The sequence below is a fragment of the Melanotaenia boesemani genome, chromosome 9 (genome assembly GCF_017639745.1).
Source record: "Melanotaenia boesemani isolate fMelBoe1 chromosome 9, fMelBoe1.pri, whole genome shotgun sequence".
NCBI classification, from domain to species: Eukaryota; Metazoa; Chordata; class Actinopteri; order Atheriniformes; family Melanotaeniidae; genus Melanotaenia; species Melanotaenia boesemani.
Genome location: NC_055690.1, coordinates 32,706,397 through 32,848,371, shown reverse-complemented (window position 1 = coordinate 32,848,371; position 141,975 = coordinate 32,706,397). Strand labels below are relative to the sequence as shown.

General features: G+C 40.0%; 9 protein-coding genes across 14 annotated transcripts in view; 7 read left to right on the top strand and 2 right to left on the bottom strand.

Annotated features, from left to right (window-relative positions):
• Positions 1–26,324, bottom strand: part of LOC121645713 (tyrosine-protein kinase receptor UFO) — a 32,111-nt gene extending 5,787 nt beyond the window's left edge. The window contains exons 1-17 of one of the 2 annotated variants that reach the window (XM_041994342.1): positions 25,790–26,324; positions 22,353–22,563; positions 21,917–22,017; positions 21,659–21,841; positions 17,503–17,583; positions 17,300–17,415; positions 14,644–14,839; positions 10,448–10,587; positions 9,668–9,812; positions 9,415–9,432; positions 7,729–7,858; positions 7,398–7,489; positions 4,089–4,184; positions 3,902–3,979; positions 3,400–3,492; positions 1,645–1,766; positions 945–1,054 (exon numbers count right to left, since the gene is read on the bottom strand). In XM_041994342.1, the coding sequence (XP_041850276.1) occupies positions 945–1,054; positions 1,645–1,766; positions 3,400–3,492; positions 3,902–3,979; positions 4,089–4,184; positions 7,398–7,489; positions 7,729–7,858; positions 9,415–9,432; positions 9,668–9,812; positions 10,448–10,587; positions 14,644–14,839; positions 17,300–17,415; positions 17,503–17,583; positions 21,659–21,841; positions 21,917–22,017; positions 22,353–22,563; positions 25,790–25,943 (2,066 nt within the window). In that variant the 5' untranslated portion in view covers positions 25,944–26,324. The remainder of the gene's footprint in view (positions 1–944; positions 1,055–1,644; positions 1,767–3,399; positions 3,493–3,901; positions 3,980–4,088; positions 4,185–7,397; positions 7,490–7,728; positions 7,859–9,414; positions 9,433–9,667; positions 9,813–10,447; positions 10,588–14,643; positions 14,840–17,299; positions 17,416–17,502; positions 17,584–21,658; positions 21,842–21,916; positions 22,018–22,352; positions 22,564–25,789) is intronic. The other variant, XM_041994343.1, reaches the window with a different exon arrangement.
• A 9,720-nt stretch (positions 26,325–36,044) lies between these two features.
• Positions 36,045–42,936, top strand: LOC121645887. The gene is made up of 5 exons (XM_041994649.1): positions 36,045–36,089; positions 38,792–39,050; positions 39,276–39,309; positions 39,515–39,701; positions 41,695–42,936. Exons 1-5 carry the CDS (start codon positions 36,047–36,049, stop codon positions 42,051–42,053), a joined length of 882 nt encoding a protein of 293 aa, XP_041850583.1. The 5' UTR covers positions 36,045–36,046; the 3' UTR covers positions 42,054–42,936.
• A 1,651-nt stretch (positions 42,937–44,587) lies between these two features.
• On the top strand, positions 44,588–59,542 carry LOC121645541. The gene is made up of 18 exons (XM_041994032.1): positions 44,588–44,904; positions 45,094–45,256; positions 45,814–45,963; positions 46,160–46,320; positions 47,047–47,223; positions 48,188–48,329; positions 48,453–48,640; positions 48,760–48,901; positions 48,984–49,162; positions 52,121–52,396; positions 53,925–54,087; positions 55,292–55,441; positions 56,020–56,180; positions 57,611–57,787; positions 57,913–58,054; positions 58,654–58,841; positions 58,961–59,102; positions 59,190–59,542. The coding sequence occupies exons 1-18, from the start codon at positions 44,734–44,736 to the stop codon at positions 59,369–59,371; spliced, it is 3,054 nt and encodes a 1,017-aa protein (XP_041849966.1). The 5' UTR covers positions 44,588–44,733; the 3' UTR covers positions 59,372–59,542.
• Positions 52,184–87,550, top strand: LOC121645883 (cytochrome P450 2G1-like). 3 transcript variants are annotated; one of them, XM_041994642.1, is made up of 10 exons: positions 52,184–52,222; positions 77,502–77,675; positions 77,920–78,082; positions 78,316–78,465; positions 81,943–82,103; positions 82,533–82,709; positions 85,928–86,069; positions 86,248–86,435; positions 86,596–86,737; positions 86,825–87,550. In XM_041994642.1, the coding sequence occupies exons 2-10, from the start codon at positions 77,505–77,507 to the stop codon at positions 87,004–87,006; spliced, it is 1,476 nt and encodes a 491-aa protein (XP_041850576.1). In that variant the 5' UTR covers positions 52,184–52,222; positions 77,502–77,504; the 3' UTR covers positions 87,007–87,550. The 3 variants fall into 3 exon arrangements, with proteins under 3 accessions (XP_041850576.1, XP_041850578.1, XP_041850577.1); XM_041994644.1 differs by lacking the exon at positions 52,184–52,222 and adding an exon at positions 74,765–74,888 and having other exon boundaries at positions 77,626–77,675; XM_041994643.1 differs by lacking the exon at positions 52,184–52,222 and having other exon boundaries at positions 77,335–77,675.
• On the top strand, positions 59,632–81,330 carry LOC121645886. Its single transcript, XM_041994648.1, has 3 exons — positions 59,632–59,636; positions 64,828–64,832; positions 78,681–81,330. Exon 3 carries the CDS (start codon positions 78,780–78,782, stop codon positions 79,725–79,727), a length of 948 nt encoding a protein of 315 aa, XP_041850582.1. The 5' UTR covers positions 59,632–59,636; positions 64,828–64,832; positions 78,681–78,779; the 3' UTR covers positions 79,728–81,330.
• LOC121645884 (cytochrome P450 2G1-like) lies at positions 62,160–74,662 on the top strand. Its single transcript, XM_041994645.1, has 9 exons — positions 62,160–62,466; positions 63,147–63,309; positions 66,403–66,552; positions 71,549–71,709; positions 72,826–73,002; positions 73,128–73,269; positions 73,851–74,038; positions 74,128–74,269; positions 74,352–74,662. The coding sequence occupies exons 1-9, from the start codon at positions 62,296–62,298 to the stop codon at positions 74,531–74,533; spliced, it is 1,476 nt and encodes a 491-aa protein (XP_041850579.1). The 5' UTR covers positions 62,160–62,295; the 3' UTR covers positions 74,534–74,662.
• An 8,905-nt stretch (positions 87,551–96,455) lies between the features above and the next one.
• LOC121645885 (cytochrome P450 2G1-like) lies at positions 96,456–110,681 on the top strand. Its single transcript, XM_041994646.1, has 9 exons — positions 96,456–96,920; positions 97,953–98,115; positions 98,344–98,493; positions 105,585–105,745; positions 106,179–106,355; positions 109,595–109,736; positions 109,915–110,102; positions 110,260–110,401; positions 110,492–110,681. The coding sequence occupies exons 1-9, from the start codon at positions 96,750–96,752 to the stop codon at positions 110,671–110,673; spliced, it is 1,476 nt and encodes a 491-aa protein (XP_041850580.1). The 5' UTR covers positions 96,456–96,749; the 3' UTR covers positions 110,674–110,681.
• A 5,735-nt stretch (positions 110,682–116,416) lies between these two features.
• Positions 116,417–122,893, bottom strand: LOC121646686 (cyclin-dependent kinase-like 1). 3 transcript variants are annotated; one of them, XM_041995827.1, is made up of 10 exons: positions 122,814–122,893; positions 121,550–121,738; positions 120,207–120,328; positions 119,330–119,402; positions 118,545–118,635; positions 118,001–118,201; positions 117,751–117,833; positions 117,585–117,641; positions 116,737–116,889; positions 116,417–116,614 (listed from the first exon to the last, which is right to left on the bottom strand). In XM_041995827.1, the coding sequence occupies exons 2-10, from the start codon at positions 121,715–121,717 to the stop codon at positions 116,519–116,521; spliced, it is 1,044 nt and encodes a 347-aa protein (XP_041851761.1). In that variant the 5' UTR covers positions 121,718–121,738; positions 122,814–122,893; the 3' UTR covers positions 116,417–116,518. The 3 variants fall into 3 exon arrangements, with proteins under 3 accessions (XP_041851761.1, XP_041851759.1, XP_041851760.1); XM_041995825.1 differs by lacking the exon at positions 122,814–122,893 and adding an exon at positions 122,439–122,741; XM_041995826.1 differs by lacking the exon at positions 122,814–122,893 and having other exon boundaries at positions 121,550–122,336.
• A 3,233-nt stretch (positions 122,894–126,126) lies between these two features.
• tgfb1a (transforming growth factor, beta 1a) lies at positions 126,127–139,329 on the top strand. Its single transcript, XM_041994947.1, has 6 exons — positions 126,127–128,078; positions 133,850–134,119; positions 135,211–135,424; positions 137,022–137,172; positions 137,963–138,073; positions 138,165–139,329. Exons 1-6 carry the CDS (start codon positions 127,754–127,756, stop codon positions 138,210–138,212), a joined length of 1,119 nt encoding a protein of 372 aa, XP_041850881.1. The 5' UTR covers positions 126,127–127,753; the 3' UTR covers positions 138,213–139,329.
• The last annotated feature ends 2,646 nt before the right edge of the window (positions 139,330–141,975 follow it).

Sequence of the window (141,975 nt, the reverse complement as noted above, 5' to 3'; positions counted from 1 at the left end):
ATAATATAGTAACAAAAGAGTCTAATCACCACTAAATCATTTTACATATAAACTGGATTTCTCTCAGAGAAAACAGATGGAAAGGCTACAGGACCTTTAACTGGGTGTGGGAGGCTTCTTTCTGGAAACTACATCACAAAAATATTTTAAAATACTTATTTTGAACCTGAATAGTGAATTTCGAAACACAACACCGCGAGCTTTAAGATTAACAAACTAAAAAAAACTCCTTTATTCCTGGTTCAATAGTATTTAAATGGCTAAACATGATTTTATTTCTTTTTGTGATTTATTTGAATGATCATATTTTTTGTAGTGTTGTTACTTTTGTGCATTTTTAATTACTGAAGAATCTTTTTAGGTATTGTTTTCCTTTTTTAATTTTTAATTTTAATAGTTTTTATTGCTGATTTTATTGGATACTCCTGTTTGAGTGTAAGTAGATTTTATTATTTGATGCAATAATTTTCCCTGAGGACCTGTGTGTATATAAAGTTGACTTGACTTCCTCTGCCATACTTTCCAGCTTTTCTTTCCTCTCCAGCTGCATGGAAAGAAAAAGCAACACAAGCGGTGACAGGCGGGTGTTCAGTAACCTTGTTTTTGTTCTGTGCATGAGAATCTTTTCTGGAAAGTGATGGTATTGGGGGATCTTTACAATTAATTAACCGTGATTTTTAATTCTGTTAATTGTGACATCCTTAATTTAAACAGCTTTCACTTAAAATTCAACATCAAAATGACATGATATTCCTACAGAAAATGATACAAGATATGTTGAACTTGATTGTTGTCATTGAGAGATTGTCAAGATCTTTGCACATGGTCTAGTTTGACTTCTTTTAGAAAGCCAGCTTCAACATCTTTGTGATGGATAAAAAAAGAAATGGAGCACACGGTCCAGGAAGTGAGACGTAAAAAGCAGAAGCTGCGATTGTGCTTACATGCAGTTGCGTGCGGCGAGGTCTCTGTGGATGAAGTTCTTGCTGCTGAGGTACTCCATCCCCCGGGCAATGTCGGTCATGAACTTCACCAGCATTTGAGATGGGAGGTACTGTAGGACAGAACAGAGAGAAGAGGCTTTGTTTATCTTGTCGACCATCTGTCTCAGCTGAGATCAACTTTCTGCACAGTAGAGGGCACCAGAGTCCATCTTTTGAAAGTCACGTGATCGGTCTGAACTAATTTTCCAGATACTAACCAACTCCTCCTTTGGGAACAATTGTACTCAGTGCTGTTGTGTGTGTTTTTATTTTTTTTTTAAGTTGGCTGACCTCGTTCATGTTTCGCCATGGATCTTGTTTTGATTAGGGTCTGTGTTTCTCAACACAGCTCTTCAGAGACTTACTGCGTAGTCCAGAGCTCGATTCCAAAAAACACTTCATCCATTTACAAATATAAATGTACAAAAGTAATTCACACTCATCTTGTGTTTTGATGATCTCAGCGTGTTTTTCCTGCCAAAAAGGTGTGGGTGGAGGCTTAACAAATACTTTGCATCTATGTTGAACTTTGGGTCCTGTTTTGCTGACAGACGATCGTGTGAACTTGTAAATCCCAAACCAATTAAGTTGTAAGACTGAGTGTGTGTGAGCAGATGTGAGTTGTTGACTCTGTGCTTTGGTTGTTTGTAATCAGACTAACCACAGGGCAGTCTCCAAGCCTGGAGTACAGCAGATAGCTATGCAGGTCTCCATGTTTCATATAGGGCAGGATGACCACAGGAGACGGGTAACCTTCACTCTCCACAGTCTGCAGGCACACACCTACAAAAACACGTCTGTTTAATATACATGCAAATAACTCATGATTCAATTTGCTAGTTTTGTTAAAAGATCAGTTTAAATCCTCTCACTTTCTAAACCATTAGTGGTATTTCCTTATGTAAAAGTTTTTAGACCTCATTTGGCCCAGTTTTCAGATATCTGTAACCAGATGCACCCCGTGGGTGTCTTTGTAATAAATAAGAGATGAAATCCACACATTCATGTAAATGTTCATCATCCATTGTCCATTTAATCTCTTACACACCTGTGGTGGTCAATGTCTTCCCCAAGAACACCACAACACGTTACTGAGGAGGACATACATCTATAAAATGGACGTACTGATGAAGACTAAATATTCTAACAGTGTTTGTTTAACAGCTTTTAAAATGCATGTTTCCCTCAGGTTACCAGATTAATGAGAATATCTAATATGCAGATACCAGCTGGAAGATGTGTTAATATTCATGGCAAAAGCAGATGTTATCTCGGGCAGGTATGCATATTCTGCAGATTCAGCTGCATTTTTTCAGCAAAGCATCAATAAGCTCATTTTATGGCAAAAAAAAAAAGGCAGCAAGAGGAGGAGTTGGGGTCATCACTGATCACTGAGCTCTTTAGAGGAAAAAAAGGAGGAAATACCTTCTGAGAAGCATGAAGAGACAGAATCAGCGAATGATTTTAGGTCTACAAGGAAGAGAAGGAGGAAAGGGAAGCAAAGTCCAAGAAAGCCAAAGATTTTAGATGTAGTAAACCTTATTTGATAGGAATTATAGTATAAATCTGCTTAAAAACATTGCTTATCGTGCAAGGACTAAGAACTGCAAGTAGACTTTTCTGCAGTTAAATATGTAGGTTTGTGTGCATGTCCTCAGTAATGTGCCAGCCCTACATTGTCCCTCAGTTACCAAACCTTTGAGAGGCCCGGAAATGAGGGTGTATCAGTATTTGGTTGAAAGTACTCCTCTACTTGAGGGAAGTATCTTCAAGTCTTATTCTTGTGTAAAGAAGAAATGAAACACTCGTAAGGTTTCGATTTACAAGCGAAGCAAATCTGAAGCAACCTTTAGAGAAAAGTTGCAAAAAAAAATAAATAAAATGGGAGTCAGAAATTTTTCCTTGTGCTGCTTAGAGTAAATAAACTTTGATGCACACTGAAGCCAGATGGTGGTGGTATATATAGTACAATGCTCAACAGTTATTTTAAGTACAGCTAAACAACAGCAACTGTGGTGGACATCCACAAAATGAAACTGGAGAGTTTTCTGAAGGATTTCTTGGGGAAAACTATTGCAGGAGAAGTTACCTGGAAGCCATACAGGTGAAACCCTGAGAATATTTGCATAATCTTTCCTGGTTTATGATCCAGGACAGATTATACAAAAATGATGTATTCAATTCAGAAAAAGCTGAAGCAGCTTTGACTTCTTCCCTTTTGACTCAGTGGTCAAAGTTGGAGGGAAGAAAAGAGGTTTAGGATTATCCTTCAGAAATCATTTATATCCTACACAAAGAATATAATTAACCTTAATGGTTTTGTTTTACACAGAGAGGTCAATATTTATAAACTTGAATAGCTAAATACCCTAAGAAGAGAGCAATCACTGTGCCAAGCAGGTAACTCCTGACTCACCTAGAAGCCTCATGACGTTGGGGTGGTCAAACTCCTTCATGCAGGCGGCCTCACGCAGGAAGTCTTCCATCTCAGAGCGGGTACAGATGGCAACTGGAGAGGAGATGGGCCGCATGGTCAGACCACTTCATTTAGCTAACACAGCGAGGTTGTAAATCCTGGATTCTTCCAACCGTGACATGTTAAAATTTTATTTTAATACTTCAGTTTGAAATGGATAGAAATCACAAGGGTGTGGTGCAGTTTTTCCATGAATCCGGAGTCGATTTCACTTCGAAAACAATTAACTTTACTTTGAGGCTACAGTTTATGTGGGGTAAACTTTTCTTCCGCCAATATGTTTTACAAGCCGAGTCTTTGTCTGTTTTCTGATCGAAAAGCAAGATGTTTGCCATGACCAATCGTTAATTTTTGACTTGAGGAGCTTCCATCAAGCAGCCTGTGTTCACATGATGAAGAGACTCATTGTGGGGAACGCTGGGGGCTTCGACCGTCTACTCACTTTTCATAGTCTTGACAGCAACTTTGAGAACAGACTCCTCTTGAGTCAGCAGTCCCTCCATCACAGAGCCAAACTCCCCTGAAGAAAGAAGAAAATAGAAGCAGTTAAAACACAGATCAGAGTCTCAGATAGAGACAAACGTAAAGATAAGGAGCCTTTTTTGCTCTCCTCACTGACAAAACATTACCTTCTCCGAGGGTCTTTCCAAGGGTTAGTTTATGTCTGTCCACCATCACATCTTGGAGCTTCTGTTTCAGCTCATCACTGATACCCAGGCTGTTCACTAAAGAGATGAAAAAATAAAAACTTTCAATGCTGTTTAAACTATTTTAATTAATAACAGAGAAAAACAGCCAGTCTGAATCAAACAGCCGGATTTAGTTTTATAAAAACCACAGTGGATAAACGTAAAAACCACAACAAGCCGGAATCAAAGTATTAATACAAACGGCCAAAATGCAACAACCATGAAAATAAGAAAAAATCTGAACAAAAACAAGCCTGTTTACATGTGAAAGTCACAAAATTAAACTTTATTAAAACACTTCTCATCTGTTTTCAATGCAAAGTAGCATCACTATGATATCAGAAAATGTAATAAAAAATATGTCAGATTATTCATTTATTCTAATTCGAAATATGTACGACTCTAATTCCAAAAAGGCTAATGAAAAATGTAAAATAAAAAACAGAATGCAATGATTTCCAAATCTCACCAACCCAAATGTTAATCACAGTAAAACAGAAGCAACATGTCAGATGTTGAAACTGAGATATTTATAAGCTCATTATGAATCTGATGGCAGCAACACATTTCTAAAATGTTGGAATAAGGGCAATAAAGGGCTGGAAAAGTAACTGGCACAAATCAAAAACAGCTAGAGGAGCATTTGACAACTAATTAGTTTAATTAGCAGCAGGTCTGTAACATGACTGGGTATAAAGGAGCATTTCAAAGAGGCAGAATCTTGCAGATTTAAAGATGGACAGAGGTTCACCAATCTGAGACAAACTGGCTCTAAAAATTGTGAAACACTCAATAATTAAAGACAAATGTTCCTAAACATAATATGTTTTTAAGATTTTGAAGATCCCACAATCTACACTCTATATTATCATCTAAAGATTCAGAGAATCAGGAGGAATCTCTGTGTGCATGGGGCAAGGCCAAAAATAAAAAACTGGATGCTGGTGATCTGGGGTCATCAGGCAGCACTGCATTAAAACCAGACATGATTCTCTACTGGGAATCACTGCATGGACTCAGGAAGACTTCCAGAAACCACTGTCTGTGAACACAGTTCACCCTGAAATCCACAAATGCAGGTTAAAGCTCCATCATGCAAAGAAGAAGCCACATATGAACAGGATTATTAGCGCCGTCTTCTCTGGACCAAAGCTCACTTAAAATGGTCTGAGGCAAAGTGGAAATCTGTTCTGTGGTCAGATGGATGAAAATGTGAAATTCTTTCTGGAAAGCATGGATGTGTCCAGCAACTGAAAAGGAGAGGGAGCATCCAGCTTGTTCTCAGTGGACAGGTGAAAAGCTGCATCTCTGATGGGATGGGGCTGCATTAGTGCCTATGGCGTGGGCAGCTTCCACATCTGTGAAGCTCCATCAATGCTGAAAAGTACATGGAGGTTTTAGAGCAACATCTGCTCCCATCCAGACAACGTCTCTTTCAGGGAAGGCCTTGCAGATTTCAGCAAGACAATGCTGAACCACATCCTGCATCCATCACAGCAGCATGGCTTCACAGGAGAAGAGTCCAGCTGCTGAACTGGCCTGCCTGCAGTCCAGACCAGAAGGTCCAGGACTTTTGAGCAGCTAGAATCCCGCATCAGACCAAAATGGGACAATATTCCTCTCCTAAAACTCCAAGAACTGGTCTCCTCACTTCCTAGATGTTGACAGTTGTTAAGGTAAGAGGGAATGCTTTACAATGCTAAACATCTCCCTGGAACTACTTAAAAAAAAAGGAAGAAAAAAGTGAGATTAAAACAACAGTAAGAAAAAAAAGAAGGAAAAGTATTAGGTATTAATAAAACCTCAGTCAGTCTTCTTTGGCAAAATTGTTTGAAAACCCATCCATCTGTCCCCTTTTTTAGGTGTGGGACACGTGAGCATGAGTTCCAGCAGGAACCAGGTCTGTGTCCTACAGAGATGGGGTCAGAGGATTTAAGCTGCTCTACATTTTTTTGCTTCAGTATTCCCTCCACAGCTGGCTGTCAGAGCACTACGGTGTTGAGCAGACAGCGCTACAGATGTGAGCTCTGTTTTCACATCTGGGCCCGGATGTGACAAGGCAACAACATACTCAGCGTTACCCCTTCAGCTGCTGCCTTGCTATCAATCTGTCTTACACTGGACAGAAATGCTCTCAGTCAAGGCCTTTCATGACACATGCTGGCAGCCAGCAAAAAAAAAAGAAAAAAGCCCAAAGCTCCGGGATTTGACTTTGTCCTGAGAACTGCCCAAAACTTCTGGTCAAGATCAGCGTAAATGCTGCCCAAATCCATCCAATCTAACCCCTTCCTTTATTCCAAGTGCACTTTCCATCATTTTCTCAGAGTACACATTATCTCCTCATCTCCTCTTGGCTCCTCTCATTTCACTTCCTGAAAAGTTTTTTTTTTTTCTGCACTTTTGCCTTTCCCCTGGCCTCTTTGTGGCTCCGACAAGCTGAGACTTGTGCATGAGGACCATACAAATATTAAGTGCACACCAGGGACAATGTCAGTGCTTGAATGTGACCCAGCTGTGTGGAATCCTGTGTCTGTATACTGTGTTCACAGGTAAATATATTTGTCTTTAATCACACACGACTCACACAAGCGAGTGGCACACAAAACACAGCAGAAAATGTCTTTGAATTGGAAGGTCATTGCTCCACCTGGGTGAGACTTTCCCGACTCCCATTTTACTCCCTAAAATTGGAATGACCTCTTCATTCCAGTTGCTAGAGCTTGCTCTGGACTGGCGCACAAATCCATTTGCTCCCTGATGTAACCGTATTCCCTTTTCAACCTCTCCCATACTATCATGTTTCACCATTATTCGCCTGACTGCACAGGCAACTTCATGAAAGGACTCACTGCACATCTAATCGATGCTGCTATAAAAAGATTGTGTTGTATGATATAAAAACACTGTGTATTATGTCAGTCCAGATCGAGACACTCAAGGTCTGTGATTGCAGCTGTGGAGTGAATTAACTCTTAGCTGTTTGTGTTCCTGGCTTTGATCAACCAAACAAGCTGATGATGTGATTTCTGTGTTGAAACATGGAGAACAGAGCTGTCATTGTATGTCATGAGAGGCTGCTATCTCTCTCCACTAAACCAGCGCCTCAGGATGAGGGGAAGAATCTTCCTCTAAGGAAAGAGGCAGGCTTAGACATGCTATTGAAAGTATCTGTTCCTGTTGGAGTGACAGTAGGTACAAATGCAGAGCATCAACTTTCTGACAAACATGCAGGGGCAGAGAGGAACTTACAGGTGGCTTCTGTTGTCCTGCGGCTGTAGGTGCGGCGAGCACGATACCTGACAACCAGTTCACCGCTCTCCATCATGGGTTCAAATGCCTCTCTGTGAATGCATCAGACAAAAGCAAAGCACAACAAGTAGATTAGAAAATGAGAAAATGAGCATTTCATTTCATTGCAATACATACTAAATGACTTTCAGAGCTAATGTCTTAGTCTCAAAATATCCACACATGTAAGGCAACTAGGTCAAGAAGCTGAAAATAATTAAACTTTTTGGTTTGGCTCAGCTATTAAAGTTCCTCCCTTTCCACCCACCAGGAGGACAAACAGCCTACGTACCCGAAACGTGTCTCCTTGCGCCGCAGCTTGGCCACGTAAACAGCCATGAGCACAGCTATGGCCACAGCACCGGCAATGGCCATCACCACATACCACCAGTGCCAGGAAAAGGCTGGGGGTGAAGACGGATCTGAGGGACGGGGCGTGGACAGAGACAGGATTTAAGATGTTTGGAGACTTTCATGCAAGAAAAACAGCAGTGAATTGGCATGTTTTTTTCCTTTTTGTTTTTGGTAATAAGTGTGTATGAAAAGAATTCTTACTGCTTGTCGTTTTGAGAAGGCAAAAGAAATGTATTGTAGTAAACATTAAGCTCGTGTGCTGGCTTTTTTGTCACTTTTAATTAAGATTAATAGCACATGCTTCTTAACTGCTATTATGTGTTAAAGAAAGAACAACCTCTTTCTTTTCACATATTTTTATGTATCAGGACATGATTAAAAAGATTAACTGGTCTATACCAGGCCTTAAAATTAGGGGAAAAAACAGAGACGAACAGTCTCATTATTTATTAAATGAAAACAATGCTAAAATAAAAAAAAATGTGTATGTAAAACATACTACTTTCACAGGTATTACGAGAGTAAGTAGCAATAAGCAGTGCAAAAGCAACTGATTTATTGACCAGACTACGTAATGCCCAGAGTAACTGCAAAAACCCACAGTTACATCTCAGACTCTCCAGGCCTCTGTTAGCATAGTAAATATTAAAGTTCATGAAACTACAATTAGAAAAAGACTGAAAAATAATGGCTTGTTTGAAAGGGTTGCAGGAAGACACTTGGTGGTGAGTTTAGCTTTGCCAAGTTGCATTTGTACAAACCACAAGACTTCTGGGACAGTGTTGGACAGACCAGACCAAAGAGGACATGTCTGGTTAGCAGCAGCATTTAGGAATAAACCTAAATATAGCATATCTGTACAAGCTGTGAAGCACAGTGGTGAAGGGATGATGATCTGGGCTTGTATTGCAGCTACATGACATGGATACCTTCCATTTAGTGGACCACAAACTCCTTTCAATACCAAAGTATTCTAGCCTTCGTAACGTCCACCTGAAAATGACCTTATTTATCGTTTAAACCATGGATGAACGGGTAAATATGTTTTATTTGTTCAAATTCACGAAGTAACCTCTATCCTAAATGTAACTCTGAAAACGTGCTCCTTAACACCAAAAGCAGGATTTATTAATGTCTAATCAGTCATGCTACAATTAGCCTCCCTCTCCCACACAAGCTACTGCTAAGCAATCCCAACCTCCACCCACAGTTTTCAGCTTTCCTTTCAATTCACACTCATCCTCCCCCAACTTTCCCTGCCTCTATAGCTCTTTTTTCCTGCATTTCTTGTTGTTGTCTGGCTTTATTAGACAAACCAAACAGAGGTGCTAACACTGCCTTTGTCTGTTATAAATATTTATGATGCGTCTTCCCATTCACCCTCCCAAACCCATCTCCCCCTTCCTGTCTCTGTCTCTCTGTGAGCCCTTCTCTTCTCGTTTTTCTCTTCCTTCCTTTTTTCTTTTAAATAGACAAGATGGCGCTATCACTGAAGAAAGCTGTGACACAAAGTGAAAAAGAGAACTTTTGTGTCATGAGCTCACTTCCACTCTGGCTGTGTTATTTTGTGTCACTTACAGCGTGGTGTGGTTGGTTTGTATGAGCACTTTGAGTCATTACTCACCTACAGATTTCCTTGCTGCTGTGGAATTAAGAAAAAATATGATGTCAATATTTGGACTCTCAAGAGAAAAACACCTATCTTTTCTTTGAAAATAATGATAATAGGGCAACTGAATGTTTTCTTTTAAATTTTAATATGTTATATGGGATTTGAATTCTGATCCAATAATTCTTCTTCTTCTTTTAAATAAATTAATTTAAGTCCATTTCCCCCCCAACTTGCTTCTCTTTATAATTATAAAGCTGTCACTCACCAAAAGGAGTAAGTACCAGAGTCTGAGTGGGGGTCCAGGGCCCCTGACCTGCCCCAGTATAGGCACACACTCGAAAAGTCACATTAGACATGGGGACAGACAGATTAAGAGACAGCTCAGTGTCCAATCCAGCATCAGCAACAACCTACCAAGAAAAGAAAAGAGTGGGAATGTCAGTGTCAAGACCTGATAAAAAAATAGAACAATTTCTGAGAATAAACAATCTCAGCATTTAAGGATATAAAAGGTGCATTTGGCCCACATCTTCAGTTTTCTTATGGGCTACATTTAGGTGACTCAGAGCTAATATGGCTGACTAAACTGAGATGCAAATCCATCAGACATGCCTTTAATTAGCCAAAAATGACTCTCAGAACCTTTGGGCCACATCTAGTCAACACATGCAATAACTGAAGTTTGGCCCAGGTTATGATATTTGGACCTTTCCAGATCCTACATAACAGTTTACAGTGCCATAACTGAGCTAGAAGTGTGCTAAAAGTAGCCCAGATTAGACACAAATGTGTCTAATATCAGGGCTGTGTTTGGTTTTTTACCTCAGCCAAAGAGGCAATGTTGTCGAAACACTTTTTTAAATTCCTCTGCCAAGAAAAAAACAAGCTGGAGAATTGTGATTGTTGGCATTGATTGTCTGCTTGTTGGCAGGATTACTCTAGAAAGTTTTACCAGATGTGGGACAAAGCCCAACTTCAATCTGTATCAGAATCTTTTTTATTTTTCAGCCTTTAAAGAGGAAAGTCGATGGCGGCTGTCACTGACCGGCAGGCCAGAAGGAGTGCTGTACTCCACCATGTAGCCCTTAAGTTCTCCATTCAGCTTCCCTGGAGGCTCCTCCCACATCACCAGCACCTCGGTCCCGTTTGCATTAGCATTCAGGTGAACAGGTGGATTCTCTGGAACTGAAACAAAGAGTACAAACCAACTCAGAAGCATTTCACACAGGGAAGGAGAACACTGAGGGTGTGATGGGACACAAATAAAAAAGAAGAGAGACTGTAGGCTCAGTGGGCAGAAGTTAGCCAGGCATGAGTTGTTCTGACAGCAGAGCCTCTGGGGTGTGTATAACTGCAACATCTGGAGTGAGAAGATGTCAGAGAATGTGAAGAATTCTGCTGTTTGGAGATAAAAATAAATAAATAAATAAAAGGCATCTGAGGGCACCACAGATGTTCAGAGGACATCGAGGTCTCTTTGTATCTGATAAAGACATTATCAGTTTCTATCTCTAACTCATCTTTTCTCCCCTGACTTTTCTTTTTTGGCTTACTGTTGTAGCAGAGAGAAAACTAAGTTGAATAACATGCCAGAAATAGTGTGAGGAATTTGTGCATGTGTAGCAGAAAATTCCAGGAAACTTTTTCCCAAGTAGAAGACAGGGCTTACTTTCTGAGTTAGACTTGCCTTCTCTGTATTTGTAGGCTCTAAATGTCATACAAACTAGCTGGACACCCACACAACCACACTCACACACACACTAACACACACACACACATATGAGCTAAGTCACTGTGAGTTTGGAGAAACACGGCCCAGCCTACAGTATGGATGATGTTATCAGGAAACGTTTGGAGGGTGATTGTTTCCACATGTGGTCCCTGTTCTGTCTGCCAGCGGCAACGAAAACAACCTCCAAGTCAAGTTCGTTCCAGCAGCTCCGCTCAGCTCCACCTATGCTCCATTATCCATCGGCCGCTCTGCCTCCTTCTCCACCTCTTTGTTTTATACCAGCTCCCCTTTGCTCCCCCTCTCCTTCTCATCTCATCCATCTTTCTTTCTCTGCTATGCAGCGCAATTCCATCTTTTTCTGGCCATGTTTTCTTCTCCCTCGCTGCCCTCTCTAGTAATGCCCCTCTCTTTTTCATACAGCGCTTAGGAGAATCTAATTGTTTATGTAAAAGTGCGAAGAAGAAAAAAACTTTTTGTAGAAAAACATGGCAGACTTGTGTTTCACATCCTTTTGGGTGCTACTATTAAAACACAAAAACTTGGACAAAGTTTGATTTAAGCCACAAATCTCAAACTTTTCTCTTTCTGACTCCCTGGAATGTGGAGTCTGTTCCACCTGAGGGAAAACAACCTTCACAAGAAACATAGTTCCTAAATCACAAACGGCATTGACAACGTTGCAGCTTATAAGAACATCTAACTTTTAATTTTACAGCAGTCTGCAGTAAACAGCATTACATGTGACTCGTGTGCCGAACCACTTCATCATGACTCATTTCCATCAGGATACAAACTGAAGTGATGTAGGAAGTGTTTGCTGTCCCTGTGAAACTATTTTTATTTGTTCATTTTAGGGAAAAAATTCATATGTAAATATGATCTCATTGCAGGAGATTTAGGATTTAAGGGGTTACAAGGGTCGCCTCACTTCCTCTCCCACCAACAAGCCCCCCTCTTTTCCTTCTCCCTCTGCTCTGTCGTCCTCCAGGGAGAAAAGTGGGCTTTGGGAAAATGGTAAAAATCTGTGTTTTCTCAAAGCGCCCCCTTCTCCCATTTCCCTGCTCTTCCAGCTATTCCTTCCCAACTCCCACAATTAAGCCACTTTTTTCTGTATTTTTCCCACAGTACCTTGCTGTGTGCTCTGGAAATATGTCATCCTGGGTCACAAAATGTGCAAGGAATGACGTTAAAGACTGGATTCAGAGAAAACACCACTGGGGGTGCTGGAAATAACCTCATCAGAGATGTTTGTAGGATTTGAGGGATGAAAAGATTAACATGAGAACATGAGCACAAGTTAGCCCTACTCAGTCGAAGGCTATGAAAGATGGCACAAACAAAGAAGAAAATAAAATCCTGGCAGGAGTGGACTCTGTCATAAATTGAACAATGCTGTTTGCAGCAGCAAATGGGGATGTCAGCATCGGGATAACATTTGTCCGAGACAGTGGAGCACAATTCTGCATGATTTATTGAAGAGGAAGAAAATGAAAGAGGAACTTAGTACTCCGGTTCTTAACTTTATGGACATTTCTTCAGTTTGCAGCACTGAAAGTACGACGAAAATGCAAAAACTGCAGCCAGTTTCTCTCTAATTCCTCTTTCTACATTTACCATTTCAACGATGAAGGAAACTTAAAGTGATCTTCTGAAAAGGAACAAAAAAAATGTGACTCATCCATGTGTCCATTAGACACCAGAGGATGGTGGTATAAGCTACATTACTAATGCTTATCATAAGTAGAAGAAACAGTTGTCCTAAGAGAAAACAAACCTCATGGAGGAAAAAAGGAAAAAAAAAACTGTAGTGGACATCTACAAGAGGAATAAGAGCTCTTCTTATTGACATCTCTGGGAATATATGTGATATTATATTAGACGCTGGTCAGTCACAGGAGTTTATTATTTTTCAGCTCAGACCTGATACAGCTGGAGTAACATGATTTTAAATTGGGATTTTAATTGTTTCCATTTATTTTTCCGTATCTGTGGCGAGTTGCTTTTGGACTTTGATGTCAGAATTTTAAGTTTCCAAATGGAAAAATCAACGGGATGACCCGTTTCAGAAAGTCAAAAGAAACTCATCATCCCCGACATCCAACATATCTGTCAGTTTGAGCCTCCTTCAACATCTAACTGTGATTTCAGAAACAAATAGAAATAATATATCTCAAATGCGAAATCAGCAAACCAAACTTTGTGGTTTTTTTTCATTCAAGTTGTTTATTGAGAATCAAACAGCCTCCATAAATAGGGAAATTATAAAATCTGTGAATTTTTTTCTCTAAATAGAAAAGAAGATTACTTCAAGTTATTTACAATGAAGAACTGAAACTTTTAAATCTTGACTGTAACCAGCATTTCAATGAGTTCTTCTTCTCCTTTTTAATTTTTCTGTTTATGAGAAAATGGGAAATGCTCTGTTGGAGTGTTTTCGCATCATCGCCTGCTTCCATCGTGGAAAACCCCAGTCATCCCTGCTGTGGCATCTCTCTCCTCTCAGTGTACACTATTTCCATTCTATTTATCCAGGAGTAGAGACAGCATGAGCTGGCATGGAAAATACCACCTCCATTCAAAGTCAAACACACAGCAGCCCAACATTACAGTCTGGACACAGTCCTGTGATCCTAACTGAGGCCTTTCAGGAGAATTTAACATCCACCCTCCCTTTCCAAAACCTCCACCTCTTCTGCCCCTCCTATACCAGTCAGCCCTCTGCCTCAATAGTTTACATTTGAAACTGGGTTCACAGAGGTACAGTCACTTGCATCTGGTTTTCTTCAGGAACACATTCTGAGTAAAGGAAGGACTAGTATGATTAATGTACCGTGGTAACCTGATTCTCTGACTCCTAGTTATCATTAAATGCAGATCCAGTTTGTCTTAACTCACTGTGACTGAAGTAGAAATGCTGGTTTAGTAAGGGCATGTGTTGCAGAGGCCACTGTTTGTTCGTTTTAGGAGTTTAACACTTGATTCCCGGTGATGGCTAAAGGCTTAAAAAAGCACCAGTGTATCAGCGAAGCTTGGCTCATATCAAATCTGTGGTTTTTAGTCACAATTTTCTTATAAAACCTTAGATATTTGGTTGATAAGCTAGCATATGGTCTGAACTGAATGCATCCATTCAGGCAACTTCAGAGGTTGTAAAATGTCAATGAAAATTTTAAGCTTCAATTTGAGACTCTAAATCTAGTAATAAAAAGTATTTCTACATGCTGTTGTTAAAACTGGGTGTTTACGTGTAAATGATATAAAACCGACCCTTGACACAGACCAAAACACCATAAAATGCAACTTAGTGACACCTGCTAGTTTGCTATGTAGCTTCTTTTCTGGTTACAGTATGCAGAGGGAATGGGAGGAGGATTAGACTTAGAGCTGAGCCAGAAGCCAGATAACACAATCCTGACCTTGACACACTTCTGCGCACTCACTCACACACACACACATCCAGACAAGACATCCAGGGTGAAAACAAACATCTCTGCACTTGGAAGACTCACCTCCTTCTTTGGTGTGCAGCTCCACCCAGGGTGACCAGTCTGAAGGGCCCTGGCTGCTATGACAGGCCACCCTGACTGCATAGACGCTGTAGGGATCCAGGTCCTCGATCAGGTGGGTGGCTGGTGGGACGTTCACATTCTGGTTGTGGATCATCTTATCGGTGCCTGCTGGGAAGGGCTGTCCTGATTGTTTGGCCTGAAACATCCCGACAACAAACATGAAAGTGTTACAAACTTTTATGCTGCGTTTAGACAGAGCGGCTCTTTATGTTTTATTACTTCAAACAGGAAGAGGATGCTGAAGTTTAGGTGGAAACAACAGAAGATTTAATTTCTCAACACAGACAACAGAAAAAACCTGATAGATGAAAAATTGTTGATTTTAACCCTTTTGAACCTGCGCTTATTTTTAGGCCTCTGCTTGAAAAAGTCATACCCATAATAAAATAAGTATATCTTTACAACCACAAGGTTGGTTTGGATACTTTTGGTGTCGTAGTAAAGAGAACACTGGTGAGATTTGTTAAGATGTAAATATAAATATATATGTTAATGATGAAGAAGAAATTACGATGGCACATAGCACAACTGAAAAAATGCTTGCCTAAAAAAACCATTTGGGGTGAATATTTATATTTCTTCGGAATGATGCATTTCTAAACCTCTGTCGGGTCATAGTACAATATGTGGACATTATCTCTGCAAACTGACAAAGCGAAGAAGAACATTTGGCACAATCTTTTCTCAAATTCTCCCAATTAGGGCAATCTTGTTTTGTAAAAAAATTAATAAAAGAAAAAAAAAAAACAGACATATGTAGAAAGGAAATGCACATCTTTCAATTCCGAAGTTTAATGAATCTGGATATAAAAATGCTGTGGCTGGTAGTTTTTCACACTGCTTCTGCATTTCGGCTTAGTTTTTGTTCAGTAAACACTAACATGGTACAATATATTTTGTGCTTTTGTTTATTTAAAACCGTTTTGCCTCATTTTAAAACATGGTAATTGATTTTTTTTTTACCAATTCTTTATGTTGTTACCCTCATAACAATTGATCAAGTCATATTTTAAGGTTTTATAGGCAATGATGCACAGTCAATCAGCACTACAGTTAGACAGATTTTCACTTTTTTGCCAAAATATGACTTATATGATGTAAAACCTCAGAAGTGAAAGAGGGAGAACTACCTTCTTTACATGGCTGAAAAACATCATATTTATTGAATTTATAGAAAAAGCTTGTAAATGCTTGCTATATATGTGAAAATAAAAGATACTTCCATCCATTCAAACTAAACACACGCTGTTTCTCTCTGTTTCCACTTATAAACAAGGTGTAAAATCTGCCTTTTCTTCCAAACGTGACCCAGTCTCAGTAAGATGCAGAGAAAGCAGAACTCATCAAGCAAAAATCAGAGGCAGAAACCTGCTGTATCTGCAAACTTTCTGTGGTAAACACATTTAAAGAGGAACACACAGCAGGGAACATTCATCACTGCAGCAATCTCAAACCACATTAAAGTTGCTGGTGTAAACCATTGTTCTACTGCACTGATTATTATCAAACAGCTCCTGAAGGCTTTGGGCTGCACTTGACAGAGTTGGAAACGTATATAATCGTCCTATAAAGCAAACACACACATAAACAGATTAGGCCTGTTATGCTCTGAATTTAATATCCTGAGTGTTCAGATGTCACATACAGTAAGTATCTGGGTGGATGTGTTTTCCTCATGGCGTGACTTAGGTGGTTTGAGTCCAATAAATAGGAAGTTGTGAATTAGTAGCATATGAATGTGTGTGTTGGTATGAGACAATGAATGAAAAACAGTCCAAACTTGATGAATCACCACCAGCCTGTAAAGCAACTGTGTTTAATTGACTGGTGCAAGTCAGCCCTGAGTCACACTCCAGTGTGCATTCCTCTTCTATCACTCAGACCCAAAATACCTGTTCTAACTGCCTTTTCCTGTTTTCATTAACCGACTTACTCTGTGTTTCTCTTTTGTCCTCTCTTTCTTTTCTTTTTCCATTCATCTCTTGTTCATGCCTTCATCTGCAGGGCACAGTAAAGTCTTTCTTCTCTCTACATCGCAGCCTTTTTCACGTTTCTCTCCACTACACAATGAACCTTTAAATTCAAATTTTTGCCCCATTCTGCTGAAGCAGGCCCCTTGTCTTGTTCCCCTGTGGGGAGCAGAGGGGAGGGGGGCCCAGGAGCAGCAAGAGGCATGAGGGGCAGCTTTATTAGAACCAGACGTTTAAGGGTGGTGCAGCACAGCTCCCTTCTCCAGGAGAAAATGTTCCTCCACTCAGCTATGAGCTATAACAGCAACAAAGAGGGATCGTGGCAGAGACACTAGGAGAGGGAGTGGTGCTACACAAGATTAGTCCAGGAGGCCACTTTCCCAGAGTGAAACCTGATCCACTGGTACAAGAATAAAGAGGGGAGGGGAAGAGTCAAGCAAAGAAAAGAAAAGCAAGCTGTCTTTTCTTTAAAATTAGCTTTGCAGAAGGTAAGGCTGTGGTGTTCAGAATCAGTTCTGCAAAGAGAGTTGGAAGGATGCATTTGTCTAGCATGCAGGTTGAACTGTTTGTAGTTATTTCCCAGGCTGATGGTGTTTTCCTTTCACATTTATCTCACAATGTCTCACCTGAACGGAGCAGTGGGTGATCGGGTAGTCGCCTCCAAAGCCAGGCTGCCAAGATAAGCGAAGTGTGGTCTGAGTGATTTCTACAGCTTGCACATTTTGAGGCTGAGATGGAAGAACTGAGAGAAAAGGGGAGAAAGAAAGAAAAGTAATCAAAAACAAGCAGGACTAGTTGAAGTGGGATGAAGTACTATGATATCACCTACCAGTGATGGTACCAGATCCAGAGGTGGCCACACCCTTGCGGTTATGGGCCTCACAAGAAAAGGTGCTGGTTCGGTTTAGACCTGAACAAGAACATGAGACACTCAGGTGTCAAGTGGAACATTTCTGGTCCTTTCTAACCAAATATCCCAGCTCAGCATGCTGAGCTTTTCTTAAAGTTGACATGAGAAATTCTATGTAAAAGTTCTATGTTAGAACAGTATGAGGTCAATAGTTTCCATAAAGGTGCATGATCTCTCCATCAACAATTTCATGATTAGTTAGCAGGTGTGGGGTAATATGAAAGCACATTTTGCAGAGTGCAACACCTGATTTTTCATAAAACAAACATCTTTCTGCCAGGTTTGAAGCATTTGACTAGCAGCAGCAACCTTTCAAAGGTGACATTCTGCTCCATAATATTTAAGCCATCAGTCATGTTTCATTTTGCCGCTCAGCCAGATAATGGCAGAACATGTGAAACTTTAAAAGCTTATAATACGGTGCAAACACATCTAATCCTTTTAGGCTTTGTCAAAATGTGGCAACTCAATTCCCTTAGTGGATTGAATGAAGTTATGTTTCTTGGTTCTAATGCAAAATTCAAATGTGAACATGATGTGTAAAAATGAAAGCAGAACCTGATTTAAATTATATAGTATGTTTTTTAAAGTAATTTTTAGCCCAATTATTAAAAAAACATTCACTTAAATCAAAGTTGTTCAACATTATTTGACCAAACAGGTTCTACCTAAAGCTAAATTAGAGCTTAAACTTACAAATCTCAAACCCGGTAGTGTCTAAAATGGCATAATGGAAAATATGTTGAAGCATCGCTTCGAAAACAAAGAGGGTGGTCGCACTGAGGTGTAAAAGGTTAAGCTTCTGCCTTTAAAAGCCTGGGACGGCTCTGAAGAGGACAACACTGTGACTCACTGATTTTCAACAGAGAATGAATCCTCTCACAAGTGACTCACAGCATGCTCACACACTCGAAACATTCCACAACACAACACAGACTTACAGACACTCTCTGAAACATGTGACATTCAAGTTTTATCACTGTTATCTAACACCCCAACATTGTCAATCGGCCACAAACAGACTTGCACAGAATCGTGCAGTGTGTTGTCCTGCGCCAACGGCACCATGCCTCCATTGTGTTGTGGCCGGAAAAAGAACAGGGGGTACGATCCTTGCTGGGTGAAGTGAGGGGTTGTGAGAGAGGAAAAAGAAGAGGGAGGGAAGAGTGAGAGATGACCACTAGCTGTGTTGGCAAATCAACGACTCATCAGGCCATCTCGAGATTGCGCCACATGCTCATCTGTCTCTTTCCTTCCCTATCAGCAAACCGCAAAAAAATATCTCTCCCAAGTTGAAAATGTCATTTGGTCACCATGAAAAAGCTCATGGTGTTGACCAACAGGGTTTAGGTCAGCTGGAATGACAGAGCTTCAGAGCATGGTCCATTACAGCTAAGACTTAAAGATAGCCCCAGGTATGGTAGCTTACAGTCTTAGAATTATACTAGGTTTAAATTATTTCATGAAAAAGAAAACATCTTTTCTTACTGTACTGCATGCTGCAGCACCCCTAGTTAACTTCAGTTTAAAACACTTTGTTTAAGCGATGTCACTTTAACTCTATGAATGAGCTCTGTCTGCTCTGGCTGGTTAGCTAATTGCTTCAAAGTAGAAGAGCGCTAGGCAGCTGTTCATTTGTTGTTTGAGTTGTGTCAAACTAGCAAGTAAACCATGCCAAGCTAGCCACTAAGCTGAGTCAAACTAGCCACTAAACTAGCTAGTACGAGACTTTAGACTGCTAATCAACACAAGCTGTCATTGGAGGTCTTCCAGTTAACAGCTATTACACTATTTGGTGCTGTTGAAGCATCTGTTTATGTCAACCTTGCTTTCAAGTTTATGGTAGCCAGTGACTGCATAAGCAGGCCACAGCTGGTGATGGTAGCATATTGAACTACATGCTGCTAAGTACAAAAGATGAAGAAATCAGTAGCCTGTATGGGTAGTTTGGACATGCTAGTAACCAAAGCAGTGTAAACAGTAGGCTGTTAGCTTCTGCATGCTAGCTGCTAGCATCAGAATGATATTGGCCACCGAGGCTATAGTTCATTTACTAGCCTAGACATACTATTTACTAGCATTGGCAAACATTAAAAATAAATAAACAGAACAAGACAGCATAGTGAATTAAGAATTCATTGGCTTCCAGTCAAATTTTGTATTGACTTTAAAATGATAGTTTTGAGTTTCCGGGCATTACATGGTCAGGCTCCCCCAGTATATTGCCAACTTGCTGTGTCCCTACTACTCAGTCTGCAGGCCGGAGCCTTCTGAAGGTCCCAAAGACCCGTTTTAAAGCCCGGGAGACCTGGCTTTTCAGGCTGTAGCCCTCAGACTCTGGAATGACTTGCCCCTGTCCCTCCATGTGGTCGACACCTTGGACTCTTAAAAAACAGTTGAAAACTATTTTATTCAGAAAAGCTTTTTATTGGTTCTTCTTTATTTTATGAAATTATGTTGTTTTATTGCACACATTTTATGAACAGCACTTTGTGATTTTTATCTGTGAAAAGCACTTTCTAAATAAACTTTACTTACTTACTGTAAAAGTAGGTCTTTGAATCATACTGTTTTTTTATTAGTTTGTTAATATATTTGTATTTTAGATTTAAGGTTGCAGATTGTAACTGTGTGAATATATTTATCATATTTAAGTAATTCATTTAATTAATGGCATTTAGAGATTAAAAAAATTAAAACAGGTATTGTTTCTAAGTTATTTGTTTGCAAATGCAGATATTTATCTTGCAGCAATCAAGTATCATATCCTCATTCTGAGCATTTAGAATCATGAATAGTTTTGTTTTATGAATAACTTAATGTTCCAGTACTGACTGAAACTGCAAGTATACAGTTAAAACTGCCGACTTTAGCAATATATTAAGGGAAAATATTTTTCTTCCCCTTAAAAAATATACAATACAAGAATATTCAACAAAATGTAGGACTTTGCTTCTGCAGAAAAGACTGAAAAAACATAAATGATCATGTGCAATATGAGTTCAGGCTGCTTTCTGGAATTCTCTTCATGCCATTTACTTTATGAGCTTCTTAAAAGATTATTTTGGTGTTTGACTTGGTTTAAACTGTGGTTTACCCGAGCAGCTGTCCATTCCAAAGATATGAGTGTAAGTTACCGTCAGACGGGTCCTGGTCAACACCAGGCAGCCTGCTCTGATGAGTCAAACTAGATCCCTCAGTCAAATTATGGTGCCTACTCCTCCCTTCCTCCGTCTGACGCTGCCGGACCTCTTTTTCACATGCCTGTGGGTTGCATTCAACAGCAACAGAGGCCTTTTCCTATCTCTCCTTCTGTCTTTTTATCTCTGTGCGTCCTCTACACATCAGTTTTCGCTCTCGTGTTTGCTGCTTTGTTTTTACCCACACAACTACAAAGCACATCCTCAGTGGATTCACTGGCATGGCGCCAAGCAGGCTTTCTCAGGGGAGGGTGGTTAGCCGGTAGTTTTATCCAAGCCAAGAAAGGAGGATTAGGAAGTCTTTGAAACACAGCTGATAGCTGCTGTTTAGTGTTTGAAGCAGGTCATTAAAACAAGTTCAAATAGATTAAATAAATAAACCTGCTGTATCTGTCTAAAGGTTTAATTGTTCTCTGATTCCTGCTTATCAGTGATTTGATTGGCTGTACACTACTATGTTTGGAGTATTGTTAAAACTTTACATAAATATGATTTGGGGATTTTCTCCCCCCCCCTCGCACATTTTATGGACTACATAAATAACTTTGCATTCCCAAACTTTCCATTCTGTTTCCAAGTTCCTACCAGAGAACCTCATCAACCTCAGACTCATTTCTGCCCTTGGCATAAGTGGAGGGTGATGATAGCTGTTGTAATGTAAAGTTTAGTACCATTCTGTCTTTTTCTGTGTTGTCACAACCTGGTTTTGGGTCACATCAATGAATAGGGACCAGTCTGATAAATACAGACAAGATGACACAGAAAAAAAATTATCTGAGCTCTGACATCCAGATTAATGGAGTGCACCATTAAGAATTTTTTACTTGTTTTGGTGCAAAGCGAACTACAAACAGGAGCTGACTGATAAATGATACCTGTGAGGTTTAGTGTAGAGGGTGACAGAGCCACAGGGTCCTTCAGGGAGTTCAGCGGAGCACCATCCTGCAACCAGATGACCCTGACTGGTTCTGGAGGTCCGTGGGCTACACAGCTCAGGCTCAAAGAAACATTGGCCACAACAGACTTGTGTTGTGGCTCCAAAGAGAAATGGGGAAGGCCTAAGAAAGAAAGAGCTGAGTCAGGTCTGTAATCTTTAAAAACCAGGCGTATCCATGGCCATCATATGAAGTTACCTTCCAGTTGAATGCTCCCCTCCTCGGATGAAGCGTTGAGACTTCCTGATAAAACTGCACACTTATAGGAGCCCATATCGGGGAGCTGGACCTTCTCAATCCTGTTACATGAAGAGATTGATTTGAAAGGATACTGCTGAAGAAATGACAGGTTAAACTGATAGAACAAGAGGACTGAGACAGATATGTAAAAAGATTATGATTATTTTTCTGGCTAATTTTAAAATCCAGTCATTCCAGAATTAAATGCTACAACAGGAGAAACACATGGATTTTCCTTAATCCAGCAAAGGGAGAGATTCAGCATGGTTGGAAATTATTACAACATGGATGCACAACTTAATTTTTTAGGCCAGGTGTGATCCTTATATCTCATTCAGTTTTACAGATTGATAAAGAGTGGTGAGAAAGAGCAGCAGATAAAGCTGCTTTATACCTGAGCGTGCTCTTGATGGTCCAGCTGTTGATGCCAGTGAGGAACTGGAACTGGTTGGTGTCTGCATACTGAAGGGGCACACCATCTCTCAGCCAGATTACATCAGGGGGGTCCGCTTCCTCACCCCCTGAACCCTTCAGAGTGCAGTGCAGAGTAACAGGTTTGCCCAGCGAGGAGATGACTGCACTGGGACTCAGTTCAAACTCCAAATCTTTCATTAACACAGAGAAAAATAAAGTTACGTTTTGTTTTGTGTGACCATGAGGTTAAAAAAAAAGTGCTTCAGCCATTTTACGTAATAATGTAGAAAGATTTAACTTAAAAATTCATGTACGGGGCAAGAGACATTTCTCATTTCCTTTATGTTTTGAAAATAAAATGGAAAAAATGAAAACATTATGAGGTAAAAACTTTTTTTTCTATTCTAATGAGCTTTAAATTGAATATTTGGTCTGAGCAGCTTTTTTCTTCAACAGTCTGAAGCTTTCTGTCATTTCCTAAAGTAGTCTTCAGGAATAGTTCTCCAGGCTTCTTGATGGACTTTCTTCTTTGGACATTTGTGCCTTTTGTTTCTGTCCAGATGATCCCACACTGCTTCAATAATGTTGAAGTTCAGGCTCTGCGGAGGGTTCATCCCTCCATCAGACCTGTTGCAGCTGATTTTCAGTCCAGTTCTTGTGTTGTGTGAAACACCTCAGCCAGCCTTCCATGGAGACCATTCCTGATGAGGCTTCAGCCAACAGTTCATCTACAGTAGGTTGTATTTTTTTAGTCCTGACTTTTTTTTTATCCTCCATTTGTCCAGTTTCTTTATTTTTCCAATGACTTACAACAAATGATCCTTTTGGATCATTTGCTTTGTTAATCATGATGCTGGTGTCTGTCAAACTGTTTTCTTTTTCATTTTATTGTAGACGAAACTAAAGAAAAGGGAACGAATTCTGTGTCTTTGCAAAAAATAACACTTTTCCCCCCAAAACCTACAATATTTTCAGTTTCTTAATGTCAGAAAGTAGTTAAAATGTTTATTTCAGGTTCTCATTACACAAGATGAGTTAGTTTAAAATCAAAACACAAGAAACACAAGGAATTGTGACACTTCACAAGCTACAACAAGCAGACTGTGGTTTAATGAAAAACCTAACCAGTTAATTAATAACCATGATATTAGTTGACTTATCAGTTAATGAATTGATTGTTTAAGCCACCAAAGTTCTCGTTTATTTGTAAAATTCATTTACTCTGAACAGGTGTGGTTGTACTATCAGTTGGTTATGAGAGGAACAAGTGAGTCCAGAGTTTCTCCCCCTACATGAAGAGCCCATCTATCTGGAGCTCCTGATAGTGGAGCTGACCTGAGAAGGACAGCGCTGATACCGGAACAAAAGGCCTCTTGTTCGGGGGGTGGCTGCTGCTGCTCCTCAGAGAGCATCAGTGAACAGAGAGTTCAGCACAAACTATACGAAATCAGGCTTTTTCTGAAAAGGCCTGCAGGTCGTCTGCCAAGACGTCCCTGAAACATTGGACATCATGAATATTGGGAGTGGAAACGTCTCTAGCTTTTCCCTACAATCAAAACACTCAACTTAAATGAGACATATTTCTAAATATCTCAGTACTTTTATCTCATGATGATCAGATCTTGACTTTCGCTTGTAATTATTTTGCTTTGTAGAAAAATGTCTTGATTAACTTTCTTTGCACTGTGCACTGGTTGCGTTCTTTAGTTTCAGGACATAAATAGCTTCATGCTTCTTCGTCTCACTGTGTATTGCTTGTAAAGTTTTTCTCAAGGCTGTCAAGCAGTCCTCTGAGTCTGTCTTAGCTCTGACCTTCAACCTGTGACCCGTCACTGTCATACCAAAGGATTCAGTCTGAGCCAATCTCGTTAATCAACTAGAGAGCTCATTTTGGCACGAATGCTTATTTAGCTCATTACATGTTGTGATTTGGATGCATGTGTAAAACACTACAAAAACACCTACATAGACTTTGACATCCTAAAAGCTGGATGTGGGAGTGGGTTATAAATGAAAGGACACTCCCATCGCTTTGCTGCCTCTCTGCTTCTGGGAACTTTTGGCATCAAAAGTCATTCCTCCCTTTATTTTTAGGCTTGGCTGAACACTTTCAACAATCTGCATGACCCTCATTTTGGGGTTTTTTTCAGTGCCACACTGGACAAAAACAGCCCTACTTTTTATTCTCTGTATCTTCTTGCTGCTTTCATGTAATAATAAGCTTGTGAACATTTTATGAGAATCCCGACTAAGCTGGCCATGAATATGCCATAGTGTGTGTCTTTGTGTGTGTGGCCTGTTTCCAGTGATTCATTTATGCTTAACTACTCCATCTCCTCCCTTCTGTCCCGTAACTTCCCCCTGAGGTCCCACATTTTTATCATGAACCTTTTCTTTCCACTCTGCCTCTCCACTCCCACTCTCTCCTGATGAAAATGCTTGTTAAGTCTCCAAACATGTACATACCTAAAATACTTCACACAGTCAAAGCAGTTATCATCTGCCTCCTTAATCTTTTTGGCTTTTTAACGTAATTCCGCCCCTCCATTCACTCCTGCGCCTTTGCCCTTTCCTCCTTTTCATACCATTCTCTGGATTCATTGCAACACATTTTACCACCTCCCCTTCAGTCCAAACTCTTTCTCCTCCACTCTCCCCCCTGCATCTCATCCATCATTTCACTGCTTGACTCTGTCTCAGAGCTGTGTCTGTGTTGGTCAAACATGCAGAGACCACAATATTCAAAACAGGAGATGGCAGGTGGAATTCCTTGTAGGGACAACATGTTTTCATCTACTGGCTGCAGGAGATGTTTTAACAGCCGCCCTGAGAGTTTCCACACCAGACTATTTCCTAAAGAAATCTAGCTTCACTTCCCTGCAGCTCTGTCTTCAGCTCTGCTGCTTGTGAGGTTCATGATATTCTCACATCAGCAGAATTTCATTAAGTCTGTCTTTTCCTTGTTGCAGTAGATCTGTCAAATCCCACTGTTTTGTGGAAATGGCATGACTAGTGAGGAATCCTGGTTCGATACCTGGGTTGGACAAGTTCCCAGCATGGAGCAAAGATGAAACACATTCACACACCTGACTTCAAAAACATGATTCCTCAGCAGCAGTGCAGGGAAACATTCTTCCCCACATATCGGTTCTGGGTAAATCAATAAAACTTATTTGCTTACTTTTTAAAAACTGTTTGGAACAATTTTTTATTGGTGTAATAAATTCCTTTATGTTTGCCAGATGTTGGACGCCTCTGCAGATGTGGTTACACTCACCACCCCAAAGCAAATTATTTCAACTTGTTAACAACAAAAAACTGACTGAGCTAATTGCTCATTACTGTGTTTTTACTCTCGCCGAAGGGAACAAACACCAGATTGGATAAAAAGCTGCTGCTGCTGCGCGGTGAACTTACCTGACAGCTGTCCGGCGGCGGCTGGCTTCCAAGGCGCAAGCGTCATAATAATGATCAGAAACGACCATTTAAAGACTCCCATTGTTTCTCTGCACGGATCACCTGTGGAAATGAGCTTCACTGGGACGGCGGTCATCTTGAAAATAAGCTCCATCACCGCATCCCAGCAGCTCAGGGGGAAAAATAAGCGTTGTGCGCTCAAAAAGTTTGCCTTGGAAATGTGATGATCCACAGCTGAGGGGCCAGAGAAAAGCAGAGCCCGACGTTTCGTTTCCCTTTTTTGAGAAGACAAATTGAGCTGCGTAAAAGTTGCTGCTTTCTCACGGTTGACGCTGTTTGGTGATTCCAAACCAAAAGTTTAAGTCCAAAATAAAAAACAAAAAAAGAAAAAGCGCACAACAAAAGACGCTCTAATCTCCTCTTCCGCCGATTGGCTTGTCCAAACACAAGTCTATTTCTAGCAACAGGAGTATTTTTAAACCAGCCTTTCCTTCTGTCTGCAGTCCAAAGCTTCTCTCCTGCCCACCGGTTCCCTCATTCCCCCTGACTTTTCTTTTCCCCCTCTCCCCCTTCAAACAGGATTGAAATTCCTCAACTCAAGATCTTTCCACCCTCCTCCTCCTCCTCATCTACACTCTCCCTCCTTTTTGCGAAGGTTGTGAGAAACCCTGTGGCATGCTGATTGTCTCAACACAATCCTTTATTCGGGTTTTAATTGTACACAGAAGTTGTAAAAAGCTCAGCAGATTAATGGTTCCTCCCCCCGTGAAACAGATAGCCCTAAAACCAGGCAGAAAAAATCCAAATAAATGAGACAAAGCAATGAGCTGAACCTGCTCACCTATTTATGTATCATACATTTAATATGTAAATATACATAAATACCTGTTTTTTTAAATAATATTTTTAGAATGTAAGTTAATGTATTCTACCATATAAAGAAAATCTGTAACACAGATTTTTCTGTTTTATCTCACATTTCTTTCCTGTATTTTTGAAATACAGGGAAATAGCAATATGATTATGGAAATGTCAAATAACATGAAACATCTGTAACTGTGAAAATACATAAAATTTCTATTTTTAAAGGGAAATATAACGTTTTTAACATTGAAAGGCACATTTTCTAATGTATAATAATTTAATTAATATGTCATTTTAAAAGTTAAAGTTCAAAATTCAAGTTTAATACGTTGTTATTTTTCAGTGAATTCATCTATAATGTTGACTTAAGGTACACTAAATTAAGTAGTGTTGGCCTACAGGTCAAAGAGGTGGACTCGGTCCTGGAGGACCTGGACTATGGGCTCTTGAACAAGGTGCTTAACTATTCCCATTGCACTGAAAACCCAGGCCACTGCTCCTAGTGATGACTAGGGATGTGTTCAAAGCAGAGGACAAACTTTCCAAAATGGATCAGTAATGTATATTTTAAAGAAAATATTGTATTGGTTTTAAATAGTTTTGTTACATTACACACTGACTAAATGCGAGAATCGTACATTGAACTGCATAATTAAACCTAATAATAAAAGAAATATTCTGTCATCCTGAAGGCCCATTTATACTTAAGGATATGTCCATTTCAAATGTCACTGCTGTCATACTTCCATACATCCTATACGTTGATGTGATTGTTAGCCAACACCTCCACCAGTCGGCAGTGCAGAATTTAGAGCTCACCTTAAAGTTTCTAAGTCAGTTTTAGTCAGTCGTAAATATGGCGATGGTGGAGGAGATCATGATGTACATTCTCAAAAAGAGACATAAAAAGAGGTGGTCTGTGCAGAAATGCATTAGGTGGGCTCTTCTTCTTTGTTCCTTTCGCAAGTCATACATCGGCTATCATCATCAGCTATGCTCAGCACTGCCCCCCATGGTTTCTGGTGGTACTACTTTGTTTGCTCCGTCAATGTACAGATCCACAAGGGCCCTGACAACTACCTTAATTATGCACATAAAGGATGCAGAAAATGTATGAAAAACTCGTATCTGACTTGTGCAAATACCATAAATCGACATTTAGGCTATTTTTTGCAGTTTTTTAAACCACATTTAGCTTATAGGTAATTTAATTGTTATGTGTGCTGAAGTCTTTCATTAAACATTAAAAAGTCAAAATAAAACAAAAGTAAAAGTCAAAGCATAAACAGCCTTTTTTATTATGGAATGTCAAAGTGTCTTCCCCCCACATATTACTGTTTTTTATCTTTTGTTATTGTTTTATACAGTGTGTCTAGTCCCAACAGTAAATTTAGATTTGTCATATTCATTGTCGTTTTCTGTTTCTCCTCATAACCAGTTTTTGGATATCACAGACTCTCCATATTTGTCTAAACACACAGTTTCAGCCAAAACAATCTGAGGCATCAGCAGCTGTAGTCTAAATAAACGTGGCTGGTACTGATTCACATCTGCATGTCAAGTTTGAGCTGAAGACTAAAATGTCTGAGTGTGTTTTAGTGCCTGCAGTTTGCATACCAAACACCAACAACTGATTTGCTGCATATTTTTACTCTCTCCTAATGAAAACAATGGGAGATGCTGGGACTCAGGTTGCCAAGACCTCCATCCCACTGGCCCTTTAAGAGTGGCTCTGTGAACATCAGTGTTGTGTTCCCAGGATCTTTAATGGAGACACAGTGGGACTGAGAAAGACCCCATTGTATATGCTCTCTTTCAATAGGAGCCTGAGCAATGGTGCTCTCACTGCTCCCTGATAGAAGCTCAGAGACAGAGGCAGGGAGGGAGGGAAGAGGGTCACAGATGGGGTCCAGTACAAGAAAGAGGGGTCCTCCAACTCCAAAACACAAAGTTTTCGGGCTGATGGGCTTGGACGGAGTGGATGTTTGGGTTTGGAGGGGGATGGGCTTCAGATCTGAGACTCTTGTGTTTTGGGTGAAGCTAAACCAATATGAAGGGACTAAATGGGAATTGCTGCACAGGGAGTTTTAGATCATCTAAAAGCACACACACACTTGTAGTTATTAATCACTAATAGCTGGAGAAGAAGATCTATGAATACCAGTAAGAATCAATATATTTCTTTTAAGTGTTGGACAATACAACCTGTTAGGTTTGAAGGAGCGGTGTCATTGGTTATAGAATAGAAAAAGCACCTTGCTGCTGCTCTCCTGAATAATGAGACCGCATAGATTCCATGCTTCTTCTCCCCTCTGCTGGTGTGGACTCATACTGCAAGAGAAACTATGTTCACGGCAGAAATACCATAAAAATCAACTTTATCATTGTTGAGACTGACACAGTTTTTATTATTTTTTCTGTTTGCTAACATATACATTCATACTTTGGCTTGCTTTTATAGTTTGTATTTTTCAGTTGTTTGATCAAGCTTTGTGAAATTTGTCTGAATCTGAGCAGACGACATGTCTCCGTACTCAAACTCAGCTTAAAAATAACTTTATTTATCTGCTTGGAACTCTGTCTGTGCTTGACGTGCCAGTAACCAACACAATACCAATTCCAGACAGACAACAGACACATGACAAACATCAGAAGAGCTCATGACTGCATAAAAATAACCATTCACACATTTAAACAATTAAGATTAATTGAAAACAACTTTTACACAACACATCCTTCAGAAATGTTGTGAAGACACCATGAGGGATGAGTAAAATCATTTAGCCTGACTGAAAAATGCAGGTACAAAAGAAAAATCTAAACCTTCTGCATGTGTGTCTGAGGGCATTTGCAGACCTTTTGCTAAAGTCTGTCAGCTTCACACTTTAGAGTTCATTCATTTGTCTTTTACTCCGTTATAAAAACCCGTAGCATGACACTGCCTCTGTGTGTTTTACAGGCCATGGTTTTTGTTTAAGACCATTCCCCACTTTTTCTTCATCTTTCTTTCATCTTCATAGCTTCGGTACAACCTGACCTTATTCAACTTAATGTTTTTAAGAATTTTTTTTTTAGCTATTTGATTCCAGCTGGGTTTTCTACTCAGTAAATGGATATGTTTAGATGTGGATAACCTTGGATTAGAACTGAGTCTGTACTTAAAATCATTAACATTTGTCTGTTTTCTGTGTAGTATGAAGGTAATTTGTGCTGCTGATACATTAGCATACAGACTCACAATACTTCCACGTTAATGATTTTTGACTCACAGATTTGTGTACTATGCAGGGCTATATCATTATTCAGTTAAAGCTAAATTGCTTGTTTTTGGTCTGTTTTGGCACAAATCTAAAAAAAAAATCACATTTATTGTGTAATCCTTTGAAAAAGAAACCAGAGACTCATTTATCTATGCTTTTCAACAATAAATCTGTAGTGTTGAGTCCAACTTGAAGAAAGATAGAAGCAGATTGAGTTCTTTTAAGATATATTTCTCATAGTCTAAAAGCTAGAAAGATGTGTGTCTTCTAATTTGTGTGGTTTGGTCTGAATAAAGAGCTCAGAGTTGTGGTTGCAAGTCAACATAATAAATAAAGATGTGAAAAAGATATAGAAAAATCTACTGAAGAAAAATAAATCATAAACAAGATATGTTGGTCTGAAAAATGCTTCTGGTGGAGCTGAAACCTGATTCCAGCCATCGGTGTGACTCTTTTTCTGAAGGTTGTAGAGTAAAAGTGGAGCAAACCTTTTCCTCAGCCATGAGTTCAGCTTCACTTTCCAGTCTTTTATATTGAGACTCAACCTGTCCAACAATAAAATTATGAAATGGCTCTAATATCTCCATCAGTTTCATCATGTTACATCTGTCTAAACATAAAAATGTGCTCTAAGGTTGAAGGTCAGCTCTTCAGAGACTTTGTACTGGATCTAAAACAGTAGACAAGTAGTATAATCATCACTTATAAGTGCACTTCAAGTCAAGAACCCCTCTCCAGGATGCAGATGTTCCCTCAACAATGAGGAAAAGAGGACCTCATGAAAACATCTATGGGTTTGGAACCGGATGCAAACCTCTGGTAAACTTCAGAAACACCAACTGCTGCAGGAACAAAGGTCAGCTCATCTATTAAACATGACGGTGCTTCTGTTATTGCTGCCACCGAACAGAACGAGTGCAGAGGTGAACTGGATCATTTTGAGTTCTCAGAGCCAAAACAGCAAAGGAGCTTTTCAGGTTTAGGAGGTAAAATCCTCTTGACTGGCCAGGTCAACCACCAGATGGCAATCCAGCTGAGCTGGATTACACTGGCTGAAGACGGCACAGAGATCCCAAAAACCTTCACTATGTCCAACACCTCGTATAGCAGTGACAAAGTATTAAATCTGATATGTCAGTTACTTTTAAACGTATATAAATAACTGTGCTTGGCGAGGTTGAGGCTGGAGTGGGAAATGGGGTCATCAGAGATATCCCTACTGATTTCTGGAATTTGTTTTATGATGATGACATTTACTCATTTTCTTATTATGTTCAAGTCAGCCAGATGATAGCGTGTAGTGCTGGACACGTGCACCATAAAAAGAGAAAAAAAACTTGTTTATTTGTGCTGAAATCAAAGCTTTTGTGGTACCGAAGGGGATATGTTAACAAAAAATTTATAAAAAATCCAAAACTCATACTGTGTTTTTCCAAGAAAGCCACTTAATTCAGCAATTTTAAATAAGGAAACAAGTTACTGTATCCTTGATGTAGCTGATATGATTTATTGGTGATATATTAAACAAACTCCAATTTCCTTTAATTTTCAGGACTTTGAACTAACTGCTCAGTACTTTTTATTATTAAAATTAAGATGTTAATTGTGTCGAAAATACATAATTATACATAATTCTGGTTTCTCTTCTGGCTCAAAAATGGATAATTTAATATTCTTTCCTAAATATAGACTACTTTCTCTGCAGTCTTCCTCAGAGGTGTCATCTGACCACTGTAACGTGGTGTTTATCAGTTATTCATGGCAGAGCAGTCAGGTGAGGCAAAAGCCATCAGAGAAGAGACAAAAGATGAATTAAGGAGACAATATGAATCAGAGAGCGGGTCAAGAACACCATCAACAGGCATGAAGAAGCATTTATGGTCTCACACACACACACACACACTCTCTCACTCAAAAACAGGGGTACCAGTTTGTACCTAAAATGGTACAAATGCTTGTCGCTGGGAATGTACCTTTTAGAGAGACACCCTTCAGTCCTGGTCCATTTTTGTACCTTATCAAGTTGTACCAGTTAAAGTACAATCATGTATCCTGCAAGACATAAATGCACTACAGTGCGGAAATGTTCCCATTTAAAAGGGTACAATAGGGTACTTCTAAGTGTATCGCCCCCAGCAACAACCTGTTTTGGACTTTCAAGAGGAATGTACCTGAATTGTCCACAATTTTGCTTTGTGACTGTTTATTTTCAATAAAAGGTTGAAAAAAAAATCATACATATAGTCACATACGTGTCACTTAAAATATATTAATGTCAAAGTCTTAAACCATCACATCAGGATATTTACACAGAATGCCTCAAGGAAACAGTCTACCATCAACTAAATACGCATCTAGAGCTTGAAAGTCTAAGCTTTTTACTCGTGCATCGTCTGCATAAGGTCGGTTACAGATTCACCGCCCTATGCTCCATTTGGTCCATGGATGCTTGACGTGCACCTTTTCCAGACCTGACGTGCGCCCTTGCTTGCAGCACGATTACACAGAAGTACTCCCTTGTGATTGGTTGGTTTGTGATTATGTGTTTCTGGATTTCTGGAGCTTCATGCTGAATTTGTGTGGTGACCACAGAAGAGAAACTGCAACACGACGCTGTAACCATACATTTGAGTACATTACACCGGTGTCAGCTGTGCTGACCCTACCACCAGCAGACACCCCGAGAGTTTAAGTCCAGCTTCACTCATTTCCTGGACTGAGCTGAATCCAGTCATTGTCAACTTTCCCTTGGTAACAGCGATGGGAGTAATGTTACTAACGCCATTCCTTTTTTCAGTAACCAGTAATCTAACTAATGACTCCATCGTTACAATGCCAGTACCGTTACTGAGGATAGAACATTGCTGACAGCGCGTTAACATTGTAAGACAGGATTCGTTTTGGCTTTGGGTGAGTGATATGACTGAAACTGGAGAATACACTCAATGTTTGAGTAGAATAGTTGCCATGTCTGTTGTGACCATGTGCAAGTGAAGTGGGTTCACACCTTCGCTTGCACCTAAACCAATGCTATAGTCTCCAGAGAAAAGTCTGCGGCATAATTTTGTCCTGTGCTGTCTTGCACAATATTGCTCTGGCTAATGGAACCCGTTGACCCAGCACAGCCAGAGGAGCTGATGTCCAGGGAACTGTGCCCCCATCTCGGTCCAAGTAGCTGGATCTGGGTAACAAGCAATGGTTGTATTTTCTATTGTTTTGATTTTTCCACGCTAGCTCAAATTTTTTGCTAATGTGCTGTGGTGCCGCCAGTTTTTTTCACATTAAGAAGCATGAATCATGATCCTTGTCTTCCTCATTAACCTCATTGCTTAATTAGGTTGAGCACTCTGAATTAAAGCAGGACATAAAGCCTTGCCTTTTTGTTGCATTATTGAACAGTGCAGACCAACCACATGTTGCTCTTGGAGGCTTAGCTTCCTGCTTTTGTCTCTCTTGCACATACGTCACTACGTAGCAACGTAACGCCAGATATCAGTACATGACATACCTTAAAGTTGTATAAGTGCTCTATTTAATCAGTAGGCTAACGTTATCCATGCTGTGCACTATAACGTGCAGTTTTTACAGGTAAAAATGCTGTAGGCTAGCATGTTGCTTATATTTACAAGTGCGCAAAGTAAAGAATTATGACTTTCGTTACCTGTCATGGGCTATTATCCAAATTAAAAATGAATAAAACATCAATCATGGGCATATATATATATTCTACTTATTGATCATTTTATTCATATTTCAGCTGTATGTTAAAGTCTAATATCAGACTAACGTACCTGAGGTTTAATTTATAAAATAAATTAGGAAAAAAAAAACAAAAAAACAAAAAAATAAACAAACCACTCACACCCTTGTCAAATGTTTTGCCATTTTTATTAACACAACCAAAATGACTGTAGTCATAAATTAATAATTTATTCAATGAGAAATTATAATAATGACTGTTTTGGAGCCAGAAGTCCAGCCCTGAAGACATGTGTGAATCATTTTATTCTGTTAAGGCATTATTGATTTGTAACATTTGTATGGAACCCTTACATTGTGTACTGTTCCCCAGCAGACCATTCATTCCCTGTCGGACCTTGTTGTTCTTCACACTGGCATGGACCAGTCTGCTCTCCTTTTCCAGCACCTTGGTTTCAGGATGTCCAGTCAGCCGTCCCGCTGCCTGTCTGAGTAAGACTATTCCATCATTCCTGGTTCTAAATAAAGTTCTGTTAACCTGTGTCCTGTCTCTGTGAAGTCCATTCATAACAGTCTCAATTATTTTGTTGTGGTACTTCTGTACTTTGGACTGGTTCTTTGGCATCTATGTGGCTCTGGGAATCTTGTGGGAATTGCAGAACAGAAATGACTGCAGGCGGTCTGCAGCAAGTAGGTTCAGAACTACAATACAACAGAAAAACGGCATTATCTGCCATTTGCAAGGAGTTTAATGCAAATGAACACTTTTAGTACATAAAAGTTCTGGTTTGCTGGGAATACAGGAGCTTCAGATGTATTTGATTCTGGAATGACTGCTTGTAAAGTGAGGATGACTTCCCTGTAGCAGTTGGTAATTTCTCTGAACTTCAGCTGCTGTTTGAAGAGATATGCAACCACAGTCTCTGTGTTCGAAGTAGCTTCCAGCAGTGCCACCATGGCAACATGACTGAACCATACAAAAAGGTTAACAAGGTATTAATTGATAAAAGCTGTGATCAAGTTGTCAGTTATAATCCTTCATTAAGAAGTAAACATGAAACAGATGATTTGGATTGTTGACGTCAAACAACAAATTTCACCTGACAAATATGAGCTTCTTTTATTTGAAATGCTTGTGGAGTACAGTCGGAGTCTTCATGGCTGATACGCTTCAAATGTAATATCTTTTTTCATTTTGTGGATTAATCAACTGCCTTGGCTGCATGTGGGTCATCTGAACTAAAAGATATAACGAGGAAGAATTCCTGCAAAACAACCGTTTACATTTATTTTTTGCCTTATTTTCTTTTGGTGTACATCAAATGTTAAATGCACATTGGCCAGTGCCTCTGTTGACTGGTAATATTATTACTCAAAGCATGTTGAATTCTGTTCTCTATGCTTTAAATTGTTCATCTGTGAACACGAGACCTGTATTTTTTCATTCCGCTGTCCTGTCCAGCATCGTGACAGCGGAATGATGGTCTGGTTGCCGTGTTGGGCTGAACAAATTTACTCTGCCAAGATGAGCCTTTGCATATGGGGCTCCCCTTGAACCTTAAATGTTGTTAATTATTGTCTCAAAATATGTTTTTGCTTATAACTGCTGGACTGGACCGGAGAAGGAAAAAGGTGGATAAAGGAGAAAAAGGAAGAAAAAGGGAGAACAAAACAAAAGGTAGAAAACAAACATGAGACCTGAAACATGACGATGTCTCTCCAAGAGCCCTCCTGTTATATAACAGTACTGTAGCCATGCTAAGGAAAACAATGCCATACCATGCAAAGCATTCAATCCCACTTGGATATTTAACATTGAAAAACTGTTAATAACTTGGAGGCTGGTGCATGGATGAGGGATATATCCCAGGTCTGCACAGATTAAAATCTTGCTTGGGGCTATCCACATTGCTGCAACAACAAGCTTCCAGCTGTGCAAGAATAATAATCCCTCAGTTTTAATCTGCCCGAGTGGGAGGTGTTCCAAGCCCTGGTCCTCAGGCCATCCAGGGCCACAGAGGTAAATGAAGATGCAAGTTTGATGGCAGTTTAATGGCAAGATATTATGATCTACCATATGTTGTGTGCTGGGGTGCTAATGAAGGCTTATATGTGTGCGTGTTTCATTTAGAAAAGAGCAGAATGGCAAAGTCCATCACGACATCTGGTGATGGCCGCGGAGCAAATCAGAAACTCCTAGCGGGATTTATCCATCACTGCAATGATGATTTGTTCCTCTTATGCTCATATGATGTTTATGTCTGCATAAGCAGGGGCAGCTCCAGTTCCACCCACTAGAGCATGGGTTTAAATGGGGAAGGCCTGAATAGTAGGGATTATTCTCTGGCTCTCCCTGTCTCCCTCTCTTACCCTATTTTTCAGCATCATTGCTTTGCCTTTCATTTCAGCTCCTGCTGCTGTGCTGCCCACAGACATGAGCACAGCAGGTGTTCATCGAGGCTTCCTCAGGAAATATGGTAGGCTTTTATTCCTTTAAAATCTTGCCACTTCTCCGGGATTTGGTCAACTTGTGTTTTGTGTAGAGTTGTGGCAGTAATTGTAATTAATTGAGCTTTTTGATACTTCTTGTAATCATACATGTTTGATTATAGCTGGTATTTGATAACCATTACTCATGCAATGTTTTTTTTCCTTTGTTTTTAGGGAGGGAGTATGTGTTTTATCTTGTCTTGTATTATTTAAAAGGGCAAAAATCCCTTTAAACAACAGAATTAAAAGCTTTTAAGAACTACAATCCCTACAGTCAGACATCACTTGATTTTACAGCTACAGGCTTTACTCCCCCCCCACCCCAGGAAGACACATTTTCATCATTATAAGCATCTCATAGGGTTGTAAACATTGACTGAAGAGGATAACTGTCTCAGATCAGCACTTTAACCGAGTGTCATTACGCTATGTCAGATAATTCATCCCAGATGTGTTTTTAGTCATGAGATGTTAATTCACAAAGCCAAGTCATGTTTCAGGTCCCAGCCGTTTCATGGAGCGGTGCTTACGTTACTGCAGCCTACATCTGTTTTCCATCGCCCTTGATCTCATTTGATAGTGGCGTCATGGTGAATCACACTTTACTGGATATTTGACAGTAGATTTTTTTTTCTTGGCTGTGGAGTTTAATAAGAGTTAGAAATATTTTTCCACAATCAAATCTGCAAAGCTGTTTCAATGTGAGAGTTTCCAAATACACAGAAAAGTAAAGCGTCACTGTGTCTGAACTCTGGGTATAATCTAATGTTTTGACATAAAATAATGCAGTTTTAATTATTGAAATGTACTCATGATAAATAGCTGCATATAGTTTGTATGAACATGTGTTTTTATTTTTTCATTATACAATAAATTATGTTTAACTTTAGTTTATGATGCCATAAAATAAAATAAAATACTGTGCAGATTTACAGCAATTCATTATAGTTCAGACAATCCATCACAGTCCCATAGCTCTCTCTGTCCACTCTTTTGCAAAATCCACCGGTTCATCTGTAATCCTTTGTGTGGAGAACTAAAGCAGATCTTCCTCATCCATCAGCATGTGCTCTCCCTCTATTATCCTTATTACACAAGAGACAGTTGTCTGGGACACCTACAATCTAACACCCTCATATGTGTCACGCCCTGAAAAACCACAGAACGCTGTAAAAAAAGATTTTAATCTTTTATTTGCAGGTTAAAGCTTTCTCATGAGTTAAGCAACATTTGATGTTTGACACTGTTGCATGTAGATTTTTGCTTGATGACCAGTTGAAACAGCTAATGTTGTCATTACTGGCACCACATTGCAGCTTACTGTCTGCATTTAATCACATTTCCCCAGATAATGTGGAATCCAGGCCACATGTCATCACATTTTTATCTATTTACTTGCTTTAGTCAATGCGTCACTTGTCAGAGGTCTCAGAACTGCCCTGCCTTGGTAATTAAGAAGTGTTAGCCTTTTGTAAAACATTATATTTCCACAGATTATTTCCTGGCAGAGAGCCTTCTCCTGCATATTTAAACAATTTAATATAGCAGCCAAAGTTATTTAGTAAAATATTTAAGTTTTAATTGTTGTTGGCAAAAATTGCTCACATTCAATATATTTTTTAAGGCTGCAGTTTAATGTAATTTCAGATAAGCGCAGTTTAAGAAGATTAATATATTTTTGGAGTAATTTCCAATTATACTATAGTTTTTCAGGAAATGTTGTATTATCTGCATCACTGTTTTACAGCCTAAGTTGCTTCTAATTTTACTAAATATAAAGTCTACATGCCAAAGATATAAGGTTTTTACAATAATATACAATTTATGATACAGTAGAAAGGGTTTTTATTTTGTTTTTCTGAGTGTTATTAACCATTTAAAAGCCTGATCCAGGATAAACGTGTATGTGTGGGAGGGGAATTCTAATTCTTTTTAATCTGATGTCTTTTTTTTTGGCCCTTTAATAAAATGTAAAAAAGTAATTAACCAACTTTTCTTTGTATATTTACCATTTATTATCGTGAGATGTCAAAATGATTGTACTGTAGTCTTCTGCCTCCTGGTTTCTACCAGTATCAGATTATGTAGACGGTTTTCATCAAAGTTTTACCATAAAGTCATGCAAAAGGTCTCAAAAACTGCATGTATCACATGTGATACATGCAGCATTAAAGGGTTAATGAATCCTAAAAGTATAGCTTAATCATTCACTTTACTGACTATATATATATATATATATATATATATATATATATATATGTATATATGTATATATATGAATAATAAACTAAAACTATTTAGCTGTTCTTAGAGTGGTTTCTTCTTTTTAATCTGAAAGTAAGCGGAGCTTTGCTTCTTTTCCTCTTTAGTATTTCAGCAGCTTTATTATGACTTAAAATTCAGTTTTGGAGTGATTCCTCAATATCTTGTACATTTTCACAAGCTAATGATTCAGTCTTAATAGGAAAAATAATCCTTTTATGAAAACATCTTTTTTTTTTTTTGCTCTTCCTCAACTTTCTGCAACAGTGAAACCTGCTCCGGTATTACTGTATGAGAAATAATAGCCCAATAATGTATGTATGAGCTTAACAGTTCACTATTAAGCCTGACCGAAAACAAAAAAAGTTTTTTAATATTGCAGCTTCCTCCTCGTCTTCATGCTGCCTTCGTTGTGCTTCCTCTGCAGGAGGCTTCATGTTCAAGCAGTGGAAGGAAAAGTATGTTGTGCTGACCATGGAGGGAAGCCTGCTGGTGTGTCGGGATGCAGAGTCCCCCCCAGACCAGGTGGTGTCACTGCAAACCAACTGTGAGCTGATTGTTGAAGGACGGGAGATCCTTGATCTTCCCAAGTTACCTGCAGGTGGCCGGAGGGATTGCTGCTTCGCCCTCATCCTGCCACAGAGCAAATTCCTGCTGCTTCTCACAGACAATCCCGATGACTGCATGTGGGTGTCTTTCTGAGTGACACATGTCCTTTCCCCCACTCATTATCAGCCAGTGGCATATTAACACACACACACACACTTGTAGTGCTTTTCAGGTCTCCTATGACCTAGTTACATTTTACTGCATGTGTTTGTCAGAGTTGGCCTGAACACTTTCTCCTGTGTTGTTTTTATAATGTTTTATCTGGTTCGGTGAGAATGACCCCCCATCTTTACCTTTCACAGTCTTTGGCTGAAGCTTATCAGGAAAGTCAGAGAGGTGAGTCTGGTCCTGTTGTTTTGTCTTGTTAAATCCAGTTTTATGTTGTTTTATTGGAACACTTCACCTTTCACTTCCATCTGGATGTTTTTAAACAGATTTCTAATCAGATCTGAGAATGTTTCCCCCTGCACAAAGGTTCTGTCTTACATATAAACAGTTTTATCTCTTTGGAAAAAAATCCTTCATTTTTTCTCATTTCCAGGGTGTCATGTCACCCCAGATGCTTCAGCGACAGGGCAGCCTCACTCCCTGCATCACAGACAGAGACCCTCTGCCGGACTCCTCCAGTGATAAAGACCCTGGTTCTCCTAGGATTAGTGAGGGTACCCCTCCTTTGCCTCGAGTCACTGAGAGAGGAGGCTCCTTCAGGGACAGAACCCAAAGCCCAGGTCTGCTTTTAGATTATCATTAACTTTAGGGTAATTTGAAATAACAAAAGCAAGTGGACAAATCATCTCAACCTCCTAATTACTCCATAGTTAGTGAACTCCAACAATGTGAGACTGTCCTGCATACAGGTAGATTCAAACTACCTCACCTCTCACCTGATTGCAGCAGGGATAGACTACGGTCGATCTATTATTCACTTTATATTTCTTTATCTAAGTTCTACAAATAACCCATGGGCATGCTAGTTTAAGGCTTGACTCCTCATGCATTTGTTTGACACAGTGGCCATGACACCCCACATTACTGGTTTTTATTTTGTATTATTTCAGCTTTTTCCCCCCATATTTTAGAAATACAGGGAAATAACAATAAGATAACAGAAAAAGACAAATTTAGATGTTTGATGTAAAAATAGCATGAAAAACCTGTAACTAAAAATACATATTATTTCCCCTTTTAAAGGAAATATAATTTTATTTAACATAAAAAAAGATTTTTCACATTTATCATAATTTCAATTGATGTCATTAAAAATGTTAAACTGCTAAAATCAAGTTTAACACCTTTAATTTACAATAAAATAAAAGCAAAATAAAAAATATGCAAAAAAACAAGAAAAAAAGACCTGATTAAAAAAAACTATTAAATAAATTAATGAGAATAAATAATGAATAAACAATATAAACAAATACATTACTAAAAATAAATTGAAAAAATTATAGAATGATTTAGTCAATAAATTAAAAATAAACTAAATAAAAAAGGGGTTTGCCACAAAGTTATGACACTAAGCATCAAAGGGGGTTAATACAGTCATTTTACTGTGAAATTATTTATGCTGTTACCTCGTGTTATAGTAAATTAAGTTTACGTGGATTCAGATAGTGTTGGCCTACAGGTTAAAGAGCTGAACTTGGGGTTGGAGGACCAGGTTCAAGTCCCCAGACTGGCAACGTCGGTGAACCACTGTTGGCCTTTGAGCAAGGCTGATAACCCTCAGCTGTTCCCCAGATGGCAGGCACCCCACTGCTCCCAGTGATAACTAGAGATGCGTTAAGGATTTCACAAGTGGGATTAATAAAGTGTATTTTAAACTAAATGTTTTATTGGTGATAAAGTGTATTGCTTTATCATACTAAACTGCATGATGAAGCCAATTATTAATGGCAATATTCTGTCTTTTTTGGACTCTTTCTTTTGCATTTTTGTAGTATCTAAATGTATTTAAGTCATTTCATTGTTTTATATGAGACAAAGTCTTTCATTAAAAAAAGCTGAAATAAAACAAAAGATCCCATGTAAAAGTTAAAATGTAAACTATGTTATCAGTAACATGAAATTTTACAGTAATTTTATACATTCATTTTTTCACTGCACACAAGATTGCAGTGGACTCGTTACTATAGTTACCAAGATGGCAACCAAGATGTTATCCTTTGTAGACAGGAGTCATCCATGCAGAGAAAGCAAAATGAAGGAAAAGCTTAAAATGTGATTATATGAAATCTCTCAGCTGTACAGCACAGCTTTAGTGATCCTTCGCGTCCCATGGGACCACCATCTGCTGGTGCAGCAGCCTTTACAGAACATGATGCATTCAGCCATCAGTCTGAAATCATTTTTTATAGATCAGTGTGTAAATTTTGTGCCTGACATTGTTGTAGCTTCCCATGAATGGGAGGAAATTTAAGACCCAGATGTGACAAGTTTTTCTCAGTTTTAAATGATTTTCGTTTTTTATCTGCTTTGCTTGAATTTAAATCCCTGTAATGTCCTCAAACAGTTCCAACAAAGCCCACCCACACACAAAAAAGAGACCATTATCAAAAAGCAGCTTAGCCTCTTGTGTCAATTCAATTGTTTGCTGATACTTAACCCGAGTATTAGATTACTACCGGAAACTTACTGCTGAGCCTGAAGTAACTCATTTTAATTGATAGTGGTGAAAAACTGTCATTTCTCATTCTGGATGTTGTTTTTCTCATCCTACAGCAGCTGGAGCAGCGAGGTGGCCTATGCGCAGTGCCTCTGTGGCGCCACCTCATCGTGTGTCAGATTGTCTTCGCCATGGCAACAGCAGTGATGCCCGGGCGGTGAGGGCAGTGTGCCTGCTGATGGGGGGAGCGGCAGCCTCCTCCGCTCTGGGATACCTCAACTCCTGCTCCCCCTCTTCTCCCCTCGCTGCCAGAGCCCCAGAGATTGCCCACGGAACGGGGGGCTTCTCTGAGCTCCCTGCAGGAGGCTCCTTCCACGCCTGCAGCCAGGACGTCGACTCCCCACACTTCAACAGCTTCGACTTTGAAGGAGACTCCGACTTTGATGCATTTGACTGTGGAGGATTTGCCTTTTAATTGTGACCAGAAAGTGGTCAGCATCCCTTTGTAATTTAAGGTCATTGTTTAAAAACTAATTACCCATCGGGTCATCTATACTTCTAATTTATACATTAATGATGGTGTTCTTCCTGGCTTTATGCCCATGTTCCTCAGGTAAATCATTCATGATCTTGACTCCTCTGAACACTGTCTGTATGTCGTATCACCCTTTACATTCTACATTCTACTGCATTATATGTTGATCTCAAAAAATCTTAAGTGGCATTTATAAGGAAATTCTTTTCCATAAGAATCATCCCTTTTCTCCCTTTCTGGTTGTATAAAAACTTAATTTTATAAGTCAGTGATGTGATCCATATGCTCTTCTTTTATCCCCAACATTTCTTCTGCCTTGCTTTTGGAGATCAACCTATAACCCAACATCGGTACATAATTGTAGCTGGAATGCAGTTCAGGGGTGACTTGTAAATAAATCTATTACAATGACTGTGCAGCTCTCTCTCAAGTTCAGTCTCCATGCAGGGCAGATGACAAGGCAAAGTTTGCACAGGGGAAATGGCTGAGCAGATTTGCACAAGAGAGGGATGAATTATGCACAGCTTGAACGTCTCATTGTGTGTTTGCTTACTGATTATTTGCACTGGGACAGAGTTACATTTGCTCTGATTAGCAGTCACAAACAGAAAAAAAAAAAAACAGTCTCACAGGTCAGACTGAAAATAAAACGTAGTGTAGGAATATCACCCTTACAAATTTGCATTTTTCTGTTAGGTTTTTTTTTTAGTCTTAAGAAGATTAACAACTAGGCCAAACAGCCTGAAACTTATTATAAGCTGCTATTCCATCACTGAGGCCGTTTGAACAACAAACGACTTAACACATAGCAAATGAAAAGTTAAAGTTCTCCAGCATCAAAGAGCACATTTAATTTTAAAATCGTATATCAATACTGCACGACTCTATAGACAGAATAGCCTGTTAAACTAAAGTTATTGGACAATTCATAAACAGGAGACCATTTATTTTGATTTTGCTGGAATCTGAGAGCCAAATTACACAATAATAGGAGACAGATGTTTGTGTTAGAACCCAAAAAGTTGGGACGCTGTGTGAAACAAAAACAGAATGCATAAATTTGCAACTCTCATAAACATGTATTTTATTCCCAGTAGAAGATAAACAACATAATAGATGCTGAGAAATTTTACCATTTGATGGAAAATATGAGCTGATTGTGAATCTCATGACAGTAACACGTTTGTAAAAAGTAGTTCCGAGGTGATGTATAACAACTGTGTGCAGACAGGCCGGTTCAGCACCCAGACTCTTCTCCTGTGAACTACATACTGCATCACATACTCTGATGGATCCACTAACGCAGAGGTTCTCAGACTTACTGAGCCATGACACCAAAGATAACATATGTTGTTATGTTGGTGTTCGCAACCCCCACATGAACTTAGTGATTAATTGTATGATGTATGAAATTAGTCATCTTGCAGCATCCTCTAAATGTAAAGCTGGAAAATTGTCAGAATCATCATAAATAAGGAGGATGAAGTGATTTTTGGTGGCTTACTGTTGTGACAAGGGCCCTACATGCCCAAAATCAGCTTCTCTCTTGGTGATAATGTCAAATTCAGATTTTTAATATGGCACGTGTACTAACTTTGTTGTGTGTTAATGAGTTTAAAAAAATTAAGATGCTAATTTCAAAGATTTATCTTTTCATCAATTAATTAGTTTTGACAGCCCTGGTAAAAACCCCAAATTTGATAAATGTCGGCTTTTTATTTTTTACAGTTATCTGACAACCCACTAAAATTATCTTGCGATCCCCAGTTTGAGAATCAGTAATGCAACAGCATACCATCATTAGATGCAGGCTTTTCAACTGTCCACTTATGACAAGCTGGATGCTCCCTCTCCTCTTTGGTCTGCAGGACACGGCGTCCACGCTTTCCAGAAACAATTTCACATTTTCATCTATCTGACCACAGAACCGCTTTCCCAATTTGCTTCAGACCATATAAATGAGCTTTGGTCCAAAGAAGACGGCAGTGTTTCCACATCCTGTTTAAATATGGCTTCTTCTTTGCATGATAGAGCTTTTTTCTGGCTTTCCGGCTGAACTGTGTAATGATTTCCTATAGAGAATCATGTCTGATTTCAATGCAGTGCTGCCTGAGGGCCACAAGATCACCAGCATCCAGTTTTGACTTTCGGTGTTGTCCCATGCACACAGAGATTCCTCCTGATTTTCTGAATCTGTTGATGAAATTACACACTGTAGATAACAGGCCCTTCAAAGTCTTCACAATTTTATGTTGAGAAACATTTTACTGAAATTTTAATGTTTAGCTAATATTTTCCATGACAAGATAAAATGCTGCAGTTTCAGGGTTAACTGGTTTGTATAGATAATCAGGGGAGGGTTCACATGGTGCGCCAGGTCACATGACTCACTTGTGGCCCACTGCTGTGCTTCTGCCAACTCCCTGTTAAACATAAACATGATGACACTCCTATGATGATAAGAGCCAGTACCTGGGAGACTGTGAATATATAAATATATTTGATTCAATCAAATAAGCACATCCTTCTTTCAGGTATTACGACAACTGTGTAGATATAAGAGCCAGTGGCTACAAGAGAGTGAGTACAGAACAATTAAGCACCGGAGTGTGGAGACATTATGGAGTTTTCTTCCACAGTGATCTTAGCTGGGCTGATCTTTGCTCTGCTGTGGATGTTGACTGCTAAAAACAGTAAGAAACATCGTTTGCCTCCAGGACCCTTTGCGTTTCCCCTCGTGGGAAACCTGCCGCAAATAGACAAGAAAAGACCATTTGAAAGCTTTCTTAAGGTGAGTCTCAACATGCATACATGTGCATTATTGCATTTTTCAAGGGTTTATTATGACAGGTTGAGAAGCTCAGTGCATAGTTTCTCTGTTTATCAGTTCAATTTGTGTGCATGCTTGATTTTGTATAAAAGATTGTAAATGTACATCAGAGTTGTTTCAAATGGTTGCTTTGGTCTTTTTTACCTTTAGTTCAGTAGAACCCATGGACCTGTGATGACGTTATACCTGGGCTGGAAGCGGGTGGTTGTCCTGGTGGGGTACGATGCAGTGAAAGAAGCCTTGGTGGACCAGGCAGATGAGTTCGCAGGCAGAGGGTCGGTGGGCTTTCTACAGAAAGCTACCAAGGGATATGGTAATAAAATATACTTTTTCTTTCTGCCTAAGCTAAAACTGTTTTCATTTGGTCCAAATATCAACTTCACAACTCACTCACACTCCACATCACTGATGACCAAATCAATCAGATTCAGGATTTAGTTAAAAAAATCCTCCTTTTTATTTAGAAAGGCTCTAACAACCTGCCTGAACACATCAACTTTTAACATTGTAAAACAAAAAAAACCTCAGATCTTCTGAACAAAGCTACAAGTTGGTCATTGTTCTCGCTTGAGAACAAAGCTGTAAGCCCATCATTTTGAGAAAAAAACATTTTTTATGTCTCAGATTTATCTGGTTCAGAATTCCACTTTATTTTCTATCATTCCATCTTTTTCATCATAACTGTTGTTTGTACATGTTCATTTCTGCTTCACTTTTTATCTAAAGCTCTTTCTTACCCAGATTTTGAAAGGCACTATATAAATGAAAATTATTTGCCTTTCTCACCATTTTAAAATCTGCCATCTCTGTCTTTGTGCATGGCTTCTCTTGCACAGCTGCATGTCAGTGAGCACACCTTTTTCCTGACAGGTTTAGTGATCAGTAATGGGGAACGCTGGCAGCAGCTGCGCCGTTTCACTCTGACAAGCCTACGAGATTTTGGGATGGGGCGTAAAGGGATGGAGGAGTGGATCCAAGAAGAGAGTCAACACTTGAAGGCTCGGATACGTTCAATCAAAGGTGAGTTTTCAGTTGTAGCAAAGACACTTACTAAAAAAATCACTGATCTTTTGGGTAATGCATCCGGTGGGATTCTTTCACTATTTTCTCATCTGTGCTTCAGTCCTGCAACTGAGATATCATATAACATATTTTCTGTTGTTCTCTCTAGTAAGAACATAAAGAATTTAGTTTAGCTTTTTCTATGTTCTTTCAGGTGAACCGTTCGACCCCACAATCCTGTTGAGTCGCTCTGTTTCCAATGTGATCTGCTGCTTGGTGTTTGGCCAGCGCTTTGGGTATGAAGATAAGCAATTTGTGAACCTTCTCAACATCATTGCAGCAGCTGTAATGTTTGGCAGCAGCCCGTGGGGGGTGGTAGGTACAAGGTTTCCATTTATTTTGCTTTAATCTGGGTTTTATTTGATGGTTTTGAAAATATTAAAGGTCAACAAATACCATTTCAGGAAAAGTTGAGAAATCTTCTAAAAATTAATGAGAAAAAAAATTTGTTTGATGAGAGTAAAGAAGACATAAAAAGTTTATAGAATATACAGTAGCAGATTTTTACAAGATTCTACAATTATATTGAATTGTGACAGGTGAGGGTGTCAAGATTAGGTATAAAAAGAATGTTCCCTCAAAGGCCTGTCCTTTTTAAGTAAGGAGGAGTCATAGCTTACCATTTTCTGTATATACCATTACACAGAGCTACTTATTTCAGTCCTACGAGGTGGAGTCCTGCAGGTTTTCAGTGTCTCCCTGCTCCAACACACCTGAATCAAATTAACAAGTCATTGTGCAAAACTTCATATGCTGTTGGATCCATTTAATCTGAAACAGGTGTGTTGGGGGAGTGATACATTAAAAACATGCAGGATTGCGGCCATTGTAAGACTGAATTGAGTAGCCCCAAAATATATTATATTATATTATATTATATTATATTATATTACATTACATTACATTACATTATATTATATTATATTATATTATATTATATTGTATTGTATTGTATTGTATTATATTATATTATATTATATTATATTATATTATATTATATTATATTATTAACATTGCTTTAAATATTGTGATTTTCCACAGCTGTACAACCTCTTCCCCAGGATCATGGAACATCTTCCTGGCTACCATCACACTGTTTTTGCCAATATCATGGAGATCAGACGATTTGTTAAGATGAAGATCAAAGAGCACAAAGAGACTCTGGACCCCAGCTCCCCAAGAGATTTTATTGACTGCTTCCTCATCCGAGGTGATCAGGTTAGAAAAAAATGTGTTTCATTAAAGGCCATTATTGCCTGATATTGCCATCATGATGGCTACATTGATCACAACGGCTTTCCTCTGCTGCCTATTCATGGTCACAATGTCCGGTTGGTTGGCCTCTGCCATTTTGTTGGTCTATATCTTGAAGTTCCACAGGATCTGAGCCTTCTCATTCTTCACCACCTTGGTAGGTATTGCCCATTGTGACCTAGGGGTCTGCAGTCCGTATTCTGCACAGCTGTTTCTGTTTACTATGCCAGCTACTTGGTTATGGCGTTCCATGTATTCTTTTTCTGCCAGTACCTTACATCCTGCTGTTAGGTACTGGATTGTTTCAGGGGCCTCTTTGCACAACCTGGAATTCTGCCTGGTGTGGTAGATCTGGACCTCAATTGCTTTGGTGCTCAAGGCTTATCTCTATGCTGCCATGACCAATGCCTCTGTGCCTTCCTTCAGTCTAGCCATTGGTAGGATTTGTTCATATCAGCCACTTTAGCTATCTGTCAGTGGTACATTCCATGCTATGGTTGTTCCCTCCCCATGTTGGTTCCTTTAGCTCCTTTTCCTCTATTTTCCACTGTCTGAGACATTCACTAAGTGTTTCCCACCAGATTTTCTACTTGGTCAGTGATCGTTTCAGGGCATATCACCCCCTAGCAAGCAGATGTTGTAACTGCGTGAAGTTTTCCAGGTATTTTGAACCACTTGACTGAAGTTGAGCGTGAAAGCAAACCAAACCAAACCAAACGGTGCAAAATTCTTTAGCATTCTCTGCCCAGTCACTCAGAGTTCTCTGGACTTTCCTGGTATGAATGCTCTATAAAACAGATTTTTGTACAGATCTTCTTCCCAAGTTTATACCATATGCTGGACACTTGTTGCCAACAACTCAAAGTGTATTTGAATCATGTGGATTAGTACTACATCCTAAAGCGCTCCTACTAATTCTTCATTTCAGGAAAAGGACAATTCAACAACCGAATTCCACTATAACAACTTAATTTCAACAGTGATGAATCTGTTCCTGGCTGGAACAGAAACCACCAGCTCCACCATCAGATATACTCTCAGTGTGCTGATCAAATACCCGGACATACAGGGTAGGTCCCCCCCAACAGAACAAACCCACTTTAAAACGGTTTTTAAAATGATGAATGTTTACTAGTTATCCTGTCTTTCCTAATAACGTATTAGGGTGTTTACATTTTTTTTCCTTCCTCCAGAGAAAATGCAACAGGAGATCGACACTGTAATTGGACGGGATCGATGTCCCAGCATGGAGGACCGGAAGTCCCTCCCTTTTACAGATGCTGTCATCCATGAGGTGCAACGTTTTCTGGACCTTGTCCCCTTTGGCGCCCCTCATTGTGCACTGAAGGACATCTCCTTCAGGGGTTATACAATCCCCAAGGTAGATTCAGTTTTAACATGTGATGTCTTCTGTATACTCACCAGCCAACCAGTTTGAGGCTGATCACTGACTTCTAAAACATTGTTGAATTCTAAAAATAAGCTGTCTTGTCTCAACAGGACACTCTGATTTTACCTTTCTTGCACTCTGTGCTGAAAGAGGAAAAGCATTGGGCAACTCCCGGGTCCTTCAACCCCCAACACTTCCTTGATCAGAATGGGAACTTCAAGAAAAATCCTTCATTCCTGCCATTTTCTGCAGGTAAACCAGCTGAGAAGTGATCAGTTATCACACAGGATGATTTCATTTTGAGATCTTACTCTTTCTGACTGTCTCCTCACAGGGAAAAGAGCCTGTGTTGGTGAGTCTCTGGCTCGCATGGAGCTCTTCCTCTTCATCGTATCCCTCCTGCAGGGTTTCACCTTTTCCTGCCCTGGTGGACCTGACAGCATCAACCTCGTTCCAGAGTACAGCAGCTTTGCCAATGTGCCTCGTAGGTACAAAATCATTGCAGCGCCACGTTAAAATGAAAAGGAGGACAGTTCACTGTAATGCTGATATTTGAAGGAATATGTGAACAGCGAACTGTGTTCACAGATAGTGATTTCTTCAGGTTTTCCTGGGTCCATGCAGTTACATTGTAAGTATTAAAAATTTTACGTTGAGGTACATTTCACTGAAATTGTTTCACAATTTTTAGACACAGTTCATCTCAGATTGGTGAACCTCTGTCAATCTTTATATCTAAAAGACTCTGCCTCTCTAAAATGCTCCTTTTATACCATGTTAGATGTTATGTCAACTGTTCCTAAAGTTCCTTTTGATTTGTGCCAATGACTTTTAGAGTGTTTTGTTGGCCCTGTTTCACCAATTTTAGAAACATGTTTTTTGTCATCAGAATTAAAATGAGCTAATATTTTCCATGAAATGATAAAATGTTGACGTTTTAACACCTGATGTGTTGTTCATGTTCTATTTGGTAATAAAATAGTGATTTATGAAATTTGCACATCTTTGCATTCTGGTTTTATTTACATTTCACAATGTTAAAACTTTTTGGAATTTGGTTTGTGTTGCTTCACTTTTAAACAGTCCTTTGTATAGTAACTACGACGTGTTTATGAGATATTGATCTGGTAAAAAGATATTATTCAACTTTACCAAACTACTAAACTTTTCAGTCTGAATTGATTTTAGGTTCTGACAGAACTGAAACATGTCTGTAGCAGCTGGAGTGATGTCAAACCGGTATTTCTAGGGTGGGGGAAGATTAGGGGGGTTGACCACATTCTGCAAGTCAAAGGGTTAACAGCTTTTTACAGATAATCAGGTGAGGGTGCGCTTGGCGTATGAGGTCACATGACTCACCTGTGGCCCACTGCTGCGCCTGCCAACTCCCTGGTAAACATAAACATAACGATACTCCTATATTCAAATGATGTCTGGAGCAGAGTACATTAACTTAAGACTCACGCATACTCTACAAAGCTATTCATCATTGTGGCATAATCCTGATGTCTGCATCAGGAAGAAATCTGTTTATTGGAAACAGTGGCACTAGAGAGGTTTAAGCACCATTAAGATCTATTTGAAGAAGGGATGTTTTGTCATATGATAAACTGTTGTAGAAATTTCATTTGGTGGGAAAAGAAAAGATAATTTTTGGAAATATTTGAAAATAAGGAGTTGTATTATCTCAAACTCATACAGTTTTACTGATGACATGGTGCTAGACTACATGAAACTTCCACTTTGAGAAAGAAAAGTCTCACATTTTTTTTTACAAAATTTCTAATTCTTCCCTCAGCAGCGACTCTAACCAGTTAAAGATGATTTGGCTGAGGGACCTTTGAGAGATTGAAAGTGATAAATGGGCAATAATTATTGCTGATTGTGGTAAATATGTGAGAGAGGCAAGGAGTAAACTTACACAATGTAATGTATTATATAGATACTATTACACACCATCTAGATTGCATCGGATGAAACTCCTGGCTGATGGTTTGTGTTGGAAATGTAAAGAGGAAACTGGAACTTTCTTACACTGTACGTGTGTCTTAATCAGACCTTTCTGGAAACAGAGTCTAAATATTATAATTAACTGGCTTGAAGCAGAAATCTCCTCAAATCCAGAGCTTGGCTGACTGAAGGACGAAGCTCAGCTACACGTCATAACCAAATGTAACTTTTCAGTAATTTTGGTTCAACAACAGCTTCCCGAGTCATTTTAAGACATTACAAGGCCTCAGAATCTCCACAGGTCAAAGACTGAAACTGCATCCTATCAATGTGAGTTTAGTAGGTTAAGTGATGACAAGGGGGAGGGCATGACCTCTTGGGACAGGTTTTGGGACAACATAAAAGTGGATAATAATCCTCTCTAGAATAGTTTTTTTTTTCATTCTTCTCTTACAGAAGCATAGAGCTGTCACCCAAATAAAACAAAATTAAAAAGTGTTTTTTTTTATAATGTTATAACAGGATAGTTTTATATTAAAAACGTGAACGTATCACATTATAATGTGATAGTTTATTGTAAAACCGTACAAGGCATATAACATAATAAGTTTTGTGGTATAACGTGGGCTGTAAACCATATTCGTCTTTGTATGGGGAAACTGTGAATAGGATAAAGTTGTACTTTATTGGTGAAGCTTGGGGGACACCGTGATATTGTTTAAGGCAAACAGGACCACGTGTTTGTGTCGGCAACTTATTTCTCCCAGTCCCAGCGGTGCATGGAGCCTTTATCATTTTCATTTTTATTTTCAGAAGACAGCCATGGGCATAATCACTGGTACACGTTATTAACCAAAGGCAGCACACACACTCTGTGGCAACTCAGACACACGCACACACCGTTTCACTGCGTGCAGGCAGATGATGTAGTACGAGTTTCTGCTTTCTATTTATTTATTTATTTTATGCTCTTAACACAAAATATGTCCAGTTAATTGTTAATTATATATTACCTGTTTCTGGATGGTGAAAGTGTGTCATGCATCAAGCCTTTGAAAAGTTCTATAAAAACTTGAATGAAGAAAAAAAAAACAATATAAAACTGCTTTCACTGTTCAGGTAAGAGAGCCAGTGACTTCCAGACTGTAACTATGGGAAATAATAATAATTAAAAAAAGTGATTTAAAGCTTGTGATTCAGATTTAAAGCGAGTCCACTGCGGTTTCTGGACCTTGACCACCTCAGACCTGGTCATGTTAAAATAAAAACAAAAACTAAATAATAAAAAAAACCTACAAAACCTAGAATGATTAGATCTTGAATTATTATTTTACAGAAGATAGAGGATTAATTACCACACTGTTGCTGATTTATGAAACCTTAATTCTTTTTTTGCAAAAAGAGGCATGGGTTTTATTAATTGATTATATATTTAAAGTCGACTGTGAAAAAACACAGAAGGGTGGGGGGAGGGGCGCAGTGGAAACGTCCTTTATCCCTTTAAGTCTGAAAGACGAATAACTTTTTCACATGATCTCACCAGTTACACAACTGTTTATGCCAGAGGCTGCGAAACAGAGAAGACAGAGCAAAGAAAGACAGAAAAAAACAAAGTGTGGAGACATTATGGAGTTTTCTACCACAGTGATCTTAGCCGGGCTGATCTTTGCTCTGCTGTGGTTGTTTACTGTAAAAAACAGTAAGAAGTATCGTTTGCCTCCGGGACCCTTTGCGTTTCCACTCATAGGAAACTTACTGCAAATTGACAAGAAAAGACCATTGGAAAGCTTTCTCAAAGTGAGTCTCAACATGCATTTATTTAAAAAAAAAAACGGAATTGTTTTTAGTTTTTGCAGTGACAGCTTGAGAAAATCAGCACACACGCTCTCTGTGTTGTTTACAAAGAAAGACCCCGTGTCCTCTAGAGGGTCCGCGGTTATTCACTTCTTATTTGTCTGCACTCTTTATTTTCTACATGGACACGCTGCCCGTTGGTGAAGTGCGGATCGATACTGATATTAATATCACCGATACCAATGTCACAACACCCGTTTGAAGTGTTAGAAAATGCATTCTTCAGCACACACAAAGTAAAATTGTGCATATACAGGAGCATGCAGGTACAGAGACAATGGAAATAATAAAACAGGGGCTTGTTTATTCAGTTATCCTTTTTAGTTTTTTATATGTGATGTATTTTTTACACACACACACACACACACACACACACATATATATATATATATATATATATATATGAATTTCTGGTACAGTACATGTCTCTGAGAAGGACATAACTAGCATAATTAGCATATTGCTAGTCATTTTGAATGTTCTCCAATAATAATGTTTGCTGTGTATTTTAGGCCTAATATATATATATATATATATATATATATATAAATTCTTTAAATATTTTCACCACACAAATTATTATGGGCTGTCTTGTCATTTATTCAAGCTGAATTAACGTAAAAGAAATCTCTTTAATCTGCAGGGTTTTTTGTGCTCATTTTATCAATGAGTGTAACATCATTTACACAGAATATTTTTTTTTGTATTATATCATTTAAAAGTATGTTTTTGTAACTGTCCTTGTGATCGGGTCATCTCTGTTATCTCTGTTATATAACCATGTAAAAATGTTGAAATAAAAACACGTGACCTGCATCCAGTGATGCCACCTCCTGCTGCAGAGAAATTTTGGAGGGAAGTATGGTATTTTTTACTTCTCCTCAAATTAAGATTTACAAAATGTTAAGAATAAACAAAAAGCATTTTAAACTGTTCTCTGGCAAGTTCTGCTAAGTTCTGCAAATTGAAGCATATTTCTCCAGTAACACTAAATGACTAGTGGTTTTCTTGAGGCTACGCAGCAGTTTAGTCCCAATCCTTTGATTTCACCAAACACTTTGATGATTGCTGATCATTCAAGATGCTTTTCTGACCACATTTCTTCCTGTAAGGTGATACTTCCCTACTATCCTTCCAGTTTTTTATAATGCCTTGGACCGTTCTTAACCAGGTTTTAGTAGTTTTAGAAACCTCTTCAGATATTTTGTTTGTTTGTTGCCAATAATCTGGCCATTTATAAGCAGATTAACATCTTTTCCACGACCACACAAGTGTTTTTCAACATGGTTTAAGAAATTAGTGCATCAGTTTGGATTAAAAACTTGCTGCAGGTGAAATATCATTCATGCAATAATCGTCCAATTGGAGGCTCTTACCTATTTGGTTAGTTAAATTCAGGTGGTGAGATGAGAAGTGTAATACAATTTTTATCATTGTTTCAGATGGTTGCTTTTGTGTTTTTTACCTTTAGTTCAGTGAAACCCATGGACCGGTGATGACGTTATACCTGGGCTGGCAGCGGGTGGTTGTCCTGGTGGGGTACGATGCAGTGAAAGAAGCATTGGTGGACCAGGCAGATGACTTCACAGGCAGAGGGTCGGTGGCTCTTATAAAAAAAGCTACCAAGGATTATGGTAATAAAAGATTCTTTTTGTTTCTGTCAAAGCTGAAACTGTTATCTGTCTGCACGTATTCCAAATCTCAGTTTCACTGCAATTTATTCAGCCCACATATCACTGGCTTCAAATCAGACTCAGAATTCAGTCCAAAATCAATTCATAATCAATTCAAGCCAATTAAATGTGATCCTATTGTTTCATGTTAGTCCTGTTTATAATAGCTGTGTTCATACAAGCCAAGTCATAAAAAAGAATTACCCTGCTGAGGAAACCAAGGGTCTACACTGAATCTTGACTTTGATTCAGTCCTCCATCCTGAGCTGCACGGGTGGTAGGCAAAGGTGGAAAGGACAATATTCCCTTTCAACAGGAAGGAAAAAGCTCTGTCAGAAACCAGCTCAGGGAGGGCGGCTGTCTGCATCAACCGTTTGGGGTGGAGAGGAGAGACCAACAGGCATCACAACTTTTAGCCAGGAAGACCTGCTGAGAGAGAAGAGGAGAAATACATGTTAATGATGCCAATACTGCCTTAAATATTTATACACAGAAAATACAAAACAGAGAGATGAAAATGGAAGGAAGTGCACAGTGCAAGTCTAAACCTATAGCGGCATCACTAAGGGATGCCTACATCACCCCTAACTATACGATCTATCAGAAAAGAAGGTTTTAAGCATGATCGTAAAAGTAGAGAGGGTGTCTGCATCCGAAACCCAAACTGGGAGCTGATCCCTTAAGCGAGGGGCCTGATAGCCGAAGGCTCTGCCTCACCTTCTCTTAAAGCCTCTAGGAACCACAAAGCAACCTGCAGTTTGAGTCAAGTGCTCTGTTAGGAAAACTCTGAGATCTTCTATGTACAACGCAGCTTGGTCATGGAGAGCTTCATATGTGAGGAGAAAAATGTGAAATTCTATTTTGGATTTAACAGGCAGCCAGTAAAAAGAAGCTAAAGCTGGACGAAGATGATCTCCCCTGCTAGTTCTATCAGATCCCTCGCTGCAGGATTTTGGATCAGCTGGAGACTTTTCCGAACATTTTTGGACAGAACAGCAAAGTTCAATAAAATGTTATTAATATATATTTCTTTCTGCTTTGCTTTTTATCTAAAGCTTTTTCTAACCCAATTTTTAACATGAGCATAAATACATAGATTAAAATGAATTTGTTTAAAATCTGCCATCTCTGTCTTTATTTCACTTCACACCTTTTGTCCTGACAGGTATAGGGATCAGTAATGGGGAACGTTGGCGACAGCTGCGCCGTTTCGCTCTGACAAGCCTGCGAGATTTTGGGATGGGACGTAAAGGGATGGAGGAGTGGATCCAAGAAGAGAGCCAACACTTAAGGGCTCGGATACGTTCATTCAAAGGTGAGTTTTCATTTGTAGCAAAGACACTTATTTAAAACACACCTGCATCGTCACGTACAATGAATTGCGTAGCTTTCATATCAAAAGATCTGTACGACCAAAACTGGGAAAGTACGTACGCCCAGAAATGTTCAGATGTATGAATCTGTGCCTACACTTGTTCCTGTGCATCTTTCCTTGATATATTCCAACAGATGTGGAACTGAGCGCAGCTCCCCAACCGCCTTGTCTCTTCCTATTATTAAATGTGTAAATAACAAAAAATATATGGCATGTTTTCACCTGTTAGTCCAAGTAACAATACGAAACACACCAGAAATGTCCACAAAGAAGAATTATTTAACAGAATATAAAAAATGTGGTTGAATCTGAGGTGGAGGGATGATAAAAGCGCATACACACACTGATAGTGGGTTGAAGATTTTTTCATTTTCATTTTTGAAAAAGAACTTTCTTTACTTTGAAAAACATTTGCATGATTGACAGAGACCTTCCTCAGCATTTTTCTGCACAGTAACTTTTCATCTCTATTTAGAACATTTGTGAGATGAGTTTAGTTTTTTTCTTTTTCCTTCCAGGTGAAGCTTTCAATCCCGCAATCTTGTTGAGCCGCACTGTGTCTAATGTGATCTGCTGCTTGGTATTTGGCCAGCGGTTCACTTATGAAGACAAGCAATTTCTGAACCTTCTCACAGTCATATCAACAATTGTAATGTTCGGCAGCAGCCCGTCGGGGGTGGTAAGTAGAAGCTTTTCTTCCATGTTTGTTTAGTTTAGTTTGCAAATGCCATTTCAGTAGAAAGTTGGGAAAACTTCTCTTAAAAATGTGGGAAATAATTCAGTTGGAAAATAGTTAAAAAGGCAAAAAAATTCTTGAAGATTCCACAATTACAAGTAATGAGTGACAGGTTAGGGTGCCAGGATTGGGTATAAAACAAGTGTCATCTAAAGAATAGAATAGAATAGAATAGGCATGTCCTTTATTGTCATTATACAGAATGTACAACAAGCTTCTCCTTTCCAGTGCAAAATCATGTCATTAAAACTATTAAAATGTAAATAACTAAGTAAGTATATAATATAATATAATATAATATAATATAATATAATATAATATAATATAATATAATATAATATGATATAACTGACTTGGACTCCCCATCACCAAGTAGGCAATATTATACAGAACACAACATAGAAAAACTGAACAGAGCACACAGACATACACAAAGAAACTATAAAACTTAAGATATTTGACATATCACATGGAAATAAATGGCAAATTAACCTGTTTTTTATGTTAAAGGGCCAAATAAAGACTTCATATTAAAAGAATTACTTTTCTTACCATTTTTAATGGGTCACGCCTTAAAAGGAATACAAAAAAAGATGATGAAAAAATTCAGGAAAGTCTGAATTTTTCTGTAACACAGTGGTATCTCATTCCCTCCTCTATTGGGGTGTTTCTTTTTATCAAATTCTGCATTTGTTCATGTGGTGAAAAAATAAATGATAATTTCCTACAATGATCCAGATAAAAAGGGCCATTCAGGTTTATTAAAACTTGAGCATGAGTAGAGAGTCATACTGAGTTACCAGCATGTCTGAAGAGTCTCTGAAGAGGAGAGGTGGGTTGTCTTTTTTATCTGTGGGTTGGCCTTGCAGGAACAATAGGATTACAGAGGCAGTTTGGTGTCTTAGGGCACATTCACACCAGCCTTTTTGATTTGAATCTGAGGCCGTTTCTCTTGGAAAGTCCACTTTGTTTGGGGTATTGTGAATGTGCAAGTGGACTCTGATTCGTTTCAAAGATGCTGACTCGGTCCACCTACAAATGTGGGTCTTGACCCTCTTCAAACAGACCAAGTACAGGAAGTGGACTATAAAACAAACTGCATTGTGGGTTCAGCACACGGCATCGTGGGTAAACACAACCAAATGATAAGCTGGTGTGTAACAGTATCTGGCTCTGGATGGTAGAAAGTTGGTCAGTGAAGACATTGAAAATCTGAAACAAATGTTGGATCTAAGTATTAAAAAAATATTTGATGATAACAGTAATGATAATAAAATAAACTTAAAACTTTTATTGCATTTAAGAAACAAATGACTGTATTCTCTACTGCTGTACTAAAGTGCACACACAGAAAAAGTGGAATGTTTCCACAGCTGTACAACATCTTCCCCTGGCTCATGGAACATCTTCCTGGACCCCAGCACACCGTTTTTGCCAATATCAAGGAGATCAGACACTTTGTCAAGATGAAGATCCAAGAGCACAAAGAGACTCTGGACCCCAGCTCCCCGAGAGACTTTATCGACTGCTTCCTAATCCGAAGTGATCAGGTTGTAACTTACCATAACATCTTCAAGTGCACCGTTGCCTGAAGTTGTTGGACACATGCTGCACTCAAACTGCATTTAAATAATTTAAATTAGTAGAGCATCCTCTTACTATTTTTTTCTTTTAGGAAAAGGATAATCCAGCAACAGAGTTTCACTATGAGAATTTGGTCTCAACAGTGATGAATCTGTTCCTGGCTGGAACGGAAACCACCAGCTCCACCATCAGATATGCCCTCAGTGTGCTGATCAAACACCCGGACATACAGGGTAGGTCTGTTAGCGTTAGCTGCTCATGTTAAAAGACCAAATAAATCTGACATGTGGGTCTACATACACAAAGACATCAGAGTATTGGGGAAAAATCTTGGTGTTTTAATCTGATTTCTTATAATCAGAGAATAATGATAAAGGATAACAGATTTTGCTGTCTACATGACCATTTTAATCATCTCAGGGATCTAGAATACAAACATTTTGGTGAGACATGCAACCAAAACTTTGTCGAGTGTGACTAACTTTTTCTTGTTTGCGTCGGTGCTCCTAACATTTCTCAGGTCTAGGTGCAAAACTTTAGTTTCCTTGAATGTCTTTCTGCGCATTCTGTGTTCATTACTTTATCAGAGAAGAATGCCACCATGATAACACGCCAATTAAAGGCAAAGGATGTGTTCTCTCCTCTGATTGGCTCTGATCAGCAACACTGTGTTGGTGTGAAGTTGTGACCAGTGCATAAAATTGGAAACAGTTGTAATATGTGGAATAATGTGGAATTTACAAAATCAGTGTGATCCAAACTACAAATGTTGATTGGTTATCCTGACTTTCTTAACAGTTCAGAATGTTTACATTTTTCTTCCTTCCTCCAGAGAAAATGCAACAGGAGATCGACACTGTAATTGGACGGGATCGATGTCCCAGCATGGAGGACCGGAAGTCCCTCCCTTTTACAGATGCTGCCATCCATGAGGTGCAACGTTTTCTGGACGTTGTCCCCTTCAGTCTCCCTCACTGTGCACTGAAGGACATCTCCTTCAGGGGTTATACAATCCCCAAGGTAGATTCAGTTTTAACATGTGATGTCTTCTGTATACTCATCAGCCAACCAGTCTGAGGCTGACCACTGACTTCTAAAACATTGTTGAATTCTAAAAATAAGCTGTCTTGTCTCAACAGGACACTCTGATTATACCTTTCTTGCACTCTGTGCTGAAAGAGGAAAAGCATTGGGCAACTCCCAGGTCCTTCAACCCCCAACACTTCCTTGATCAGAATGGGAACTTTAAAAAAAATCCTTCATTCCTGCCATTTTCTGCAGGTAAACCAGCTGAGAAGTGATCAGTTATCTCACAGAATGAGTCATTTTGAGCTATATATCTTATTCCTTCTGACTGTCTCCTCACAGGGAAAAGAGCCTGTGTTGGTGAGTCTCTGGCTCGCATGGAGCTCTTCGTCTTCATCGTATCTCTCCTGCAGAGTTTCACCTTTTCCTGCCCTGGTGGACCTGACAGCATCAACCTCGTTCCAGAGTACAGCAGCTTTGCCAATGTGCCTCGTAGGTACGAAATCATTGCCACCCCACGGTGAAAGGAAAAGCTGCATACTGCAAAATACCATATGCATCTACTTTGAGCTTTTGCATTAATTCTAATTAGTTTTTAATGTCTGTATGTTTTCTATTGTCTGCTTTCTTTACACAAAAGTCAAATGGATTCTATGTATAAAATTATATTATAAAATAAAGTCTTACCACTAACACTCTTTGGAAGGGAAATGGTCTTTTTAAAACACAATCCTATGTAATTTTCTTCCATTATAAAACGATTTAACCTTCATCATGTTGAAACTAAGGGTTCTCAAACCTATATAGTAAGTTATATAAATATATATATATATACATATATATATACATACATACATATATATATATATATATATATATATATGTATATATATATACTTTACATAATTGCATACAAAGTGGTCAGACAAGTCATTTTCTCCAATGCAGAAAAAGAGCTAAAAATGTGCATTTAATAGACAAGAAATGGAACGTTTACCACAATTACTGATTTTTGGAGATGATGTGATCTGAAGCTTTTAGGAATGAAAAAAAAAGAAAAACATTTCCTGTGCTGTCAACATGCAGTTTCTGGTAATGTTTATTATTTTGCCTAATCTATTCGGAGGTTACAGATGCCTTTAAATGCAGCCCACGAGATCCAAAAGTAGACAAAATCAAATTTTTCAGAACATTTCATTGGACAGGGGAATACCTACAACGTGCTCTGCAAAGACTGCTCAGTCCTTTCTCTCTACTCTGTCTCTTAACATTTGCTTTTATAATAATAATGTTTCTCCAACTAAATCCAGTGTCTTCCTATATTTCCCAGTTGAGAATATAACCAAATCAAACAATTAACATTTATTTAAACATCATAAGGTAACTAAAGTGCTTTACAGTACAGATAAAATTAGAATAATCATAGAAAAAACAAACACATGAAGAAAACAGATTTTAAAAAAGTGAAAAGCTGGTTCAACTGTCACCATATTACTGTGCTTTTATTCAGTAAATAAGTTTAAGTTCAGATTTATTGAAGTACTAATTAAGTTGGGGGGCATTGTTTATGCAATAGTACTTCTAAGGTGCAGTGGTTTAAAGACCTTAGTACCTGCATGATAAACAAGAATGTCTGCGAGATAAGATGAGATAAGGCTGTTTATGGCTAAAAACAAATACAACATTAAACTGACTTCTAAACAGACCTGGAAGCCAGCGAGGAGAAAAAACCTCTGGAGTAGAAGTGTTTTACTCTTAACTGAGGGAGAACTAGCACACACCAACATGGAGTGCATGTCAATAATCTAGTCTTGAACTGATAAAAGTATGAATATCTCTTTCGTGGAGAAGAGGTTTAACTTTGTCCAGAAGACAGAGCTGAAAGAAACTTTCTCTGACAACAGAATCAATGTTTGTTGAATTTCGTGCAGCTGTCAAAAGTAACTCCCAGATTTTTCATTTGTTTAAAACTTGAGACCAGAAAACCAAAATTTGATGTCACCCCTGCAAGACTAGAAGTGGAAAATAGAATACGTTCAGACTTCTCTTTATAACTCCATATAAAGAAAACAAAATGTCCCATTCTTTATTTTTCTTCAATTTCTTGCAATGCATAGGAGCATATACAAGCCTAAACATGTTCAATTTGTTACAAAACAGAATGAAGTGGGTACTTGGTTAAATAACCTTAGACAGTGAAAGTGCTAAGTAACTTTCAAACTCAAACAACTTAACAGAGCTTTCTAAGTATGAGACCAATCACAGACTAAAATGTTCATTTAGTTTTTATCTGTATCTCAAGTAATGATATGTGCTATGTTACGGCCGCCTGTCATTTTTCCTAAAGACTCTCTCCTGTTGTATGTAAACGCTTGTGTGCCATCGCCCACTGGAGATTGGCTATGCTCAACACACCTTGCTTCCTGCCTGCTGAGGATTGGCTCCATGCACCACACCTTCGCCTCCTGCCAGCTGATTGGTTAGTTGCCTGGCCAATCATCAACATTGCAGCCACACTGGCGAAGTATAAACCAGCTGCAGCTGTGGACCTGTTGGCAGCTGTTTGGACAGTCTGCGCTTGGCTTGTGAACTTTGGTTGTGACCGTGTGCTTTGCTTGGTGGTGGTTTTGTACAGCAGGATTAGTGGTTTTTTGGTTTCCAATAGTGTTAAAACTGTTTGGCTTTTGTGTGTGGTCTTGTTTTCTTTATCTTGGTTCTTTTGTTTGGTGATGACTTAAAGCCCTTTTGGCTTCTTCTTTAGTTATATTTTTTTAGATTATTGTTAAATGTTAGAATGTGTTGGACTAGATTTTAGGTTTGTATTTTGTATATAGTAATTTTGGTTGAATTTAGATATTGGAGCTGCTTCCCTTTTTGTTAACATTGTAGGCCAGTTTTTCGTTCACCCTTTTGGTTATTCTCGGTTTTGCTTCTTTTACTGGCTTTTTTTTAACAGCTTCGCTACCCCCAACACGTGACTCACCACCTTTTGCTTTGTATGGTTCCTCATTTCTGCTTGCCACAATAAAATCTGTTAACTCCCATTTTCCCCATCTGTCCACAATTATCTTTTTTGTTACGCTATTTCATACCCCTGTACTGGGTCATAACATCCTTAAACAGTCGATAAGACTGGAGTTGTATATAAATAAAATTCGCCCAAATTAATGCAAAAACCCTTTATTTCTTTGATTTTACATGCCAGCAGGTTGCAACATGTTCAAGAGTCAGAGTGACTTTCCTCTTTTTTTTTTGTTTTCCTTTTCACTGATAATCAGGCGAGGGTGCATTGGATTGCAGCAGGTCACATGGCTCACCTGTGTCCCACTGCTTTCCTCCTGCCAAATCCATTATATATGAACACAGTGTTCAGGTATGAGAGCCAATAACCACAAGAGAGTGAAAACAGAACAAAGAAGGTCACAAGAACACAGAGTGTGGAGACATTATGGAGTTTTCTGCTACAGTGATCTTAGCTGGGCTGATCTTTGCTCTGCTGTGGCTGTTTACTGTTAAAAACAGTAAGAAGGATCGTTTGCCTCCGGGACCCTTTGCTTTTCCCCTCATAGGAAACCTGCCGCAAATAGACAAGAAAAGACCATTTGAAAGCTTTCTTAAGGTGAGTCTCAACATGCATTTATTTACAGTGACAGCTTGAGAAAATCAGCACACATGGCTTGGTGTTTACGGCTTTACAAAGAAAAAAGTCCTCTAGTGGGTAGTTATTCAGTTCTTAATTTGTCTGCACTCTTAATTTTGTACATAGACACACTGCCCGTTAGTGATGTGCAGATCTATACTGATATTGATACCCCCAATATCAGTGTCACTACACTCATATGAAGTATTAAAAAAAAACAAAAAAACTTTTTCATTAAAGTTTTCTTCAACACCACACAAAGAAAAGTTGTGCATATACAGGAGCATGCAGGTACAGAGACAATGGAAACAATAAAGAAAGAAAGCAAGTAAACCAGCTTTTTGTTTATTCATTTAAACAATTTTTACATTTAAGAAAAAAGTATGTTTTTTTTTGTCTGTCCTTGTGATCGGGTCTTCTCTGTTATCTCTGTTATATAACCACATAAAAAACCTTACATAGAAACGTGTGACCTGTCTTTTAACATGGTTTAAAAAATGACAGCATCAGTTTGGAACAATAACTTGTTGAAGCTGAAATATCATCATTCATGCAATAATTATCCAATCGGAGGCTTTTCCTTTTTCTTATGTAATAAAATGTTGATCAGAGTGTGTCTTATTGTTTCATATGGTTGCTTCTGTGTTTTTTACCTTTAGTTCAGTGAAACCCATGGACCTGTGATGACATTATACCTGGGCTGGCAGCGGGTGGTTGTCCTGGTGGGGTACGATGCAGTGAAAGAAGCATTGGTGGACCAGGCAGATGATTTCATAGGCAGAGGGTCGGTACCTCTTATAAAAAAAGCTACCAAGGATTATGGTAATAAAATATTTTTATTTCTGTCAAAGCTGAGACTGTTATCTGTCTGCACTTATTCTAAATCTAAGACCACACATCGCTGGCTTTATCATCAATTCAAGCCAATTCATTGTGATTCTTTTACAACATTTCATGTTAGTCCTATTTATAATAGCTGTGTTCATACAAGCCAAGTCATAGAAAAGAATTACCCTGCTAAGGAAACCAATAGTTTACATTGAATCTTGACTTTGATTCAGTCCTCCATCCTGAGCTGCACGGGGTGGTAGGCAAGGGTGGAAAAGACAAAACTTCCCTTCCAACAGGAAGGAAAAACCTTGTCAGAAACCAGCTCAGGGAGGGCGGCTGTCTGCCTCAACCTTTTGGGGTGGAGAGGAGAGACCAACAGACATCACAACTTTTAGCCAGAAGACCTGCTGAGAGAGAAGAGGAGAAATACATGTTAATGATGCCAATACAGCCTTAAATTATTTATACATGGAAAATTAAAAGAGAGATGAAAATGGAAGGAAGTGCTCACTGCATCATGGCAGGATCTCTAAGGGATGGCTACATCTAAGGTTGCCAACTTTCATAAGTGAAAATAAGGGATGCCAACCACAGCTCCTAAGGGCCATGACCACCACGGCCGAATTCCGTGGGTTGGGGAACCCACAGCAGTGGTGTGTTTTATTTTTTACCAGTGTTTTAGTAAAGGGGTGATCAAAAAAGCAATTAGTTATACTTAAAGCTTAAAATGCTTTATCATCAATGAACACATTGATTATTGTTCAACATTATTGCATATTTTTCTGCCCTCGCCAGGATGTAGAGGGGACTTCTAACTTGGCAGATAGCTAAACAGTTTCGTAAAAAACCTCCAAGAGTCAGCTGTGAAACTGTAATACAGAAATAAAGAAGAACATATCACATTGTGGCCTCTTTGTTTTAAATAAAAACATTCTTTAATATACATAACACAAAATCACTGACGATTAGCTTAATGCTAACGTTACATTAGAAACCCTATAGACGGGCTAACGCTAATGCTAGCATTGATCGCAGTTAGAAATTTACACACAAACGGTAAGTTTACTTACTGGCTTATGTTCCTCCTAGGTACAACTGAGGAAAACTTGAATGTATATTAGAAACAACACAAACTCTGAAGAAACTTCAACAAAAATAGACAGTTCAGCAACCTTAACAATCCCCAGACTCTCTTAAAGGGGTGGCACACATATAAAGTGCTGTTAATTAGGCTCCATAAAGCTGTAATAACATGCATCCCTATTTAACATACAAGAGGAAATTACATAACAAAATACCATATGCACACAACTAAGTTATTGCACAATCACTTAACTTAAAGACATACTGTATAATCTACCAAGCAGTAGCACCGGTAACTAAAGTGTAACGCAGGTGCTTCTGACCAACCAGTAAGAGGTGGACAAAAATGTGCAAAGTCCAAACCAAGTCAAAAGATAAGTTTATTACAAAAAAAGGAACACTAAAAAAAGGGATAAAGTCTTTAAGTGCAGGTGTGCTGCTAGCCCTGTTAGGAGGGGGAAAAAAGAGTCAGGAGGAAATTGGGTCCGTTACTCCTAGTCATCAAGTATGTAGCAACGCGCTACAGTCGGCCAAGCGATGCTTGTGCTTTGGCTGTACTTGGGGTCAGACAGCCCAGACCACCAGCTCAGGCCCATACAGTTCCTCCTTCTAGGCAAAACCAGGATCCCCCTCCGAGCACACCTGGACACAGAGTTCACCACGCCACAAAGAGGAGAAGAAAAGCATAACCATGAAATGTCTCAATATAACCCCATTAAATAAACACAAGAATAAAATAAGTACCGGTACAATGTGTGTTATGCCAATCTGCAGTTACCTGGACACAGAGTTCACCACGCCACAAAGAGGAAGAACATTGTGTGTCTGCTGCTTAAATAAAGTAGTGCTCCCCTGAGCAGATTGAAAACACCTGGTTCACCACACCCACAAACACTCCCACAGCAAACCACACAAAAGAACATAGGCTGATACAGCTCTACCAGGTTACAAAAGGACATCTGTATGTGTGAACAAACAATGCATTTTTAAAATATAAATATTTTATTTATTTATTTTTTTGAGTTATTTGACAGGGACATTGCATTTGTACATAGTCACAAAATATTGTAGCTGATGCCATGCAGAGTTTTTAGCCAAAGCTAGTTCTCAACTCTTGTCCCTGGTTGGGCCTTTCTACACTACATTACAATTCATTAAAATACATTAAAATACACGTATGTCTTACAAAACCTATATAAAACTAACCTAAACACACAATACACAATCTATAATTACACTGAGAACTTAATGTAACTTTAAAAGTTAAGTTATATTTTAAAAATAAACGTTTTCTCTGAACAACATTTATTTATTAACTGTTAATCCATTAGTCTGACCTTTTCTTTAAATGGACATATATATAATATTTATAATGGCCAATAGTACTGTATATTAAATAAATGATCATTCATTCAACTTTAAAAAGTCATCATCCTAAATTCCGGACATGGATCAATCATGACATGATGTCTCACACCGGATCAGTCTCAGGAGATGGTTGGGGGATGAAGAACTGGGACACTGATGCTCTAGTCTTCTGTGTTCTTACGTGTCTCCAGTGTTGCTCTCCTCATGCATGATGTCTGATGTCAGACAGCCCACCGCGCCAAACATGCGCATGTGCTCTGTTAGGAAAATCTGTAACTCTGAGGTGTTTTATATACAACACAGCTTGGTCACGGTGAGCTTTATATGTGATGAGAAAATTTTTAAATTCCATTCTGGATTCAACATGATCTCCCTGCTAGTTCTCCTAGGAACCCTCGCTGCAGGATTTTGGATCAGCTGGAGACTTTTCCGAACATTTTTGGGACAGAACATCAAAGTTCAATAAAATGTTGTTAATATATATTTTTTTCTGCTTTACTCTTATCTAAAACTGTTTCTTACCCAGATTTTAAAAGGCACTACATAGATTAAAATGAATTTACTTGTTTAAAATCTGCCATCTCTGTCTACTTGCAACCCCTGCATTTCAGTTCACTTCTTTTCTCCTGACAGGTATAGGGGTCAGTAATGGGGAGCGTTGGCGACAGCTGCGGCGTTTCACTCTGACAAGCCTACGAGATTTTGGGATGGGACGTAAAGGGATGGAGGAATGGATTCAAGAAGAGAGCCAACACTTGAGGGCTCAGATACGTTCATTCAAAGGTGAGTTTTCATTTGTAGCAAAGACACTTATTTAAAACACACCTGCAGTGTCACGTACCACGAACGTAGCTTTCATATCAAAAGATGCTGTATGACCAACACTGGGAAAGTACTGTAGAGCCTGGCAGGACGTGTTGATGAACAGGTGCGGCATGTAGGCCGCCTTCAAGACAAGCGGTTGTGGGGGTAGGACATACAGTTAATGAGCTGGGGGTGCGATGGAGGATCGGGGTGGAGTGGGGGATGTCGGTATGGCCAGCAGTTGGTGACTCTTGAAGCGCATCCACTTATGCCTCTGGGGAGGTGTCAAAGAGCCAGGATGCTGACGTGGTCGGGCATCGCCCATTTATGGGGCCGACCTGTCCCTGTGGAGGGCCACCCGTCTTCCCCCAAGTGGCAGCTGGACCCTGTACACCACCTCACCCAGTCTCTCTAATACCTCATAAGGCCCTAACCAGTGACAATCCAACTTAAGGCACCAGCCCTTCTTTCTCTTTGGGCTATACACCCACACCAGGTCTCCGGCTTCGAAGTTCTTCCACTTGGCTCTCATGTAGTAGTTTCTTTTCTGTCTCATGCCAGCATTCTGCAGCTGGTCGCGGGCAGAGACATGAGCTAATTCGGTCCTGAAGTCCCTTAGCGTACTCCGGTCCTGGTGGTGCTGTTGGTGTGTCTGGGGGTCTGCCAAATGCCATTTCCACTGGAGTTCATAGCTCCCATCCCAGCATGAGAAGCACAGGTGTGCATGATGTGGAATCCTGCATAGTTGATCTGTACGCTAATAAGATGAGGGGGAGGTGCATGTCCCAGTCACACTGGTGTTCCGCACTGAGGCGAGTTGTTTTGCCATGGACCTGTTGAACCACTCGATGAGTTCATCTCTCTGAGACTGTAAAATTGTTGTCCGAGTCTTTGCATGCCTAGATGCTCACACATGGTAGTAAACGCTCTCGACTCAAAATTTCTGCCTTGGTTGCTATGAATGGCCTCAGCTGCCCCAAACCTGGTGAACATGGCTTCCACCAGAGCATCTGCAATAGTCTCTGCCTCCTGGTTTGGTATGGCATAGGCTTCTGGCCATTTAGTGAAATAATCCATGGCTGCCAACACATAACGATTTCCTTTGTCTGTGCATGGGAATGGACCCATTATGTCCACAGTCACCCTTTCCATTGGGGCCCCCACTGCCAGCTGCTGAAGCTGGGCAGCCAGCAACCACTGGGTGCACAGGGCCGCTGGAACATGGTGTCAGGATTAGTATGGTGTGCTCCAGCTCTGTACTCATAGTTGGCCAGTTCCTCGAGCCAGCGCACAACTTGACCCTCTGGCTCCTTGAATGACATTAACCACTGGAGGGCTGAGTGGTCAGTTTTGACAGTGAAGGGTAGGCTGCACAGGTGGTATTTAAAGTCGCTTATCTCCCTCACTATAGCAAGGAGTTCACTGGGTGTCACACAATAGTGGCGTTCGGCCTTGTTGAAGGTCTTACTGAAATACGCCACCACTTTTTCCCCTTTTGGTCCAGCTTGGCAAAGCACCACCCCCATACCAACATCACTGGCATCTGTGTCCAGAACGAATGGCAGCTTAGGATCTGGTGGGGGGAGAATGGGGGACTCCATCAAAGCCTTCTTCAAAGAGCTGAAGGCCGGCTCACACTCAGGAATCCAAATAAAATCACTGTCTCTATGCTGCAGGAGGAACAGGGGCGCAGATATACAAGAGAAGCCACACACAAACCGCCTGTAGTAGGAGGCTAGTCCAATGAAGCTCTTTAGCTCTCATAGGTTGATGGAAACAGGCCAGTCCTTCATAGTCTGCACTTTTTCCTTAAATGTGCTAAGGGTATGAGTCTTTCTTGGTTACGCTGTTCAGCAGTCTGTAATCAACACAAAATGTCATCTTTTGACTCTTGACCGGCACCAGTCTGTCCATCCCTGTTGATGTGAGCTGCTGGTCCAGTACCTGTAGTTGTACATCAACTGATGCATGCAGCGTGGGGGACAAGACGTAAGCGGCATGCACTTGGAGTGGGAGATCAAGCTGTGTATCTGCGGTTCTCAAGGTTGGTGAACTTTGGGTCTGTGAAGGAGCGAGACCAGCATGTCCTTCCCCACATCCAGCACACAATGTGCAGCCTGCAGGAAGTCCAGCCCTAGTATACAGGGGTCCTGCACCACTGCAATCCACAACTTGAAGTTTATCATGTCCCATTTACACAGACCCCAGGGCGTTTCCCTGAGCACCAGCATGCTCGGAGCACCAAACACTAATATGGCCAACATGTCCACACACCCAGCACACTGGGGGGCCTTGACGAGGACGGGTGTTGCCATGCACAGGCTGCAGTGAAATAGCACAAATTAGTTCAGTTAATTCCGCTGCCCATGCCAGTTTCTCCTGGCCCATGTATTCCTGTGCTACAGTCCTCACGACAGGGCTGTCATCCATGTTAGTGTTTTCTGTGTTTCCAGCTCCCACCACCTCACATTCCAAGGCCAGCTCCAGTGCATCCTTCATAGTATGGGGATGCGCCAGTTGTGCCTGTATGCGTAGCTCTCTAGGAGTTATGGCTCAGATGAACTGATGCTGGGCCAGCTCTGTACATCCGTTGGCATGTGGGCGTACGACATTCTGGTCAGGGTTTATATGTAATCAGCCAACACATGGAGCGTTTCTTCAGCCTGTCTCTGCCTGCTCGACAACTCAAAGCGCAGGACACTCAGTTGACTGCACTGTTCAAAACTACGTTGAAGAGCCCCAACTAAAGCCCCATAATCATCACCCTCAGCTGGGCTAAGCAGCAGCAAGCATGTCAATGCCTCGTCTGTAAGACACAGGGCCAGTTGAAGTGTTTCTGACCATCCGGCTGCCCGAGCCAACAGTTCAAATTGGGCATGGAAAGCCTTCCAGTCTGCTTTACCGTTGTGTTTGGGCGTTTTGACTTGGAGCTGGTTGCTATTGGCACTGCTATCTTTGTTTACATCCTGTTTCACACCATTCTCTGCAATTCCCGCACACTTCACCATGCTCGACGAGCTGAAACTGGCTTTTGCGGCTAGCCTCCTAGCTGTCTGTCTCAGCCGAGCCCTATATTCCGTAGCACAGTCAAACTCCCACTCACTCTCTGAAATATCATCATAATCAGTGACCAGCTCCTCCTCTTTAATTCCCAGATGAGCGCTGGTCCTATCGCGCCACCTTCCATATCCTCTGTGGCTGATGATGTAGTTAGCCGGGTCCGGGCTAGTCAGGGCTAACATAGAATAGCAGGGAGGAAAAAAAAAAAAATACTCCGGTGCTTTACTTCTGACACCAATGTAGCATCTGGCAGGATGTGTTGATGAATGGATGCAGAGTTATTCTGAGAAAAGCAGCTTCATTGAAACTAATAGTTACTGTTTGCTGTTACCACGCCGAACAACCAGCCACAGCAAAAAAACAAACAGGCAACAATGTCTACCCTCTCTCTTGCAGGCTCCTTCTGGTCTCTCTCTTGCTACCCCGCCCCTTTCCAACGACATACTGTCTTAACCCCACACACACACAGTATAACTGTCTGCTAAACTCATAGAACATTTAAACATGTAACATTAGCAGGAACATCACTATAGGATTGCTACAGTACGTACACCCAAAACTATTAAGAAGTATGAATCTGTGCGTATGCTTGTGTAACGGGGGTAGCACTCTTGCACCGCCCTGTTTGGGCTGGATAACTAGTTCTACAGAGGAACAGCTGTCAATCAACACACCAGGTTAGGATGAGATATGTACAGTTTATTAACATAGGCTAAAAAGCCCGCACTAAACAAACAAACAAAAAAAAGTCTCTTTCAAGCCTCTGACATCCAAGTCTCTTGGATATCAGAATGGAGAATATCACCACTGATGGTGCCGCTAATAGTCAGTTTTCATCCGTTCCGACCAGTCTTGTGTTTTCCCGGTTAAAATCCACTACAAACAATGATAAAAAGAAGTCTATTAACAAACCAAGGCTAAAGGGAAAAGAACCAATTAAAATCCAATCCAGGACAACTGGTAAAAATGGTTGTTGAGCGATAGACTGGATAATACGGGTAAGAGAGTACTTCACCCCTCCTCGTGTCTGACCGGGTGTCCTCTCGTGTCCGTCTTGGCAGGGCCTCCTCCAATGCTTGTTGCTCCGTTCCGTGATTCCTGGTTGCACCCCGTCATCACGCTCCATTATGGTCCCACTATGGTTTCTTTAGTTACATTGGCACTGACAAATTTATTGATTATTTAAGACAGTCAAAGTAGTGATTTGATAAGTGTTGTTATTTTTTGTTGTTGTTATTTTTTTGTTACTTTTATGCAAAAATGAGTGTTGGGAGTGTATCATTCTATCAGGTGGAACTTTCTTTTGGGAGTCTGTATCAGACCTTTGACAGACAGCTAAGCTAAGCTTGAACGTTAGCCTGCCCCCAAGCAGGCTGACGTTCTGCAGAAATTTACCCTCTTGTTATTGTTGCCCTGTTAATTTGAGTTCTGTGTTTTACTGCCTTTGTTATGTTTAGATTCAGACACTGTTGGGATTTTCAGTTCTGTTTGAATGTTGTTTGAATGTTAAAGTCGGCACTATTAGTGCAGTGGACAGTACTGAGAGAGACACAGTTATGCCAGATTAGAATGAAATAAGGTATCTTGGATAAACTTAAATCAATCACTTGATACCAATTATAACAAATTTGTGATTTGGTTAAACTTTTCTCTCTTTTGTTCAATGGTGCTTCTTACCATGAATTTAACAGTGTATATAGTATGAAAGTTTTCAGATTAACAATAATGTCCATATAGTTGCTGCTGTAAAGTGATAATACAGAGTATTGTCATTTTTGAAAAAGAACTTTCTTTACTTGGAAAAACATTTGCACGATTGACAAAGACCTTTGTCAGCATTTTTCTGCACAGTAACTTTTTGTCTCTAGTAAGAACATTAGTCAGATGAGTTTAGTTTTTTTTTTTTTACTTCCAGGTGAAGCTTTCAATCCTGCAATCTTGTTGAGCCGCACTGTGTCTAATGTGATCTGCTGCTTGGTATTTGGCCAGCGGTTCACTTATGAAGACAAGCAATTTCTGAACCTTCTCACAATCATATCAACAATTGTAATGTTTGACAGCAGCCCGTCGGGGGTGGTAAGTAGAAGCTTTTCTTCCATGTTTGTTTAGTTTAGTTTGCAAATGCCATTTCAGTAGAAAGTTGGGAAAACTTAGAATAGAATAGAACAGGCATGTCCTTTATTGTCACTATACAGAATGTACAACAAGCTTCTCCTTTCCAGTGCAAAATCATGTCATTAAAACTATAAAAATGTAAATAACTAATAAGTATATAATATAATATAATATAATATAATATAATATAATATAATATAATATAATATACTTGAATTCCCCATCACCAAGTAGGCAATATTATACAGAACACAACATAGCACAACTGCACAGAGCACACAGACACACACACACACACACACACTAAAAACCTATAATACTTAATAATAATTTTTTATATATCACATGGAAATAAATGGCAAAATAAATGCCAAATTGTTGTAAAAGGGCAAAATAAAGACTTCATATAAAAAGAAAGACTTTTTTAAATGACCTTATGTGGGGGAAAAATTAATAATAACTTCCTACAATGATCCAGATAAAAAGGGCCATTCAGGTTTATTAAAACTTGTGCACGAGGAGAGAGTCATACAGAGTTACCAGCATGTCTGAAGAGTCTCTGAAGAGGAGAGGTGGGTTGTCTTTTTTATCTGTGGGTTGGTCTCTTAGGGCACATTCACACCAGCCTTTTTGATTTGAATCTGAGGCCGTTTCTCTTGGAAAGTCCACTTTGTTTGGGGTATTGTGAATGTGCAAGTGGACTCTGATTCGTTTCAAAGACGCTGACTCGGTCCACCTACAAATGTGGGTCTTGACCCTCTTCAAACAGACCAAATACAGGAAGTGGACTATAAAACAAACTGCATTGTGGGTTCAGCACACGGCATCGTGGGTAAACACAACCAAATGATAAGCTGGTGTGTAACAGTATCTGGCTCTGGATGGTAGAAAGTTGGTCAGTGAAGACATTGAAAATCTGAAACAAATGTTGGATCTAAGTATTAAAAAATAATTTGATGATAACAGTAATGATAATAAAATAAACTTAAAACTTTTATTGCATTTAAGAAACAAATGACTGTATTCTCTACTGCTGTACTAAAGTGCACACACAGAAAAAGTGGAATGTTTCCACAGCTGTACAACATCTTCCCCTGGCTCATGGAACATCTTCCTGGACCCCAGCACACCGTTTTTGCCAATATCAAGGAGATCAGACACTTTGTCAAGATGAAGATCCAAGAGCACAAAGAGACTCTGGACCCCAGCTCCCCGAGAGACTTTATCGACTGCTTCCTAATCCGAAGTGATCAGGTTGTAACTTACCATAACATCTTCAAGTGCACCGTTGCCTGAAGTTGTTGGACACATGCTGCACTCAAACTGCATTTAAATAATTTAAATTAGTAGAGCATCCTCTTACTATTTCTTTCTTTTAGGAAAAGGATAATCCAGCAACAGAGTTTCACTATGAGAATTTGGTCTCAACAGTGATTAATCTGTTCCTGGCTGGAACGGAAACCACCAGCTCCACCATCAGATATGCCATCAGTGTGCTGATCAAACACCCGGACATACAGGGTGGGTCTGTTAGCGTTAGCTGCTCATGTTAAAAGACCAAATAAATCTGACATGTGGGTCTACACACACAAAGACATCAGAGTATTGGGGAAAAATCTTGCAGTTTTAATCTGATTTCTTATAATCAGAGAATAATGATAAAGGATAATAGATTTGGCTGTCTACATGACCATTTTAATCATCTCAGGGTTCTAGAATAGCATTCTGTGTTCATTACTTTATCAGAGAAGAATGCCACCATGATAACAAGCCAATTAAAGGCAAAGGATGTGTTCTCTCCTCTGATTGGCTCTGATCAGCAACACTGTGTTGGTGTGAAGTTGTGACCAGTGCATAAAATTGGAAACAGTTAATATGTGTAATAATGTGGAATTTGCTAAATCAGTGTGATCAAAACAACAAATGTTGATTGGTTATCCTGACTTTCCTAACAACCATTCAGAATAATACATTTTTCTTGACATGCTGTATTCCCTTACAGAATATATCCACTCTATATAAACTGTGGTCAAAATAATGAATGTTTACTAGTTATCCTGTCTTTCCTAACAACGTGTTTACATTTATTTTCCTTCCTCCAGAGAAAATGCAACAGGAGATCGACACTGTACTTGGACGGGATCGATGTCCCAGCATGGAGGACCGGAAGTCCCTCCCTTTTACAGATGCTGTCATCCATGAGGTGCAGCGTTTTCTGGACCTTGTCCCCTTCAGTCTCCCTCACTGTGCACTGAAGGACATCTCCTTCAGGGGTTATACAATCCCCAAGGTAGATATACTCATCAGCCAACCAGTCTGAGGCTGACCATTGACTTTTAAAACATTGTAGAATTAAAAAAAATAAGCTTGTCTCAACAGGACACTCTGATTATACCTTTCTTGCACTCTGTGCTGAAAGAGGAAAAGCATTGGGCAACTCCCAGGTCCTTCAACCCCCAACACTTCCTTGATCAGAATGGGAACTTTAAAAAAAATCCTTCATTCCTGCCGTTTTCTGCAGGTAAACCAGCTGAGAAGTGATCACTTATCACACCGGATGACATCATTTTGAGATCTTACTCTTTTTGACTGTCTCCTCACAGGGAAAAGAGCCTGTGTTGGTGAGTCTCTGGCTCGCATGGAGCTCTTCCTCTTCATCGTATCCCTCCTGCAGGGTTTCACCTTTTCCTGCCCTGGTGGACCTGACAGCATCAATCTCGTTCCAGAGTACAGCAGCTTTGCCAACTTGCCTCGTATGTATGAAATCATTGCCACCCCACGGTGAAAGGAAACGCTTCACTGATCACTATAATGTTGATGTTTGCTCATATAAAATACTATATACATCTACTTTGGGCTTTTGTATAAATTTCAATCAGTTCTTCTTAATGTCTGTATTATTCATGTAAAAAAGGCCCAGCCTCTCAGCTACTTCTGCCTAGAGACTGACAAATCCTTTCCAGCAGCCAGTCAGAATGCAGGCTCAGCCCCACGTGACCACATCTCACCAGCCTGACTCGTAACAGCGCAGCGAGACAGAGTGAGAGCGGAGAGACCGCAATAAGTTTGAGAAAGTGTTCAGTTGTTCCCTATCTCGGACTCTCAGGGTGTTTTTGGTGTTGTGTGCGTGTATATAAAACGTAAGTGACATGTTTAGCTTGTTTTAGTAAAGTAGAAATGGTTTTGTGCATTTTCACCAACTAACTGAGTTATTGATGTCTGTGTGCTTGTGGTAGACTAGTGACGCAGCTATATCTGAAACACTTATCCTCGATATGTCCGAGTGTCATTTGGTGTGTAATTAGTTTAGTTTATGCCTGCCTTTCAGTTAATCTGTTTAAATTACTATATTAGTGCTAGTTCAATGCAAATGCTGGGTAGGCCGCTCTGTAATAGTTATAAGTTATAAGTATGTGCCTTATTCGTTGTATACTGGAATATTTACATGTTCCCTTTTCTTTCTGTATTTTTTGCAGAACCGCACACACACACATCCTCACACACCCATCCACACACAAACCTAAACTTGAGTACAATAAATAAATCTTTAAACTAAGACATCTGGTTCAGTCCCTTTTTGGGAACACCCTGCAGCAGGTCACATCCATACAGCACCCACTAGTTTCTCCAATTCATATTATCTGCCTTCTTTTACACAAAAATCAAATGGATTCTATGTATGAAATTATATTATAAAATAAAGTCTTACAACTAACATTCCTTGGAAGCGAAATGGTCTTTTCAAATACAACCCTATGTAATTTTCTTCCATTATAAAATTAACATCATGATGATGTAATCATCTACATGTTGATTTAAATAGTATTACTTGCTTTCACAAATAAGAAAGAAAAAAACTTAAATTTCGACTTAAATAGGATTTATAAATTTATTTTGTTTGTTTGTTGGTTTTCATCACCTTTCATGACACAAAGTAGTTTATGGATTGTTTTACCAATGTTACCATCTTGGCTTTCAGAGCTAGTAATATGCATAAAATAAATATCTGAGAGCTGAATGAATGAACTTGGAACTGCTATTTATAAAAAATAATGCTGACACAATTCAAACACTTATTTTATTTAAAAGAAAAAAGAAATACTCACCCTTGTAGTCAGAAGAAAAACATGTAAAAACATGTCTGCTGTTATTTTAGGCAGTTCAATCTGAGGGAGTTTTGGAGAGAGCTTCAAATGTCTGAACAGCAGACTGCAGATCTAAAAACTTCTGCACTGACCTAATTTCTCAACACATTAGTTTGGAGTTTTTTTTATTTCTTTTGTCTTGATATACTGCAATAACATTTATATAGTGTTTATTTTCTTCTTACCATGTCATGATTATTTAAATGTGGGGACTTTCTCTCCAATGCAGAAAAAGAGCTAAAAATGTTCAATTAATAGACAAGAAGTACACAACACTAAGCGTTTACCACAATTACTTTTGGAGATGATGTGATCTGAAGCTTTTGGGAGTGAAAAAAAATTACCCAGACCATTAACATCAACATGTAGTTTCTGGTGAAGTTTATTATTTTGACTAATCTGAGATATTCTAAGGTTGCAGATGCCTTTCAACACAACATTATTTTCCAGCCAATCAGGTCTAATAGTGGACGAAAACTCAGTTTTCAGATCATCTACTACCCACAATGTGCAGTTCAGAGACAGCCTGGTCCTTTCACTCCACTCAGTCTCTAACATTTTTTTTCTAATAATAATGATTCTCCAACTAAATCCAGTGTCTTCCTATATTTCCCAGTTGAGAATATAACCAAATCAAACAATTACCATTTATTTCAACATCATAAGGTAACTAAAGGGCTTCACAGTATAGATAAAATTAGAATAACAATAGAAAAAAACAAACACATGAAGAAAACATTTTAAAAAGTGAAAAGCTGGTTCAAATGTCTATGGCAATGTTCAAATGTTTATTCAACAAATAAGTTTAAGTTCAGATTTATAGAAGTACTAAGTAAGTTGGTGGGCATTGTTTAAAGAATGGTTCTTCTAAGGTGCAGTGATTTAAAGACCTTAGTACCTGCTTGAAGAACAAGAATGTCTGAGAGATAAGATGAGATAAGACTGTTTATGGCTAAAAACAAATACAATATTAAACTGACTTCTAAACAGACCTGGAAGCCAGTGAGGAGATAAAAGGTCTGGGGTGGCAGCGTTTTACTCTGAGGGAGAACTAGCACACACCAACATGAAGTGCATGTCATTAATCAAATCTTGAACTGATAAAACCATGAATATCTTTTTCTTGGAGAAGAGGTTTAACTTTGTCCAGAAGACAGAGCTGAAAGAAACTTTCTCTGACAACAGAATCAATGTTTGTTGGATTTCATGCAGCTGTCAAAAGTAACTCCCAGATTTTTCATTTGTTGTTTAAAACTTGAGACCAGAAAACCAAAATCTGACGTCACCCCTGCAAGACTAGAAGTGGAAAATAGAATACGTTCAGACTTCTCGTTATTATTCCATATAAAGTAAACAAAATGTCCCCTTTTTATTGTCTTTATTGCAACATGTTCAGCAGTCAGTGACTTTCAAATTTTTTTTTCTTTTTACTGATAATCAGGTGAGGGTGCATTGGATTGCAGCAGGTCACATGACTCACCTGTGTCCCACTGCTCTGCTCCTGCCAAATCCCTGTTAAATATGAACAGTGTTCAGGTATAAGAGCCAACAACTACGAGAGAGAGAAAACAGAACAAAGGAGAACACCAGAGCAAAACTTGTGGAGACATTATGGAGTTTTCTACCACAGTGATCTTAGCTGGGCTGATCTTTGCTCTGCTGTGGTTGTTTACTGTTAAAAGCAGTAAGAAGGATCGTTTACCTCCGGGACCTTTTGCTTTTCCCCTCATAGGAAACCTGCCGCAAATAAACAAGAAAAGACCATTTGAAAGCTTTCTTAAGGTGAGTCTCAACATGCATACATGTGCATTATTGCATTTTAAGGGTTTATTATGACAGCTTAAGAAAAATACCTTTGCTGTTATTCAGGTCTGAATTTGTGTGCACACCTTTACTCGCACATCGCAGAATGAACACACCACCAGTCAAAAGTTTGCACACCCTTACACATTAGATGTAATGAGTAAGGATGTCTAACCCATTCACATCAAAAGCAAATGGTTGCTTTTGTCTTTTGTGCTTTTAGTTCAGTGAAACCCATGGACCTGTGATGACATTATACCTGGGTTGGCAGCGGGTGGTTGTCCTGGTGGGGTACGATGCAGTGAAAGAAGCCTTGGTGGACCAGGCAGATGAGTTCGTAGGCAGAGGACCAGTTCCTTTTATGCAGAAAGCTACGAAGGGATATGGTAATAATAGATACCCCTTTCTATCTAAGCCAAATTTGTTACCTGTTGATCCAAAACTCAGGTGCAATAGAGAAGTTGACTTACCTGGTTTTTTAAAAATCTACTTTGCACTACTCACCATTGTTTCATTTTGTTCCTCATTTTAAATGTTTTGCTTTTTATTTAAAGCTCTTTGTGACCCAGGTTTTTAAGCGTTTTTCTACATCTCAGTGAGCTCACCTTTGTCCTGACAGGTATAGTGATCAGTAATGGGGAACGCTGGCAGCAGCTGCGCCGTTTCACTCTGACAACCCTACGAGATTTTGGGATGGGACGTAAAGGAATGGAGGAGTGGATCCAAGAAGAGAGCCAACACTTGAGGGCTCGGATACGTTCATTCAAAGGTGAGTTTTCAGATGTAGCAAAGTTAGTTATTAAAAATATAGCTGATCTGAAACTATTTCTGCATGTTTCAGGTCGGATTCTTTCATTTGTCCTCTGATTAACCTTACTTTCAAACTTAAAACCTGTGTTTCAATCCTGCAACAGAGATTATACCATAACGTTCCATGGCTGCAGTAAATATAGTATATACATGGCACATGCATCTATAAACCAGGAGGGTAGGGCGAACAGGCAGGTAGGTGAGGTATTTAACGGCGATAGGAGGAGGAAGACTGGAGGTGGAGGCGAACTGGAATTCCGGAGCAGCAGAGCAATGCACAGGAACAGTGAGATAATCTGGCAAGGTTTGGTTGCTCCTGCAGTCCTCATAAAGGGAGGGTTGATGGAACACAGCTGCGGAGGCAGGAGCAGACCGGACTCCGCCCAAGGCTTACTGAAACCAGTACAGCCCCACCTAAAGCTCAGGAAAGGGAAGGACAAGCAGCAGAGCCGTGACATCCCCCCCACCCCCTCAATGGCAGCCCTCCGGTGCACCGGAAGAGCCCTCCTCGCTAGACCGGCGGAAGGCAGCGATGAGAGCAGGGTCCAAGATGAACCGACAGGGCACCGAAGAAAGCTCCTCAGGGCCATACCCCTCCCAGTCGACCAGGTACTGCAAACCGTGCCCCCGGCGACGGACGCCCAGGATGCGGCGAACAGTATAAACAGGATGCCCATCCACCAACCGGGTGGGTGGAGGGGGACCGGCCGGAGGGCACAAAGGGCTGGAAGACACAGGCTTAAACAGGGACACGTGGAAAGTGGGATGTATACGGAGGGAGGCCGGGAGTTTGAGGCGGACCGAGGTGGGACTGACAACCACGTAAGGGCCCACAGACTTGGGGGCCAGTTTCTTGGAGGTGGATTTCAGGGGAATGTCTTTGGCCGCCAACCAAACCTGCTGTCCAGGTGCGTAATGCAGGGCAGGGATGCGGCGTCGATCGGCCAGACGGCGATTGTGTTCAGTTGTGCGCCGCAGAGCCACATGAGTCCCAACCCACACACGACGGACCTGCTGGAGATGATGCTGAACCGAGGGGACCTCAAGCTCCCTCTCCTCCTCAGGAAACAGGGGAGGCTGATAACCCAGGGAAGCCTTGAACGGGGAGCGGCCGGTGGCAGAGGAGTTGTAAGCGTACTCAATCCAAGCCAGATGCCGGCTCCAGGTGGAGGGACTGTCAGAAGCCACACAATGGAGAGCGGCCTCCAGCTCCTGATTTAGACGCTCTGTCTGTCCATTGGACTGGGGATGATAACCAGAGGATAGTGAGACCTTGGAACAGAAAGACTTCCATACCTGGGAAACGAACTGCGGTCCTCGATCCGACACTATTTCCGAAGGTATTCCATGTAGGTGGAAGACGTGGTCGACCAGGAGGTCCGTAGTCTCAGAAGATGGTGGAAGTTTACTAAGGGGAATAAAATGGGCTGCCTTAGAAAAGTGATCCACTACGATGAGAATAACAGTTTTACCTTGTGAGGAAGGCAGGCCAGTAATGAAGTCCAGAGCTATGTGGGGTGATTAGCCCCCTCCAACCAGTGTCTCCATTCCTCCAGTGCTAGTTTTATGGCCAATAATTCCCGATTGCCCACATCGTAATTTTGCACAGCTGCTGACGAACGTCGGGAGAAAAAAACGCATGGATGTAGCTTACCCTCCAACTCTGACCTCTAGGACAGTACTGCCCCCACCCCCGAGTCGGAGGCATCCACCTCCAGAATAAACTGCTGATCAGGGTCTGGCTTAATGAGGACAGGTGCCGTGGTGAATTACTCTTTCAGTCGCTGGAATGCCAGGTCAGAGTCTGGGTTCCAGCTAAAGGGGATCTTCACAGAGGTTAGTTTGGTTAGAGGAGAAGCAACTGCACTGTAGTTGCGAATGAACCTACGGTAAAAGTTGACAAATCCCAGGAATCTTTGGAGCTGCTTGCGGTTGGTATGAACTGGCCAGTCTACCACTGCTTTAATCTTGGCTGGATCCATCTTCACCTGCCCGCCTTGGAAGACATGACCAAGAAAGGTTATGGAGGCGGCGTGAAATTCACACTTCTCTGCCTTGACATACAGCCGCTTCTCAAGCAGCCTCTGTAAAACCATCCGAACGTGCTGACTGTGTTCCTCAGGAGTCTTGGAATAGATCAGGATGTCGTCTAAATACACAAAAACAAACAGGTTCAAGTAATCTCTCAGAACATTGTTTATGAGGGCCTGGAACACCGCCGGAGCATTAGTGAGACCGAAAGGCATGACCAAGTACTCAAAATGACCTAGAAATGTGTTAAACGCCGTCTTCCATTCGTCTCCCTCACGGATCCTGACTAAATGATAGGCCTTGCGGAGATCTAGTTTGGTGAAAATGGTCGCCCCTTGGATGGGCTCAAAGGCAGAGGTAAGGAGTGGCAAGGGACAATTGTTCTTAATATTTATCTTGTTAAGACCCCGATAGTCAATGCACGGTTTAAGGCTCTTATCCTTCTTTTGCACAAAAAAGAAGCCAGCACCTACCGGTGACGACGAGGGCCTAATTATTCCTGCTGCTTGGGACTCCTGGATGCAGCGTTCCATAGCGCAACGGTCCGGACGGGACATGTTGAACAGTTTGCTAGTAGGTAGGGGTGCCCCAGGCAGAAGATCTATAGCATTGTCGTAGGGAGAAGCAGTTTTAGATAATAAACTAAAACTGCTTTTTCCATCTTAGAAATATTGCAAAACTGAAATAATTTCTTTCCACCAATGACATGGAAGCTGTTATTACAGCTTTGATCATGTCAAGGTTACTCTTAACTGCCTGTATTATGGTGTCACTCAGGCTCTTTTATCCAGTCTGTAGCTGGTTCAGAACTCAGCTGCCAAACTTTTGACTAGTACCAAAAAAGAAAAAATATAACCCCTGTTCTTGCATCTTTCCATTGGCTTCCAGTCAAATTTAAACTTGATTTTAAGACTTTTCTGTATGGTTTCATGGCTCTGAATTAATTGCACATCTCTGACCTTCTCTCTCTGTACACTAATATCAGACCTCTGAGATCTTGTGAACAGCTGCTTTTAGCTGTTCCCTGCTCAAAGAAGATTGTGCCTTTGTGGGGCGGGCCCAAAGCTGTGGAAAAGTATTACATTGTCAAGTAGATGTGCTAGTAACACTTTTAAGAAACTACTGAAAATGTATTTGTTCACATTGTCTTTTAACTGAAACTAACTCCTGTTCATTTAACTAATTTTAGTCGGATAATTTGTGTTGCTTTTAATTTTCATTTTTATTGTGTATCATGTTATTTATAGCACTTCAGTTAACGATGGTTGTTTTAAATGTGCTTTATAAATAAATTTGATTTGACTCGACTTGACTTCCTCAGCATTTTTTAATCTCTTGAGAATATTTTTTTGTCTCTAGTAAGAACATTTGTGAGACAATTTTAGTTTTTTCTTTTTACTTGCAGGTGAAGCGTTCGACCCCACTTTCTTGTTGAGCCGCACCGTGTCTAATGTGATCTGCTGTTTGGTGTTTGGCCAGCGGTTCACTTATGAAGACAAACAATTTTTGAACCTTCTTAGCATCATAAATACAATTTTAAAGTTCCTCAGCAGCCCATGGGGTGTGGTAAGTAAAAGCTTTTTCTCTAAGTACACATAATATTTATTTAATACTTTGGGTTTTATTTGATTTGTTTAAAAACCTATTCAAAGAATACAAATTCATTTTTAGAAGAAGTTTTTTTGATATGCAATAAAAACTGAAATCTCTAATTGGTTAATTAATTTTAAACTTTAACTGATAAACACAATGACGGAGTATAAGTAAGAAAGTGGAAACACATCTACTCTGTAGTCAACTAAAAACAGAAGCATCCACCCAAGGCTTTGTCTCTAAGTCCAGCGATGGTCAGTGAAGACACTGAAAATCATTACTTTGAATAAAATGACCAACTTCCCAAACTTCCAACTTTTCTGAAGATGGGTCTGTATAGAGAACATGTGCACAGAAAATTGAGATAAATGCCCACAGCTTGGTCTGAATTTGTTTCCACAGCTGTACAACATCTTCCCCTGGCTCATGGAACATCTTCCTGGCTACCAGCACACTGTTTTTGGCAATGTCAAGGAGGTCAGACGCTTTATCAAGATGAAGATCCAAGAGCACAAAGCAACTCTGGACCCCAGCTCCCCAAGAGACTTTATTGACTGCTTCCTCATCCGATCTGATCAGGTGGGAAAGAACATTCTTGTACAGTTCTGTGTAAAAGTCTTGAGCCGCTCTACATTTTTGTATATTTATCCTTTAAGCAATCAGATGTTCTCCAGCTTTCTGAGGGACTTGGAAAACCTTTCTTCGGATACTTTCTTTTTACGTATTTGTCAGTCCAGTTCTTGTATCTGACTGACCATTTTCACAGGAATGTGGAGTTTTTCTTTCTTTTTTTATTATGTCGTTGACCTATGAATTACTCAAACATAAAAAACATCTAACTCAAAGAATGAACCGATGTTGTATCTACACTAAACAGGCAAACTGGCAAAGAATAGATTTTAAATAGGGTATTTTGTTTGAAGCAGTATTTTACAGTTGTTCCCATTTGTTCACTGAAATATCCGACCAACAATCAATTCCCTCTACTTATACTAAATTAAGTCTGGAAGCAACAGGGTCAAGAGGTAAACCTAGAAATCTCTTTCCATCTGATTCTGGGAGATCCAAAGGCAGTCCCAGGCTAATAGGATATGTAATCCCTCTAGTGTAGGGGTGCCCAAGTCAAGTCCTGAAGATCTACTATCCTGCAACTTTTAGATGCAACCCTTCTCCAACACACCTGAATCAAATGAATGGCTCGTTACCAGGCATCTGCAGAGCTGAATCATCTGTGGAGGAGGGAATAGAGCCATTTGATTCAGGTGTATTTGAGAGGGGTTGCATCTAAAAGTTGCAGGGTAGTAGATCTCGAGGACTGAACTTGGGCACTCCTGCACTACACCGCAAGCGAGACAGCGGTGAGGAGAGTACGTGAGTGAGTGCGTCATGTCATCAAACCCTACTTACAGAGAGGAGAAACCTTATCAGCCATCCAAGATGAGGCATGTTATTTTTCTGAATGCCAACCTGCACTGAGAACATTAATGCTGCTTTCTTGAGGTTGGTTCTCATTCTATTTTGTGGATTTGTTCGCTGCTTTTTGTTCATTTGTGCATTGTAAGATTTTTGTTGAAATATTAAACAAAAGTAAGTGGTTTTGTTTCAGCATAAATGCACAAAAGGAGGCAAATATAAGGCTTCTTGTAAAAAAGCTAAACACAAACGGGTTTTCAAAACACAAACCATTAATTTTTCAGAATTTAAGTTAAATTATGGGGCTAAAAAAGATGCTAAATTAAGATTAGTTTGGGAGCCAAAAGAGCCGGCTCTTCTTTGGGAGCCCAGCCAAAAGAGCCAGCTCTCTGAAAAGATCCCATCACTACTGGGCATGCTCAAAAAGTCTCCAAAGTGAGGTGACCAGGAGGAAGCAGTTTGGTCCCAAATTACGCACTTCATGGAATGATTTCCTGTGTTCCTCAGTGGAGCATTTATGTGGTATCAGTCTCTCACTGAACGTACTCCTGTAACCAATCAGCAGGTTGTGAAGTGGGTGGGAGGTATTGTTCAGTATTGTCTTGATAACCCTGATTACTGGTGGCACAGGACAACAAAAAGCAGTTTGATCCCCAGTTACACACTTTATGTACACATACCTTGCACCAATTCCCTTTAAACCATAAAAGAGAATAAAACTTTAAACAAACATTTGCTCACCTCAGTTTGTTTTTAACCATGTAGAAGTCATTTTTGAACTGCAGAAGCAGATCACCATGAATCTGTTTTTTCCATGCTGCTTACACCCACGAGTGGCTCATTGTCTTGATTTCAGTCTTTAATGTGCAAACAACAAGAACTCTTTATAAGACAGAAAATCCTGGCATGTATGTAGAAGTGATGTATAAAAATAAAACCAAGTTTCAGTCTTGTTATATTTTCCACTTGCAGTTCAGTCACACAATGCTGACCCACAACCTGTAAGAGCAATGATCTGCATGATGTTTGACAACTCATTTATACTGGTAACATGCTGCTTCTAACAACTTACAAAATATCACATAACTATTCCAATCTACCCTGACTCAGTTAGAAATACAAATAGCATCACCTGTGGTGAAAAATAAAACAAAGTAAAATGTCTGATACAGAAATAAAATAAAAAAATTAAAGTCCACAAAACCATCAGCTGCAACCACCAGAACAAAACTCCTCCAAAATCAAAGGAAATAGATGGAGAAAGTGAGTGAGGTTTCATTTCAACTGGTGATCAATTGAGAGTTCTGCTCCGTGTTAACACAAGTATCCAAAACATAGACCTACGGGTCTGATGATGCCATGAGAAAGAAGATCATTGGCATTCGGCCCACGGTGATACAGTTTACACTAATGGACCATCTTATGCTGGAACATAATGATATTGATAATCCATATCTTGTAGAGCAATTCAGTACTTGGGATCAGGGAGGCTGTTTCTCCCAATCACATCCCTCCAGGTTGCTCTATCATTGCCTCATGGGCAGTGAAGTCTATGAAAAATACAGACAGATAATACAATTTAACAGTTTTTAGGTGCTTTAACAAGATTATTTAAATAAAGATATATATAGCATGCTGTGCAGTGTGTCCTTAAAACATATTAGGAGAGGGGACCAAAGAAGAGGTGCCAGGCCTATAAAAATGTCTACAATAGATTCTTGTGATGAAAGAGATGTCCTTTAAAACAGAAAAACATCAGCAATGACTGACTCAAGACTTAAGAGATATATCTGGAACTGCAATTGATCCATTTACTGTTGGCCAAAAGGCTCATCAAAAATTGTCTCCATGGAAGGGTCAAGAAGCCATTCTTAAAGAAGGGAAAGAGGGAGAAAAGGCTGAGGAATGCCACATGACAACAACATTGGACTGAAAATCATAAGGTTTGATGGAAGGATGGAGTGTCCCCAGGGCCTAACATCAATTTATTAAGGCTAAGTGGGATCATCTGGACAGAGAATGGAACAAAGAAAATCCAAAGAAGAGCTTCTGAAGGTCCTTCAAAAAGCCTGGAGAACTATTCTTGAAGTCTATGTTAAAGAACCATAAGAGGGTTCAGGCAGTGTTGAAGAATATAACTGTTCAGACCAAATATTTACTGCAAGAAATTCTGTATGTTTGCACAGAATTAAACAGATCACTGCACCTTTTTCCTGTTTTCCAAAACAAATTTATAGGAATGGGTTGGCTCAAGACTTTTGCACTTTGCTATCAGTGATTTTTAACAGATCTCATTCCCAGATCTGCTGCCAGCTGCTCAGTGTATTCAAATGATATGGATTGGATGTGCATCTTATAACACTCTTTCCACCATTTCTTTTCAGGAAGAAGACAATCCAAAAACCGAATTCCACAATGAAAACTTGATTTCAACAGCAGTGAATCTGTTCCTGGCTGGAACAGAAACCACCAGCTCGACTATCAGATATGCTCTCAATGTGCTGATCAAATACCCAGACATACAAGGTAGGTCCCACTAAGCAAGGCAAAGATTTCTCATACATGAGGAAGCTTGACATGCTGTGTTCCCTTACAGAATACACCCACTCTATACACACTGTGGTCAAAATAATGAATGTTTACTAGTTATCCTGTCTTTCCTAACAACATATTAAGGTGTTTACATTTATTTTCCCTCCTCCAGAGAAAATGCAACAGGAGATCGACACTGTAATTGGACGGGATCGATGTCCCAAGATGGAGGACCGGAAGTCCCTCCCTTTTACAGATGCTGTCATCCATGAGGTGCAACGTTTTCTGGACATTGTCCCCTTCAGTCTCCCTCACTGTGCACTGAAGGACATCTCCTTCAGGGGTTATACAATCCCCAAGGTAGATTCAATTCCAAAGTCTGAGGTTCATTAGTGAAACTTCACTGATCAGCCATCACAATAAAACAACCTGTTCTACGAGAACAAAGAGACATGAGTCTAAGGCTGACCATTGACTTATATAACATTGTTGAATGCTAAAAGCTGTCTTGTCTCAACAGGACACTCTGATTATACCTTTCTTGCACTCTGTGCTGAAAGAGGAAAAGCATTGGACGACTCCCGGGTCCTTTAACCCCCAGAACTTCCTTGATCAGAATGGGAACTTTAAGAAAAATCCTTCATTCCTGCCATTTTCTGCAGGTAAACCAGCTGAGAAGTGATCACTTATCACACAGAATGATTCATTTTGAGCTATATATCTTATTCTTTCTGACTGTCTCCTCACAGGGAAAAGAGCCTGTGTTGGTGAGTCTCTGGCTCGCATGGAGCTCTTCCTCTTCATCGTATCTCTCCTGCAGGGTTTCACCTTTTCCTGCCCTGGTGGACCTGACAGCATCAACCTCGTTTCAGAGTACAGCAGCTTTGCCAATGTGCCTCGTATGTATGAAATCATTGCCACCCCACGGTGAAAGGAAAAGCTGCACAGTTTCTTTAAAAGTTGATGTTTACTGGTAGAAAACACAATATAATCTTGTTTTTCATATAAATGTTTTTGTATACATTTAATTCAAATCATGATACATGTATTATAAATTAAAATGCTTTCTTTTATGCTAACAATAAATGTATTATCTGAATGAAAACATATACTGAAATAAAGTCATAGCAGAAATGCTCCTTGGGGGAAAAAAAGGTCTTTTTTAAACAAAGTCCTCACCAGTTTTTTTCTTCTACTGTGAAATGATTTAGAATGAAACTGAAACCCTGATACACTGACACATGTTAAATGAGGTACAGTAATTTTTTTGGTGTTTAAGATGTAACAAGTCACTTTGATGACATTAAGTACTTTGTAGATTGCTTTACCAACTTTTCCATCTTGGATATTTGCAGCTAGTAGTGTGCAAATGATTAATACCTGAGGTCTGAATGGATCAATGTAGAGATGACACTGATAGAAAACTGTGTCTTCATATAATTTAAACAGATCCACTACAAAATGCCCCCTTATAGTTGCCAGAAAAAACATTAGCGTAAACATTTTCATGGCCGTAACTTTGGCAGTTTAACACGGCGGTCTGCGGAGATCAGCTCACTTTTCAAGAGAGCCTCAAGTGGCCTATCAGGGAACTGCAGATCTAGATAATAATGTATCTGCCTAATTTTTCAATATGTGTGAAAGCCTGTGTTGCATTTAAGGTTAATAAAACCTGCCACAACAACTGATACTCCAAGTAATCAGGTGGATTACTTTAGAATCAGAAAGAAAGAAAAATATATTTCTTTTCTTTATCTTTTAGGTTTAAAAAAGGTGCTAGTTTTGTATTTTATACATGCAGACTAACATATGAATTCCTGTCAGTATATTATAAAATACATTAACCTGGAACAATCAGGTAAGATACAGCTGTTTGTGCAGGAAGTGATCATCAACATAGCTGAAGTGCAGACCAAACATTAAGCAGAAGATCAAAATGGACACGATGCAGTTCAGGAGGAAGATTGGATCAGAAAGTGTTGCTGAGGAAAGGAAGAGAATGGTTAATGTAGGGCTTACGGGTATTTCCTAGTTAGACTGAGAAAAAATTGAAAGAAATTGTCATTCTGTTTTTTTCATGTCCACCTTCATCCTCTTCCCTCTTCTGCTGATGCTGAAGTCAATTAGTCCAGAACTGTGAGGGGAAAAAAATTGTCACAGTAGTAGAATAGTTGCATGTCTTTGCTTCACTGTAGGCCCTCCAATAAGTGTAATAATAAGAATTTAAAGATGCATGTGTTTTCCTATTTTATTTTATTTTATTTTATTTTATTCTGTATCTATATTAAATTTAATTGAAAAGTTATCACAGATTATTTTCAGTTAAAAAAAGAAAAAAATATGTATCAGATGGATTTAGATTATGAGTCAGCAAACAGGAAACTATGTACATGATTCACAATCAAATAACAATAAAAAAGTTTAACCTAAAATGGCTCATTTAGTTTCTTCAAGTTTAAAGATACAGCTTTGTTCAAATGTGATAATTGTTATGATATAATAATAAATACGCTGCTACAATACTGCAATTTCCTTCTGGGATGTATAAAGTATTTTTCATTTCATAAGAGTTAAAAGTTATGAGCAATCATAGATGGAGACAACCAATAAGGATAGTGTTGCCCTCCAGCAGCATCATCATAAAGTTTGCAGAGGACACTGCAGGTAGGGGGATGTATTTCCAGGAGGATGAGTCTGCATACAGGGATGAGGTGGAGCTGTTATTTTGGTGGTTAAATTGCTCCATAGTACTACCCAGAAAATGAACTAATTCATTGATTTAAAGAGAAAATCAAGTTGCAGGTTTTGGGGATTGTTTTTTTCTTAATGTAGTTGCTTATTTGGGCTTATCCTGCTCCTGTTATGAAGCCTCCCTAATTCTCTCACAGCTCTCCACAATATTGGATATTATGTTAGAAGAATCCAGACTATAAAACGGGTGATCTAGGTTACAATTTCTGATCGCCATCGGAATATGTACCTGTACTATAATGAACTCAGACTAAATACAAGTTTTCAAGACTTCACTCGTCTGCAAAGATGTCTTCTAAGACGTATATGCAGAGAAGTGTATGCCATCCCCCCCTCGTGGTCACAGATTCTGATGGGTCACAGATTTTGGTGTAACACCAGCATGCCCCTACCTGCATCCACATTCAACTTCACTTGATAGAGTAACAGTAACAATGCCCGCGAATAAATAGGAGAGGTATCAAATATATATAATAAAGAGTAGAAAAGAGAGTGTATGGGAGGGCTTATCATGCAGCCCCTCAAAAAACCTTCTTATCTGTGAGGCACAAATCAGTTTCACTGTCATAACAACATGAGGAGGAGAAAGTTTTCATTTGTTGTAGTTCTTACCCCAGTTCTTTTTGAGATGAGTCATGTATGTATTATTTTGAATAAAGTTCAATTTATTCATTGTTGTTATTGTACATACAGACTGTATTTAATTGAATACCCCTGTCCTAGACAGTTATTGCACAGAAGGACCGGCTTTCTTGTGTGTTTTTGAGCAGTTCTCATCTGTGTGATTTTGAATTGTTTTATGTGGTTATTGCTCTGGGAAAGAAACTGTCTCTCAGTCTACTAGTCCGGGCTCTGTGTGACCTATAGCGCCATCGTGAGGGTAACAGCTCAAACAAGTGGTAACTGGGGTGAGACGAGTTGTTGATGATGTGTTGAGCTCTGCTGAGGTAGTGAGAGCTGGCGATCTCCTTCAGGCTGGGCAGAGAAAACATCCTCAGGAATGTATCACACCCAGTACATCACTTGTTGGAACTGCTGATTCCCAAAGCTTATGAAAGTAGTAATAAATAGTAAAAGATCAGGTCAAAATAAACCTTTTATCTGCAAAGAAAGAGGCAATATTATAATGTATAAGACTTACAGCTGAAATGTTTGCATGATTTTTAAACAACCCAAAGATTGAAACTTGATACAGTGTAGTGATTAAAAATAAGAGCTCAGTCAACACATCTCCAAATTATTGTAGCTTGGGTAGCCCTAACCATTGCAGTGAGGGGTCATCTGCCAGTGAAATAATCTGCTTCCACCAGTGCATGAAAACCAGATTCAGAAACCCAAAATCAACGTGCCAGAGAGCTCCATAAAACTTTGTAAAGACACTGTTTTTCTTAAATTTACTACAGAATTTCTGGAATGTAGCTAAACAGGAAAGACTGTCATAGCATAAACTCCACCTCTTCATGTGTATGTGAAACAGTTTAATTTGATAACTCTTGACAGTCTGGAAAATTAACAGCCCTGCCCAGAGCAATAAAGCATGAAAATGACTTTAAAAATATATATTTTACTGTACCTATTTGTTCCATTGCTGATGGATCTTGTGTACTCAAATAAACATTTTTACAGATGACCTGCAGAGAAAGTACTCAGCAGTATCTGCAATGCATTCTTCTTTCCAACACAGAAAGAAAACCATTCGCACACACACTCACTCCTAGGTAGAATTTAGAGTGGCCAGTTTTGTGACCAGTATTGTACTAAAACTAAGGGCTATACTAAAACTAACATTTCTCTGAGATATCAGAGAATTGTTCCAGACTGGGAATAAAGTGAGTAAGATGTCCCCTTTAAGGTTAATAAAACCTGCCACAACAACTGATACTCCAAGTAATCAGATGGATTGTTAACACACTTCTTCCACAGTCTTGACAGTGATCCACAGAGTCTGACATGGACATTCACTCTGTTGATCAGCCACCAGACAGTGATCCAGCAGAACATGCATCAGCACACTGACAGCCCGACACAGCTTGACCGATCACCTGACCTCCAACATATCAAGTTACAGATGCAACTCAGTGCCATGCCTCTCTGTGTGAGGAAGTGTGTACCAGCAGCTTTCTTCTCATGATTTAGGGTTTCTTTTCTGACTATAAAGGGGTATTTTGTAATGTATCTGCTTAAATTATATTGTTGTTGTTTTCTATCAGTGTCATCTCTACATTGATCCATTCAGACCTCGGTTATTCATTATTTGCACACTACTAGCTGCAAATATCCAAGATGGAAAAGTTGATAAAGCAATCTACAAAGTACTTAATGTCATCAAAGTGACTTGTTACATTTTGAAGACATCCCAACAAAATGACCTTCCCTCATTTAAGCTGTGTCATTGTTCCAGGGTTTTCATCCATCCATTTTCTACCGCTTATCCATGTAACGTTTGTCTCAAGGAAGACCCGGTAATTCAGCCTACACACACGGAATAGTTTGAACAGTTTATTTAAGCCTGGAGAGGCGGTGATTGGTGGTCGAGTGGAAACAGGGGTCAGCAACCTGGCAGGCAGAAGGTAGGAGAGTCCGACAGGGAATCAGGCAGCGGGGAGTCAAAGGAGGCAGCAGTGGTCGGCAACAGGAATCAGATAGGCAGGAGAGTCCAGCAGGGAATCAGGCAGCGGGGAGTCAAAGGAGGCAGCAGTGGTCGGCAACAGGAATCTAGAGCAAGACAAGGTTTAGTACAAGGTTTCTCACAAGGAAAGTAGGTGACCATCTGGCAGGGAAGCAGAGACTGGGTAGGGATTAAATAGGGTGAAGAACAGGTGGAGCGAGTGAGTGGTAATGAGGCTCAGGTGGAGCAGATGAGTCTGATTGTAGAAGCTGCAGAGGCTGCGGACCAGCTCCCATGACAATCCAGGGTTGGGTTACGGGGCAGTTGCCTAAACAGGGAAGCCCAGACTTCCCTCTCCCCGCCACAATCTGCAGGTGTTCCCAGGCCAGCCTGAACACCTCACCAGGGAGGCGTCCAAGAAGCATCCTGACCAGATGCCCAAGCCATCTCATCTGGCTCCTCTTGATACGGATGAGCCCCTCTTGGATCACAGAGTTTCTTACCCCATCTTTAAGGGAGAGCCCGAAAAACTCATTTCAGCCACTTGTATTTGCGATCTCATTCTTTCAGTCACTACCCACAACTCGTGACCATAGGTGAGGGTAGGAACATAGATCGTCCAGTAACTCAAGAGATTTGCCTTTTGGCTCAGCTCCTTCTTCTCAATGACAGACAGATGCAGAGTCCACATCGATGCAGACGCTGCACCGATCTGTCGGTTGATCTCCGCTCCATTCTTCAAGTTGTAGTGAATATGTACCCTTGTGGAATGTGACAACCCTGACATTACTAAGGTATGAACATGTTAGAATGGTTTATAGGGTTGTATTGATATTGTTGTACACTTTTGAAGTGTGTTTCAGGCATAGTCAGCACTCAGTTAACCAACCAAAGGCTAAAGATTAAGGAAGGAGCCATGAAAAGTAATGTATTAACATGGTCTAGGCATGACAAGTGTGATGCTAATAGCTAAAAAAAATGCTAATTCTGGTTAACATTTCCAGATACAATATTACTGTAATGATTGTAGTTGGATTTAATAGAGAATATAATGCTATTAGTAAAGACTGTAAATAAGAGATGGACAGAGCCTCCGTGATGTCACCCACAGGTTTCTGAAAAGCTGAACTGAAGCTCATTGGGCAGTTCCCGGAAAATCCAAAAATGAGCAAAGGAGTAAAGCTGAGAGGGGGACTGTGAAGGTGGGTGTGGATGATTGATACCCATCAAACTCCAAGCTGCCTGTAGCTAAGAGCTAACCGAGCTAACCCGGAGCTAATGGTAGCGAACCAGCAGCGTTGGGAGTAACGCGTTACAGTAACGATATTACTTTTTGGGTAACGAAGTAAAGTAATGCATTACACTTAAAATATCGGTAACGAAATTACGTGTTTTTCTGCTTTACTCGAGCCGTGTTTGCCTATGTGTAAAGTTCTGATCTGTTTTAAGTGCTGCTGCCTGTGTGTGTGCTTGCCTGGGCACGTTGCTTGTGCACCACCTAAGGAAAAAGAAAAATAGAGCTGGAGAGTCTGAGATACGGGCTTTTGGTTAGTGGTGATATTCGCATTATTTTCAGTTTGGTCCAGTTTCAGTCCAAACTTGTAGCGAAAGATCCTGCTTGCCGATCAATGGAAGGAGTCCTTCAGCAGCCGACCCACCTAAACAAGCTAAGCTTTTTTCAACATTTCCTGGAGCGCAGCAGCCGGTAAGACAGAAATTAACAAGCTGGTTGCAGGGTTCATTGTAGGAGATATGCTCCCCCTGTGGACTACTGAATTGCCCAGGTTTAGAAAAATACTAAATAAAATTATTATGAGACAAATATGCACATTTCCTCCCACCGACAGAAATGTTGTTCTTATGGCTTTAAAGCCATTTTGTTTACAATATACAATAAACACTATGCAGACAGATTCTGCTATGATGTTTGTCCATGTCTACACGGTGAATTAAGAAATGGTAAAGTAATAAGTAGTGACGTTACTTTTCAAAAGCAGTAATGAGGAAAGTAATTTCATTACAATTTACAAAAGTAATGAGTAACTAGTTACTCATTTTACTTTTTTTTAACTAGTTACTCATTACTTTTTTAGAGTAACTACCCCAACACTGCTAACCAGCTAACAGAGGAAGGCAGGCTAAAGCTAAGGAGTGCTGTTAGCCGTCTAAAAACCGTGGCTGTACTGCGCCCTCCTTTTTTGCCATGGATATTGCTGTGAAATTGGTATTTTTATCATGGGAGTCTATGGGGATTGACTGTTTCGAGCCAGCCCTTAGTGGATGAGGGGTGAACTGCAATTTTTTGCACTTCCGCATAGGCTTCACATTTTACTGGCGGAGGTTACCGCTTGGTTGGTCCTTAAAGGGATACAACAAAATATTTTGAAAAACATTCAAGAAAGTCTGAATTTTTCTGTAACACAGTGGTATCTCAATCCTTCCTCTTTTGGGGTGTTTCTTTTATCAAATTCTGCATTTGTTCATGTGGTGAAAAAAATAAATGATAATTTCCTACAATGATCCAGATAATAAAGGCCATTCAGGTTTATTAATACTTGTGCATGAGGAGAGAGTCATACAGTTACCAGCATGTCTGAAAAGTCTCTGAAGAGGAGAGGTGGGTTGTCTTTTATATCTGTGGGTTGGCCTTGCAGGAACAATGGGATTGTAGAGGCAGTTTAGTCCCTTAGGGCACATTCACACCAGCCTTTTTGATTGAATCTAAGTCAGTTTTTCTCAGAAGGTCCACTTTGTTTGGGGTATTGTGAATGTGCAAATAGACTGTGATTCGTACAGAGAGATGATGTGATCATAAGGTAACCAAAGTGCTTTATCCATCCATCCATTAACTGCCCGCTTATCCAGAGTTGGGTCATGGGGGCAGCTGCCTTAGCAGGAAAACCCCGACTTCCTTCTCCCTGGCCACATTCACCAGCTCATCTGGGAGGATCCCAAGGTTTTTCCCAGGCCAGCCGCGAGATATAGTCGGTCCAGCATGTCCTGGGTCTTCCCCTGGGCCTCTTTCCGGTGGCACTGGCCCGGAACATCTCACCAGGGAGACATCCGGGAGGCACCCTGACCAGATGCCCGAGCCACCTCATCTGGCACCTCTTGATGTGGAGGAGTAGCGACTCTACTCTGAGCCCCTCCCGGATCACCGAGCTTCTCACCCTATCTCAAAAGGAGAGCTCAGCCACCCTGCGGAAAAAACTCATTACGGATGCTTATATTCGTGATCTTGTTCTTTCTGTCACTACCCGCAGCTCGTGACCATAGGTGAGGGTAAGAACGTAGATCGACCGGTAAACTGAGAGCTTTGCCTTTTGGCTCAGCTCCCTCTTTACCACGACAGAACGATGCAGATTCTGCTTCACTACAGACGCCTCACCGATCCGCCTGTCGATCTCCTGTTCCATCCTTCCTTCACTTGTGAACAAGACCCCGAAATATGTGAACTCCTCCACTTGGGGCAGGACCTCATTGCCAACCCGGAGGAGGGACTCCACCCTTTTCCGGCTAAGGACCATGTTCTTGGATTTGGAGGTGCTAATTCTCATCCCAGCCGCTTCACACTCGGCTGTGAATCGGTTTAGTTAGAGCTGAAGCTCACAGCCTGATGAAGCCAACAGAACCACATCATCAGCAAAGAGCAGAGACCCAATCCCGAGGCCACCAATCTGGATCCCCTCAACACCTTGGCTGCACCTAGAAATTCTGTTCATCAAAGTTCTGAACAGAATCTGTGACAAAGGGCAGCCTTGGCGGAGTCCAACCCTCACTGGAAATGACTCTGATTTACTGCCGGCGTTGCGGACCAAGCTCTGACACCGGCCATACAGGAACTGGACAGCTCGTACAAGGGGGTCAGGCACTCCATACTCCTGGAGTACCCCCCACAGGAGTCCCCTGGGGACACGGTCAAACGCCTTGTCCAAGTCCACAAAGCACATGTAGACTGGTTCAGCGAACTCCCATGCCCCCTCCAAGATCCTGAAGAGAATGTAGAGCTGGTCCACTGTTCCACGACCGAGACAAAAACCACACTGCTCCTCCTCAATCCGAGGTTCGACTATCCAACGGACCCTCCTCTCCAGCACCCCTGAATTGACCTTACCAGGGAGGCTGAGGAGTGTGATCCCCCTGTAGTTGGAGCACACCCTCCGGTCCCCCTTTTTGAAGAGGCGGACCACCACTCCAGTCTGCCAGTCCAGGGGAACTGTCCCCGATGTCCATGCGATGCTGCAGAGGCGTGTCAGCCAAGACAGCCCTACAGCATCCGGAGGGTCCAGCCTCTCTCGACAGTGGTTCCAGAGCCCAAGCCATGTGACGAGGTGAGTCCAACTATATCTAGCCGGAACCGCTCAACCTCGCGCACCAGCTCAGGCTCCTTCCCCACCAGAGAGGTGACATTCCACGTCCCTAGAGCTAGTTTCTGTAATGTCACTACATTACAGTGTTACTATGAAGCCACTTTCAATAAATAAGTTTAAGATCAAATTTAGAGAAGTACCAAGTATACAATGGTGAGTAAATTGGGGGCCATTGTTTAAACAATAGTACTTTTAAGGTGCAGTGATTTAAAGACCTTAGTACCCTATATGATGAATAAGAATATCTGTGAAATAAGATGAGACAAGGCTGTTTATGGCTAAAAAACAAATACAATATTAAACTGACTTCTAAACAGACCTGGGAGCCAGTGAGGAGATAAAAGCACTGGGGTAGAAGCCTTTTCCTCTAGCTGAGGAACAACTACCAACATGGTGTGCATGTCAATAATCTTGAACTGATAAAACCATGAATATCTTTTTCTTGGAGAAGAGGTTTAACTTTGTCCAGAAGACAGAGCTGAAAGAAACTTTCTCTGACAACAGAATCAATGTTTGTTGAATTTCGTGCAACTGTGAAAAGTAACTCCCAGATTTTTCATTTGTTGTTTAAACTTGAGACCAGAAAACCAAAATCTGACAATGTCACACTGACAAGACTAGGAGTGGAAAATAAAATACATTCAGACTTCTCGTTATTTTTCCATATAAAGTAAAACAAAATGTCCCCATTTTATTGTCTTTATTGCAACATGTTCAGCAGTCAGAGTGACTTTCCACTTTTTTTTTTAAATGTTTTCTTTTTCCTGATAATCAGGTGAGGGTGCATTGGATTGCAGCAGGTCACATGACTCACCTGTGCCCCACTGCTCTGCTCCTGCCAAATCCCTGTTATATATGAACAGTATTCAGATATAAGAGCCAATAACCACGAGAGAGAGAAAACAGAACAAAGGAGAACACAAGAGCAAAACTTGTGGAGACATTATGGAGTTTTCTGCTACAGTGATCTTAGCTGGGCTGATCTTTGCTCTGCTGTGGCTGTTTACTGTTAAAAACAGTAAGAAGTATCGTTTGCCTCCGGGACCCTTTGCTTTTCCCCTCATAGGAAACCTGCCGCAAATAGACAAGAATAGACCATTTGAAAGCTTTCTTAAGGTGAGTCTCAACATATAATATAATAGAATAGAATAGAATAGAAATACTTTATTAATCCCTTTGGAGAGTCCTCAGGGAAATTTGGGTACCAGCAGCAATACAACACCAACAGTAAAGCAGGACAAGCACAAGACACAATATATACAGGTACAAAGCAAAATAGAGGCAACAAGGTGCAAGAAAAGCACAAATAGAATGCAATAAATAACAATAAGATAAGTTAAATAAAACAATATAAACAAGCATTGCACACAGTAGAGGTGGTACAGATTCCCAGTTCACTATTGCACGTATAAGTTATAGCAACTGTTTGTATGGGTTATTGTGCATGTGTTGTATCAGGCGGACTGCACACCTCCCTCTCTCCCCTCCTTCTCCCCCTCCTGCCTAATGCAGAGTTGTACAGTTTGATGGCTCGGGGCACAAAGGAGTCTCTGAGCCGGTTGGTCCTACTCTTGGGGAGGAGCAGCCTGTTACTGGTCAGGCTTCTCTGTGCACTGATGACAGTGTGCAGAGGGTGACTGGCATCATTCACAATAGCCAGTAGTTTTTTTTAGTGTTCTCCTCTCTGCCACTGTCACCAGGGAGTCCAGCTTCATGCCAACCACAGAGCCCGCCCGCCTGATGAGTTTTTCCAGTCTGTTAGCACACCTTTTTGTCATGTTACCCCCCCAGCAGACAACAGCATAAAAAGCGTACTAGCTACCACAGACTGATAGAACATCCACAGGAGTTTCCTGCAGATGTTAAAAGATCCCAGGCTTCGCAGGAAGTACAGAAGGAAGTACATAACATGCATACATGTGCATTATTGCATTTTAAGGGTTTATTATGACAGCTTAAGAAAAATGCATTTTCTGTTATTCAGGTCTGAATTTGTGTGCACACCTTTACTCGTACATCGCAGAATGAACACACCACCAGTCAATAGTTTGGACGCCCTTACCCATTAGATCTAATGGGTAAGAGCGTCAAAACCTTTCATTGTGTACATCAAAAGCAAATGGTTGTTTTTGTCTTTTGTGCTTTTAGTTCAGTGAAACCCATGGACCTGTGATGACATTATACCTGGGCTGGCAGCGGGTGGTTGTACTGGTGGGGTACAATGCAGTGAAAGAAGCCTTGGTGGACCAGGCAGATGAATTCATAGGCAGAGCACCAGTTCCTTTTATACAGAAAGCTACGAAGGGATATGGTAATAATAGATACCTCTTTCTGTCTAAGCCAAATTTGTTACCTGTTGATCCAAAACTCGGGTGCAATAGAGAAGTTGACTTATCTGGTTTCAAAATCTACTTTGTACTACTCACCATTGTTTCATTTTGTTCTTCATTTAAAATGTTTTGCTTTTTATTTAAAGCTCTTTTCGACAGCTTTTTAAGTGTTTTTCTACATGTCAGTGAGCTCACCTTTGTCCTGACAGGTATAGCGATCAGTAATGGGGAACGCTGGCAGCAGCTGCGCCGTTTCACTCTGACAACCCTACGAGATTTTGGGATGGGACGTAAAGGGATGGAGGAGTGGATCCAAGAAGAGAGCCAACACTTGAAGGCTCGGATACGTTCATTCAAAGGTAAATTTTCAGTTGTAGCAAAGTCACTTATTGTAAGTATAGCTGATCTGAAAGACTATTTCTGCATGTTTCAGGTCGGATTCTTTCATTTGTCCTCTGACTAACTTCACTTTCAAACTTAACACCTGTGTTTCAATAAGCAACAGAGATTATACCATAAAGTTCAATGGCTGCAGTGACTATAGTATATACATGGCAGATGCATCTATAAACAACTTGAATGAAAAGAATAAAAATCATGATTTATTTTTGTTGGATCTTACAGGGTATTTTTAATTTTTGAAAATAACTTTCATACTTTAGTACTTAGTGCTTGGAAAAGCACTTTCATAGTTGACAGAGTCCTTCCTCGTGGAAATACTTTGGATTTAGTATTCACATTAGGGCTGACTATCACCTCCTTAGATGTAGAAAACTTGGGTGTATCAGACCATCAATGCATCAGGTTCTCCACTCTGCTTTCCAGTGGCCCAAAATCTCACTTACCAGCCTGTTAACCTGTGATGTTAACGCAATGACTGTTACTGATTTCTCTGAGTCTGATAGATCCTATCCCTTTTGTGATAGTATTGATAATCTTCCTCTCCAAACAGACACGAACCAACTAATCTCTAAGTTTAATTCAACCTGCACAGATATCCTGGATATTGTGGTTCCACTGAAAGCAAGGTAACCCAGAACCAAATGCCAGCCCTGTTTGAACACTGACACTTGTACTCGTAGACAGCTGAGTAGGAGCTCTGAAAGACACCTGGAAGAAAGACACAAGATATTTAACAGCTGTCTTAGAATTTATCAGCAGGCAGTAAAATCAGCTAGAGCCAATTGTTTTGCTTCAATTATTTCTGTATACTGTCACAGTTCTAAAATATCCAACATGGCGCCTCCCGAGCTGAACGTCTTTGTTCGTGTCCCTCTCGAATGCCAAATTTTTCTTCTTATTGTGTGTGTTTTTTTTGTATACTGCACTGCCGTGATGTTGTGCAGTGTTTACATACAACAGACAGGCATTGCTGGACGTTGACAACTTTCACAGCACTGAATTTAGTGGATTTATATTAACAGATCTCCAACTCATTGTGTGCTCCCTTGACCACCACCACCAAGACACTGGAGCAGTGACCTCAGGTGAGCCAGCTGACCTGAGTAGAGCGCTTCAGAGAAGGCACTGCAAGAGAGGCAAGAAGGAAAGGCTCTACACCAGGCTTAAAGTCCGTGCTAGCTGACCACCGATACCTTGCTGGTTAATGTGCGGTCTCTGGAGAAAAAACTAGATGGGCTACGTGCCAGGATTACAACACAGTGGGAAACAAGAGAATGCTGTGCTCTAATTTTCACCAAAACCTGTCTCTCAGATAACATCCCAGATTCCGTTTAACTACAGACACACTCCATTTATCGAGGAGACTGAACGGCAGCCGCTGGCAGGGCGAAAGGGGAAGGTGTGTGTGTGTTGCTTTGAAGATATACAGACTGTTCATCCGCACTGTTCACCTGATGTGGAGTTTTTACTGCTTAAGTGCCGTCTTTTTTATCTACCAAGGAAGTTTACGTCTGTGTTTCTGGCTGCGGTTTACATCTCTCCACGAGCCAACTCTGCAGCAGCGCTCGGCCAGCTCCTTGACGTCATCAGCGCTCTAGAGCCCGCTCATCCTGATGCTGTTTTTATTGTTGCAAGCAACTTTAATCACTGTAAGCTATGGACTGTACTTCCCAAATACCATCAACACGTAAACGTTCCCACCCGTGATAAGAATTTTGGATTATGTGTACACCAATATAAAGGGTGCATACAGGGCTGCACCCCGCCCCCACTTCAGATATTCGGATCACATCTTTTTGTTCCTGTACTCAGCGTACAAACAAAGACTCAAACAATCAAATCCAGTCACCACACAGGTTAAGCTCTGGACAACTGAGACTGAGGGCACACTGCAGGACTGTTTTGCTACTACAGACTGGGAGGTGTTTAAAGTTCCAGCCACTCTGAAGGACTTTTCTGTCAGTGTACAGGACTATACTGACTATGTGACTGGGTACATTAGCATGTGGATAACATTGTGCCCACCATACAAGTCAGGAAGTTCCCCAATCAGAAGCCCTGGATAAACAGTCAGGTATGTCATATGCTGCGCGCTTGCTCCACTGCATTAAATCTGGCAATGAGACTGAGAACAAAGCTGCGAATTATGGACTGAGGAAGGCCACCACAGCAGCCAAGAGGCAGTACAGAGAGAAGCTGGATGGCTTCTACTTCACTGCTGAGCCTAGACGCATGTGGCAGGGTCTGCAGCACATCACAGACTACAGGAGCAGCTCCAGTACCATCAGCGCCACAGACAGTCTGCCTGATGACCTCAACACATTTTACACCCGCTTTGAAATCTCCACCCTCCACACAGAGAGGAGGATCTTAGACACCTGGACAACAACACCCTCCTCCCCCTCACCAATTGTCTCATCAGCCCAGGTAACCAAAGCTCTGAGGAGAATCAATCCCCCCAAAGCGGCAGGGCCAGACAACATCCCTAGATGAGCCCTCAGCATGTGCCAACGAGCTGACAGACATTCTCACCTCTCCCTCAACCAAAGAACTGTTCATCTTGCTTTAAGATTACCACCATTGTTCCCTTCCCCAAAAAGAGCCCCCTAGCTGCCTGAATGACAACAGGCCTGTAGCACTCACTCCAATCATTATGAAGTGCTTCGAGAGAGTGGTGCTGACCCACATTCAGAGCTGCTTTCCAGACACAGTGGGCCCTCTGCAGTATGCCCACCGGTCCAACAGGTCCACCTCAGATGCTATTGCTACAGCCCTGCACATCTACCTCTCACACCTGGAGAATACAGACTCCTCCATCAGGATACTCTATGTTGACTACAGCTCCACATTCAATACAATCATCCCCCACAAGCTCACCCACATACTGTTTTCCCTGGGACTACGCCTCATCCTGTGACTGGCTCCAGGACTTTCTGACTGGCAGGCATCAGTATGTCAGGATCAGGAACAGGACTTCAGCCAGCATCATCACTAACACTTGCACACCACAGGGATGTGTCCTCAGGCTCATCCTCTACACCCGGTTCACCCATGACTGTGTGGCCTCCCACAAGGACAACACCATCCTGAAGTTTGTGGACGACACCACTGTGATAGGACACATCACTGGTTGGACGAAGCAGCCTACTGGAGGTAGGTGTCGTCTCTGGTGACATGGTGTGAGGACAACAACCTCATCCTCAACACAAACAAGACCATGGAAATGATAGTGGACATGAGGAAGGAGAGGAACCCTCACCAGCCACTGCTTATCCACGGGCTGGAAGTGGAGAGGGTGAGCAGCTTTATCTGTGGGTCCACATCACTGAGGACCTCACCTGGACATTCAACACCACACAACAGGTGAAGAGAGCTTAGCAGTGGCTGTACTTCCTGAGGAGGCTGAGGAAGTTTGGCATGTCACCAAAGATCCTCAAAAACTTCTACAGCTGTGTCGTTGAGTCCATCCTGACCAGCTGCATCACCTTGTAGTACGACAGCTCTACTGTCATGGACGGCAAATGCCTGCAGAGTGGAGAAGACTGTGTTCAAGATCACCAGGACTCCGCTGCCCTCTCTGCAGAGCATCTACCAGCATAGAGTTCACAGGAGAGCTGCCTCAATCATCAAAGATCCCACTGGACAACCAGACTCAGAAACTCCTTCTTTCCCTTGACCATCAGACTCCTTAACAGCTGATAGTGGTATGTAACAACGGCTGAACCCTGCACACTGACTTTTTATAATGTCAACCACAGTAACTGCAATATTGTTTACTGTTTTATGTGTCTTATTATTTATAATAGATATTGTACATGCATCTTTTTGTCTACCTCATGACAGCATGTTTTTGCACAGCTAATCATTTATTGTTGAATGTGGCACAACATTTAATCTAGCACACTGCACATTTATGTACATAGATTACTTTAGAGTTTTTTATCTTATCTTTAACTTCTATCTAGTTTTTTTAAAGTTGTTTATTTTTTATTTTATAATCTTTTATGACATTCAGTGTGGACGGCAATGTAAGAGTTTCCTTTGTTTAGGGAAACTTGTTTCCTTACTGTGCAAATGGCAATAAATACTTTGAATCTTGAATCTTGAATCCTTTTCAACCAGTTAATAATGTCTTAAATCTTGTAACTACTGTCTATCCTAAACTAACAATAAATATATGTGAGGACTTCCTAAATTCTCTTTCCTCTCAGACTGATCATATACAATCCAATATTCAACTGGTATCTTACAATCGCCCCTTGGTTTCATCTTGACCTGCCCTTTTCAAGGTTTTCAAGCTAGTTTCTATGTCCCAAATTATAGAGACAAATTGTCACACAAAACCTACCAACAGTCCTTTAAACGTTGCCCCTACCAACCCTGTGAAAGACCACTGGAGTCTGCAGGACCATCTTTTTCTCCTATTATTAACAGTAGGGGGTATGCTTTGGGTATGAGTGTGTGTGAGAAAAAGAGTAGGTGTAGATTTTTAATTGCTGTTTTATATTTTTTTTCTTTGCATAGTTTATGTGTGCATTTTATGTGAAGCACTATGTGTGAAAAGTGTTTTATAAACAAAATTAGATTTGATTTAATTAGTATTCAAGGAACTCTTCTTCAGTAGTTCATTTCTTGTTTATCTAACAGAACTTACACAGTCAAGATCAAGAATATCTCCTCTTCTGTGGCCTCAGTCACAAGTAGAGTTCCACAGGGCTCAATGCCGGGGCCTATTCTGTTGTCATTATATATGCTTTATCTGGCTTATGTTTTTCATAGTACAATATTTAATTTCTTTTTTATGCAGATGATACACAGATTTACACGTTATTAAATCTTGAGGACCCTAAACCAACCGTTGTGCTCCACAACTGCTGTCAGGAAGTAAAGTGCTGGATGGCTAACATCTGGCTTTAACTTAATGACAGCAAATCTGAGGTGGTAATTTCTGTCCCTCCTTATTATGGGTGCCAATGCTGTAAGGCATTGGCAACATATTGCTATTGCCTTTTTTTGTCCGCTCAAAACTTTGGCGGCTATCTCCTCCTACAGCTTTCACTCTACCCCCACAAAAGTTACATCAAACTGTGCGTCTCGATCGGGACATGTGTGGTATGACTTTTCTTGTACAAAAGTCTGGCGGTTCTCGAGTAAATCGCAATAAACCGCGATTTTCGGTCCCATAGGAATGAATGGGATTTTGGTCAGATCAGCCCAAAAACATAGGTCACTTTGGAAGCCTACAGCTCAGCCATACATTCACCCAGAAACACCACTCAAAGTTTAAACGGGTCACGAAAGATAAATCTATCACTGGTCTGAAGGGCAGTTTCATATCTATTATAGTTTATTCACAATCACTGTTGAAGTTTTAGCAAAAACTGCCAAAATCCTCTCCCTCTGCCTCACTCAAGCTTTTGCTTCAAAAAGACATGCTTAAACAAAGTTCTCTCACGGCCAGAGTTTTTGCTCTACAGACACAATTTTTACATCAAAACGTAGGTTTTTTTGTTGGCTTCAATTTATCAGGAGCTCATTTTGGCCTAGGACGTACAGATTTGGAGCTACAGAGCTTGGAAAGACCCAAAGTTTTCTCTCCCCATGCAAAATCTCCATTGACTCTGCTGAGATGCAACCATTTTTAAAACTGCTGCCATTTAAGTTCTGTTTGCAGTACAGTGACACGACTTATATCCTCGTGTTCCTCAAAGCCTACTGCACGCAACGGTGAAAGAATTATTTTGATATGTATTACGGTTTGCTTTCTGCAGCAAGAAGTTTTGGAGGCTTGCACACAGTGATTTCACAGTGCTCTGTCTCTGTGTGTAACCTGAGCCTGCCTGTCTGCTGATTGGGGGAAAGGGTGGGGGCATGGTTGCCATGGAAGCAGCTGCTGTCATTGCAAAGACCCACTGTTTAGCCCTTTTATACCTGTCAATCTGCAGATTTTCCAATCATGCAGAGATGAACCTTTGTTTTTTCTCTGTCACTTTTCTATCCTGGACACATCTAGATGTCCCCCCACCCCAACCCCCCGCCGCTAAAATGAAGTGACTCTAACTCTGGACTGGGTGGCGTACAGAACTTGAAACTTGGCAGTTTTATTAAAAGTCCCTATGTAAACATTTCTGCACATGAACAATGACTACAGCGCCACCTAGTGGCCGCCTGATTTCTGCAGATTTTCCGATCACGCTGATGTTTGGCAGTTTTCATCTGACAACCGATCTGAGCGCGCTCGTGCACGCGCGGCGACTGCGGCGCCACCTGGTGGCCGTACGGGATGTTTAACGGCATCGCATTCGCGGGCGGGTTTGCCTCCGTCTCGCGCCGTCTCCCTCGCGCCGGCTGGCTCCCTCGCGGCGGCCGCGCGGTGGGCACACCAGGGGGGCGGCGGGGCAACCGGCGCATTGGCACCCATCAAAATTTCTTTGAAATTTTCTAGTTCGAAGGTTGTTATCATAGTCTTGATCACTTCAAGGTTACTCTTAACTGTCTATATTATGGTGTCACTCAGGCTCTTTTATCCAGTCTGGTTCAGAATTCAGCTGCCAAACTTTTGACTAGTACCAAAAAAGAAAAAATATAACCCCTGTTCTTGTATCTTTCCATTGGCTTCCAGTCAAATTTAAAATTGATTTTAAGACTTTTTTGTATGGTTTTATGGCTCTGAATGGATTGGCACATCTCTGACCTTCTCCCTCTGTACACTAATATCAGACCTCTGAGATCTTGTGAACAGCTGCTTTTAGCTGTTCCCTGCTCAAAGGAGATTGTGCCTTTGTGGTGGCGGGCCCAAAGCTGTGGAAAAGTATTACATTGTCAAGTAGATGTGCTAGTAAGAAACTGCTGAAAATGTATTTGTTCTCATTGTTTTTTAACTGAAACTAACTCCTGTTCATTGAACTAATTTTAGTCAGATATTTAGTGTTGCTTTTAATTTGACTCGATTTGACTTCCTCAACATTTTTTAATCTCTTCAGAACAATTTTTTGTCTCTGGTAAGAACATTTGTGAGACAATTTTAGTTTTTTCTCTTTACTCACAGGTGAAGCGTTCGACCCCGCTTTCTTGTTGAGCCACACCGTGTCTAATGTGATCTGCTGTTTGGTTTTTGGCCAGCGGTTCACTTATGAAGACAAGCAATTTTTGAATCTTCTTAGCATCATAAATACAATTTTAAGGTTCCTCAGCAGCCCATGGGGTGTGGTAAGTAAAAGCTTTTTCTCCAAGTACACATAATATTTATTGAATATTTTGGGTTTCGTTAGATGTTTTTTTTAAACATATTCAAAGAACACACATCAAATTTTAGAAGAAGTTGGGAAATTTTGTAATGTGTAAAAAAAACTTAAATCTCTAATTGTTTAATTTTAAACTTTAACTGATAAACACAGTGAAGGAGTATAAGTAAGAAAGTGGAAACACATCTACTCTGTAGTCAGCTAAAAACAGAAGCATCCACCCAAGGCTTTGTCTCTAAGTCCAGCGATGGTCAGTGAAGACACTGAAAATCATTACTTTGAATAAAATGACCAACTTCCCAAACTTCCAACTTTTCTGAAGATGGGTCTGTATAGAGAACATGTGCACAGAAAATTGAGATAAATGCCCACAGCTTGGTCTGAATTTGTTTCCACAGCTGTACAACATCTTCCCCTGGCTCATGGAACATCTTCCTGGCTACCAGCACACTGTTTTTGGCAATGTCAAGGAGGTCAGACGCTTTATCAAGATGAAGATCCAAGAGCACAAAGCAACTCTGGACCCCAGCTCCCCAAGAGACTTTATTGACTGCTTCCTCATCCGATCTGATCAGGTGGGAAAGAACATTCTTGTACAGTTCTGTGTAAAAGTCTTGAGCCACTCTTCTTTTCTTTTTATTTATCTTCCAAGCAATCAGATGTTCTCCAGCTTTCTGAGGGACTTGGAAAACCTTTCTTCGGATACTTTCTTTTTACTTATTTGTCAGTCCAGTTCTTGTATCTGACTGACCATTTTCACAGGAATGTGGAGTTTTTCTTTCTTTTTATTACTATGGCTTTGACTATGAATCATTCAAACATAAAAAACATCAAACTCAAAGAATGAATCAGTGTTGTATCTACACTAAACAGGCAAATTGGCGAAGAATAGATTTTAAATAGGGTATTTTGTTTGAAGCTGTATGTTACAGTTGTTCCCATTTGTTCACTGAAAGATCCACCCAGCAATCCATTTCCTCTACTTATTCAAAATTAAGTCTGGAAGCAACAGGGTCAAGTGGTAAACCCAGAAATATCTTTCCATCTGATTCTGGGGGATCCAAAGGCAGTGCCAGGCTAATAGGATAGTGTGTCCTACGTCTTCCCTTGGGTCTTGTACAACCTGGGCATGCTCAAAAAGCCTCCAGAGCGAGGTGACCAGGAGGAATCCTCACCAGATAAATCCATACACCCTCAGCGGACCCTTTTGGTGCAGCTGTACTCTAAGCTCCCCTAGATGCTCAAACTTTAAATCCATCCATAAGTCCATGCAGCGCCATCCTCTGAGGGAAAAAACATTTCAGCTGCTTGTACCTGTGATCTCATTCTTTTAGTCATTATCCAAATTTCATGACCACAGGTGAGGCTTAGAACAAAGATGGTCCAGTAAACCACAAGCATGGCCTTTATGCTCAGGTCCCTTTTCACAGCAACAGATCAATGCAATCATCAGAATCAGAATACTTTATACTTTAGGATATAACAGTGGGTGCTGTTGCTATATGGAGGAGTTGTACAGTGTGATGGCCACAGGTAGGAATGATTTCCTGTGTTGCTCAGTGGATCAATTATGTGGTATCAGTCTCTCACTGAACGTACTCCTGTGACTGTTCAGCAGAGATGCCAGTAACGCGTTACTAATCTGACTACATATTTTAACAAAATATAATCTAACGCGTTAGGATGTCCTACAATGTAATCAAATTACCGTTACTCTTCATATTCGTCCTGCGTTACTTCGGCACTCCCCACTCCTTTCACATATGATTTGAAATCAAGCGCCGTGGACGAAAGTGTATTTATCTAACTCAACACACCTTCTCATTAACGGTGGTACAGAAATTTTATGTACTCGTAAGCATGCAGTTACCTTTCTTCGCTGAAACTTGACCTTTTTTAAATCGACAAACACAAATCATTCACTGCACATGACTTTAGAAAAAAATATGATATAGAAACTTATTACCCTGGTGCATGATGGGAGGTCCGCCTCTCCACTTCCCTCATCAGAACCTATTCCAAACCGAATTGATTTTTTTTTTTTAATTAGTCCGTTACTATTTCATTATTTTCTCATGTGTAAACGTAAAACATAATGCAGATTTGTCTTATGCTTTTTTTTTTTTGTTTGTTTGTTTTTTTTTCCCCCGTAATTTTCAAAACTTGCAAGCTGCCTCTGGAACTGAGGTGGACGTTAAAGTCCGGTTATCGCGAGAACGTGACATGAACTCATGTATTTACTTATGTTGATGGTCACAAGCTCAACAATGGAACAAGAAGAAAAAGGTGCGTTTTCACATTGGAAATTCCGCCATTACTTTCAATTTATTTCATCTAAAGAGATGGACTACCTAAGGTCAGGGCATGAACTTCAGGTTCTGGATGTGTTTCCTACCATAAAGAAAATATTCCTGAAGTATAACACTCCACCTCCATCTAGTGCTCCTGTCGAGCGACTTTTTAGTCTCGGAGGTTTGGTGCTCACTCCTAAAAGGAACAGATTATCTGACAAGAGATTTGAGAAGCTTCTCTTACTGAGATATAACCACAGGTTCACTTCTCCCTCTTTTCCATAAACATAGGATGAAGGCCACATCACTCATAGCCACGTTTGGTGTTAAGCTGGTGTTAGATGTTATGTAAAACCAATTGCTGCTTTAATGCTGTGACCATAACGAGAGATGTTGCTTTATTTTATTGTTATTCATTTGAATTAATGTATATGATGGTAGGGAAGAAGCACTGAATGATTTACAAAGTTAATAACAGACTGACTATGTTCATAGAAGGTGAAAAACAATTAAAAGTTACAAGTTGCAAAACATTGTAAAGTCACCATTCGTAACTAATGCACTTTCAGTAAAGTATATACGAAAAAAAATCGATTGTCATTTTTTTGTTTGGGGGGTTTTAACTAATAAAGTAACTAGTAATCTAACTTAGTTACTTCTAAACCTTAGTAATCAGTAAAGTAACTAGATTACTTTTTAAAGAAGTAATCAGTAATCAGTGGTCAGATTACTTTTTCAAGTAATCTGTGGCATCACTGCTGTTCAGCAGGTTGTGAAGTGGGTGGGAGGTATTGTTCAGTATTGTTTTGATAACCTTGATTACTGGTGACACAGGGCAACAAAAAGTAGTTTGGTCCCTAGTTACACACTTTATGTGCACATATCTTGCACCAGTTCTCTTTAAACCATAAAGGAGAATAAAACTTTAAACAAACATTTGCTCACCTCAGTTTGTTTTTAACCATGTAGAAGTCATTTTTGAACTGCAGAAGCAGATCTCATACACAAGTATGTAAAACATAGAGCTACTGGTCTAATGATGCCATTAGAAACAAGATCATTGGCACTCGGCCACGGGAGAAATGGTCTCCATGGAAGTGGAGATCATCTGGATAGAGCATGGAACAAAGGGCAGAAAATCCAAGAAGAGCTTTGAAAGGTCCTTGAAAAAGCCTGGAGAACTATTCCTGAAGTCTATGTTAGAGAGCCATAGGAGGGTTCAGGCAGTGTTGAAGGATATAACTGTTTTTTACTATCCTTAGAAATGTACAAACTGTTTATGGCTTTTGTTCTGTAATTACGTTTGCACAAAATTAAAAATCATTGCACCTTTTTCTTGTTTTCCAAAACAAATTTATAGGAATGGGTCAGGAATGGGCGGCTCAAGACTTTTGCACTGTATTGGAGCTATCAGTGATTTTTAACAGATCTCATTCCTAGATCTGCTGCCAGCTGCTCAGTGTATTCAAATGATATGGATTGGATGTGCATCTTATAACACTCTTACCACCATTTCTTTTCAGGAAAAAGACAATCCAAAAACCGAATTCCAAAATGAAAACTTAATTTCAACAGGAATGAATCTGTTCCTGGCTGGAACAGAAACCACCAGCTCCACCATCAGATATGCTCTCAGTGTGCTGATCAAATACCCGGACATACAGGGTAGGTCCCACTAAGCAAGGCAAAGACATCTGAGACACGAGGAAGCTTGACATGCTGTGTTCCCTTACAGAATACACCCACTCTATATGCACTGTGGTCAAAATAATGAATGTTTACTAGTTATCCTGTCTTTCCTAAAAACATATTAAGGTGTTTACATTTTCTTTCCCTCCTCCAGAGAAAATGCAACAGGAGATCGACACTGTAATTGGACTGGATCGATGTCCCAGCATGGAGGACCGGAAATCCCTCCCTTTTACAGATGCTGTCATCCATGAGGTGCAACGTTTTCTGGACATTGGCCCTTTCAGTCTCCCTCACTGTGCACTGAAGGACATCTCCTTCAGGGGTTATACAATCCCCAAGGTAGATTCAGTTCCAAAGTCTGTGGTTTATTAGTGAAACTTCTGTACTCTGATCAGCCATGATAATAAAACAACCTGTTCAACAAGACAGGAGTTTAAGACTGACCACTGGCTTGTAGAACATTGATGAATGTTAACAAACAGTCTTGTCTCAACAGGACACTCTGATTATACCTTTCTTGCACTCTGTGCTGAAGGAGGAAAAGCATTGGGCAACTCCCAGGTCCTTCAACCCCCAGAACTTCCTTGATCAGAATGGGAACTTTAAGAAAAATCCTGCATTCCTGCCATTTTCTGCAGGTGAATAATTTAAGAAATGATCCCTTATCACACAGGATGACTTCATTTTAAGGTATATATCTTATTCTTTCTGATTGTGTCTTCTTACAGGGAAAAGATCCTGTGTTGGTGAGTCTCTGGCTCGCATGGAGCTCTTCCTCTTCACCGTATCCCTCCTGCAGGGTTTCACCTTTTCTTCCCCTGGTGGACCTGATAGTATCAACCTCGTTCCAGAGTACAGCAGCTTTGCCAATGTGCCTCGTATGTATGAAACCATTGCCACACCACGGTGAAAGGAAAAGCTGCACAGTTTATTTTAAAGTTGATGTTTGCTGGTACAAAACACAATATAATCTTGTTTTTCATAGATTTTTTTGTATACATTTAATTGAATTGTTGATTGCTGTATTATCTTTTAAAATGCTTCATTTTATGCTAACAATAAATATATTATCTGAATGAAAATATATACTAAATTAAAGTCATAGCACAAATGCTTCTTGGAAGAAAAATGGTCTTTTTTAAAAACAGTCCTCAGCTATTTTTTTCTTCTACTGTGAAATGATTTAGAATGAAAATAAAACTTTGGAACTATAGCTAGGGTTCCATTACAGTTTTTTTTTGCAAAATAAAAGCATCCAACCATCCATCCATCCATTTTTCTACCACTTTTCTGGGGTTGTGTTGCAGAGGCAGCTGCCAAAACAGGGAAGCCCAGATTTCCCTCTCCCTGGCCACATTCATCAGCTCATCCAGGGAGTTCCCAGGCCAGCTGAGAGATGTAGTCCCTCCAGCAGGTCCTGGGTTTTCCCTGGGGCCTCCTCTCAGTGGGACATGCCTGGAACACCTCACCAGGGAGGTGTCCAGAAGACATCCTTACCAGATTCCGGAGCCACCTTATCTGGCTCCTCTTGATGTGAAGGAGTCCCTCCTGTATCACCAAGCTTCTCCCCCTTTCTCTAAGAGAGCCTGGCCACAATGCGGATCAAGCTCTGGCACTGGTCATACGGGGACCAGCCAGCTCGTACAAGAGGGACCAGAACTCCATACTACGAGAACATCCCCCAATGAGAGTCCCTTAGGCACATGGTGGAATGCCTTCTCCTAGTCCACAAAGAACTGTAGACTGACTGAGCGAACTCCCATGCCTTCTCCAAGACCCTGAAGAGGGTGTAGAGCTGATCCACTGTTTCATGACTAGGACGAAAACCACACTGTTTCTCCTCAATCGGAGGTTCGACTATTAGAGAGTCCCTCCTCTCTAGGACCCCTGAATAGACCTTACCAGGGAGGCTGAGGAGTGTGATCCTTCTGTAGTTGGATCACACCCTCCGGTCCCCTTTTTTGACGAGGGGGACCACCACCCCAGTCTGCCAGTCCAAGGGAACTGTCCCTGATGTCTACATGATGCTGCAGAGGAATGTCAACCAAGACAGCCCTACAGCATCCAGAGAACTAACATAAGGAACTCCAGGTGGACCTCATCCGCCCCTGGGGCCCTGCTACTGAGGAGCTTTTTAACCACCTCAGTGACCTGAGCCCCAAAGATAGGAGAGTCCAGGAACAGGATCCCCAGAATCTATTTCCTTGTCAGAAGACATGTTAGTGGGATTAAGGAGGTCTTTGAAGCATTCCGTCCACCAACCCACAATGTCCTGATTTGAGGTCAGCAGCCCCCCATCCCCACTGTCCACAGTATTGATGGAACACTGCTTCCCCCTCCTGAACTGTCGGATGTGGACAAGAATCTTCTTGAAGCAGTCTGGAAGTCATTTACCATCAGTTGACAGCTCCGCTCCCTTTTCACCCAAACATCTAAGACATGGGGCCACAAGGCCATTGAAATAACTACAGAATCGATCATCGAACGGTGGCCTAGAATGTCCTGATGCCAAGTGCACATGTGGACACTGTTATGCCTAAACATAGTGTTCATTATGAACAATCCATGACGAGCAAAGAAGTCCAATAACATAACACCACTCGGATTCAGATCACTTCCTCCCAATCACGCCCCTCCAGGTCTCACTGTCATTGTCACCATGACCACTGAAGTCCCCCAGCAGAATGAAGGTGTCCCCAGAAGGGGTGCTCTCCAACACCCTATCCAAGGACTCCAAAAAGGGTGGGTACTCTAAACTGCTGTCCTGTGCATAAGCACAAACAACTGTCAGGACCCATCCCTCGACCCGAAGGCAGAGGCTACCCTCTTGTCCACCCCAACAAACAGGTGCCAAGTCAAGGGGCGATGAGTATGTCCACAACTGTTCAGCAGCTCTTACCTGGATCAATTTCAGATTGAAAGAGGGTCCAGCCATTCTTGAGGACAGTTGATTCCAGAGCCCAAGCCATACATCAAGGTGAGTCCAACTACATCTAGCCGCCACCACTCAACTTTGCGCACTAGGGGCCTTATTTATAAAGCTGATGTAGGTACAAAAACCGACGCAGGCCAAATATAGTCAACTTTTGGGATTTATAAAAACCAAACTTGCTGGGAAAATGTTCCTACCTCCATGGCAACTCTGACCCAGGCGTAAGCACAAAACCTGGGAAAACAGGAAACTGCAGCACCAACGGTACAGAATAAAATCAAGGAAATGATGAGGTGGAGAGTCAGCTGCCAACATTTACCAGTCAGTAAAAGAAAATGCAAAAAGTAAACTTCGGTCATTTATTTTGCGATCCAACAGAGTAGGATGCAGACTGGAGCGTCTAGAAGTGATGCAATGCTTATGAAAGACACAAGAGGTGGATTTCCTTTGTTTAGTTATTTATTCTTGCACAATGCTTTTATAATTGTTGTCCCAATTTCCTTCAAGACAGTCTCCATTTCCTGCAACTCCTTTGCCACATTGTTGTGTTGTGTCCCTCTGCATCGGCAGGACTTCCTCGGAGGACATGTTCGCTGCAGTGCTGCAAGTCTCTCCATTCACAGCACTGCCGAACCACTCTGAACACCCAGTAACTAAAATGAAATATTATTTAACACAACATTAACTGCTACCAATCTCAGATGTATCTGTACATGTTTATTTTATACATTAAAACAAAAGACTACATTACTGGCATCATTACTGTCATGTAGCAGAGGCTTTTCTCTAAAACGATTGACTGTGGGCTGTAGCGTCTTGTTACTGTTCACCCCTGGGGGAATTGAACTTCGATTTCCTGCATGACAAACAGATGCTCTACTGACTGAGATATCCAGCCGCGTGTTCTGATACCTCTGGTGTGTTTTGCCTTCTGACACTGACATGACAACACCTGCCACCTGCTGCTACTATTCTGCCTTTCTGACACAAGTAATACCCATACCGTGCCCACCAATTAAAAATTTTTACATTTTCATCAGGTGTAGTTCATCAGGATCTCAGTCTCACACCCTGAAAAATTCTTCTTAACTCCTTTTCCCTCCTGAACCATCATGCAAATGATGTGATGAATATTTATTCCAGGCGTTCACCTGACCATTTATAGCCACCATGTGGGCATGGGAAAGCGTTCCCTCATGTGCGCCCGCTTTAGAGTTGATTCGGATTTATGAACGGAAACAGGCGTAGGGCATGCGTGCACACTCTTTTATAAATCTGAAAGTAGTATTGTGCAGCATTTCCTTTTTGTGCAGCAGATGCCACCTGTAGTTTGCTATGCTATGCACAGTTTTATAGCAAAGCTCAGCTCAGGCTCCTTCCCCACCAGAATCGTGACATTCTACATCGCTAGAGCTAGTTTCTGCAGCCGAGGATCAGACTGCAAAGGTGACCCCTATGGCCCCTCCTGCAGGTGGTTAGCCCACAGGGGGGAGGCCCATGTCACTCTTTTGGGCTGAGCCCGACCAGGCCCAATGGGCAAAGACCCAGCTACCAGGCACTCTCCTCCGTGCCCCAGCTCCAGGCCTGGCTTCATAGGAGGGCTCCGGTGACTCACATCGGGGCAAGGGAAACATGGATCCATTGTTTTTATTCATCATAAGGGTCTGTTGAGGGTTTCATTTTCATTCTAAGTCATTTCACACTGGAAGAAAAAATAGCAGAAGTCTGTCTTTAAAAAAGACCATTTTTCTTCCAATGAGCATTTGTATTATGAGTTTATTTCTATATATATTTTCATTCAGATAATAGATTTATTCTTAACATAAAAGAAAGCATTTTAACAGATAATACAGGTATCAAGAATTGACAAAAAATTATGAAAAAAAGAATAAATGTAAAAGACAAGCCTCCCAACTAGGCCAAAGGGAATGAGTATTTTTTTAAATTGGATTGTATTGCAATTTGTACAAAGAAAAACATGAGCTTTACAATTAGAAGCTCTCAGAAAGTGCAGACTTCTGACTTAATTAATTAACCTAACTTCATAAACTTAATTCATTTATTTACTTTTTGCTAAGGATTTTAGGCATTATTTTTGAGTCAGAAGCTCTAATGGCACAATTATTCCTATCTCCTAATAGTAAAGAATCCTTTAAAAATAACTTCTTCGATCGAGGCAGTGACCCAGATCACCCCCAAAATGTAATCACTTATTTCTTTATTCCTGAAAATTTTATCAAAATCTGTTCATTACTTTTTGAGTTACAGTATGTTGCTAACAGAGAGGACTTCTAAATAAAAATCAGTTCCATGCAGCAGAGAACAGGTGGGTTTTTTTGTCTGCCCAAAAAAACAAAAACAACAACAAAAAAAAACAAAAAAAACAAAACTGCAGAATGAGACATTGTCTTCTTTTCTTAACTCTGCTGAGAGTTGTACATGCCTAATAAAGTCTTCCAGGGGAAAAATATGGTGGCGGACCAGGGAAGACGGTGGCAGAGGACGTCAAAAGTTTGGGATAATTTCATGGACTACTGTTTTACCTTACTGTTGTTCTGTCCCAGAAAATGTTCTGAAAAGTGTCCAGCTGATCCAAAATCCTGCAGCAAGGGTTCTGGTGAGAACTAGCAGGAGAGATCATATTGGTCCAGTTTTAGCTTCTTTTTATTGGCTCCCTGTTAAATCCAGAATAGAATTTAAAATTCTTTTCTTCAAATATAAAGCTCTCCATGACCAAGCTCCGTTGTATATAAAAGATGTGGGAGCATGGTTACCAAGGCAACTTTATAATGTTTCACACAAGCTGATAATAACTTTCAAACCTTTCATGCTGCTCATGATGTGTCTGTAGATACCTTCACAGCAATGACAAAGAATGGGGGGCTTTGGTGTTTGTTATAATTTTTTTTTGTTGTTTTTTTTTCTTTCTTTATTGTTCCTATTGTCCCTGTACTTGCATGTTCCTGTGTGTGTGAAAACTTGACTGAGTTTAGAAGTTAAATATTTAGAACACATCAAAATACGTTTAACTTTGGTTTATAATACAACATTTACAAGATCTGTATTAACCCATAAAGGCTTGACTCATGAAAAAATGGTAAGAAAAGTCCAATTTTTAAAATATGATGTCTTTATTTGGCCCTTTAACAAAATATAACAAAAAAAATTATAATTTTTTTTTTAGGGGGGGGGGGGGGGGGGGTATCTACCATTTATTACCATGTGATAGTTTAAAAATATTATAATGTGGTTTTCTGCTTCTAGGTATCTATTAGGGGACAGAAGACAAGTATCAGATTGTGTTCAACAGGATTTTGAGCAAAGTTTATACCATAAATTGAAGCTAAATATCTCAGAAACTGTATGTGACAAATATGTCATGTCGGGCTCTTATGGGTTAACTCTAAGTTAATACACATGAATTACTAGAATTCATAAGAAACTGAAGATGTTAATCTTAGAGTGTGAACATACATGCAGATCAGCTGTGATCTTACTGAATGTGCCAGAAATCAAGTAAATAAACACAGATGATGATGGCACACGGATTAATTATCAAAGTTGTGCTTGTGTCTGCTGCATGATGGAGCGTTCTTTGGTAAAGTTCTTCACCAACCCAACTTCAGCAACTTCAACCAACATGCATCTGCAACAGAGTCCGTTTCTGTGGAAATAATCACAGAACTGAACTACTTTTCACTCAGCACGACAAGACCAGATGTGTCTTTGTGTAAGACTGTATTGAAATGACTGCACAAAGCTTAGGATAAGTCCATTTTTAAACATTTCCGGCCACGCAGTTGAAAATGAGCTTTGCCATCTGTTAGATGTTGGGCAGGTGATATTTATGCTTCACTTGTTTCTTTACGTCTGGTGCCGGTGAGATGTTGCTGTGTGGCAACTGAGGCAGGTACTGAGCCTGAAGACAGAGAGAGGAGAGCACAAGAAAATACAGAACATTTCCAGGAAGCATGAATGAACATTGAGCAGGACATGAATGACAACCTCAGCGTGTCAGTTCAGCCAAAATGTTTTACTTACCCCGGCTTGTCTGCGTCGGGAGCCTCTGTCATGTCGTCTTCCTGGGCGTTCACCTTCACGGCCCCAGGTGGCCCCAACTTCCTCCTGAAAGTACGGCAGCCCCAGCAGCTCTTCACAGGACAGCCGGAGCGAGGGGTCCATCACCAGGCATGACTGGAGACACACACACAGAGTTCACACAGAGCGAGGACATGACGGCGAGCGAAAAATTTGGAAAAACACTTCGATAAATACATTAGTTACAGTCTGAATACTACCAACATCTGGAAGCTTAGTTTAGTTTAGTCATAATATTTAGTATTAAGTTGATGTTTTAATCCTGTTTTTAATTTTCGTTCTTTTCCTTTCTCTTTTATTTTCAATTTTAAACTATAATTAAATGAGAATTTTTCTGATGTTTCAAAGTCTCTGTAAAGCACGTTGAATCACCCTGTCGATGAATTGTATAGATTATATTAATTTAGATTTATTTGTTTAGTTGCTTGTTTATGTATATTTATATTATTTATAAATTCAATTTAAAAAATTAAAAATATGGTTTTTACTTATTTAATTAATTAATCACTTAATTTAGTAATTTATATAAATTAGATTAAATTAAATTCTATTAAAGAATGATCAAACTGTCAAAGATTTGTGGACTTAAAGGAACATAGTCTTGTGTCATAGCTGAAAACAAAACAAGTGACGTGACACAATGAATATGAAAAGAGCTGAAACTGTAAGGTACCTGATATATGCAGCAAGTTATGTGTATGTTAGGTATCGATTTCCATGATTTCCTTAAATCAGTAAATGATATTTACAGTAATAATGGAAAAATTCTCTCACACAGAAACAGAACAAACCTTCATTACTTGAAGAGCATAAGGAGACACTCCCTGGAAGCGCTTTTCCAAGGGTTCCTGAGATGAGAAAGATAAAATATACTGTAACAGATTAAATTATAGATTGTAAAAATATCAGCCAGATTTGATCCCTTTTCGATGAGAGAAACTTAATTTTGATTTGTACCGTTGTATCCGGTTCAGGAATACTGACTCCACTGAAGAAAACGTTGGAGCGGAAAATCTGTTGGTGGTGAGGAATCAAGTCCCCTGAGGTCAGAACCGGGATAAAACAAAACACCAACTGGAATAAATTTAGCATAACTTTTATTGTGGTAAAGATAACGTTTTTTAGCTAAGACTGTGATACTAAAAATGTTAAAATTAAGTCTAAACACATGTATTTCTCATTTCTTATTAGTTCTTTATAAGTGTACCAAGAGTTTTCCGGATAAGATAAAGCTGGTCAACGTCAGACTTCCCAGGCCAGAGAGGATTCCCACTGAGCAGCTCAGCAAAGACGCAGCCAAGAGCCCACACGTCCACAGGAGGTCCGTACTGAGTGTCCCCGACCAGCAGCTCCGGGGCCCTGTACCAGCGGGTCGCCACATAGTCCGTGTAATCATCCTCCGGTCCGGCTGAGTAAACAACACACCAACAGATGAAGATAACTTTGCATACATACACGCTCACCTCAGATACTGAATAATGAACACTAAATAACATGTACATTGTAGAGGAAGGGATTACAAGACAAGCTGACGACTACAAGTGAATGTATGGTAACATAACGCTGAAACCTGATGCAGGGAAGTAACAGAGACACTCTTAACTGGCTAAAAGCCCTTTCTATGCAAAGCATTCATTGTAACAATGAAAGTGAGGAGACCATGAGCTCGTCTATGTTCCATGCTGAATAAGTCATTAGAGCCACATTCACACTAAATGCACATAAATACACCAGCTCTCTGAATTACTTACTCAGAATGCGGGCGAAGCCAAAGTCGCAGAGCTTGATGACTCCGGTTTTGGTGAGCAGGATGTTCTCTGGCTTTACGTCACGGTGGATGCACTGAGACACAAACAATCAGGATGAGGGATTTATGCAGCATGCTATACATTATCCCTGTGACAAAGAAAGAAGCTTATATTAAAGCTGACAGATTAGAAATGGACGGGGAAGGCGGCAGATAACCTCACACTTTTTGATACCTAAAAAATGAATAAGACAGAAGTCTTCTTTCTCATCAGGAGCTTTGTAGGTAGCACCAGTCAGTTCTCAGAACCTGGTACTAACTTGCACCTGCACATGTGTCTCTGGTGGTAAGCTTTCTAACAATCCAGCAAAATCCCAAACTACATTCAATGACCTGAGCAGGATTATTGTAGATTCAAATAAAAACACATTTCATGTCTGCTTTATATCTGAGTTACACATGGTTATATAATGCAGTTTTGTATGTGGCATTGTTATGTAAGAAGTGCAACATTAAAGCAAAGTCATAGGAGAACAAAACATGAGATGATGACACGTTTGTGATGCTGCAGACCTCCGGGTCTGCAGACCGGTTTCTTAATTCCCTGCAGTTTTGATTCTGAACTATTCTCTAAGGAAAAGGATGAATAAAAAGTAATTTTACTACTATTACATCCATAAAATGTATTATGTGTGTGTGTGTGTGTGTATTATTTTAAAAACTTCTAATTTTACTAACTTAAATTAAGAAAATAAATACACAAGAAAAGTCAGAGGAAAATCTACTGACATTGTGTTTGTGGCAGAAGTTTACGGCCTGCAGAGTTTGCCATACGATACTTTTCAGCTGAGCCTCGGGCACCCTGCAGTGAAAAAGAGACAAAAGAATACTGACTGTTATAAGAGGAAGTAAACTCAGCATTTACACCTGTCATGTTCCCCTCATCTATTTTCCCCTGCATTTCAGAAATAAAAAGAGCTGCTTTCTGTAGTGGCCTTGTCACCCGGGTAACCTCAGCCTGTCTCCATCAGCAGCAGCACCTTTGTTTCTCAGAGCAGCTAAAGTTTCTACTGCACAGACAAGTGTGAGAAGAAAAAACGGCCAGACAACAAGCCATTGTGGTTTAGACTTGTGTGAGTTCACAGAACAAAAGCCAGACTGAAATCTTATCTTGTAACAACAATAATTTAAGAAGGACTTTGAATATATTGATCTGTTGTATTAAACTGGCTTTTCTTCCCTCTTTCTACAGCCAACATTTTCTAGCTCTGAAATCTCTTGGCAACAGTTTTGGCTGCGGATTTGTAATTCAGCCTGTTCCTCTCTGCTACTCTTCTCTTGTAAGCAATACTCCTTGATAAATGAATGTGCACGTAAAGAGTTCAATGGCAAGCCATATGCTAGAACACAGACTTTCCTAATTTAAATAGTAGGTAATACACTTAAATACTTTAAAGAATAATAAAACTAAGAACTGGATTAAAGTACTCATGGATTTGACGTCATTCAACCACTGTACATTTGCAATGAATCCTGAAAAAGGTCCCAAAAACTGACCATGAAGATGGACATGAGTTAATATCTTTGACCATCCAAATGTTTATCATCATGTTATCATCATAATTCAAGAAGAGTGAACAGATATTTCCAAATGTTACTCACGTACCCTCGAGGGTGTTTGTCCAGCTCAGTGAGGACCGTCTGCTCACAGAACTCAAAGACCAAATGGAGCCGCCGTTTCCTCCTGAAGACCTCCAGCAGGTTGACCAAATTCACATGTTTCAGTTGCTGTAAGACCAACACAGAACAACCTTTAATCAAAATTATTAAACCTACAGCAGCTTTATTTTCACAAGAGCGTTGTCTTCTACTTCGAATACAAGTGCATGACAATAAAAAGTTGGGTTGTTGTGTATAAATGTAAAGAAAAACAAAATTCAATGATTTGCAAACTTCATAAAAGTTCTATTTATATCACAAAGAAAATTAATGCTGAAAGTGAGACATTAATTAATATTGGCTCATCTCGAACTTGATGGCGGATATACAAAAACTGTTGGGAGGGAAACAATAAAAGGCTGGAAAAGAAAGTGATGCTAAAAAGAAACAGCTGGCAACTGACAACATGTCAGTAACATGGCTGCATCTTAAAAAGGATAAAAGCATCTTAACGAGCCAGAGTCTCTCAAAAGTAAAGATAGACAGAGGTCCAAAAGGATCAAATGCTGCAGCAATTTCTGAATAATGTTATTCAGTGTAAAATGATCATAGAATCTGAGGTTTCTATTATCAAAGTAGATGCAATTTAGAGAATCTGGAGACATCTCAGTACAGAGAGGATATCTGAAAATTAATACTGGGTGCCTACAATCTTTAGGATCCTGGGCAACATTGCATTATTTAAAAACAAACAGCAGACACTATCCTGTAATGAAAACCACTACAAATGCTCAGGAACAGATGGATGTGAACATGCTGCAGAAACGCTGCCATCTTGTCTGGTTATTTATTAAAACTCCACTGAGGCAAAGTGGAAAACTGTTCTTTGATCAGAAAAATTTAAATTTGAAATTCAGTTTGGAAATCATGGACATGTCTTCCAGACAACAAAGAGAAGAGGAACCATCTCTTTTCTTTTTTTTTTTTTTATCAGATTTCAGTTCAAATTCTCCATTTCTGATTCGATAGAGGTTTGAACTTGCACATTTAGAAAGGCTCCATCAATGCTGAAAGGTCTACACAGATTTAAGAACAATGCCTTCTTCGGGAAAGGCTTGCATATTTCAGCAAGATTTTCCTGAACCGCATGCTGCATCAAATTCAAGATGAGCCAATATTTTATCTGAAATAATAAAATGCTTCACTTTCTACGCTCCAAGCATTTATATCTGATTCTTGACAAAGTGACACAAGATGAGCCTTAAGGAATGCATGTGGTGTGTATGTGTCCACATGTGGTGTAAGATGGGATTAAACTTGATACTATAAGGTGATACCAGGACTTCTCACCTTCAGCATACGTATTTCTCGCAGGGCAATCTTCTTAATGACTGGGTCGTCCTCCGACTCCACAAACTTCTTGATGGCGACTATCTGGCCGGTATCTCTGTGTCTGCACTTGAACACCACACCATAGGAGCCCTCTCCAATTTTGGACAGTTTTTCATATTTCTCCATTTGGCAGTTTTAAATTGTTATCTGTAAAAAAAAACAAACAAACAGTTATTTTAAATTTCATCTATTTACTCAAAGAAGGCCATGCAGTGTGGGGTCATCTGGACAGAGAGTGGAACAAACGGAGAGCTTTGGAAAGGTTTCAAACTGTGTTGAACAACAGAGATGGACTTTGGCTTAAGTATTTCTATTTATGTTTGTAATAATTATCTTTCAATCTATCACATCACCTATTTCTCATCTAAACATGAGGGAAGGTTCAAGTCATTTGCAGAGGCAAGTTCTACTCTGATCCACCTTCTTAACTGATAAGAAAAAACCAATATGTACCCAGGATAAATGTCCACAACAGCCATTTTAACATTTCACATCAATTGCCACTGAAGTAAGAAACAACCATTTAATGTTTTTTTTCCAACTATTGAAGTAAATGTTATTTTGGTTTCAACTTGCAGTTATCTAAGCTTAAGAAAGGAGAAGACAAATGCACTTAAAAAATTACATTAGCATAATTAATAGTTGAACATATCTAGTGTTGTGAATTTCTGCTGCTCTTCTCACAGCCTGAGAAATGAAGCTTCTAGGCATGCCCAGAGGACCTTAACTTGCTCTACTACCTTGTATCTGTGAACTTCAGAGTCCAGAAGATGCACGTGTACACAAAAGTAATTCCTGCAGAACTAACGACTGTTTTCAGTGTCACAAACCGCATGATTATAATAACCTGAAAGAGACGCACTCCCATCCACTCACGACCAGACTCCAAACCCGTCTTCAAGTCTGCAGTGAAACCAGCAAGTCCATCAAGGTGTCCAAAGTTCCGTCCAGCTACGTGAGCGCTGCCATTTCTCCCGTGCCCCTTGGTTTTAAATAGGTAACTGCTGCAGCTCGGAGGTCTCTGTCATTATGCGCGCTCTGTGTTGTCTGCTCGCCCGGTGCGTCACTACCTTGGCAACCCTTCTGGTTACTTTATTTATTTATTTTCCTTCAGCGCACAGGCCACTAAACAAACATCCTGCTGGATTTAAGTTAGTATTGAAACGGCAGTGAGTGTGGTGGAAGTCATGATTCTCTAAATATCATGAGGTGTTTAACTTACCTCTAACAAAATCAACAGGAAAAATCAACAAAACAAGGCGCGCGCACAGGATTCCAATTCACGAAGCTGGTTACGGTAGTTATAACACGTACACACTTTTGCTGTTACCATGGAGACAGGGTAACTTAAAACTACATTGTTATTAGGACTTCATTATCATCATCATCATCATAAAATTAATTTAGGATTAGGGTTATTACAATTGTTAATTTATTGAATCCAAGTAAAAAAAAAATCATTATTAATTCCAGAAGAGATTTTTTAAATTGTTTTTTTAATTGAATTATTAAAAAATATTAAATAATTTGAATTTTTCAAATCAAATCAAATATATTTAAAATAATAATAATAATAATAATAATAATAATAATAATAAATGTAAAATACTTTATTTATCCCAGGGTGATATCTTCTGGCAGTAATAATTTTCTGTTCCTTTCTGTCTTGAATTGGACTTAACAAAGCTTCACACTGAACACACTGTTGTCTCTTCATTTTCTTAAGTAAGAAAATGACAAGAATCCGCCATTATTTTTGGCAGCTCGTGCATTATTCTTTTCTGAACAATCAGTTCCAGCAGCTCAGGTATGGGGAACCCAGCACAGAACCAGAACCAGAGGTATCCTCAGCACAGATTAGAATCAGAGTTATCCCCACGCTATCTATCTATCTATCTATCTATCTATCTATCTATCTATCTATCTATCTATCTATCTATCTATCTATCTATCTATCTATCTATCTATCTATCTATCTATCTATCTATCTATCTATCTATCTATTTAAATTAAATTAAATTGTGAGCTGATGTCCTAGGCGCATTAGGGGTTAATCTACTGTCTTTTTAATAAATAAACTGATTAAATGCATAGTATATTTAATAAATTATTTGAAAATAAATACTATAACTACCAAGTTTGTTTAAATGCACATTATAGAAGGAAGACTGGTATGAACCAGAAGGCAGTTAGAGAACAACCTCTCCTTCCTATCTAGACAATGTTGCTAGTGAATTACTTTATCAGCAGTAAGAGCCATAAGCTTGGCTGAGGTTTCTTCACAAGGAGCAGGTTTTTGTTTGTTGTCTTTTTTTTACTCAACTTGAAAAGGGGATCTGAAATATAATAGCATGCTTTTGCAACATCTGCAAAGGAAAGTTCCTGCAGAATAATCTGCACCTTGCCAACTAAGATTAGGATTTTTACATCCAAATCACACAATTTAAACAGTGTAATTTGGAGGGCATGGTATTCCCTCTACAATGCAGTAAGGTCTTTAATTTAACATGTGAAGTGCCCTGAGATGACTTTACTGAGCAATATAAATAACATTGACTTCAACTGAATTTTAATGTACTGAACAACATAAAAAGTAATGGAGTTCGGCCGTGTTTATATGAGCTGTAATCCAAATAAATTAAATGTTTGTGTCTGGAAACACATTTGAAAGAAGCTACAGCATCACGACAGTCTCCCACATATATGAAAGACTGACTCAGATGTGGTAAGATGATTTATAGGTTATCTGATCTCTCTGTTGACTGTGAAAACTTCAGAGGCTTCACCGTTTGCCACAGCTTCACTGTGAATGATGGGAAAGCAGAATATGTTGCACTCTTGTGTTCATGCACACAAAGACACCTTGAGATTCTGGCATGGAAGTCTTGTGGTGGAAGGTATGAAATGCCCCATGGCAGACTGGTCAGACAGGCTGGTGGTGCAGTCAGTGTGCCTGAGGCAGTGAGTTAATGTGTTCAATTACTTGTGATGTGTTGGTAAAGCTTTTGTTTTTTACAGGATTCCCCTGTGAAGTTTCAAGTTAATTGTATTTCCAGACAACTTGGTGCTATAAACATTTTAATTAAATAATGTATGATACTGTGTATAAGTCTGGAGCCACCCTTTATATTTTATTTCCAAGGAATCAGACTGACATGCACCTGACAATTTGCCTTAATGTAAATCTGTCTCTTTCTCTGTACCTTTCAGTTTTTTCAAGGTACCGGATAAGATCCAACCTGTGCGTGCCAGCCTGACCATGCATTTGATTGGATACACTAAGTTTCTGCCCTTTGGGAGTCATCTGTTAGAGTGGCCAGCTGGAAAACTGACTTCTTTTTCTGTTACAACACTGGTTGAATGTTGGAAGAAAGGTATGTGTTGGAAGGTTGATGACAAGGTAAGATTTGAGGTGCCCAATTTAGTTTCTACACAGTTTCTTTTTGTTTAAACAGCGTTTGGTGCCAAAAACCCAGTTTTAAAATGTATCTTGTCTTATTAACAACCTGTTTCCAACACAAATAATTTGCATTTAAGTTTTTTCTTTAAATAAGATATATTGTCTAAGAGGATTCAAGTTGTGAATACAAGCTGAAAAATTCTGTGTAAGACTGCATGTGCTTTAACAGGCTATTTCCTGTTTCCAAAGCAATATACAAAGGTCGCCACTAGATGGCAGTGTGGGCTCATCAAAGTTAAAAACATCAGTTGTAAATAATTGTTTTTAACATTCAATAAATTTCTCATGTTATGCTCAACTTGGTAATTGGAGATAGAAAAAGAGTTAGCACACAAAGGTCACTGTTTCTTGTTTGTCTGCTGGAGTTTTTTGGGGGGATTTTTTTGGTTTTGTTTCCTTATGTTAAATGCCAACATTTGATGAACAGCCTACTCATTTAAAACACCCATTGGAAACATATTTGGCACAAGTTTATATAAGACAAGAAACTGCAGTGAGATTTCTTTACTTCCTTGTTGAATCATCCTTCTGACATAAAGACTGAAACCATCACTGGTTTGTTTTTGTTTAGTCTTTCTTTTGAAAATACACAATCCAACCTCTAAAAGGCACGCAGACCTAAGACAGCGCAAAACACAGCCCTGCCCTGTTGGCTCTTCATCCCTTGAAATTCACCATTCTACTTTTAGATCTGTTTGTTTCAAGTGGCTGCCGTCTTTGGCCTGGCAGGCTTCACCTGGTGGCTTTGCAGAGGTTGCAGACACCAGGTAAATGTGGCACTTAACCGTGCATGGTTTGTTGACACATCAGCCAGCGCTGCATCAGCAGTAGATATAGTGTGAGAGAGCCGGTGCTGTTAAAGTCAGTTATTCAGCTTGTTCAGATTCTGGCTTCCTGATGTGAACAGAAGTCAGGCAGCAGATGTTTTACACTGCGGCCGTTACCCTCATTTCCTGGGCGGAGAGTTCTTTGCTCTATTAGAAGACTAACAGGAACAAGAAAAAAAAACAAGAGTTAGAAAGAGAGAGAGAGAGAGAGAGAGAGAGAGAGAGAGAGAGAGAGAGAGAGAGAGAGAGAGAAGTTATCTGAGCTCAGAGCACCCACAAATCACTTTGTCACCAGCAAGCTCTGACAGGCAGCAGCAGAGAGGCAACACAAGGGCAGAAAGACAGTCAAAAAGAGGTGTGAGCTGAGAGTTGAGTCAGTGGAGACTCAAAGGCGAAGTTGTGAAGAAGCTGAGAAGGCATAAACGAGTTGATACCAATGGGTGGATAGAGAAGAGAGAAGATCTCCAAGGGGCTCAGGCTAAGAGGGACCGTTGCTCCTGCTACTGCTGTGGTTACAGCTGCTCTGTCCGGATGGTACTCTCATGTACAGAGAAGGTGTGTCAGACTTTAAACTCTCTAACATGAGGATGGTGTTCCCTTGAGACAAAGACTTGAAACTTCTGATTGCAGACTTGCTTGGGTTGTTGTCATTTCAGCCGTGGTACATGGAAAGCTGCAGTGTTACATTATGTTTGAGAATGAAAGGACAGATGAAGAGACAGCTGCTCCGCTGGTGAAGCAGGCATGACTTGGAGGTATTAAAAGCCATTTCTGGTGTACTGCACAGAGATCACATGCTATTACTGGTTAAAAGCGGTAGTCACAGTTTAGAGCATTAAATGTTTGTCACATGTTTTTCTGTTGAGGGTAGAGAAGTTTGCGACTGATCTTGAATAAGTTTTTTTTAGTACAACACTATAGTTTCTTTGCCTTCCACTGTGATACTTGATTAGCTTTGGGCTGATTCAAAGCTCTTAAGAGCCTTCTGGCCTGAAAAGGAAACCAGAGGTCATCTGATCACACTTCAGAAACAAAGAAATAAGAAAGTCATTTTTCTTCTTGAAGTGCAGCACATCACAGAGCTATTTGGAGGCTTTTTGAAAGGGCATATTCCACATTAAATCTATACATTATAGTCTTAAATTTATCAGTAAAAATACCTTGGGGTTTGAGCAGGGCAGGGAGCAGTGTCAGGTTAAAAGCCTGCAAAGCGGAGCTCTACCAGTCATCATTTTGCTGGTTGTTCACCATTTGCCTGACTTGCCTCGGGGGACATGTAATGAGACACTGCTTGCTGAGCGATACAGCGCTGAGTTGACTTGTGGAGGTGTATAAACTTGCTCTGAATAAGACAGTATTCAGGTTAATGTTGCTGGTGAAAGCTTGAAAACATCTCAATCACAAGCTGGATGATTTGAGTGCTGTCGTATTGTTCTGGAAGGATGGATGCTGAAGAGGCGTTGTGAGTCTCTGTTTGCCTTCGTGCTTGGATGGGCTTTTTTTAGCATTTGACAGCTCTACTCTGGACTCCCTTCAGAGTGCGGGACGTCATTGGATTACCTGTGTGGCTGAGTCAGAGGCTCGATGTTTGCATGCTGGGATTCTCTCCACCTGCTTCTAAAGACACACAAGAGTTAGGTGGTTTTCCCTGCAGTAGCGACAGCTGCTGCATCCATAGTTGTGAATTTTCAGGACTCTCCACACTGCTGCAGTTGTTCTGTTGTGTGTAAACACTTGCGTCAGTCACACCTTTCCACGGAGTGATTCACTGTTCCCTAAGCATCTTCGACTGGAGGCAGGCAGTCAAAGAAAAGGTGAGGGGAGAATTTGCTGAGATTCAAACTGTACAAGTGGTTGAACTGTAAGGTTGTCAGTATGAAGCTGGGCTTCCTGCTACTGATGGCAGGCTACATGTTGGGCAATGTAAGTGGAATGTCCACATGTAAGACTGTGGACATGGAGATGGTGAAGAAGAAGCGCATTGAGGCCATTAGGAGTCAGATCCTCAGCAAGCTGCGTTTGCCAAAAGCTCCTGAGCCAGATGAATCTGGAGACAAGGAGGCAATTCCCACCGACTTGCTCTCACTCTACAACAGCACCAAGGACATGCTGACAGAGCAGGAGGCTGAGATCCAGAAGCCCACGGAACAGGTGGAAGAGGAGTACTTTGCCAAAGTGGTACACCAGTTCAACATGACCAGTAAGTACAAGATAATTCACACATGAATCATGAATCCTTGTGAAATCTACCTCCTTGTGACGCCTACATGAGCACAATTACAGATTAGTCAGCTCTTTAACAGCGTGCTTAGTTGACCAAATCTTTAATCTGTAATGATTTTTATCAAAAAATTGTGCAAATACACATGCCTGAGCCATTTCTACCTCTTTGTTTAGGTACATAATGCCAAAAGTAAGTGTTTCTTATGTAATTAATGTTTACATTTTTGGCCATTTTACTATTGTTTCCATATTATTAACCGTTATCTCAACCATTTATTAAAAATCAAAGATTCTTTTGATCATTTTCCAAAGAAAAATAAAACTGTAAAGAAACAAACTCTTGCTTCCTTCTTAGTGCGAGCTTTAAAATGGTTAATTAATACCTTTTTGAAACACATCACTAAACACACACAGAAAAGTAAATATTATGTAGGTGAAGTAAAACACTGTCATTCCTAGGTCTTGTATGTACAGTTGCTTATGGACAAGTGACTCAGAGGTGGTCGTTGGGCCAGAAATCAAAGAAAGACATTTTCACAGCCATAATTAACAGTACAGGGCCTTCACATTTCAGAGGTGTAACTGGGACAAAATCAAAGCAGCTACAGCTCCAATAATCAGAATGTTTAAATCTATCAAATTCCTCGTACATCTTCTGATCTCCACCCAACATCTCCAGGCAGCTTGAAGAGTTCAGAGATCACAAGAGTTACAAGCTAGCAGGACTTTGAGCTGCATCTGCTGTGATGCAAAGAGTTGCTTTAATAACATGCTCAGTATTTTCACTGCTTTATTAGCACTGTTGGTTTGGTGATTATACTTTGTGTACAGCCAAATGGTTTTCAGCTGTAATTATGCAACAACTCTCAAACTGTTATGATAAACTTTTTTTTTAGTTGTTGTTTGGTTTCAATGCTCCATTGTTTCCAACATGCCTATTCTTCTCACCTTATCAGGCAGGCATACGTGTTAAATCCCCCTTTTATCCACCACATCAAAAGAAAGACTTGAGTGGATGGTCCATGCTCAGGAGTGTGCACACCACAGGGAGAACAAAGCAACTTTTAAAATGAAGGGTTTGATTTTGTTCTGCTCAGATGAGAACCAAAGAACAGGATGGCAAGCAGAAAACTGAGATGAGAGTAGACGTGAAATGCACCCTCTTGCCCTGCCACATTTTTTCTTTCGGTTTTCTTATTTTCTCTCTTGCTATGTCCCAGGGGAATTGGGATTTTCCTGTATTGTAATTTGAACATTGGATTCTCACTTGCTTATCCTGTCATTTTTCTCCGTCATAACTCTTTCTCTTTAACCCCAATGCGTTTTCCATTTAGTTTCCCTGTTTCCTTGACAATGATTAACTGTTTCTGTTTCTCTGTTTGCCCCTCTCTTTCCTCTCTCCTTTGGGCTTTCTGAGCCTATTATCGGCTTGTTTGCAGCCTGTTTGTGACAGGACAGCTCGGCAGGAAGGAAGGCAGGCTGATGGCCACTGAGATGTTGAGTGACTCAGGTCCGGTATAAGCGGTGCCCATGGGGACCATGTGTTTCCTACCTCCGTGGAATGCCAGAGAACACCCATCCAATGTCTTTACTTAGTGCAGCTCCTTAAAACAAAGGCGACTGGAAAAGGAGAACGCTGAGAGTATATTTATCTAAGCTTATTACAAGCTGTTTCGCAATTATTAGTAGTGTTCTTTTTTTCACGACTTTAACACACAAGCAAGGGAGTGACGGAGACCATCCAGCTTCTGCTTTTCTGTGAGAACTAAAGCAGTGGTTTTAACAAGGCAAAGTTAAATTGCCAATGAAAAAAAAAGTTGTTTTTTTTGTTTTGTTTTTTAACTCATTAACAACTCTATTCGTCATTTCATCTTGTGGTTTCTTTTTTTTTTATTGTACAACTCACACTTTCCTGAAACCTCAAACAGCCCATGGCAATGCATATTTGTGTGCACAGCATTAAAAAACTTAATAGTTTTTGTCTCCATCACAATAATTATCTGGTGGATTAGGCAAAATTCCTTCAGCCAGTTAGCAGTGGCACCCATCCCCTGAAGACCACACAAGTACACCTATCCTAGTTAACATAAAGTTAATCCACATGTTCGGTTTGTTCACAGACAGATGCTTTTGTTTCTACTTCTGGAAAAAAAAAACACTATTTCCAAGAAATCTGTGCACCGCTCTGGAGTACTTGATATATTTACAAGTAAATTCCCTGAGCCTTTTATCAGAGGACTGGTAATAAGCAGCAATCAGTGTGTGTGTGTGAGTTAAACTGGTTGAGGTGAGGAAATAGTGCATTGATAAGTAGGCTGTGGGTGGGTGGTGCTGAGTTTTAAGGAGGCAGACATTTATTCAGTTGCTGGAATCTGATTCCTCCCACTGGTAATTACAGAGCTGTCTCCTTACCTGTCACAACAGCTGTCCCCGGCTTACCTGTGGATAGGCCCTGGTTCAACACACAAATCCCCCCTTCACACCCATGTTGGTAAGGAGGCTTGGTTGCTATATTTACCCTTATCTGGAAGAGGGTGACTTTATTATCCCAGCAGAGCCAGAGAGGAAAATTTAAACCTCATGCCCCCAAAAGAATTGAACTTATCAGCTGAATTTCCCTGATGGGCCTCTAGAGATAGTGCAAGCTGTGTTAATTGCAACGTAGAAGTGAGGATAAAGCTTCACTGTAATTATGGCACTGCAGCAAATATACTTCTTAAGGGAAGTGACTTAATTTCCTCTTTCACGAACACTTCTCTAACTCTGAACACGTTTATCTCACTTTTGTCCAGCTAGCTGGAGACCATGACTTTATGTAATGCTGCTGCTTGTTTGACTGTTCGATTCTCCTGTTGTGACGATCTGTGTTTCCATTCATTTACTTTCTTTAAGGTACTTTTTAACATTTGACTATGCTTTGGTTGGGACCAGTAAAATGTCATTTCATTTCCCGTTACACTCTGCTTCAGCTCTTTTCAGTTTCAGTTTAGCTTCACTAGAATGGTTGAAACACTACCTCAATCATGACCCAGATGGTGATAGTGATAGATGATATATGAGCAGCTGTAACATAGAGAATCCTGGTACAGCCTGGATCAAGTATGTAGCACAAGTATGCAAGGCTGGGTTGGGTTCCTGTCAAAATAATTCCTGGACTTAAGAGCAGAGAACCCTGGCTTTGGCAGGCTGAGGCAGAGTAGAGGATTTGGACCAAGGCCAGGCTTTGCGGTCCATTGATACACATCTCCAATTTCTCCACAACCCCACTCACACCACAGCACTCCTTACAACTGTGAGTTTAATTCATATGAGTGTATTCTCTGCTGTTATCACCTTCTATTCCCCCTCTTTCTTCTTGCTTTCTTTCGATCGTCTGCCTTTCTGAGCTTGTCTTCGTACCTCTCTATCTGACATTTTCTTTTGTAACATAAACCTGTAGATTTGTTGTGTTCAAACCTTCAGTAGCTTGGCTCTGCTTTTTGTCAGACTGTAGGAAGAACGTGGTTCTTGCTGCCTTGATTTGGGAAGACTTGGGGATTGAAGCTGTGAGTGCAGGCTGAAACAGAGAAAACAAAAACCTCTCTATGGTCAAATTTACAGCAGCTGGAACAGATGAATATTGGGCTACAGTTATGATTATTGAGTAACACTCTCAACTCAACCTCTGAGAAGCCTGAATAAGTGAGTTTGCATTATGTTTACTAAAGAAAAACAGAAGGACAAAGTCCTCAGAATGTTGTAGCCTCTTACATAGAGGTTCTGCCTAAAAAATGAGCACATATTAAATAGATACTGGGTCATGTTTATAGTTAAAACCGGTTTATTAGTGATTGTATTATAGGGCTGCAATACCCTTACTTCATGCAGCCATCTGAAAGGTTGTCATCTGAAAGTTTTTATGATAAAGCGCATGACTGATGACTGGATGTCAATTATACGTCAGCTTCAACCAATCACCAGCGAGTCACCAGCAGGTTAAAGCCACTAAATGTATTGTATCCTGAATTTGGAATTTTGTCATTTTAGCGTCTCCATCTTACTTTTTTGAGGCCAGAAGTGACATGCAAGCACGGGTCTGACAGCTTAGAGGCTCTTCAAGTGAATGCTTGGTCACTTTTACACTAAATAACAGGACTACTCAATTCAGTCTTACAAGGACTACAGTCCTGCAGGTTTTCAATGTGTCCCTGCTCCAACACATCTGACTCAAATTTCATGGATCCAACAGCCTATGGAGTCAATGACTCATTAATTTGAGTCAGGTGTATTGGAGCAGGGATATATTACAAACCTGCAGGACTGCAGCCCCCGAAGGACTGAACTGAACAGCCCTGCTATCTAACTTTTACACCAGACAGTTGTTTGCTTTATCACTAAATGCTCAGCCAAAGGATGTCCTTTTTGCTCTACACCATTACATGCTGTCAAGCCTGCAAAGCTGAGTGTGTAAAGAAAAGTGTTGCATTATGTATGACACTGCATGCTACATAATATGCTGATTAATCAATGCAGTGTGCTCAGCCAGAGGCTTCTTCAGCTCTGCTTCAACACAGAACAATACAGGAGGCCATTCCTGCCAGCAACAATAGCTCCACACAGTGACTTTTATGAAGATTGATAACTATTACAGAATCTTTTATATGCCTCAAAAATATATTATATACGTAAATTTACTTTAACTTAATTTTAGTTGGCCAGTTCTGAACTTCCGAAGGAGATTAACCAACCTTTTTGAATCTTGGCTGATTCAGATTAAAATTTTTATTGCTATAATTGAAAGCATACATTTTTGCTTTATAACTTAAAAGAAATTGGATGAGTCAAACTATAAATGACTTGAACATTTAGAAAAAAATTGCATCAGGCTGCGAGTCTCTGTCGTTTATTACAGTAACATGTATAAAATCGATGCATATGTAAGTCTCTGGTGATCATGGTTTTGCAAACCTTGTGAGAATTCAGCTGTCTGGTATAGGAAGAATAGTTGTGTTACCATCTTTGATTTGTTCCTGTACTAATTTAGAAGGGATTATTCAATGACCAAATTGCGAGTGTTGTCTGATAACTACTATGCATTGCAAAGCAGCTGGATTATGGTGAAACGATCACAATTACTGAAGAATGCATTTACCAGGTTCCAAGCCTTCCATTGGTGGCTACAACATGGGCTAGTCAGCGTTCTATGCAGGAACGCAAGTAGTTCTGTATAGTTGATCTTACTGCTTGAAGTCAGCATGTGATAGATGCTTCAGTCTGCTTTTTTCTCACAAATTTTAGGGATATTTTTAGATATTTTGACATTACAAACTATTTGGCACATAACATTCCAGAACTCTCCATGGCACCATGATGTCTGTTTATTTCTACCGCTAATGCTGATTGGTGGTAAGCAACCTGGAGGAAAATTGTGTTGTTGGAGGAAATAAGAGAAACATCACAGGTGTAAGGTCAAGCTATTGCTTCCTTATAAACGTGAAGGTTGAGCTAACATTTATAGGTATATTATGGTAAACAGTATTACTTGCATAGTTACATTTTCAAACATAAAGAGCCTGAACAACAAAAATAACCATAAATGACTCAAATATAAAAGAAAAAAAAATAACACAAAAACTTTTTGATAAGGTTGGTTTGAAACCCTTCACTTTATGATAGCATTTGATTGGGTTTAACTTATTACAACAGTTTGCTTTATTGAAATAGTTTTAACTATACAAATGACTATTTGTCCTTCTTTAAATCACACAGAAAAAAATGTCACTGACAACTCCAGAACAATGTACTTCAACATCTCGGCGATAAGGAGCAGTGTGGGTGATTACCGCCTGCTGACCAGTGCAGACCTGCGGCTGCTCATCAAGAGCCCTTCAATCCCTGACAAGCAGCGAGTGGAGCTGTACTATAGCACAAAAACCTCGGTCCACTACCATGCCTCCCACTTCATAAGCAACATTATGAGAGATAAATGGATTTCTTTTGATGTCACTAAACCCCTGCGGACCTGGCTTGAGGATTCAGGTGAGATTAACCTTTTCAACTCATGTTTTTTCATTTAATTTCATTTATTTATTTATTTCACACATGGCTATGCACAACATCAAATTACAACAGAACAACAACAACAAAACACTTCTTGTTGCACCACCATGATAGAAAAGGAGCAGGAAGAAGTTATACATTGTACATACTGTTGTCTGTTTTCCAAATAACTACTTAACAAGTCTAAGATGTTAAAAGAAAATGATCAATAGTATGAAATGTTGTTCTAAGTCAGTAAACATGCCTGTTGTGTAATTATTGTTATCAATTGCAGTTGTAATCTCTTCCACTATTTCGATAAGTGCTAAGGCTGTAGATGTGTTTGTTCTGAATCCATTCTGACTCTCTCTCAGTAACTTATTCTTTTCAATAAAATTATCCAGTTTTTGTGCAAACACTTTTTCAAGCACTTTTGAAAATTGCGAAATTAAAGACACTGGTCTATAATTAGAAAAATCATGCTTATCTCCTGTTTTAAAAGGGGGGTAACCTTTGCAACTTTCATTAGATCTGGAAAAGATCCATGTGGAAAGAAAGATTAAAATAGAACACAGTGGTTTGCATATGCAATCAATCGTCCTTTTTACAATAACCATGTCTAACCCGTCACTATCAGTACATTTCTTGTTTTTAGATTTTGTTACAATTGATCTGATTTAATTTTCATTCACATCTCCAAAAAACATAGATTGCAACACTTTACAGCCTCCATTCCAGTTACCCTCTACTTGCTCCTCACCTGTTTTTCCAGCCTTGCAAAGACTAGGACCCACATTAACAAAAAAAGAATTAAATTGATCTGTGGCTTCATTCATGTCTTTTATAATCTTACCATTGTCATTAATGAAATAAGCAGGCCGACCCATGGATGCAGAGCTTTTACCTATTACCTTATTTAAAAATTTCCAGGTACCTTTGATATTACTTTTATTTTCCTTTAACTTTTTGTCATAATAATCCCTCTTAGCTTGTCTCAATATGCTTGTGTTTTTAGTTCTGCCAAAAACACTTGCCAACCACATGAACATTTCTCAATGTTTTATTTGTTTGATTATTTATTTTTTAACCAGAGGATGAACAAAGCTTCCAGCTTCGTGTGTTCTGTGAATGCGGCGAGCCTGTCAGCAACTTTCAATTTTTCATCTCTGGGATAACGAATGGTCGCGGAGACACAGCAACTATGAACGCAATGACTGAAAAACATCCTTACATCCTCACCATGTCCATCCCTCAAAACATGAGCAGTCACCTCAACTCACGCAAGAAACGCTCCACAACTTCAGCGTAAGTAATTCTCTATATATCATATTACTGGCCGGTACTAGTCCTTCTTGGAATAAACCTTTTACACTGACTTTCTGTGATCTGTGAAGTTCTTAAACTAATATGTTCACAACAGAACACAGAAAACATGCCAAATGTTCAAAGTAAGACAGTTTACTATCTGCAAATATCCAAGGACTGAGGAAATTCACAGCTGGACCTTTGGGGGAGGAATGTTGCCCTATTCTGGCCTGATTTAGGATTCTATCTCCTCAATGGTCTGCACTGTAGGCAGACTAGTCCAGCGCCTGGACTCTTCTCCTGTGAAGCCATGCTGTTGTAATAGATGCAGTATGTGGTTTAGCATTGTCTTGTTGAAATCTGCAAAACCTTCCCTGAAAGACATCTGGATGGGAGCAGATGTTCTAAAACCTACCTTTCCAGATGTGCAAGTTGGTAATTCCATACTGACAAATGAACCCCGATAGCATACAGACTGAGCGCTTAAACATGATCATTTTAAACCCGATCATGTTGCTGCCCTTTTGCCTATTAACCTAATTAGATGCAACATATTCCACCAGCTGATTCTTCTTAGTACTGCTTATTTTTCCAGCCTATTTCTGCTCCTGTCCCATTTTTTTATTATTATTATTTCAAATTCAAGATCAGGTAATATTTTAATGAAATAGCAAAATGTCTCACATGTAAACATTTACTTTCTAAAACAATGTTGTAAATAAAATATTGGTTTTAGTATTACACAAATCATTGCATTCTGTCTATATATGAAATTTCCCCAACATCCTAATTATTGTCAAATGGCATTTTAAAGCTGCATTTGTGCTTAACCTCTTCTTCTCAAAGCTTATTGTTTTCTGCATCCTGTCTGAAATGACATACCCAAAATAAATTAAGTATATCTTCACAACTACATGGGCTGTATGTGTAATCTTGGTTTTAAAGGAAGCTGGGACATGTGAGATTATGACAGAAGTGTCAGAAGATATGTATTACTGTGTTAAAGTAAATTCTCCTGGAACACAATAGAAAATGTAAATGTTATCTCATCCTAAAAGAAAACCACATTACTTTCAGTGAAATCCAGAGGACAGCAGCCCAGTTCATCTAGGAATGAGTAAAGTGATGTCTGATCAGGAACTGTGCAACAGTAACAGCTAAAACACTGAACCTGAACAGTTTTACAAATGTTTTCATAGAGGTGTTACATAGTTAAATATCTCAGAAACCCATCATCTGATTCTGATTATCAACACATCTATCAGTAGTCAGAATCAGGAGAGTTCAGGGATAGCAGAAACACCATGATGCAGAGATCTTCAGTATTGCACATTTTCATGCTGCCACCTGTACAGGGAGCTCTTGTGAGGAAAAGCTTAGAAAGTATCAGCTGAATAAAAAAGTCCTGTTCATACACTTTTCAAGTCTATGGCCACTTTTAATAGCTGTATGCAGTGTCTCGGATAGAAGGATTACCGTTAAGTACATTTGTGAGGGGTAACATAAGGGCTTTAAAATGGACTGATTTAAAAATAAAAAGTAGCTTCTCTGTACTGTCTCAACCCTTAAAGGCGTTTTCCTGTTTTCTGTTATGCAGCCCGACAGAGAACTGCTCTGTGAAACCTTTGTACATAAACTTCAGGAAGGATCTGGGCTGGAAGTGGATACATCAGCCCACAGGCTACTATGCCAACTACTGCATGGGATCCTGCACCTTTATCTGGAATGCTGAAAACAAATATTCTCAGGTATGTATACTATGTACTATACAAGCTTTTTCACATCCTGAGAAGGATTCATTGTTTTTGTTTTTCTTTTAGGGATTTATTGTTAGTGAGTAATGAAATTCTTTATAAAGTAGAACAGATGAGCAGTCTAGGTGTCACATCTCAGTAAAAGGCTTTTTTTCCACTCATAGATTACATATTTACATAAATCACTGCCTTTTACTGGTTTATTAAAGCAACAACTTTAGCTACCACTAGCTTGGTTGTTTTTAGAAACAGAAGTGACCATAGATGGATAAGAAGGTGGGTTTAGAGACTTTACTTATAGAAGTCATTACTTTAAGGGACCTGTTTATTTAAACATTGATTGTTGAAACCTGATTGGACAAAGATAACCATCAACGCACTGATCAGAAAGCGTGAACATAGATAAAACCACTATAATCATCTGTGAGAAGAAAGAGTTCATGAGAGAAGATAGGGGGCAGTCAGTGCTGTAACTCATGTCTGGATGACTACATCTACCAGTGCACTGAAAATGTGCAAAAACAAGGTTTGTTATTTTTTAGTTTACCTTTTGTTCATTTTTCAGTAAACTCTGGTAATTACTGAACATTACTTAACTTACAAAAACATAACTTATTTTACAAATATGTTTAACAGCTGCTGAAATATTAAAAGTGCTGAAGAAGAAACATTAAAAATGATATTAGCATTTATCTGTGATGGCTGCTCTGGCTGATATTTTGTTGGTGATGAAGTTCTGAGCTTCTTTGTTCTCATGGCGTCCCCTTCATTTTATTACTTACAGATTTTGGCTCTGTACCAGCATCACAACCCGGGAGCCTCTGCCCAGCCGTGCTGTGTTCCCCAGACGCTGCAGTCACTACCAATCATCTATTATGTGGGCAGGCAACACAAGGTATCTAAACTGCAGAGTCAACAGTTTAAACAGAATATTTCATGTGAAAGCACCTCTTGCATATGACTTACAGCTGATTTTCTATTTTCAGGTGGAAAACCTTTCCAATATGATTGTGTCTTCCTGCAAATGTAGCTAAAACTCCAACACAGCCTCTGCCCTGCTTCCTCTAAAAACAAGCTGCCATGGATGAAGTTACCTTTGATACTACAGAGACTAGCATCTAATAAGAAAAACAGATGATGTGGACAATGTGAAACAGAATATTTTCAGTGGTCCCCCTGCAAGCTTTTCTCCTGCATGCTCTGCTATTACCACAGTGGACAAACATCAAACTGTGGACATCTTTACATAGACATTGTAGATTTTTTTTTTTTTTTTTTTTTGTATATACTTTTCCTTGCAGTGATAAAAACAACAGCCGTTAATAAATTAATTTATTTGTTTGATGGACAGATGTGAAAGTATTTCAGTCTAAAATGGAGACAGGATGAGGATGATTTGTTCCATTCAAAAAAGGAGGACTAAAAAAAGCACAAAAGGACCAAAATAACCTTGATGGAACAACTTCTGTTTTCAGAGACGGGGCATTTCCATTTGTCACAACAGCTTCCAAAGGAAGCGATAGTAAAGGGTGCTTCATCCCAGGTGGAAAAGGTGGTTGTTGGGGTTTTCCTGGAAGATAATGCTGCAGGTGTTCTGAAACTACATCGTAAAAAAAAAAAAAAAAAAACGTAGGGATAGTCCGATCCAGGGAAACTCCCTCTGACTTCTCAGCTGACAGAACATTTCACAGAAACCATCCATCATTTTTTTTTTTTTTTGTTTTGGTGTTTGTTTTGAAAGCCATGTGCCAATTCTGTCAGCATGTTTGTGTTGATATCTGAATGTCAGACTGTCCTTGAAGCTTCAGGCTAAAGTAAAATAAGAGGTTGTGCGAGTGAAGACACCATGTTGTTTTCTATGTCGAGCATGTTGGCTGTAAGGGTCAGGGAGATGTGCCGGGGTTTGTCTCCTGGAGGCCATTCAGCCATTTTTTTCACCGCCATAGCAAATTATTGCCTTTTTTGAGCAACTTTGAAGAAAAAGCTTTTTTTTTTTTCTTTTTAATGATTAAATTTTTATTACATGGTTTCTTTTGAATAATAAAGCAACACAGTTTTTCAGCTTTTCATATTTTTATAGTGCACTTACTATTGGAAATTTGTGTTTGTACATATAAAAATTTGAAATAAACGTGTTAAATTATGTCTTCAGAGAGTGGAAAGTTTTGTGATCAAAATAAAACCTAATGAGATGTTTCCACTTGTCAGAGAGATGGGTGGTGTCGGTGTGTGCATGCTTGTCAGCACATGCACGTCAACCTCTAGGATGTGGACACGAATGCTGCAGCCCTACACAAAATTAGTTTTTTGTAATTTCAGCTTGTAAAATTGAAACTTTGTTGGTGTTTTTCAGTTTATGGATGAAAAAATGGGACATTTAATTGAAAGTGTAATTTGATTTCATGCTAACGGGTAACTTCACTTAGAAAGAAACACTTAATGAATATTTGACTGTGTTAGATGTATTTAATCAAATTGTTTTCCTATGAGAATATAAATACTATAAAGGCAAGTTAAGCCCTTGTGCAACGACTGCCTGCTGTCAGAAGATGAATATACCAGTGGAAAAGACAGTCCGCTGCCAGGTGTGTGTGGACTGTTTCTCGGCAACAGCTGGATAGCTGTGGAAAACTCTGAACTGACCCACGAAGAGCAAATCCTTCTGGACTTCATCGACTTAAAAGCCCAGACGCATATCCATATTGTTGATGCTACCTTTATCTAGGGATGCATGCAATCCCAACATTTTTTACTACCCATGCACCTTGTCCACCCCACCCTGCCAGCCCCCACCCCCTGTGCCTCTGTACTCAAGGGATTACTGTCAGCCCACAAGGCTGAATTGGGAATGAGGAGAGCAGGCCCAGACCCGTTGGTAAGTCCCAGACTTAAGGGCAGTGACTGCATGGAAAATTAAACACACTCACATACACACTGTTCAAATACACATAAAAAAAACACTGAACCCACTGACACACAGCCGCAGCTCAAGCACACCAACATAAAAATGACTTATATAAGCTTTGTGCTCATGAGCGGCATGGGGGATGCTTGTGCTGCTAACAAGGTGACAGTGATCTGTGCTATCTTGTTCCAGGTGGGTCCTGTTGCCAAGAAAGTACGGCAGTTTTCTTCCTTTGGGAGAACACACAGGGTGTCTGTTTGGAAAGTGCTCCACAAATGCAGATAAGCAAAGTATAATAAAACATTTTGCTTCACCTCTTGTGGAGATTCTGAATGATGCCTTGCCAGGTTGTATTAGTAATCATGCCAAAGCACAATGTGTACCATGTTATCTTGAGAGAGTGAATGTAATTGGAATTTTAAAAGGCTTTTTTTCTTCCCAGAAAGCAGATTCATTACCCAACCTTAACAAGGAAAGTATGAGTTTTGTTAGAAGAGACAAGCTCATTAAAATTTCAAAAGGCTTGCGTTCCCATTTTTCGCTTTCTACTTTCACTCTAATGACCAAACAAGGAGTATGAATGAGAAAAGGCTCATGAATCTATCATGGTGTTAATGGAATAGCCCCAGAGGGAGGGTAAACTTAAGCAGGCTCATCCTTCCAACCTACGTTTAGGTCTCAGCAGCTGCTTCCTCTGTTACCCTGCGGCCTTTCGCAGGGTCTCAAACAAACTGCTGAGCCGACACCTCCTGCCAGAAGGAAACACATCCCTGAAAACGTGAAACAAAACCAGCACTACCAAACGCAAATTCATATAACTGAAGAGAGAAGCGTTAACACAGATGCCTGCTGCACTTTGAGGTCAAGCAGGTGTTCTTTTACAACTAACACGATCCACGTGCCGAGTTTATAGACTGCATGAGTAACCGGAAAATTATTCTGTTGTTGCTTTTCATCACTTTTGACATAATTGTTACTTTAATTGCATCCGTGTGTTGTTTTTTAATCTATAACAACAAAGAAAGAAAAGGCTCAGTTCATGTAGCTGGATATGAGCTGATTTGCTTCCCTGCTGATGGTGAATCACTATTTTGCCTTCTGCCTTGTTGCACATTTGACATTTGCAATTATATGTCCACTGAAGTTTAGCCATACCTGGTGATTAAAACTGAGGCAGCCTGATGTAAGTCCAGAGGACTGAGCTGGAGCTGACTGCAACCTTAATAACAGACCCTGATGTCCTGCTGCTGCGCTTGACAAACACACAGCTGCTCAAGTCCATTGTTGCTCCAGGTGTCGAATCTGAGCGCATACACACAAAAATACGCATGTCAACAAATACGCATTTCTGCTTACAGTTAAATGGGAATGGGCAGAAATCTAAACTTATTTATTCCCACCCCTGTTTCACATCAACACCATTTACCAGTGAACAAGCCAGTCAGTCAGTTACCAGCTCAGTAACCCAAAGTAGAAATATTATAACACTGCTGTCATATGTATGTATATAACGTACACACATTCACACATACACACACACACACACACACACACACACACACAAACATATATATATATATATATATATATACTGTGGGACAGGGTCACCATGAATTTGAACACATTGAACATGGCTGTATTATGTGTATATAAATTTAAGTATTTAAGTCGTTTATTTAACTACTAATATCAGGTTGGCTATATATATATTGATATATATATATATGTATATAAACATTCGGAGGCAGAATGGACTCAACACAGATTTTACTTAGTCTTTTATTATCATCTTTTAACCATGTACTATGTGTTTTGTATATATCAACATTGTTATGGTTCGTTTATTAGATGTGTTTATTGCATGACTGCATGACTCTGTTTTTCTTTTTTTT

Excerpts from the sequence above, each read along its gene's own strand:
- LOC121645886 (XM_041994648.1), top strand. The coding sequence starts at position 78,780 with ATGCACAGGAACAGTGAGATAATCTGGCAAGGTTTGGTTGCTCCTGCA.
- LOC121645885 (XM_041994646.1), top strand. The coding sequence starts at position 96,750 with ATGGAGTTTTCTGCTACAGTGATCTTAGCTGGGCTGATCTTTGCTCTG. Across the intron at positions 98,116-98,343 it reads GAAAGCTACGAAGGGATATG|GTATAGCGATCAGTAATGGG; the intron begins GTAATAATAGAT and ends TTGTCCTGACAG. Across the intron at positions 98,494-105,584 it reads TCGGATACGTTCATTCAAAG|GTGAAGCGTTCGACCCCGCT; the intron begins GTAAATTTTCAG and ends CTTTACTCACAG.
- tgfb1a (XM_041994947.1), top strand. The coding sequence starts at position 127,754 with ATGAAGCTGGGCTTCCTGCTACTGATGGCAGGCTACATGTTGGGCAAT. Across the intron at positions 128,079-133,849 it reads ACACCAGTTCAACATGACCA|AAAAAAATGTCACTGACAAC; the intron begins GTAAGTACAAGA and ends TAAATCACACAG. Across the intron at positions 137,173-137,962 it reads CTGAAAACAAATATTCTCAG|ATTTTGGCTCTGTACCAGCA; the intron begins GTATGTATACTA and ends TATTACTTACAG.
- LOC121645884 (XM_041994645.1), top strand. The coding sequence starts at position 62,296 with ATGGAGTTTTCTGCTACAGTGATCTTAGCTGGGCTGATCTTTGCTCTG. Across the intron at positions 66,553-71,548 it reads TCAGATACGTTCATTCAAAG|GTGAAGCTTTCAATCCTGCA; the intron begins GTGAGTTTTCAT and ends TTTTACTTCCAG. Across the intron at positions 71,710-72,825 it reads ACAGCAGCCCGTCGGGGGTG|CTGTACAACATCTTCCCCTG; the intron begins GTAAGTAGAAGC and ends ATGTTTCCACAG.
- LOC121645883 (XM_041994642.1), top strand. The coding sequence starts at position 77,505 with ATGGAGTTTTCTACCACAGTGATCTTAGCTGGGCTGATCTTTGCTCTG. Across the intron at positions 77,676-77,919 it reads CATTTGAAAGCTTTCTTAAG|TTCAGTGAAACCCATGGACC; the intron begins GTGAGTCTCAAC and ends TTGTGCTTTTAG. Across the intron at positions 78,083-78,315 it reads GAAAGCTACGAAGGGATATG|GTATAGTGATCAGTAATGGG; the intron begins GTAATAATAGAT and ends TTGTCCTGACAG.
- LOC121645541 (XM_041994032.1), top strand. The coding sequence starts at position 44,734 with ATGGAGTTTTCTTCCACAGTGATCTTAGCTGGGCTGATCTTTGCTCTG. Across the intron at positions 45,964-46,159 it reads TCGGATACGTTCAATCAAAG|GTGAACCGTTCGACCCCACA; the intron begins GTGAGTTTTCAG and ends ATGTTCTTTCAG. Across the intron at positions 47,224-48,187 it reads TCCTCATCCGAGGTGATCAG|GAAAAGGACAATTCAACAAC; the intron begins GTTAGAAAAAAA and ends TCTTCATTTCAG.
- LOC121646686 (XM_041995827.1), bottom strand. The coding sequence starts at position 121,717 with ATGGAGAAATATGAAAAACTGTCCAAAATTGGAGAGGGCTCCTATGGT. Across the intron at positions 118,202-118,544 it reads TGGCTTCGCCCGCATTCTGA|CCGGACCGGAGGATGATTAC; the intron begins GTAAGTAATTCA and ends TTGTTTACTCAG. Across the intron at positions 117,834-118,000 it reads TCTTATCCGGAAAACTCTTG|GGGACTTGATTCCTCACCAC; the intron begins GTACACTTATAA and ends TTCTGACCTCAG.
- LOC121645887 (XM_041994649.1), top strand. The coding sequence starts at position 36,047 with ATGAGCACAGCAGGTGTTCATCGAGGCTTCCTCAGGAAATATG. Across the intron at positions 39,051-39,275 it reads GACAATCCCGATGACTGCAT|TCTTTGGCTGAAGCTTATCA; the intron begins GTGGGTGTCTTT and ends TACCTTTCACAG. Across the intron at positions 39,310-39,514 it reads TTATCAGGAAAGTCAGAGAG|GGTGTCATGTCACCCCAGAT; the intron begins GTGAGTCTGGTC and ends TCTCATTTCCAG.